Consider the following 116890-nt stretch of genomic DNA (forward strand, 5'->3'; position numbering starts at 1 on the left):
GTCGATATCCTCTTTTATAGCTGTTAGCAGTTGCCTTATGTATTGAGGTGCTCCTATGTTGTGTGCCTATATATTTATAATTGTTATATCTTCCTCTTGGATTGATCCGTTGATCATTATGTAGTGTCCTTCCTTGTCTCTTGTAACATTCTTTATTTTAAAGTCTATTTTATCTGATATGAGTATTGCTACTCCAGCTTTCTTTTGATTTCCAATTGCATGGAATATCTTTTTCCATCCCCTCACTTTCAGTCTGTATGTGTCCCTAGGTGTGAAGTGGGTCTCTTGTAGGCAGCATATGTATATAGGTCTTGTTTTTGTATCCATTCAGCGAGCCTGTGTCTTTTGGTTGGAGCATTTAATCCATTCACGTTTAAGGTAATTATCGATATGTATGTTCATATTACCATTTTCTTAATTGTTTTGGGTTTGTTTTTGTAGGTCCTTCTCTTGTGTTTCCCACTTAGAGGAGTTCCTTTAGCATTTGTGGTAGAGCTGGTTTGGTGGTGTTGAATTCTCTTAGCTTTTGCTTATCTGTAAAGCTTTTGATTTCTCCATGAAATCTGAATGAGATCCTTGTGGGTAGAGTAATCTTGGTTGTAGGTTCTTTCCTTTCATCACTTTAAGTATGTCATTCCACTCCCTTCTGCCTTGTAGAGTTTCTGCTGAGAAACCAGCTGTTAACCTTATGGGAGTTCCCTTGTATGTTATGTGTCATTTTTCCCTTGTTGCTTTCAATAATTTTTCTTTGTCTTTAATTTTTGTCAATTTGATTACTATGTGTCTCGGCATGTTTCTCCTTGGGTTTATCCTGCCTGGGACTCTCTGAGCTTCCTGGACTCGGGTGACTATTTTGTTTCCCATGTTAGGGAAGTTTTCAACTATAATCTCTTCAAATATTTTCTTCGGTCCTTTCTCTCTCTCTTCTCCTTCTGGGACCCCATAATGCGAATGTTGTTGCGTTTAATGTTGTCCCAGATGTCTCTTAGGCTGTCTTCATTTGTTTTCATTCTTTCTTCTTTATTGTGTTCCGCCGCAGTGAATTCCACCTTTCTGTCTTCCAGGTCACTTATCCGTTCTTCTGCCTCAGTTATTCTTCTGTTGATTCCTTCTAGTGTATTTTTTATTTTAGTTATTGTATTCATCTCTGTTTGTTTGTTCTTTAATTCTTCTAGGTGTTTGTTCTTTAATTCTTCTAGGTCTTTGTTAAACATTTCTTTCATCTTCTCGATCTTTGCCTCCATTCTTTTTCCGAGGTCCTGGATCATCTTCACTATCATTATTCTGAATTCTTTTTCCAGGAAGGTTGCTTATCTCCACCTCATTTAGTTGTTTTTCTGGGGTTTTATCTTGTTCCTTCATCTGGTACATAGCCCTCTGCCTTTTTATCTTGTCTATCTTTCTGTGAATGTGGTTTTTGTTCCACAGGCTGCAGGACTGTAGTTCTTCTTGCTTCTGCTGTCTGCCCTCTGGTGGATGAGCCTATATATATTATGCCCTTCTTTGTCTCTTGTAACAGTATTTAGTTTGAAGTCTATTTTGTCTGTTATTCTTTACATTTCCATTTGCATGGAATACCTTTTTCCACTTCCTCACTTTCAGTCTGTGTGTCTTTAGATCCGAAGTGAGTCTCTTGTAGGCAGCATATAGATGGTCTTGTTTTTTTATCCATGTTGTTTTTTAACCATAGAGTGTTTTTTTTAAGCCACTCTATGTCTTTTGATTAGCAAATTTAGTCTATTTACATCAAAAGTAATTACTGATAGATATGTACTTATGGCCGTGTTGTTACTTGTTTTCTGTCTGTTTTTGTAGTTTCACTCTGTTCCTTTGACCTTCTCTTTCTCTCTTCCCTTGTGTTTTGGTAGTGTCTTCGTGTCCTGTTTAGATTCCTTTCTCATTTTCTTTGATTTATTTACTTTGTTTTTTTCCTTTGTTGTTACCATGGAGTTTACATGTAATATCCTATGCAAACAGTAGCCTGTTTGAAGTTGGTAGCAACGTAAATCTGAACACATTCCAAAGCTTGATAGTTTTAGTACCCCACCAAGTTTTATACTTTTGGTGACATGTTTTACATCTTTTTATTTTATGTATCCCTTAAAAATCATTGTAATTTTAATTTTCCTACTTTTTTTTTTTTTTTTGCGGTACGTGGGCCTCTCACTGTTGTGGCCTCTCCCGTTGTGGAGCACAGGCTCCGGACGCGCAGGCTCAGCGGCCATGGCTCACGGGCCCAGCCGCTCCGCGGCATGTGGGATCTTCCCAGACCGGGGCACGAACCCGTGTCCCCTGCATCAGCAGGCAGACTCTCAACCACTGTGCCATCAGGGAAGCCCCTCTACTTTTGTTTTTTAACCTTTGTGTTTTCTTTATAAGTGATTGATGCGCTACCTTTTTTCTATATTTACAGTTTCCAGTGAGATTTTATATTCATTTGTTTTCTTATTGTTAATTAGTGTCATTCCTTTTCAGCTTAAATAAGTCCATTTAATATTTCTTGTAGTGCTGGTTCAGTGGTGGTGAACTCATTTAGCTTTTTCTCATCTGGGAAAATCTTGATCCCTCCTTTAATTCCAAGTGATAACCTTGCTGGTAGAGATTTCTTGCTTTGGAGGTTTTCTTCTCCAGCACTTTGAGTATGTTATGCCATTCCTTCTTGCTTGTAAGTTTTCTGCTGAAAAATCTGCTGATAACCTTATGGAAGTTCTCTTGTGTGTATCAAGTTGTTTTATTCTCGCTGCATTCAGGATGCTCTCTTTATCCTTACCTTTTACCATTTTAATTGGCATGTGTCTTGATGTGGTCTCTTTGGGTTCATCTTTCTTTTTTTTAACATCTTTATTGGAGTATAATTGCTTTACAATGGTGTGTTAGTTTCTGTTATATAACAAAGTGAATCAGTTATACATATACATATATCCCCATATCTCCTCCCTCTTGCGTCTCCCTCCCTCCCATCCTCCCTATCACACCCCTCTAGGGGTTCATCTTATGAGGAACTCTCTGGGATTCCCGGACCTGGATGCGTGTTTCCTTCCTCAGATTAGGGAAGTTGTCAGACACTATTTCTTCTATTAATTTTTCTGGTTCGTGCTTTCTCTCTGTTCTCCTTCTGGGTCCCCCATAACGCAAACGTTATTCTGCTCGATGTTGTCCGAAGGGCCCCTAAGGTGTCTTCACTTTATACAACTTTTCTTTTTTCACTTTGCTGCTCTGTTTGGGTGAGTCCCTCTGCTTTGTCTTCCAGCTTGCTGATTCGTCTTCTACCTGCTGTTGAACCTCTCTGGTGTGTTTTTCAGTTCAGTAACAGTACTGTTTGTTGAAGTTCTCACTGTGTTCGTCCAGCCTTCTCCTGAGTCCAGTGAGTGCTTTCGTGACTATTACTTTGAACTCTTTATCAGTTAGGCTGCTTATATCTGTTTCATTTAATTATTTTTCTGAGGTTTTGTTTTGTTCTTTTGATAGGAACATATCTCCTTATTTTGCCTAATCTCTGTTTCTGCATATTTGGTGAGTCAGCTATCTCTCCTGGTCTGGAAGGAGTGGAGAATATAGAAGATTTCCTCTGCGCTCAGAGGCACAATCCCCCCCAGCCGCCAGAGCCAGGCACCCAGGGGCTGCATGCATCTCCTGTTGTGGTGAGGCTGCAGCTGCTCCCAGGCTATGCGGGTGGGCAGGGGTCTGGCTGCCGGAACAACTGTGGGGCCTGGCCACAGAATCTGTGGCCTTGGTGAGTGTGATGTAGTTTTTAACACATTGATTTGACCAGGTTTGAGACCCTGACTAGGAGCTGCTCATTTTCGTTTCCTGGCGAGTCCCTCAAGCCCACACCCCAGCCACCTCCTATATAGGGCTCTCACACTCCAGGCCACTATACACCTGCCCTAATCACCCCCGGGCCAGGTACCAGACAACCAGGAATAGCCCCTGTGCCCAGAGCCTGTGGAATTTATTCAAATCAGCTAATCCTAAACTGCTTACCCTGCCTCACCAACTCCTTTGCGTGGAAACCGCAGTAAAGGCACTGCCCACAATTCTCCCTCTCCTCTGCCCCTTGACTGACCCTGATGCTTCCTCTGAGTGGCCCAGCATGGTGTACTTCCCCCCCGCCTGAGAATTTGAATAACAAAGCTGTCAGACTCTTTCTGGTGTCTGCTCTTGGTCTGCCTCACCCGAGGTGATGTGGTGAAAACGAGTCCCATGCACTTTCCCATTTACCACCAGAGCCCATTTCCATGTGCATCTGAGGTTGGGAGGTGGGGTCAGTGGCCTTTCCTTGGGTCCCAGTTCACCTTCCAAACAATCGCTTCTTCTTATAAAAAGTCCTGCTCTTTCAAGTGTTGGTCCTTTGAGTGGACTGTCCTTCACCCACCTTGTTTAATCAAGACTTTGGATCCAGTTGGACTCTTGACTTTCTTCTTCACCCCAAGTCCTGCCATAATCCTGGGGAATGCCAGCACACTTGTCTATCAATTCCATGCCCTGGCATCTTGCTTCCTATTTGTGGTTTTACCTGCTTGCACCTGCTGATCGTTGCCTCTATGCATCTTCCACCCCTTGATTCTGCAGCAACACTTTCATGCTCCACTTCCAAAATCCTAAGTCAAAATATCTATCAGTATGTACTGCTGTGTAACAAACTACTCCCAAATTTAGAGGCTTAGAGCAATACCCTCAAACCTCGTATGTGTTTATGCAGAGCATTAAAGTGACCCTCAGTGATTTTAAATCCTTGAAACAAAGTGCCTTCTACTCCAGGCCAGCTCTCATCTGTGTACTCGCAAATCTTTAGATCCATTTATAGGTAGATTAGTGTCTGCACACTTTAAGGGTTCACACTTTAAAAAGTTCACATCCTTTGACCCACTCACTCTCTCCTACTCTTGAGGATATAGGTGATGCCATGTCCCGTACAACATTATTTATACCAGTGGAAAATCAGTAACAGCCTCAATCTCCAATTTATGGAATGGTTAAGTAAATTCATGGATTTTAAAGTGGTCGTAGAAAGTGATGTTTATGACATGTTTATAATCACATAGAAAAAACTTACTGTAGAATGATAATGAAAAGAAGTAATAATCATTTGTATTTACAGTATGAATACATTATTAAAAATGCAGCATCTTTTTTATGGTGGCAGATTGTATTCCTTTCAGTTGAGTTGATAAAAAGGAAGTAAAGCCTTGATGCAAGAGGCAGTTTGTTTGTTTTCTCCATTAGAGGGGAAAGGCAGATCTACCAGGATAATTTGATATTTAAAAGTGGCTTCGAGATTTCTTTGACGTAAATCACCACGGACAGCCCCTGTTTCTCCTGAAGTTGGCATTTTCTCTGCCTCAGGGAGTCTCGGGGTGGGGGAGCATCAGACTTGCACAGGGGGCGTTTGCTGCAGGACAGGCGGGGACGGGGACAGCTGCCCCCAGCTTCAGTGGCCGCCCCCGAGGAGCCTGCCCTGGACCATGTGGCCGTCACTCCCGGGAAAGCAGAAAGGAAGGAAGAATGTGACAAAGGGGGAAACCAGCTGTTGGAGCAAAGAAGGATTTAGATGCTGAAGAAACGCCAACGTGGAGGACAGTTGCTCTGGCACAGAAATCCCGGGTCTGCCCTCGCCTGCTTCTGCTGGACTCGCTCTTTCTGAGCGCTTGCCGTTCTGGGAAGGAATTTGCTCCGAGCTGGTGTGCCTTCAGCCCCGAGGTTTCTTCTGACGGATGGAGGAGCAGGTGTTGCAGAAGCCTGTGGCAGAAATGGCGCGGACCCGGGGGCTCATCTTAATTTTATGCTGGACCCTGTGATTTTGTTTGAATGTTTTGTGTATTTCTTCATGATGAGGAGGTAAGTAAATTATTGATGACACTTTTCCATAGGGATACATACAAATTTATTAATTCCACTGTTTATTTATGATTTGTATATTTAATATTGAGGTTATGATTATACACTTCAAACCAAAGCAAATTTAGTAGAGAAGAACTCTGTTGGTAATAAAAGGTGTTGGCATTATGATCTTAAGAAAGCATGCAACTATCTTGGTGGTAAAAAACCCTCTATTATGGGACTTCCCTGGCAGTCCAGTGGTTAAGACTCTGTGCTTTCAATGCAGGGGGTGCGGGTTCGATCCCTGGTTGAGGACTTAAGATCCCACACGCCACCCGATGTAGCCAAAAAAAAAAAAAAAAACTATTACATCCGCAAAAGTAAGTCTTGCATTCCTTACAAAGCCACATGTTATGTAAGCTCCTGAAACAATAATCACAGCATAATCAGAAGAAAAGTAAAAAATGAAACAATGTAGTATTTGATTGCTACACCCTTGACAAATAGTTTTTATGAATTGAACCGTAGACCTAATGAATGAAGGGGTGGTTATCCTCGTTGCTTCGCCAGGCACTAGACCACCTGGGTGTGTTCTCACCCTGAGAGTGGATTCCACCCTCTTCACACCGTGGGCCCAGGGAAGGGTCCCGCCCCCGTCACTCCATCCAGCTGGCAGCCGGTGCATAACTGGCTTTTATAGAGATGGCACAGCTGTTCTGTTCTGTGCCTGTGTCCACAGCCTCTCTGCTGTCTGAGGGTCCCATCTCTGAAGGACATGATGTACCTCTGCCAGGCTCCCCGTGGGGACAGCAGCCTTGCTGCTGCACACACCTTGCAGGTGAGGTCTTAACTGTGTCCATCTGTCTCCAGGGACACAGGTGACCTGGCACTGATAATATCATCTTCTGAAGAGATCCGTTTGTTCACTTAAAATGCTCATCCCGGACACACGGATTCTGACAAAGTGCCTGGCCCAGGGGGGACGCCGTTGTCTCACAGAGAGTGTGGGACACCAGGAGAGATGCTTGAGACCTGTCTGGTGAGCTGAGGGCTGCTGCATCGCCGACAGCCAGTACCTGCCTCCACAGTGTGGATGCAGCTCCGACGGCTTTTAGTTCTGTTTGGGTTCTGGAGACACGTGATCCGCATTCACTCATTTAATCTGATTGAAGGTGTAACGTGCAAGTCAGTCCACGTTAAGTGGGCCCCCTGCACAAAACGATGTAACGTCAGTCCACACTGAGATCAGCGTGCACTCCGTAAGTGTCCTCCGAGACTCCTTCACTCGAGGCATTAACAGTCTCCTTTCAAGACCCCTGAAGTGTCTGGACCACCTACGGTGGCCGTGGTACCCACAGGCTTCTGACGGAAAACGCTGCCCTTTCTCAGCTCTGCACTGTGCATGCCGGGATCTCCCGGAAGCAGAGGCTCTCACAGACCCTGAGCCCATGACCCTCTGTTCTCTGGACTCATTGCTTTGGGTCATAAAAGCAGTGCCCCACAGCATGGATCTGTGACGAGGCCTCTCCCTAGAGGATGTAGCCGGACCTGGACCCTCCGGCAGGTGCCAGCGTGGTGCAGGGCACGTCCTCCGTGGCCCCTGCCCTCAGTCCAGGCCAGATGCCGAGGAGCTGGAGGAGGCCCCCGCTCCCAGACCCCTCGGCTGCCTGGGGGACCCTTCGGGATCAACTGAGTGAACAGAATTGGGAGTTGGCAGAGTTTATAGATGGAGTCACCATCACCGTGTGTGAAGGAGCTCAGAGACACGTGGCTGCTTTCCTGTCTCTTAAACCAGGTGTCCTGGCAGAGGAGGGGGGCCGAGTCGGCATAGCTGGCCACCCTTTAGGCAGCTGTCCCAGCTCTGATGCCTGGCCGATGACGGTCCGCATCTGTGCATTTTCACGTATGCCTGGCTGGTGGCCTGCGAATCCTTCCTTTTGGGGTGAAGAAATCTGGGGATCTTTGCTTTGCAGATACTCACACATAAAGCAAGGCAACAGACATCTCTACACGTGCTCAACCCCAGACGACCTCACTGGGACATGTCTTGTCCCCTTAGGAGTTCCAGATGTTACCCAGATGTCACCCACGGTGAGGACTCATTTCCTGTTTCAGAAGACAGTGCTGGACCCTTGAAGGAAGTTCAGGGCCATTGCCACCTTCCCTATACGCCCCTGGCAGCTGATTTAATTTGTTTAATTAAGAGGACCAAGGGACTCTTCAAAGAGCTCTGATTTAAGTTACAAGGTAGCACACGGGCCCCCCGGTGGGTGTCACCATTGCCACAGGCATTGATTAGCCAACTTTCTGCCCCTGGGGATTGCACTTCCCCCACTCCTGCCACTTAGACCCCTCAACTCCCTTTAGTGCCCACAAGGACGGGCACCTCTGAAGTTCACATTTCCATTGGCCGCCTCTCCACCGGACTCTCTCCTGCCTGGTCAGGGGTCCACTTTGCTTCCGGGAGAGGCATTTGTCCTCCTCCCTAAAAGTCTCGGTCATCACCAAGGTTTAAATGGATGTCAAGGTATCGTAAGGCCTAAAATTCCATATGTTGCTGTAGAGGCGGACAGATCTCCTCTGCCCTCTTAGGGTCTCTGGCTGAGCCTAAGTGTTAAAGTGACATAAAACAGATGAACAGCAGAAAAGCATACACATTTTATTGAATATTTCCATGTACTTGGGACCCTTCACAAGAGAATGAGGTCCAAAAGCAGTGACTAGAGCAGAAAGATTTAAAAAAATTTTTTATTGGAATATAGTTGATTTACAATGTTGGGTTAGTTTCAGACATAAAGCAAAGTGAATCAGTTATACATATGCATATATCCGCTCTTTTTAATATTCTTTTCCCATATAGGCCATTACAGAGTATTGAGTAGAGTTCCCTGTGCTGTACAGTAGGTCCTTATTAGTTACCTATTTTATATACAGTAGTGTGTATATGTCAATCCCAATCTCCCAATTTATCCCTTCCCTTTTTCCCCTGGTAACTATAAGTTTGTTTTCTATGTCTGTGAGTCTATTTCTGTTTTGTAAATTAGTTCATTTGTGTCATATTTTAGAACTCCACATATAAGTGATATCATATGATATTTGTCTTTCTCTGTCTGACTTACGTCACTTAGTAGGATAATCTCTTGGTCCATCCATGTTGCTGCAAATGGCAATATTTCATTCTTTTTTATGGCTGAGTAATATTCCATTGTATATATGGACCACACCTTCTTTATCCATTCCTCTGTTGCTGGACATTTAGGTTGCTTCCTTGTCTTGGCTGTTGTGAATAGTGCTGCTATGAACATAGGGGTGCATGCAGAGCAGGAAGATTTTATACCTTTTAGACAAAGAAACAATAAGTATGTGAAGAATTGGCAAGACAGAGGGCTTTGGGCTGGGGTAGTAGAAGGTGAGAAGTGACCAGGTGAGTTCACACAGCCTTCTGCCTCCTTGGCCCTGTGTTCCTTGGTCCCGGGGGATGGGGGTGAGGGGTATCCCTTGATTTCAGGGAAGAATGTAAAGGTGGTGGTTGGAGGTTGGAGTGACCTTCCTGCTTCTTGCCGTCCAGCTGAGATGCTCCATGTGCTGAGGTGCCATATTTTGGGGAAGCTTCACTGCCTTGACATCCTCGACGTCTTTCAGCCTCCCAGGGATCCCTGAGTTCCTCCAGGGGCACATCTGCTCTCTGGGGGGCTTGGCAGGTGAGAGCAGATATACCCCCATGCCCGACCCCCAACCCCGGCCAGTTCCTCTGTCTGCCAGCTCAGCTGCATTTACCCAGGAGTTGTCACTCCCTGACCACCAGCACGATTATTTCAGCAAGCAATCACGACTTCCCAAGGGAACCAGGGTCACCCCCACCCCCTGGTTATGACCGAGTCTGCCTTCTGCAGTCCCACCTGGTGACTTTGCTCCCCGGTCCTGGCCTGTGTGCCCTGTCTGGGGTGCTGGCTCCTTCCGGGGCTGTGAGTACATGGGACAAACCACCTGTCAATCACGTCTGTGCAGGACAGGGGTCCTGCGCTTGGCTGTGGCCCCTGACTCGAGGGCGGGTGGAAGGAGACCTATCCAACGGTTGGAGGGTCCCAAAGAGTTAGGACTAGTAGGTTGCTTTAATCCAGAAGCAATGAGGGAGCATTGGAGTGTGTTCAACAGGGACCGGACAGGCTCCGTTTTCCATGCTCACTGGTGACCCTGGCAGCAGGTGGAAATGGGATGGAGGGATGGAGGGACCGACTGCAGTCCAGCAGGGAAGAGCTGTTTCAGCCATCCAGGTGAGAAGTGGTGGTGCCCGCACTGGCCTGTGGAAAATGGCAGCACAGAGCTGCTAGATTCCATCCATGTTAGGAGCTCAAGTTCACTGGGATTTGAGTGAAGATTCAACAACAGTCCCCAGGCTCTAATTTGAGCAATTGTTACGTGATCACTCCATTAATCCCAAGAGATGGGAGGGAAATAAACAGATGTAAAGAATACTGTCACCGAAACCGAGGGAGAAGAGGCTCTTAGGAGAAGAGAGATTGGCTAAAATCTTTCAAAAATTTCAGAGAGAGAAGTCAGTGTGAATCGTGGACCAGAGGACCATTGTCCTGATTTCTCAATCATTGACTCATCTCTGACAGAGCTGTTTCAAGGCAGATCTGGAATAAAGGGGCTCAAGGACTCGGCGGAGGGGAAGAGGTGTAGACAGTGCGTGTAGACCACGAGAGTCCACCATGCCAAAAAGAAGGTGGCTTCCACCTCCCTCTGGTAAGGACCCTCCATGCCCCTGCGTAAGTACCAATCATTTCCTCAGCTCCAGAGCCTTACTTCAGTCCATCCTGCAAAGTATCGATACCTTTGCTCTGATCTCATGTGTGTCAGGAGTCAGGACGCTGACCTTTGGGCAGAAGGAGGGAGGGGCATTGCCCAGCTGGCCCCAGACAAGTGCCTTAGAGAGCTTAGAGAAGGAGGGACACAAACGGAGTGTCACTTTAGACCAGTCAGGTGACAAGTTCCAAGTTCTCTTGTTTTCTTTGTCACTGTCATCACAACAAACGCATCACAAACTTGCAAAATAAATAATCAGTAAATAAAAGCCTGATGGCTGGGAGAAGTGTCCACCTTCTCATCCCCTGCCCTTTTCTCCAGTCGATGGCCATCTGTCTGTTTTCCCCTGTGGAGCAGTGAGAGCCTGGACCTCTCTTCTTGCGGACAGAGCAGCTCCTGGCTTCCCACTGTTGCTAAGATTCCCCCACCCACCACCTCCTGGAATTCCAGCGTATTGGCACATTTATAGCGCTCAGGAAGTTCATGAAATTCAGCAGGTGAGCACACTAAGCAACTGCAAACATCAACAGGCAGAAATTACGTAAAAATAACATCAGTTAAAGTGAGAAATAGGGAATTCCCTGGCCGTCCAGCAGTCAGGACTCTGCCTTTTCACTGCCTGGGTTTCAGTCCCCTGGTGGGGGAACTAAGATCCCACAAGCCACGTGGTGCGGCAAAAAACAGAATGTTGCGCTTTCGATTTTACAGAAAGATGTTTTTCGGTCCATGAAAGCTCCAAATACAGTTGACACAGAACGGTAATTCTCAGCTTCTCATCACAGAAACTCCAAGTTCACGCGTTCTTAACTGGTTTTGTTTTTCTTTTTGCATAAAGGTGGAATTTCAGATTCCACAGTACCTTACATTTGAGAAATGGACTATTTCCTGCCACATCATTAAACAAAGGACGTCACAGTCATCAGCGATTGCAGCCCTCCAAAGTGAGCCGGTGAGCCCTGAGGGAACTCAGGAAGGAAAAGAATACCTGCCATCCAGCAGCCATCAGACTGCAGCCACTCCCTGCGATGAGCCACGCGGACACTCGGGATGTGAAAACCGTGGCCCCAGAGAGCTGACGTGCAGATCACAGGAATGATTCCAGTGAGCCCAGACTCTTGCATCTTCCCATACACAGAAAAGCGCTAATTTCCCTAACTTGAGATGTCTGGTTTTCCTTACTTCACAATAATCTTCTGGCGTTCAGACTACCTGCCCTTTCTTGCAAAAGCTCTGTGATCTGGCTCCGCCCTCCTCACCTCCTCAGAGCAGTTTCTCAGGGTTTCTTGAGATGCCGCCTCCTGGGCTTGAAGTCCTAAAACTTCCTGCCGAGTAAAACGTAACTCGCAACTTCTAGGTCGTGAACATTCTTTAGGTGGACACCTTTCACCTATTTCTCATTCCGCCTCTTCTTGACTTCGTCGTGTTTGGATAGACGTCCCGGATGTCTCTGACCCATTTCCCTCTGTGTCGTGCCCAAACCCCCAAGTCCTCTGCTGCCTCTTGCTGGATATTGTGGCGGAAGGATGCCTAGCGCCCCGCCCCCCAACCAGCTCACTGAAGCGCGGTGAAACGAAACTTGAAACTGCAGTGCTCGAGACGAGAAAGGAAACCGAAAGTCTCCCAGACCTCTGGCCTGCCGGGGGCCCGCCCCCTACACCTGCCCTGCGCTCCGCGCCCTCCTGCCTCTCTGCGGAGCGCTCAGCCGCCCTTCAGACGCTGCGGGTCCGGCTCCAGGTTCGGTCCTGGTTAAAGGGTGTGAGGGCGTGTCGCGGGTCCCGGGGCGCTGCGGACTCGCGGGGGCTCGAGGTCTTTGGCCTGATGGGCGCGGGGAGGTGCCCGGCGCAGGCGCTGGGCTCCGGGAATGCGGGGCGGGGGCGAGGGATGCAGCATGCTGCCGGGGGCGGTGCGTCGCAGAGCTCGGGAGTTGCGAGGGGGAGGTGGGCGCTGGCGGGGGCGGGGCCGTGGAGCGCTGAGGTCTGAGGTCTGAGGAGGGAGACGAGCGCGCAGGCACTAAGGGTCCTCTTCGGAGAAAGGGTGGGCATGGGGCTGCTGGGAAGACCCAAGGCGCGTCAGAGGCGGGCAGGGCCGGTGAGCCCTGGACGGGGCAGCACTAAGCAACTTCCTCATCCCTTCGGAGCCTCGGACCCAAACCAAACTTGCAGAATCAGAGTCTGCATTTTCATAAGGTGTCCCAGGTGATTCCTACATTTCAGTGGCTTAGCGCTGTAAGAATTTATTTTTTTAACGAAGTATTCACGGTCAAGGGGTACGCATTCGTTTTCTATTGCTGCGCAACAAATGATCACCCCTTCAGTGGCTGAAGTCCGTCGAAATTCACCGTGTTAAGAGTTTCGGTGGATGGGAAGTCCAGGCAGGGGGCTGAGCCCGGACCTGCGTCTCCCGGCTCGAATCCGCTGGCTGGAAGGATCCAGTTCCTTGCAGCTGTGGGGTTGGAGTTCCCTGTTTCTTGTTGGCCGGAGGCTCCTCCTGGCCTGTAGAGACCCCGCTGAGGGGCTTAGCCTCAGCTTTAGGTCTGCAGAGCCAGCAGGAGAATCTCCTTTCTCCTGTGTGTATGATAGTCTCGCAGATGTACCCCCATGGGGGGAGACGCTGTCCCACTAAAGTCACAGGTCCTGCCTACGCCCAGGGGACAGGTTATGGGGGCGGGGCACACCGGGGAGGCTGGGGTCTCAGAGGCCACCCTCAGGTCCTGCCCACTGCGGGTCAGCTCCTCTCCAGGCCATGTTTCAGGAGCGGTCCCCTTGCGTGCTCCACCATCGCCTGGACCGTGTTCTCTGGCTCTGGCTGTCTCTCCTCCAACGTGTAGTCCACGATTCCTCTTTTTTTTCCCCTTCTTTCGATTTAAGATTTTAAAATCAGAACCCAAACAAGGTTCTGACACTACTGTGTTTGGAAGTTTGTTACCATCTCTTTCATCCTCTTGCAATTTATTTCTTAATGAGCTGGGGGTTTTGTTTGAAAGTTTATATTGGTGGTGGGGTTTTTTTGTTTTTGTTTTTAATTTATTTATTTGGCTGCGTTGCTGCACGTGGGCTTTCTCTAGTTTCTGCGAGCGGGGGCTACTCTTCCTTGTGGTGCGCAGGCTTCTCATTGTGGTGTTGCGGAGCACGGGCTCTAGGCACGTGGGTTTCAGTAGTTGTGGCACGTGGGCTCAGTAGTTGTGGCTCACGGGCTCTAGAGCGCAGGCTCCGTAGTTGTGGCGCACGGGCTTAGTTGCTCCACAGCATGTGGGATCCCTCCGGACCAGGGCTCGAACCCGTGTACCCTGCATTGGCAGGCAGATTCTTAACCGCTGTGCCACCAGGGAAGCCCGGTTGTTGTTTTTTTAAATCTTGTCTTGTAGTGATTCTACTAGTCCTCTTGGTATATTTTAACATTTAACATGTTCTTCTGTTTTCTAAATTTCTAAATGACAGTTCTTGCTACCAGAGTTTTGATCAAATTCAGGTTTAAGATTCCTCCCCTCCCCCCCCCGGAGTATTTCCACACTGGTGTAGTTCTGTATGGAAACAGCTCTTTGCCTCTATTTTTGTTGTGTTATCACCTAAAAATGCCGAGATCGATTAATTTACTAGAAGCTGTAAACTGGAACCACCCAGTTCTACATTTTCGTCTCTGTTTGTTAGCTGGGTTACCCCCGGCCTCACAGAAATGAAGCCTCCCCATGTATGAACCTCCCAATTGGGCTAATTGTATTAATTTCATACTATCAGTGTTTGTCATAATTTATAGTATTTTATGACTTCAATTCTTGTGATTTCTTTCTGTGTTGACTCAAAAATGGAAAACCAGTTAGCAGCACTTACAAAATTATGATTATGTACAGTTGTAGGAAGTCTTTGTCTTTGGCTGGGAAACATAGTTCTATATCATTAAGACTACTGCTTGAAATGGATACTTCTCAAAATTCAAAGTGTCATGCATCCTTTTATTTTTCTTTTTAGCTTCCTTTAATTTTTGTGGACCATACATAGTTTCAATGTTTCTCGATTGTCCTCTTTATCTTTTTTCTTCAATTTTCTGTACTATCTTTTAAAATAAATTTTCATTTAAGATGAGTAGTTGGTGAGGTTTCTGACTGCTATTTAAAATTTTTTAATTAATTTTTTTAATTGACTGCATTGGGTCTTCGTCGCTGCACGTGGGCTTTCTCTAGTTGCAGTGCGCATGCTTCTCATTGCGGTGGCTTCTCTTGTTGCGGAGCACAGGCTCTAGGCACGTGGGCTTCAGTAGTTGTGGCGTGCAGGCTCAGTTGTTGTGGCGCACGGGCTTAGCTGCTCCGCGGCATGTGGGATCTTCCCCGACCACGGCTCGAACCTGTGTCCCCTGCCTTGGCAGGCGGATTCTTAACCACTGCGCCACCAGGGAAGCCCCTGACTTCTTAAATGTCTAGCAGTACTGTCTTTTTACCCTCCTGATGAATTGAATGACTGTTTGGATACAGAATTCTTAGTTCAAAATATTTTCCTCCCAGAACTTTGAAAGTATTATTTTCTTTTATCAAGACATCCAGTAATGCTCTCATTTTGATGTGTTGTATCTGTGTGCCAGGTACTATTTTAATCCATTTGTATGCATCAGCTCATACTTCTAAATGGCTTGAAAACACAGCCAGGGGGAGTAATATGATTGTCCGACGAGTGGATGAGTGAAGTGAGACAGAGAAAGTAACTTACCTCAACTGTAGTATGTTCACAGCTGGGGTGAGAAGCCCGGCGTCCTGCTGGCAGCGCCCATGCTCTCTCTGCTCACATCTGCCTGTCTGCCTTACACCTCTTTGTGGTGCTTCCGTCTTTCTCTATTCCTGGAGCTCTTTGGGTTTCACAAGCTGTCTCTAAGCATGGTTTTCTCTTTCGCCATTATTTCTGCTCAGTTCTTGGAAAAAAATTTCAATCTAAAAAAGTATATTCTTCTTTAATTCTGGCCTAATATTGTTATGTTATGCTAAGTATTATATCTTTGATTACTTTTAATTTATCCCCACCCCATTGTGCAATCGTACTTCTCTGTGACTGGAATTACTGTGAAATGGACTTAGAACTTGTGGATCTCTCCTCCATATTTTAGTAATCTTTCTATTTTCCATCCCTTTGATTTTCTCTTCTCTCCTCTAAGAAATTTCCTGGATTTTAACCCCTAGATCGCTAACTTAAAATTTCAGCATGCCCATTCCATTGTTCTGTGCATAAATTATTTTTCTGAAGTTGTATTTAAAACTTTTATGAGCATTTACTTTTTTTGTTTTGCTGTAGCAACATGTTATTATTTTATTAGTTAATGTCATTGTCATTATTGAGAAATCTAACTGGAGTTTTTTTTTTTTTTTTTTGCGGTACGCGGGCCTCTCACTGTTGTGGCCTCTCCCGCTGCGGAGCGCAGGCTCAGTGGCCATGGCTTATGGGCCCAGCCGCTCCGCGGCATGTGGGATCCTCCCGGACTGGGGCACGAACCCGTGTCCCCTACATTGGCAGGCAGACTCTCAACCACTGTGCCACCAGGGAAGCCCTGGAGTTTTTTTTTTTTTTTTAAAGGACTACTCTGTCCTTGAATCATGTTTGTTCATCTGGCTTCTTTTTTTTTTTTTTTTTTTGCGGTACGCGGGCCTCTCACTGGCGTGGCCTCTCCCGTTGCAGAGCACCGGCTCCGGGTGCGCAGCCTCAGTGGCCATGGCTCACGGGCCCAGCCGTTCCGCGGCATGTGGGATTTTCCCGGACCGGGGCACGAACCCGTGTGCCCTGCATCGGCAGGCGGACTCCGAACCACTGCACCACCAGGGAAACCCTGGCTTCTTATTTTTTCTTTTCTTCCCCCTTAAATGTTGAGCGATTCTAATTTTTTGTACATATTCACTCGTGGTTATTATGATAGGTAGCTGGTTTTATTTTCCTTAGCATGTTTCTCCCTTACATGAGAGAGAACTGAGCATAATGATTGTGGATTCTGTGTGATGTTTAGGTGAGAACGAGTTTGGGGTAAAGTTTAATATGGAAAAAAGCTTCCTGTAGGATGTGTGAGGGTGGGGGAACAGGCCGGGAGTCCCTTACCTGTCAGATGAAGGGGACTTTATTCTGCCAACATAGCTGTGGTTGAAAATCAGCCCAGTGTCCAGCATGCACTCATGCCCCATTAGTCATTGTTAGTTAATTTCAAAACCTGTATTACCTCTTTCAGTTTATGTGCATTGTATTTTCAAATGAAGGTGTTAGGACTTAATTTGTTTGGAGCTCACTGCTTACTACATGAACTATTAGGTATTCATTTTGTCCTAGGAGTACGATTTAAAAAAAAAAGTCCTGAGACGTTAAGGGTACCGTGAACCTCTGGGATGTTGTGATTTAACCCATCTCATCTTGTGTATCTGATACTGTCTTTCCTGATGCTGTGTCTCTCTGTCCAAGCGACTTCATCCACACCGGTGGCCTCACTTAACCATAATACTGAAACTGCTGTCACATTGAGGTCTAGCCCAGACCTCGTGTCTTATCTCCAGACCTGTACATTTAATTACTTACAGGACATATCCCACAGTAAGTCGCACCCAGGCTGACCACAAATGAACTTAGGACCTTTCCCGGACGTTGGCCGCATCCCAGGGTTTCCAGCCCGGGAGCAGCCTCGCCTTCCATCCGATTGCATCAGGTAGAATCCTAAGGGGCTCCTCTCCTCTGTCCGTAGCTGATCCATTGCCTCATCATGTCAGACTCACCTTCTGAGTGTCTAAGATGAACATGTGCCTCAAACTACTGTCCAGCTGCACTGCATGCAGCTACTACCATTGTTCTGGAACAGTGGCTTTCTCTCCGCCTCAATAGTGGGGTCTTTGCTTCACCCCATCTATTCTCTGTACTGGAGCCAGAGTAATCTTCCAAGATGCAAAGTCAATCACATTACTAGCTGCTTAAAATCCATCAGTAGATTTTAGGATGACAAACATGCGATCAGAGGCTCTGCATGACTTTGTGTTTCTGCGGCCTTCTGCACTCCAGCGCGGCTGGCTTCTTCTCAGGACCTAGAACCATCCACACACTTTCCTGCCACAAGGCTTTTGCACCAGGTGTTCTGGGTTCTCTCTGCCTGCAGTGCTACCCATCCCACCCCTTTGTTTAATTAATTCTCATCTTATCCTTCAGAACTCAGCTCAAGCATTGCTTCTTTAGGGAAGTTTCCACTGACCTTTTGACTTTGTTGCATTTGCAATGTTTCATTGTTTGTATGATTATCTGATTGATATTTATCTTTCCTGGTAAATTTTAAGTTTCATGGGAGCTGACAGCATTTTAACTTTTGTTCATTCTTCTATTTCCAGTGCCTAAAGTTTTGTTTAACACACAGTAGTCATTCAGTACTGTTTGTTGATGGAATAATTCATTTCTAATTTTTCTTTCTTTGTAGGTCTGCCGTTTTCATTAGCATCTGCCACTTAGAGGTACCACAGTAAAGGATATTTGCTGTATTTTCATATCTTCCATCAGGTTGGAGGCACGTGGCAAGAATGGGTAATTTTCAATTTAAAATATTTATAAATTGTAAAATACTGATTCTGCAAGCTACCAGATTTAATAGAATTAACTTTATGACTGTTTTTTCTTTCTCAAAGAATTTGTAAATGATAGCTCTTTTAAAAAGAATTGATTGAAAATAATTCATTCTCTTTCTCGCTCTCTTTTTTTAGGTTTAGAAAAGTACATGAGGCTTTTAGAGAAAATGTCACAGTTGATTTTGGATCAAATGGCAAAAGCTGAGTGAGTGTTGTAGTAGTAAATCAAGAGATATAAACTTCTACATCTTATTCCCTGTGTATCGGATTGGCCTTAAAGCGATTATCCATCTTTCATCTATCTATCATCTACCGTCTATCTATTATCTATCTATCCATTCATCCTTCCATCTATCCATATTTCTAATCTATTTATCATTTATCTTAGTATACGTATTATAGTATTTTATATATATATATGAGATTGTTGAACACAGAACTTTTAGAGCTGTTTGATGGTCAGTGGAAACAGTCTTCTCTTGCTTTATTGTCCATAGCTGTCAATGAACCCACTGTTTTATGAAAGGATGAGATTTTTTTTTCCCGTATTTGAGAGCACTTATTCAATCTTTTCGAAATCATGCTTACAATTTCCATGTATTATTTTTTTAAACATCTTTATTGGAGTATAATTGCTTTACAATGGTGTGTTAGTTTCTGCTTTATAACAAAGTGAATCAGCTATACATATACATATGTCCCCACATCTCTTCCCTCTTGCGTCTCCCTCCCTCCCACCCTCCCTTTCCCACCCCTCTAGGTGGTCACAGAGCACCTAGCTGATCTCCCTGTGCTATGTGGCTACTTCCCACTAGCTATCTATTTTAGTTTGGTATTGTATATATGTCCACGCCACTCTCTCACTTTGTCCCAGCTTACCCTTCCCCCACCCTGTATCCTCAAGTCCATTCTCTAGTAGGTCTGTGTCTTTTTTTTTTTAGTTTCTGCTTTATAACAAAGTGAGTCAGTCATACATATACATCTGTTCCCATATCCTTTCCCTCCTGTGTCTCCCTCCCTACCACCCTCCCTATCCCACCCCTCCAGGCGGTCACAAAGCACCGAGCTGATCTCCCTGTGCTATGTGGCTGCTTCCCACTATCTATCTACCTTACGTTTGGTAGTGTATATATGTCCATGCCTCTCTCTCGCTTTGTCACAGCTTACCCTTCCCCCTCCCCATATCCTCAAGTCTATTCTCAAGTAGGTCTGTGTCTTTATTCCCGTCTTTCCCCTAGGTTCTTCATGACTTTTTTTTTTGTTTCCATATATATGTGTTAGCATACGGTATTTGTTTTTCTCTGACTTACTTCACTCTGTATGACAGACTCTAGGTCCATCCATCTCACTACAAATAACTCAATTTCGTTTCTTTTTATGGCTGAGTAATATTCTATTGTATGTATGTGCCACATCTTCTTTAGAAAGGATGAGATTGATGAAGCAGGAAGGTCTATATTCAGATATAGGTGTTCAGTCCCTGAGTCCAGCCCACATTTTGGCCTTAGATAAAGTGCTCTTTTTTTGAGCCTCAGTTTCCTTCCCTGTTGAGCGGAGGTGATGCTGATTCTTCCTGTGAAGGACACTCATGCGTGCGGGTGTCTTTGGCAAGTCAGTGTAGAGACCAACATGAAAGACTTACTCAGTAAATCAAGCTCTTGATGATAATGATGATGAAGATAATGATGATAATAAAGCTGCTGCCTTTTGGGCCTGATTTCATCTTCGTGTAATTTTTCATTTTCACTGTTTGTATTTTAGTTATGACAGTCTCTTCAATGATTTTGTTGAGTCTGAGTTTTTTCTGATTGATGGAGACTCACTGCTGATGACACACGTCTGTGAGAAATCCTTGCGGCCTGAACAGGGCCTGCACTTCTTCTACCTGGTTGAACGCTACCTTGTGGATCTAATTAGTAAAGGAGGACAGTTTGCCGTTGTTTTCTTCAAGGTAACGTGTGACAGTTGGGTTCTTTTCTATGATTTGAGAACTAAGACTACAATGACATTGTTCTATAAGTAGTTTCTTTTTTTCTTATTTCAAAGTGAAGTAGATCTATAAAAATTCAGCAAATTTAAAGGGAAGAACAGAAAAAAAAAGTGACCCATAATCCCAGCATTCAGAAATGACTACACTGAGGCTTATGATTATTATTTTTATTGGGGTGTAGTTGTTGTACAATGTTGTGTTAGTTTCTGCTGTACAGCACAGTGGAGTCGAGTTCCCTGTGCTATACAGCAGGTTCTCATTAGTTCTCTATTTTATACGTACTAGTGTATATGTATCAATCCCAATTCCCCAATTCTTCCCACTCCCCCCTTCCCACCTTGGTGTCCATACGTTTGTTTCTATTTCTTTGTCTCTATTTCCGTCTTGCAAACCGGTTCGTCGGTACCATTTTTCTAGATTCCACATATATGCGTTAACATACGATATTTGTTTTTCTCTTTCTGACTTACTTCACTCTGTAGGACAGTCTCTACGTCCATCCACGTCTCTACAGATGACCCAGTTCAAAAAGAAACATGCACCCCAGTGTTCATTGCAGCACTATTTACAATAGCCAGGTCAACGTAAATGTCCGTCACAGACGAATGGAGAAAGAAGATGTGGTCCATATATACAATGGAATATCACTCAGCCATAAAAAGGAATGAAACTGGGTCATTTGTAGAGGATTATTTTTTATTTGCCCTCATGGAGCTTTCCTGTGAGGACACACAGGACCCTGGAGGCGGGGGAGGGCTGTCCTCGGAAGCGGCTGAGCTGATCTCCGGGTTCTAATCTCCCAACTCCAAGTCGGTCCACCTCTGTCTTCAAAACTCAACAGTTTGTGGGGGCTCCCCTGGTGGCACAGTGGTTGAGAGTCTGCCTGCTAATGCGGGGGACGTGGGTTCGAGCCCTGGTCTGGGAGGATCCCACATGCCACGGAGCAACTAGGCCCGTGCGCCACAACGACTGAGCCTGCGCGTCTGGAGCCTGTGCTCCACCAACAAGAGAGGCCGCGCTAGTGAGAGGCCCGCGCGCTGCGATGAAGAGCGGCCCCCGCTTGCCACAACTAGAGAAAGCCCTCGCACAGAAACGAAGACCCAACACAGCAAAAATAAATAAATTAATTAATAAACTCCTACTCCCAACATCTAAAAAAAAAAAAAAAAAAAAACAGTTTGTTTGAGCCCAGAGGTGGATCAAACTCACCAATGTTGCTTCGTTCTTATTTGCTCTGCAGTAAATACATCCAAGGGAAGATACTTGGTCTTCCTGTTTTTGAATGTGCATATAACTAATGAAATTTCAGCAGTTTCAAATACATGTATGTATCATACCACCACCTCCTCCTCATTCTATCCCTAAAGGTAACCAGTGTGTTATTCCTGGAGGTTTTGGTGCATGTCTGTTCAGTTCTTTTGTGATCTGTATTATCGTTAGATATTTGAACATTGCTGACTGCCTGCAAGCAATGCATGAATTGTGGGCTTTTGATAAAAACCGGGGCTACTTCCGGATGACCTGGGATTGTCCCTGCAGAGTGATCCACCCCAGCTTTCCCTGTGGATGATTTATAGCTACCATTTGTTTTTCCATATTTTTCTTTCCTTTTTCTTTTTGAAGTGAGATTGGAGAGGAGAAGAATTAGAATGGGGAGGGAAAGTGTGATGTATTTAAACCCAAATTGTGATTTGTGGCCTGTGTTTGCAGAATGACAGTCAAGGATCAAGGGTCTATGTTCTGACTATAAGACAGATTACAACTGTGTTGGAGCCTATTCCTTTAATGACTGTCATGGTATGTGTTAACCAAGAAAACTAGTAGACAGCTAAATGATGATTTCAAAATTGTCTACCCCACAGGATGCTGAGCATGCATACAACGACATCCCTGAATTTCTTCCTCTGAGAAAGGCATTAATTCTCCACCTTCAGCATAATACCAATATTGATGTTCGAACAGACTTTTCTGGGTGCTTCTCACAAGAGTGGAAAACTTTCTTGGAAGACAGTTACCCATATTTTCTGATCGTTGCCGATGAAAGCCTGAGCCATCTACAAGAACACCTTTTCAACTTTTTAATCATTCAGTCCTGGGCAATGAACGTCAATGCCGTGCTCTTCTCGGGCCAAGCATCCGATGTCCTTCGACTTTACGCGTACTTTATGCCGAGCAAGTACAAAAACCAGATGATTTTCCGGAAGGTAGTATGCACCTAAAAGACAAACTTTTAGAATTTCACGAAGTTTTCTACATTACTTGACTCAGTTTTATTTCTACCTCTTTTATGGAAATTATCATAGGTTTAACAGAGAGGTATAGAAAAATAGAAATGATAATAAAGCAAAAATGCAGTCATTTATTGGGCAGTTGTCATAACAGTAGTGCTTGGTACTTCCCATGGGTCATTTTATTTAACCTTCACAATGACCCTGTGAGGGAGGTGTGAGTGTTGTCTGTGTTTTGCAGATGATGAAATAGATACTTGAACAAATAATCTGCCCATTGTCAATTCCAAATCCAGTAATACAGCCTGGATTTTAAGAGAGGCAGCCTGACCCCAGCCCTTCTGTGCTTAAGTGTGGCATGGGGTTCCACCTCCACTTAGGAAGGCCAGACATGCATCCACATACTAGTGAAATGATGGTGAATATGGTAGCTTTTCAGGAGAAAACAATGGAGAAAGTTGATGAAATGCAATTTTTAAAAAAATTTAAAAAATATTTTGGCCGTACTGCATGGCGCATAGGATCTCGGCTCCCCTACCAGGGATCCAGCCTGTGCCCCCTGCATCGGAAGCACGGAGTCTTAATCACTGGACCGCCAGGGAGGTCCCTGAAATAAAATTATTTCTTAACATTATATCATTAATAGAATTTTTAAACTATTTAGAGTCTTAATCCTGTGATCTTATTATTTTGCTGTGTTGGTATAATCGGTAATGACTGTCTTGAACGTTTGGGAGTTCAAAAATGCTCACCAATTTTAGAAATAAATATGGTTTCTGTCTAATTTTTACTACTTATAGTGAATTTAGAATGTGAAGACAATTCTATGTATCATCAAAATGATTTTTGTGTCAGTTAACATTTTCACTTTTTTGAGTTTAGGGTCACACCCCTCGTGGCACTGCCAACATCTGGATGGTTATCACAAAATCCAATAAGATAGTTTACTTTGCTTTCATTAGAACTTCAGTCATTAAACTATTTCCAACTCTGGTTGCCTGCTGTGAGTAGAAACAGCCTTGTGTGTGTGTTTTTTTTTTTTGTTGTTGTTGTTGTTGCGGTACACGGGCCTCGCACCGCTGTGGCCTCTCCCGTTGCGGAGCACAGGCTCCGGACGCGCAGGCTCAGCGGCCATGGCTCACTGGCCCAGCCGCTCCGCGGCATGTGGGATCCTCCCGGACCGGGGCACGAACCTGTGTCCCCTGCATTGGCAGGCGGACTCTCAACCACTGTGCCACCAGGGAAGTCCCTGTGTTTTTTTTTTAATTAAAAAATTATTTTTTATAGTGACAGGAGGTCCTGTAATCCGTTCATTTCATTTTTTAAATTCTTTTAGAGCAATTTCTGAATCTGTGTTTGAAGAGTCCCTACAAACTTCCTTACCAGTCTTTCCTCAAGAAAAACATTTTTTAATGGAGGATTTTATTTCTGGTAAAATAACTTATTTCCTAGCTTATTGAACACTCACCTTAAAGAGGTGGTTTCACTGATCAATTTGAGGACTATGTGAAATGTGTATAAAAATGCCATGCATGTTGATAATGGCTGTTGCTGGATGATCATTACCTGGGGAAGGCTGTTATGCTATTCTCTCTGTGTCTATTTGAATTTTTTTCTAATAAAATCTAGTGCATTAAATGGGTAAATTGTTTCTTTTTGAGATATTGAAAATGTTCTAAAATTAGATTATGGCAATGGTTGTGCAACTCTGTAAATTTACCAAAAGCCATTGAATTGTACCCTTAAAGTGAGTGGATTTTGTGTCATGTTAATTATACCTTCATGAAGTTGTTAAAAAATAAAATGGACCTAGACAAAAATTAATTTGGCGAAGACAGCATAGTGCTCTTTGGCAGGCTTTAAAAGCATTGTTGATGATCTGTAATTACATTAGTGTATTTTTTTCTTTTTACTTAGAAATATATTGTAACAATATTATCTTCAATATATGACTTTCTTTAGTTGGAAAGTAATGTGATATATTATTCATGACGATTTATGTGACTTGCCTTCCTTTTGCAGAATGAAAAGAGCTTTGAGAATGCTTATAAAACCCTGATTAAGCAATTGGAGGAATGTAGAGTTTTAGCATTAGGACGTCTTTTTGGAAATTTAAAATGGAAAAATATGATGGAAGAGGTACTGAAACTTTTAAAAAACTTTTTATTCGATTGAATTGTTTAATTACTAAAAAAAATTCAAACATAGTTCAGAGTTCTCATATACCTCTCACCCAGCTTCCTCCCCCATTGTTAACATCTGATGTAACCAAGGTACGTTTGTCAAACTAGGAAATTAATATCACTATAATAATATTAACAGACAAACATATTAATAACAGACTTTAATACACCACTTTTTCCGATTATCAGAAAAATTATTCACAAATTTTATTTTTACTGGATGCCTAATATTTCTCTAATGCTGAACATTTAAATTGTTTGAAAATTGGCTTTAACAGATAACTTTGTGATGAACATCTTGGAGCATAAATCTTGGTACACATTTTGTAAAACTTACCTAACCTACATACCTAGAACTTGCATAGTCAATCAGAAAGTATCAGCATACATAATGATAATCATATGTATTGCCAAATAGCTTTGCAGTAACTCTGTGCCTATGTATATTCTGATTTGCAAATATAAGAGAAATGACATGTCACATGATTTCCAGTGCTATTATCCTTAAAATATACTTTGCTAATTTGAAAGTAAAAATATGCTATCTAATTGTCCTTTTTGGTACTAAAATGGTTGAACACTTTTATTAATATTTGTATTTTGTGAATTGTCTGCTCATCTCTTATTAAAGGCTTAGATGTTTTGTTGATTTATAGGAGCTCTTTACATATTTAAACTTGTAATAATTTCATTGAAATACTTATTATTTTCCCATTTTGAATTTTGTTTCTTCCTTTAGACAGAAATGTTTATAGTTCTGTGTAGTCATATCTGTTTTTCTCTTCTGTATTAGTTCTTCTAGTAAGATCACTTATGATTGAAAATATTTTTCTAAATATCACGACATTTTACAATTTCCTTCTGTGACAGGCATGTGAAACTATTTCTCTGCTAAAGCAACTGTGGCCGGAAGGATCTGACATTCGGCAAGTTCTTTGTGTTACTTCGTGCTCCTTGTCTTTGAGTTTATACCATCACTTTTTAGAAAACAGATCGAAGACCACTGATGCTCAGAAAGCTAACATCCAACAGGTATGATAGGTTTACCGTGAAACACCAGCGAAATTTTATTTATTTGATTTTATTGAAACATCTATTGTGCTGTTAGATGGGTTGGTGTTCTACTCACAGATGTTTCCCTTAGTACATTTTTAGTCAAATGTGTCCAATCCTCCAGAGGAAGATAAGAAAGTGGCCCTTGGTGAGAGTTTACCCCCTTATGATGTTCTGGGCTCCTTCATGCCTTGTGCCATTAAGTCTTCACGACAGCAGTTGAAGGGAGGTGCTGTGATTCTTTCTGAGGCTCAGAGAGTCCAGGGAACATTTGTCAAACCCAAGGATGAAATACAGTGTGGATTGAAACCAGGTCTGTCTGTCTGATCCAAGCTCCCCTCTGTCTGCTGCCTTGTGCAGGGACCTTCCTGCTGTCCTGGCTGGACAGATGCTAAAGCCACAACTTCTGTAGGGCTGACAGAGGCCATTGAGACTCTGTTGACTGGTGTGGGTTTGTTCTCCAACCAACCAGCCATCCCTGTGTGTCTGCACATGTGCACGCGTGCACTCAGACACACACATGTACACGTACTGTGTTGTTTACACCCTGAGTGCTGGGGAACTCCTGGTTGAAGATTCTTATGAAAGAGAAATGCAGTTTGTTCTCTTTCTTTCATAGTTTCAGAAATGAACAGGGCTCATCATCTTTCTCCTGCGTCCTTTAGATCTGCTTGAATAGTGTCTTTGCAAAATAACGTAGATGGCTAGGCATGCCATTTTAAATGATCACAAAAGTGATACTAAACCACTTTTCTCTCTGGGGCTTCTCATCATTGGACCCCGTCTGGCCCTGTGGAGGCACACTGAATGAGCCTCAGTCTGGTTCCAGTGACAGCCCTGCAAACATTGTCTCATCAGGTTAAATATGCCCACTTCTTTACCCTATTTCCACTTGGGTATGTTTTCAGATTGTACCAGTTTCCTCACCATGGTAGTTTTCAATATAACCTTTAAAATAGGACGCCTGGGAGAGAAGATATGGAGCATTTCACGTGTGGCCCTGCCCTGCAGAATCCTGTGAGCTCCTGACTTCATGCGCTGCTGTGTCAGCTCATGTGAAGTTGGGCTCAACTAAGAACACAGGAAGTTGCTTTATGTAAACTGCTACTAAGCTGGTGCTTCCCTGTCCCTCTTACCCAACGTGTGTGTTATGTGAAGAAAAGAACTTCTGCAAACATGCAGAGTGAACAGCGTAAGAGCGCGTGGTTCCTGCCCACCGAGGCGCCCAGGCAGCAGGCGGTGTCCTGGCCGCGGTCCCCTGACCCACCTTCTTTATTTGATGCAGGGGGAGAGGAGCTGCCTCACCCTGGAGGGGGTGACAGATTGGTGTAGACTGCACTGTCTCAGCGTGGCATTTCTCCTCCACTTACCTCTTTCCCAAAGAGCATGTACCAGATTCATCACTTCCCACTGGATTGAGGACGTTCAGACTTTCTTAACAATGGTAAGTATACCCTTGATTAGTTTGTTTTTTTGTTTCAGTTGTTAGATGTAGAAAAACCACAATGACCTTCAAAAACAGATTTGTATGGGAACAATGGCAGCCCTTTGGCGGCTTTAAAGGTGTAAAGGCCTAAATAAGTCACTTCCCAATTTCAATAACTCTGGGGGGTAAAAACCAACAGCTTGGTGTGTCTTCAGCCTGAGGGGATGTATCATAGCCCCCCTTCTGGTCTGTGTTAAGATCAGGATTTTGTGCCATCAACTATAAGAGATGGCTTCTGTCATGTTCTGTTCTTGAGCGTAGTTGAAGAAATCAGTGTAATAGTTGATTATCTTCATCCATTCTAGAGGACATTTAGAGGAAATTTGTAAACTTTAAAAAAATAGCAAAAGCAAAAGAAAATCTTACCCAGAGGCCCACCACTCAAGTCAATTCTGATAACTATTAATATTTTGGTTTATTCTGTTTTAAATGCAGAGACCTTTTTTTCTGTTATTTGTTATTGTTTCTAACACTGGAATTATATATACATATATATATATATATATATAATTTTTTTCTTTTCACATATTTTTCTATTTTCTTCCACACTCTTGATTAGCTCATTTTGTAGTGGCCGCTGGCTATTTTTTTCTTTTTTTTTTTTTGTGGTACACGGGCCTCTCACTGCTGTGGCCTCTCCCGTTGCGGAGCACAGGCTCCGGATGCGCAGGCTCAGCGGCCTTGGCTCACGGGCCCAGCTGCTCCACGGCATGTGGGATCCTCCCGGACCGGGGCACGAACCCATGTCCCCTGCATCGGCAGGCGGACTCTCAACCACTGCGCCACCAGGGAAGCCCAGCTTTTTTTTTTTTTTTTTTTAATGTGAAAGAAGTTTAAGAAACATATGAAAGTTTAAGGTAATGTATGCAGCTTGCCTGCATTCCACTTCTAGTGGAACACTTCTACTGTTAAAGTTCCACATCCACGTTTGGAGAGCCTGGGTGTGTTATCGTGTGTGGAGCAGAGAAGCCTCCGTTTTTCCCTCTCAACCCAACTCCCCAAACTCGAACGCTGACTTGTGCGCTGCGGTTGCTGGAGTCGTGTCTGCCCTGCTCTGAGCTCAGTGCTGCTGCTGAAGACATTCTGCCTGTGACAGGCGGGAACACAGCTGCCCAGGAATGTAGGTGGATGGGGATCTTTGCGAAGGATCTCCTAAACAATCAAATGCTCTTTTTTTAAATGCTGTTTTGACCTGAAAGTAACACTGGAAGCATTAAACCCTGAGGAAAGAACTGAGAGAGGCACATTTGAAAGCAGAAGTATTTCTCTAGTCCCGTATCTGTGGAAGAAAAGTTGTAAGAGTCAAGTACGGATTTCTGTTACTGGGAATGAGGACTATGCTGAATCATTCTTGGTCAGCCTGATTTTATTTTAACTTTAATCTTTCAAGGTGTGACGCCTTCATTATGACGCAGCCTGGAAGGGCTCACATCCATAAGAACGGGAAGAGCCCAGCCCACTTGCCTTTCAGTTGGATTATTGAGATGTTTGAAGTATTCTAGGTTCTTGCTAATGTAAAAATTGTCACTGACTTGGTTTTTATTTCCAATTTCAGAAAAAGTGGTGTGAATACTTCATCCTAAGTAATACAGACGTTTTTGAATTTTGGAATCTGAATTTAACTCACCTTTCCGACTTAAGTGATGAGCTTTTATTGAAGAATATAGCCTTTTACTATGAAAATGAAAGTGTTCAAGGTACCACCCTAGTATGTTATAATAATTATGCCTTTACCCAGAGATAAACATTATAAAGGATTTAAAGCTTCAAAATTGTTTTCCTATACTTGCAACATATAGCAGTCATTTTCTTTCAGATATTTATTTATGAATGTGTATAAGTTTTACTTAGTTGCAATCAGAGTGAATGTTGTATTTTAAAATATTTTTACCTTAATATTACTCCACAAGTATTTTTGGAAAACATACATCTTTGGGAACTTGGCGTTTCTAGATAATTTTAACAGGTGAATTTTTCAGTTTAATATATGCAGAACATTTTTCAGAATATTTACTCTAATTAATGTAATCATGTACTACTATTAGATATTTAGGGAATTTTAAGTTTTTCCAAAGATAAAGCTGATTTATATATTTGTTGTACATAATTAATTTTTCTTTCTTTGAATAATTTTATTAGAAGAAATCTTCTGCTGTTTATTCGTAGTCAAAGAAAAATAAAAGACATTTTAAGAGAACTATAACTGATTGAGCATTATTGAAGCTTCTTTGACCTCTAAGATTTGGTTCCTACATATTACAAGTGTTAGAATGAGTTAGCTACAAATAAATTTAGCAATCCTCTACAAACTTTCTCATTTTTGAAAAATCATAGTTTTATTGTTTTATTGATTATGAAGCTATGTGTGACATAGCATTTTTTATTACCTTGAAGAATAGTTAGATATTCACCATCTGTTATTGTTAGTTAAGACAGTTACAATGTTAATAGTTATCAAATAGGGAAACAGGATAAACTTTAAAGTCTCCAGTCCCACAGTCAGCACTAGGGACCGTTTGGCTGTAGGTTCAGTGTGGCAGTCACAGAAAATTTCACTGTTTGACAAGTATTTCAGAGCTCTGTGAATTTAGTCAAAATGTGTGCTTCTGTGTATGTGTGAATGACTTTCAGTGTTTACTACTTTGAACTCATGTAGGGCTACATCTGAATTTGGGAAATGTCATTACGAAAGATTATGAACATCTCTGGGATACTGTATCAAAGTTGGTCACAAAGTTTGATGTTGGAAAGCCATTTCCTCTGAGAACAAAACAATTTCCCTTTCTTAAAAAGGATCCATCACCAATCAGAGGTAATAAATCTCTAAATTAATTTGAAATAAAAGCATCGTTCCTCTGAAAATGTTTTGAAAGCACCAGTAACTAAATGTTGCAAGTATAAATAATTTTCGGGTACTATGCATTTAAAATGACCTATACTGTCATATCCTTGGGGTGATAATACTTTGAGTATAATTTTGAACAGTGATATGTTTTCCTTGTAACTAATGTTGTTGCCAATTTTTAAGAAAGCCAGATATATGTGACTTCCATTTCTATCAATCTGAAGTGTAGATCAAGTGAAAAATCTCTTGTGCGTAATGATGGAAATGTTAGATAAGAGACACCAGACATCTTTTTACAAAATCGTAAGTAAGCTTGAAACAATAGGAGGGAAATTCCAGGAGCCAAACATGAAGGGAGAGACTGATCTCTGGGTCACTCTGAGAATTTCTAATTGTAGGTCTGCCCTCCTAAGAATCTGGGTTTCAGTGCACTCAGTCAGCAGAGTCAAGACAACTCTAAGCCGGAAAATAACCTTAAAGCGATCAAAGGAATCTGGTGTGTTCTCTGTAGAGGAACATCATCATATACCCTGGTTTTACAGGGCTTCTCTGCCACATACGAGTGCACATGCAAATTTATAAACAGCAGAGAAATAAGCCCCCAGACAAACAGTAAGCTGCAAAACGAGAACTCTTTTAAGTATTTCAGATTTTGTAATTATCAAAAGTAGAATATACTATATGTGTGTTTAAAAATGCTTGAAGAAATAAAATATGAAATTTGAAACATGAAAAAATAACAGAATGATAGAAAACATCTTCACATTTTAAAATAATCAAAGTTGTAGAAATGAAAATACTGTCAGTGGATAGGTTCAAAAGCTGATTGGATTTGGCTAAAGCGCGAATTTGTGAGCTAGAAATAAATCAAAAGAACTACAGGTACAATAATGATGAACACATTACATACCTTAAATTTACACAGGGTTATATGTCAATTATATCTCAAGCTGGAGAAATTTTCAAAGAACCGAAAAACAAACAAAAGAAATAGAGATTAAAAAAATGATAAAATACATGTTAAAAGACATGGAAGACAGAATGAAGCTGTCTAACCTTTCATTCATTTGGAGATTTGGAAGGAGAGGCCAAGCCAGTGTAGATTGGGCCGTATTTGACGAGACCGTGGCTGGAGTTTGCCTGGATGATGAAAGACAGGGATTTGCACACTCAGGGCATATGATGAGTCCTGAGTGGGACAAAGCAACCGTATGCACATGCACACTCACAAATACACACACTAGGCACAATGCAGTGGGATTAGAGAATGTAAAAATAAATATCTTAAAAGGACCAGAGTTACTTACAAAGGAATAAAAATTAGTCTCTAATAATAGACTTTCCCAAATATCATGATAGAAGTCAGAACATAATGAAATCATATGTTATTCTTAAAATACAGTTTTAAGAAATGAGTAGCTTGGACATTTTTCAAAATACAAATGCTGATTTATCCATCATCCTGTCATCACTGGAGACATTTCTATATCATGAATTTCAGGAAGAATAAAATGACCCTGGATGGAAAGTGACAAGCTAAGGGGGGTTGGGGACGTATCGATACAAGTGTATTTTTCAGAGTACAGGGGAAGAATATATATCGATACAAGTGTATTTTTCAGAGTAAAGGGGAAGAATATATATCCCCTTTCATTATGTCAGAATGAGTTTCACCAGACAAAGACGCTTGAGAACAAGGAGTTTACTGTTCCCAGGAAGATCCAATAAGGGAGTGCTTAGGTAATACCAGGAAGAAAACACAGTCGGTGCAGGCCGTGTTAATGCGTAGGTTTCCACGTGGGCAACTACAGGTGAGTTTTACTGGGAATCCTAGAACTGTGTGCAAACCACTTTGGAGATGTCTTACCCCAAGAGCAAGGTAGCTGGGGTATTTACCTTGTGACTTCCGTCAAGTCTTGGGGGGCATGAAGCTCTTAGGACTCTGGCTGCACCCAAGGCTGTAAGAAGAAAGTGCTCGGGGAGAGTTGTGGGAACTCATAGGAAGGTTTCAGGCAAACACGGGAACGGTGAACGTCAAGGAAATAACGAGCAGAGCAACTGCAGCTCACCTGGAATTATGAACCAGACACTGGATAAAGGGGCATTTGTTAGCCAGCTATTGTATATGCGATCAATATGTGACGTGTGATACCCATCTGTCATGTGTAGGTGTACATGGGCATGAGCTCAAGGAGGATGTAAGGGAAGACTAATGATATCACATAATGTCATTGACATCTGTATTTTCCCCCTACTTGTTTATTTTTATAAAAGTATATATGTAAGAGATTTCTGAGTGAGACTTCCATATTTAAATTCCTTGTCTCATAATAGGAAATAAGAAAAGGAACAAACATTTGAAATAGGAAACATAGGTGTTTTTCTGTCTGTCAGTGTATATCTGTCCATCCATCCATCCATCTGTCTATCTATCCTTCTATCTACCTACCTACATGCCTAAATGCTGCCTACTTCTTTATATTCTCCCGTGTTCCAGAATGTTTTAATGGGGAAAATAGCTTTATGGGAAGGGCTAGAATTGATTAATGTAAATAAATAAGATCAATGAAACATGTTTTTTTAAATGTGAAATTTTAGAAAATGATGTGTAACATTGCTGTATTAAAGTTTCGCATTTGACCTTGTCTTACTACTTTTTTACAGATACCTCCAAGGAAAAGATGGCTAATTTGGGTTTTATTCCAGTGTCATGTCAGGTGGTTGATAAGTTTGCTGGGGACATTTTGAAAGATTTGCCTTTCCTAACGAGGTATGGGGGCCACTGGGTGGAATGGATGAATTACTCATTAAAGCTTTTACACAGTTCGACAGATTATTTATAAAGAGGTTATATTAGATGTAACATGTGTTTGTAACACATAATGAGTTTAGTTTCAAATTTAACAGTGTCTTGTGATCATAACTAGCTTAAAAATCAACATAATTTTAACCTTAGAGTAAAATCATTCCAGCTGTGTGTTTGTAATTAACGAATGAGTGGATGAATATTTGTTGATGTCGATGGCACAAGATATGGGGTGGATTCTGGGTTCTGAAGCCCCAGTAAACTGCTCTTTGGATTCTATCACCCACATTATATCTCGGAAAGAGGAAAGGTGGCTATGATTTTTTTTTTAATTATTAAAAAATGAGATCTATGCTGTGCTATATTTGGAGGCATGCAATTTAAAATGTGCCTATATTTCTTTTCTTCTCATAGCGATGATCCTATTGTAACTTCACTGGTCAAGCAGAAAGAATTTGATGAGCTTGTGCACTGGCATTCCCACAGACCCCTTAGTGATGATTATGACAGGACAAAGGGTCACTTTGATGGTGAGCTCTGCGATTCTGTTGAAATACCTTAAAATCTATTTCACTCTCTGCCTTTTATGTTACAATGAAAAATTATTCTATTTCTTGAATAACAATAACGTACAAGATATGTAGATATATGTCAGTAAAGAGGGTGAGGAAAGAGCCCCACTTTGCTGACCGTCACGTGTACATGGGCACACAGCTGTCTTAGGAGCAAGTGCACAGAGATGGCATTTGTCCCACAAGAGTTAGAAGCTGTTTTAAGCTACGACAGTTTATAGTTTAAGACATCAGTGTGCTCCTTGATGGCAGAAATATTGAGGCTCTAGGCTTTCAAGCAGTTGCAGCTGCTTTCACGTCACCCATAACAAGGGCAGCAGTTTACCCACCTTCACGCTCGGGATGGAGGCTGTGGCACCACTGAGAGCAAGTCAGCCGAGACTGACTTAGGGACCCTTCTCCCCGGCTCATCCCTTGTCTTCTTTTGTCTACCCCATGCTCACCCCCACCCTTCTTCCAGTGGACAGAACTTAGCTTCAAAAGAATCTAAGAGTGGACCTAGTAAGCATGTTCCCACGAAACACTTCCCAGCCTGCTGTTATAAACAACTACTAATATCCTGAAAATACAAGAGAGTTTTTAGATCAATCATTAACATCCTTTGGAGCTGTTTGATTTACATATGTAGATACAGATATAGAAAAATCAGCCTGCTTAACTAGTCCCTTGAAGTGAGTGCTGTAGTTTTCTCTGGGGATGGGAGTAAGTCATACCTTGAGTGTTGGGATTTCCTATGTCATTGGATTTTTCTACAGTGAGTCTTTCTGAGCTGCCAAGTTCTTGGCTCCATGGCCATGGTCTGGAGTAAGGATTTTTCTGTCAAGTGATACAAGAAGCCATGATACCCTAGATGGACATCTTCCTGATTTGGCCTTGACCTTCCCCCTTCTATCTATCTATCTATCTATCTATCTATCTATTTATTTATATTTTTGGCTGCATTGGGTCTTAGTTGCTGCACGCGGGCTTTCTCTAGTTGCGGTGAGCGGGGGCTACTCTTCGTTGTGGTGCACTGGCTTCTCACTGCGGTGGCTTCTCGTTGCAGAGCGTGGGCTTCAGTAGCTGTGGCACGTGGGCTCAGTTGTTGTGGCTCGTGGGCTCTAGAACGCAGGCTCAGTAGTTGTGGTGCATGGGCTTAGTTGCTCCGCGGCATGTGGGATCTTCCCAGACCAGTGCTTGAACCCGTGTCCCCTGCATTGGCAGTGGATTCTCAACCACTGCGCCACCAGGGAAGCCCTACCTTCCTCCTTCTTAACTTCATTCACAGGGCACAAAACAGAAGTAATGCCCATAATCTGTCATCCTTTGTAGCATCCTGATATTCGCTTTGAGAGGTGTACAATGAAAGGGTGTTTTGTTGCTTGCATCCTTTAAATAAAGTAAGGAATCATTCTGTGGACAAGAGATAGTGTGATTTAAGATTCCTTCTTTAACGAAAGTCATCAGCCTAAGTTACTGTTCCAAACTAAAAAGAAAAGTGCACGTGTGTGTGGGATGGTGTGAAGGATTAGTGAGAACGCTGTTGAAAATATGTAGTAGTGTTGCATTTTAAGCCTTTTCTTTTCCAGCAAAATCTAGAGATCCTTATCATCTTAGATCCTTGCAAATGTATCATCGTTTTCAACGATTTTATGGGAAGTCATTAGAATCAGTCTCTTCAAAATTTGTTGTACCTCAAGCTATCAAGCCAAAGAAGAATTTCTGTGAACCCAAGAGCAAGAAGATACAGGTAGGTTATATTCATTCTATCAAATTTTTTCTTACTTTTCATTGTCCTTTATTGTTATTTGTTCAGTCCCTTTGATAGTTGCTTTCCATGCTACGTTTTTAGAAAAGTAAAGGAATGGGAAAGATACTCCATGCAAATGGAAACCAAAAGAAAGCAGGGGTAGCTATACTTATACCATACAAAATAGACTTTAATACAAAGACTGTAATAAGGGAGATAGAACGTCATTATATAATGATAAAGCTGAAAACCTGAAAGCTTTTTCTCTAAGATCAGGAACAAGACAAGGATGCCCAGTCTCACCACTTGTATTCAACGTAGCACTGGAAGTTTTAGCCAGAGCAGTTAGGCAAGTAAAAGAAATAAAAGGCATCCACATTGGAAAGGAAGAAGTAACACTTCCTGTTTGCAGATGACATTATATTATATAAAAACCCCACCAAAAAACTGTTAGAACTAATAAATGAATTCAGTATAGTCACAGGATACAAAATCAATATACAAAAATCTGTTGTGTTTCTATACACTAATGATGAACTATCAGAAGCAGAAATTAAGAAAACAATCCCAGTTACAATTGCATCAAAGAGAATAAAATACCTAGGAATAAATTTAACCAAGGAGGTTACAGTATATTGAAAACTACAAGACAGTGATGAAAGAAATTGAAGAGGATACAAATAAATGGAAAGATATTCTGCGCTCATGGATTGGAAGAAAGAATATTGTTAAAATGTCCTTACTGCCCAGTGCAATCTATAGATTTAATGCAATCCCTATCAAAATTCCAATGGCATTTTCCACAGAAATAGAACAAACAATCATAAAATTCGTATGGAGCCATAAAACACCCTGAATAGCCAAAACAATCTTCAGGAAAAAGAACAAATCTACAGGCATCACACTCCCTGATTTCAAGCTATATTACAAAGTTATAGTAATCAAAACAGTATGGTATTGGCATAAAAACAGGTACATGGGTCAGTGAAACAGAATAGAGAGCCCAGAAATAAACTGAAGCATGTATGGTCAATTAATTTGTGACAAAGGAGGTAAGAATATACAATGGAGAAAAGACAGCCTCTTCAGTAAATGGTGTTGGGAAACCTGGACAGCTACATGCAAAAGAATGAGGCTTGGAACCCTATCTTATACTATACACAAGAATTGACTCAAAATGGATCAAAGACTTCAAGACCTGAAATTGTAAAAGTCCTAGAAGGAAGCATATGCCGTAAGTTCCTTAACATTGGTCTTGGTGATGATTTTTTTGGATTTGACACCAATGGCAAAGGTAACAAAAGCAAAATAGACAAGTGAGATTGTATCAAACTAAGAAGATTCTTCACAGCAGAGGAAACCATCAAAGAAATGAATAGGCAACTAACTACAAAATGGGAGAAAATATTTGCAAATCATATATCTGATAAGGGGTTAATATCTAAAATATACAGAAAACTCATACAACTCAATAGCAAGAAATAGAACAATCTGATTAAAAAGTGGGCAGAGTAACTAAATGGATATTTTTCCAAAGAAGACATGCAGATGGCTAACAGGCACATGAGAAGATGCTCAACATCACTAGTCATAGGGGAAATCAAATCAAAACCACAATGAGATATCGACTCACACCTGTCAGAACGGCCATCATCAAAAGGGCAAGAAACAACAAGTGTTGGCCAGGATGTGGAGAAAACGGAGCCCTTGTGCACTGTTGGTGGGAATGTAAATTGGTGCAGCCACTATGGAAAATGGTATATTTCCTCCAAATATTAAAAATAAAACTACTATATAGTCCTGCATTCCCATTTCTGGTATTTATCCCAGAAAAGAAAACAGGATGTAGAAGAGATCTCTGCACTCCCATGTTCATTACAGCATTATTCACAGCAGCCAAGATACGGAAACAATGTAAGCATCCAGCAAGGGATGAATGGATAAAGAAGATGTGGTCTGTATATATATTGGAATATTATTCAGTTACAAGAAGGAAATTCTGCCATTTGTGACAGCGTGGTTGAACCTAGAGGTGCTAAGTGATGTAGGTCAGACAGAGAAGGCAGATACTGTGTGGTGTAACTTACACGTGGAATCCAAAAGAAAAAAAAGGTCAAACTCATAGAAACAGGAGAAACATGGTGACTCGAGTGGATAACACTACATCATATCACTGAATTTGCGAAGAGAGTAGATTTTAAATATTCTCACCTCCCCTTCTCCCCCAAAAGATACATATGTGAGTTGATGAGTGCATTAATTAACTCAGTGGGGAGAACCCTTCCACAATGTACATGTATATCAAGCCACCATGATGTACACTTTCAGTATCCTACAATTTTTCAATTATATCTAAAGTTAAAAAAATATTTGAGCAGACATGAGGACTTTTGCTTTAATAGTCAACAAGCAGCCACCCCAGGCCCAGCTTGGTGGTCTTTGTTTTTCTCCTCGTGGCGACAACCTCCTTTTTATTTTCACAGCCAATTTTATCTTTAGTGAGACCATCCAATTACAACTATTCCTTTTTTATTTACTGAAAAGCTTCTTTTATATAGTTATTTTTTTTCGAGAGAGAGGTTATAAAATAGAAAGTTGGCAAAAATTCTAATTACCTAGTGTAAGGTATAAAGACTGAAAAAAATTTCATGTTTTTTTTATCTTCTACATTACTGGAAATTAAATAACTTATCTCGTGGAGATTAAACAACCTCAGCACCATGTAAATGTGCTCTTCCAGCAACACTTCAAGCTAAAACACATTGTACCTGGCAAAGAGCCAGGGCTTGTTCTTGTCCTATTGAGACCGAACCATGCCGAGTTATCCCAGGACAGGACAGTACATCTGGGAAGTTGAAACATTGGAGAAGCTCCACTGATTCGAATTAAATACTGAGAAAGTGATGACAGTGAAAATTGACTTCATTAAAGGCAAAGTTTAGATATGAGTTTCATGACTAAGCAGAATAATGGGAGGTGTGTCAGTGTTCTCTTACGGATACAACAGTTCTCTAATTTTCTTTGCACATTAATAAGTCAGGTAGGTAAAAGTGTAGTAGAAGCGGGTCTATATTGTGTGTCAGTTGGTTGGAAATGCTTGTCTAGACAGAGCAAACCGGTTTATTTATGATGTTCCTTCCCACCTGCCCCTTCCTCGTTCACCCATAAAAGAGGATGAACTTGTGCTGTGCTTGGGGCACACCAACAACTACGGCACATTCCTGTCTCATGACAAGGAAAATCCAACTGCTTTGCGTGTGATGGGCATTTGATAGAGAGATGCCCGGGCAGGGGAGGGATCCGTACTCAGGCTGGGAGAGTTGAGCAAGGCTTTGTGGAAGAAATATCTAGAAGCACAAGTTGGGGGAGGGAGGTGACCATGGGGGATGGAAGAGGAAAACCAATTCCCGAGAGATCAGGAGACAGAAACACCAGGGTCCTGGTGTTTATCACCTACACCACTTAGAAATCTAGAAAAATTATCTGCACAGAGGCTTTATAGTCATTAAATTGGATTGTCCAAAGATTTCAATTCACAGAGGCTTCAATGTTAAGAAACAGACACTGAAATGAAAATTGTGCCTTGTCAAGAACGGGATGACGTTCAAAATAATCAATATACACTTAAAACTATGGTCTCATTCATGCAATGCCATCTTGGACTATTTCCAACTTGTTTTACGGCATGTTTCCTTCTTTTTTGGGGCAGGAGACCAAGGCTGAAAAAATTACTAGAGAGAATAAGGAGAGGCTGTTTGCCAAGGAAGAACAAAAAGAAGAGAAAAGATGGAATGTTCTGTCCTTTTCTATTGAGGAGGAGCTGAAAGAGAATTTAAACTCTGGAATAAAGAACCTAGAAGATTTTTTGAAATCATGTAAAAGTAACTCAGTGAAATTTCGAGTTGAAATGGTGGGGATTACTGCCTGCTTGAGAGCATGGAAAGAACATTGCCGTGCTGAAGGTATGTGGCTGTGCGTTCTTGTTGATTTGTATGTTTGAATACATTGGAGAAGAATAAAAATCTAATGATGATGGCTGTTATTTATTAACTGGAAGTCTGTGTTAGAAGACTTAGGGAAGCCTTAGCTGGATTATCTGATTTTGTCCTTGGAGAAGTCCTCCAAGTATTATTACCTCTATTTTATCAATGAGCAGTGAAGTCTCAAGGGGGGCCCCAGTAGCAAAGGTACAGCACATTCATAAGCAAATTCAAATCAATTCCTTCTCACTTACATGTGGGATCTAAAATATGACACTAATGAACTTACCTACGAAACAGAAACAGACATGCAGACATAGAGATCAGACTTGTGGTTGCCAAGGAGAGGGGGAGGGATGGAGTGGGAGTTTGGGGTTAGCAGATGCAAACTAGTATATACAGGATAGATAAACAACAAGGTCCTACTGTAGAGCACAGGGAACTATTGGAAAAGAATATGAAAAAGAATGTGTATGTATAACTGAATCACTTTGCTGTACAGCAGAAATTAACAAAACAATGTAAGTCAACTACACTCCAATAAAAAAATTAAAGTCAATTCCCAGTCAAAGTTTACAAACAACCACTTAGAGAGTTGTGGGCATCGTTAAGGGGACCCACAGATGGCGGGGTCCCAGGGAGAGTCTGTCATTCATCTCTGAGATCTGAAGTGCGAGCATTTTCTTTCTGGGCAAAACTTGGATCATGTTTGCCTGGCATGCTGAGTTCTTCCAGAAGTTGCTGTGGTTTCCATGTGCTCTATTTTACAACTGCTACGATAGATAGTAGAAAAGAAAAGAAGAGGCAGGTAAGGGAGAAACATGGCTGGGTAGAGACGTGTAAGTTGATGGCAGGTGAAATGATGAGGGGCCAGTATGCCTCCAACTGACAGTACTTCCGAGTACACCTCATTGACCTGTCTGTCTGGGTCGTCTCCACACTTGAATCCGTTGAACACGGGGTCCCTGGGGGTTCTTCTCCCCCCCACTCCGTCATTCTGCAAACTTCAATCTGCCCCTGCAATGACAGACTTCCCTGAAGATTTCATCCCAGTGAGAAGCATAAGACTTGGCCTCTGTGGGTCTCTCTAATTAAGATGTTGTGTCAGGACTTGCAGTTGGCCTGAGAGAGATCAGGATTAACAGTGGCTTAAATTTCTTTTGTAGCACTTATACCATCAGTATGTGTTTGGTAATATTTGTTAAATAGATAAAATGTAGGTTGATTGGAAGAAAGGGCGAATCAAAACTGCCCTAACATGTGAAGTATGAAAAGACCAGCCATGAGGAGGACTAGAAGGGATGTATGTGACTGTAAAGAAATGGACAGGGATTAGCAAAGTTTGGATCTGGCAGGTGTAACAGACTGATTGAATTTAAAGGCTCCAGTGATTACACCAGATACTTATCTCTGGTCACCATTAAGATTCAATAAATGTTGCCAAGTTTTTAACCAGATATTTAAACTCATCTGGACATTTTTCTTTGAACATAGTAGAGAAGGCATGAAAATAATAGTTGGGAAAGATTTGTATTCCTTAGAACTTAGACCAACTTGGGCTTTAGTGATCTTATTTCTATAATGAGCTACAAGATTTTCCTTTTTCTCCCAACACTTAACAGAGCTACATCTCAGTTATCCACAGAGATGTTGGAATGTGTTTAGTTGCACTTTCATTTGATTGAGTTTTCTGTATTCCAAAACCTCCATTAATGCTAAGTAAGACAATGAATTTAATTGGGTCAGGTTGATAGCCTGAGTGACTAATCTTGGACAATCAAACATTTATTATTTTTGATGGCCTTTATAATAGTTTTGCTGTTTATTCTTTACCAAGGTGAAACCACAAAAGATTTAAGTATAGCTGTTCAAATGATGAAAAGGATCTACTCCGTGATGGAAAAATACCCAGAACTTTTGCAAGAGGCAGATCGGCAGCTCATAGCCAGATGCCTTAGGTACTTAGGATTTGAGGAGTTGGCAAGTACTTTGCATCCAGCGCAGGTAATGTTTCCAGAATAGCCCCATTCTAGTAGAGTAATTATTAGGTGCACCTCAAGTGTCTTGTAAGCACAGTTACCTGGGTTTTTTTTTTTTTTTACTGAAAATATTTACTCCAAGTTCATAATCATTATTAGTAATCCAGCTCCCCCAACTTGAAGTAACCTAGAATTAGAAAATTTTACAAAAGCTTCTCTGGACAAAAATGCCAGATAGTCTCTGCAGACCCTTAAAACTAATCCTGTGTTTAATTCTAGCAAAACATTTAAAAACTATATTGCGACTGTTCAGTTGTCTTGATATCAGATTGTAGCTCAGGTGCCGTGATGGATATCTGAAGATCTTGATGTCTGCTATTTACTCTTAGTTAAGATAATGATTTAGGTGGTAAGAGATTTCTTCAATAAATATTGCAAAATTTGAAAGATGGTAAAATGCTTTTCTCATAAATATTAGTTTTCAGTTATTTTATTTTAAAAAATGTTTTTAATCATTTAAAGGATGTTATAATTTAAAAATCAAAATGGGCTTGTAAACTCCTATAGGTCACAGGAAATGACATAAAGGAGAAGAAGAAGAACAAATATTCAGTTGGCATTGGGCCAGCTCGGTTTCAGCTGCAGTACATGGGCCACTATTTGGTACGAGAAGAGAGGAAAGATCCAGACCCCAGAGTCCAGGACTTTATTCCTGACACCTGGCAGGTAATGACTGGATGAAAGAAACATTTTTGTATTTTATTATTAAATCTGATCTCAGGAGCTTCTCAAGATTCCACACAGCACATCTGGCATGAAATTCTTAATGTTGAGTCATCTCATTTAAAATTGTCATGGGAAATGTCAAATGTAGACTTTTTCCCACTTAAAGAAAGTGAATTTTTCGTATCATCCATTTTTCATAAATAGACCATTTTCTTGGAGGTACTCTGATGGATTCACACGTATATATTTGAAGTTCTGTCTTTCTCATCTGACTGTATCATTGTGGAGCATCCTCCAGGGCTTCCCTGTGTCTGCAGGATATCCTATGTAAATATAGAATATGTGACAGAGACATTCAAGGAGTTTAAACAGTAGGGACAGTTGTTTAGATATTTACAGCCTGTACCCGTGACCATAGTAGCTACTTTTCTATAAACAAGTATAAAATTAAAATTGATGGCTAGAAAAGTAGGAATAGAAGGGTGCGTTTCTGCGTTGATTCAACCTTATAAAATTGCCTCGAACCTTATCAGTTCCACATGTTTAGCTCTGAAAATGCCATTTCAGAGGCTCAGTCTAACAGGTGGTCTTATCAGAAGCTGACTTTATCCTCCGGTGTCGCTGAGGCTGGAGAGCCTCAGAAACTCCCGGCCTGCTGTTCAGGGGCAGGGGACCAGGTCCTTCCTTCCTGAAGTGCAGAACACGAAGCAGCTAAGGGCCCTCCAGGTATCTACGCCCCCCTCCGCTGCACTTCTTCTGATGTCGCCTTTGCTCTGAGGTGCGGCCCAGAGTGGACCTGGATTCAGAGAGTGTGCAGGATGGGGCTTTGCGGGGGCTTTTCCATCTTCTGCCCATCACACAGGCTAATGACCCTTTGACTAGTCCTCATTTTGATGAATAAAAGCATAGGCTAAAGGGATGAGAGTCTATTTTTTTTTTTTTTTTTTTGTGGTACGCGGGCCTCTCACCGCTCTGGCCTCTCCCGTTGCGGAGCACAGGCTCCGGACGCGGAGGCTCAGCAGCCATGGCTCACGGGCCCAGCCGCTCTGCGGTTTTGGGATCCTCCCGGACCAGGGCACAAACCCATGTCCCCTACATCAGCAGGCGGACTCTCAACCACTGTGCCACCAGGGAAGCCCTGGGAGTCTGTTTTAATGAAGGTCCCACATGCCCTCCAAAGTAGGGGCTGGCATTCTTCTATTTAGAAAGTACAAGATAAGTAGTAAAATGATTAATCATTGATTTTTTTTTTCTGTTCAGCTACTTTTTCACCCTTATAAAAATACATACTCTTAGATCTTCATTTCTCAGAGCCGTCGTGCACTTAGTCAACGACAAGTAATAAGAAAGAATATCTACCCAAGGACAAGATATTTTGTTCAGACACACTCTCTGTTTTTCCCACACAAACCCACCTCCAGACGCTCAAAAGCACTGCAATTCTCTCTTCTGAGAGAGGCCGTGAGTTCTTCACAAGTTCCCGTGTATCTTTTGGTGTGTTTTCAACTCGCAGCCGCTCCTTTGCGGCTCAGAGAATTATGCTGGAAGTGTCTTAAGGTATTTGTTTTGCTAACATGCTTCTCGTGGTGCTGACACAACGGTGCTCTGAACCCCGCAGCGAGAGCTCTTGGACGTCGTGGACAACAATGAGTCTGCGGTCATAGTGGCCCCCACGTCCTCAGGGAAGACCTACGCCTCCTACTACTGCATGGAGAAGGTGCTGCGGGAGGGCGACGATGGGGTGGTCGTGTACGTGGCCCCCACCAAGGTAGGTCTGGGGGCTGGGGGGTCGTTCAAGTGACTTGAATTTTCTCTTTCACTCCCGAACCTCCTCTTTTAGTTTAATGCACGTAGTCATGTGGTAGATCTAGCTCTCTTTATTTTTTTTTCACAATTTATTTGTTTCCACTTTTATTGAGATGAAATGGACATGTAATCTGTTAGTTTCGTGTGTACAACACAATGGCCAATATTTGTATGTATTGTTAAATGATCACCCCCGTAATTCTAGTGAACATGAATCATGAATCACCTCATATAGTTATACATTTTTGTTTTCCTTGTGACGAGAACGTTTAAGATCTACTGTCTTAGAAACTGTCAGGTACACAATACCGTATTGCTAACTATAGTCACTGTTACATCCCCAGACTTATTTATCTTATAACTGGAAGCTTGTACCTTTTGACCCTCTTCACCCGTTCTACCCACCCTTAGCCCCACCCTAGCCAACCACCAGCCTGTTCTGTTTCCATGCGTCTCACTTTAGTTTCTAACCTGCATTTTCTCCTTCCAGTCTGAGAGGCCAAAGTAATACTTCCCTTAGAGCACTGTGAGGCAGAGGTCTGGGCCTGTGATCTTGTCATTCATCTTTTGGCTCGAACTGAGAGAAGCATCCCGACTTTGTCGGGCAATGTTGGGTCTTTAGGAAGCCCACGTTGCCTCTGCCCTTGATGGGATGCATCCTGTCTGCTCTTGGGCGTCCGTGCCTGGTGTGTTTCTCATGCCAGGTGGTTTTGCCATATTTCTTTTATGGCTGGAACCACCTAATGCCAAACTTAAATACAGAAAGTATGATCTTTGTCATTTAGGAGAAAGGCTGATTTACAGGAAGTATAAGTTTGCATATCCTCATTTACAACGCCTTGTTTCTAATGCGATTACTCTTTAAGAAAGGCAGATTTACTTGGGATAACTTTGATTCTACAGATTAAAATGAGATCTCACTCCATTTTAGTTTCTAGGAAAATGTGGTGTTGAGTGACTTGGGATCAGGCTCAGAACCAGACTGATCAACATGATTAGTTGAAATTAGCACTTTAGTTTTGATTGTAGTTTTTCGTTTTTCATGGCTACGAAAGCAGTAAGTGTTCATAGCAGGAAATTAATAAAATATATCAAGAAAAATTAAGCTTACTGGAGGTGGAATTGGTAATTCAACACAATACATATTCCTCTTCTAAAGGTTTTAGAAGCTAAATTACTCTTCTAAAAGTTTAAATCCATTTTTATTCCCTCTGACAGTATATGGAAGTATATATATCCTCTTATTTTTTTCCAACATTCCTATGGTCTTCAAACATTGTTTGCCATACTGCTAGGTAGAAATTTCCATCTCATGATAAATCTGCATTTCTGTGATCACTGATTGGGGAGCCTTTCCGTATGATTTCTGGGCAGCGATATTTCTCTAATCATGAACTACTTGTTCATGACATCTGCCCATTTTCTTTTTCTTGTAGTGGAAGGGGATTGCCTTTTTATTGATTGGCCAGAAGTCTGTATAATAAGTATATTACTTTTTCTCTGTAAAGTATAACCAATATACTTTTGTCCTTTTATCTTTTTGCTATATTGCGGTTATATTAATGATATTTTGTTAATATCTTTGTGTAGTCAGATCTATCAATATTTCCGTTTAGTGTTTCCGAGTGTGCTCAAATACATGAAAATATGTGAAAATGTCCACTTTCCAGTATCTTTATGCTTATGTTTTAAAGTTTACATTTTAATCTAGGTGAGACTTTTTTGGGCATAGAGTGTGAAATACAGAGATATGTATGGGTTTGCACACGCTCAGATTCCGCTGGCCACCACCTGCCTAGTCTGTGGTGTGGGTCCCCTGTACACTCGCAGGTAGAGGTCTGGGGATGCCCCCAAATACGAGAACCACACGTCCATCTCGACTGCCCTCCTTGGCCGTTCTACATAGACGCATGGTTTCTTTCTAAGCCTTGGTCGCCCAGGTATCAGCTGTTTGTCATGTGTGGGCAACATTTCCTGCTTTTTCCCTCTGATGAAGCCGGTTTTTCCCATTTTACATTGGGTTGAGGTTATAAGTGAAGTTCACGCGCAGTCACAGAGCTCAGAGACAGCCCGTGGATTAGGCAGATGGTAGGAGAAAGGGGTGATGAAGCTTCCTGCCCTCCCAGCAGTACGTATTTTTAGACAGTGCCTGTCGTTCTCTCTCTGAGGTTTCCCCTGTACTTTATTATGTGATTAATGGATATTTTTCCCTGTCAATCAGGCCCTTGTCAATCAGGTGGCAGCAACTGTTGAGAATCGTTTTAACAAAAATCTGCCAAGCGGTGAAAATCTGTGTGGTGTTTTTACACGGGACTATCGTCATGAGGCTCTAAACTCTCAGGTAGGACCTACACTAATTAATGCATTTGTTATCGAATTATATGATAGTACTTAGAAGTCTCTTTCAGTAGAAATGCAATATCTTGACAAGGGCTTGTAAAAGTAATTTTCTTGAATTTATAAAAGATGAAGTGGCTTTAGAGAAAATTTACAGTGTTATATTCCAGAGAGTAAGAAATGGAGCTCATCTTGCTCAAGGACACTTACCTTTTGATTGCAGATTTCAGTTATAGTTCCTGACATCATCTTGGTTTATAAGTGGATCGAAAATGATCTGAAGAACCCCATGTTATAAAAACTGACAAACTGATTTCCATTCAGAATAACTGTTTCTTGACCTTTCTTGATGGGAAGGACACTCATCATAATTTCAAAATGTTGTATTTATGGATGGACTTCATGGTGTTAAGTAAATCAGACAGTTTCTCTCCTTATTAAACTCACTGAAAACAGTTACAGCTGAACAGAAAGTGAAAACATGACTATAGCACATTGCATGGTAGATGTGAGATGTGACATCCACATCGCCATTTGTAAGAGCACCGCTGCCCAGGGACGGGGCGTGAGGTCCGACAGAGGCCGGCTGTCGGCCCCTGTGCTGCCCCACTTTCGGCACCCTGGGACTGAGCGGGGCTGGGGCAGAGACACTGGCCATTTCGGCTGCGTGTGGAGTAGCACTGACAGCTGCCACGCGCTCCGGAGTCCAAGCCAGGTGGGCCAAAGCGTCACCAGGTGTGTTCTGAAGCCACCTTCTTCCTCTGCCCCGTCCTCTCCCAACTTCCATAGTTGTTCATTTTTAGTAAACGGTTTTCAACCTAAACTGCACCTCGGGGTCAGATTTTGAAGGAATAAACCTGCGACAATGAATTCTTCCTATTGTAATTACCGTGAATGCTCATAAATCAGAATTTAAACTTCAAATCTGATATCTTACCATTTTGACCTATAAAAATTGTAGTTTCACAAGATTCTAAAGAATATATCATATTCTACTTAATCAGCAGGTCCATTCAGGAGTTTTAACTCTCTCTTTTATATTCTTAGAACTACATCTGGGTGTAGCAAGTGCTCAAAAGTGTTTGTTTGCACAATGTTCTTGTTTTTAGGTACTTATCACAGTGCCTGCCTGCTTTGAAATTCTGCTGCTAGCTCCGCATCGCCAGGCGTGGGTGAAAAGGATCAGATATGTTATATTTGATGAGGTAGGTTTGGTATTATTTCTCTGGGTTGAGTTCCTGGTTGCATAAGCACCACACTGAAGACATTTGCTGCTTCGGGGCATTCATCGTCTGCGTGGAGTTTCGGTTGCGGAGGACACTGGCTTCCCCCTGTGAATCACACCAGTCTTTGGGCTCCGTTTTCCTGTTCTGGCTCAGGACAGGGTATCTGTGTCTGCGGACCTCTGGGTGGCAGAGGACCCGTCTTTGGTGACCACCGTTTCAGCGGAGCAGAACTCACCACCAGGGCATAAGTTGTCCTGGACAGAGATTCCAAAAATCTGATCTTTGATCTCCAAAGTGAAGAGTTTGGGGCTATAACAATGATGTCAGTTAGGTACAGTATCTTGTCAGTCATGGTCCCAGCAGGAAACAGATGACACATGCAAAATGGAAGAATTCAAGAAGAGCTTTTTGCAAAGGTGTGTGGGTGGGGGAACTGTGCCGTTAGTGCAGTAGCCCAGGGCCAGGAGGTTACCCCTCAGCCTAAAGGGACAAGGAAAGATATGGTCACTGAGACCCACAGGGAGATTGAGTGTGCTGGCCGCTTTGCGAGGGGCAGCTGCCTTAGCTGAGGAGCACACCTGGCTCAGGGTAACCTGCCAGGAAGGCTGCCAATGGCACAAAGGCCTCACCCTCATTCCCTTCAGGTCTCTTGCCCAGGCTCTCCTTTGGCCAAAGCCAATGGAACCAGAGAGTATTGGAGCTCTTTTGAAGTAGCCTCTGTGGGTCAGTTTCCCTGGACAGAGAGAGCAGGATGGAAAATGATGGACATTTATAGAGCAAATGAAGGATACTGAGAAAGTTTTTACAGCAGAATTAAGAATATTTATTCAAAGAGACTTAAAGCATTATAAAAGAATTCTTTTGCTCCAAGGGGTTTTCAGTTTAAAGGGGAAAATGATGATAAGCCTGTATTTCACTTAATTTTTCCTGTTGTAAGCTTGAAGCTACCAAGCAAGCTGTGCTTTTGATTGGTTTGAATCTGACTTACTGTGTTTTTTTTTTTTTGCTCATTCTGTATATGCTACATCCTGAGGGCCTTGAATATTCATATTGAAAAAAAAATCCAACAGCTTTGTCTTTGCAATCGAGAACCTTGAATTGTACTCTAGTCTCAAAGCTTTGAAATGCTGTGACATGGGGTACCTCAGTTTCCCCAATTTTATGTCAGGGTAAAGCTGACGGTCTTTGGAGACTGATGTCTATCCTGGCAGAACCAAGGAAGTGTGTTATCTGTACGAAGCCTAAGGTCACCACTCAGCGGACTGCTGTATTATCTGACTAGGGCAAAGCCAAATGGGCAGGGGAAGTTTTTTCTTTTTTTAAATTGTCTGGCTCTGATAATAAGTTCTTTCCAGTTGATTGCCAGGTGTCATAGTTTAATCTGTTTAAAGGAGACCACATTTGAGAATCTTCCCTAAATCTAGTTCCATTTGCTTTATTTGGTCAAAGGACATTCATTAATTCAGCAAATATATAAGGAGTGTCTCCACAATGCCAGGCACTGTTGGTGCTGGGAATGCCCAGGGTAAGTCACAGAATCATTGGGAAAAAGGGGGTAGACAGCTACGCCTACCCATGACGGTGGCAGCCCACGTCAGTGTGTATGGTGACGAGATGGATCCGTGTGACCCCACTGCGGTGATGGCAGGGAGACAGCAGGGGGACGGCTTTGCGGTGGCTGGTCAGAAAGTCTTCCAGTGGGGCGACATTGAGCCGAACTCTGCAAGTTCAAAAGGGGGTAAGAGCAGAAGGAGCAATATATGTGGAAGCTCCGGGGTAGGAAAGTTGTGGTCAAGGAACAAAGCAAAGTTCAGTGTGTCTGGAGAAAAGTGAGGGCAGGATGGGAGAGAGGCTTGAATGAAGCTGGAGAGGCAGGTGGGGGGCGGTTACCCCCAGCACAACATATACGCCCTGTTCAGGAGTTTATATTTTGTTCCACATGCAGTGGGAAGATATTGAAGAAATTTAATTGTGGACATGGCCTGTTGGAATTCATCCTTGAGACGTACCTGTTGGCTGTGATGTGAAGAATTCAGGGGATGGCCTGGGGAGCTAGGAGGGTGGCCAGGAGGGTATCGTGGTTTACTTGGGGGCCGTGGACATGGAGAAAATGCTTAGATCTGAAAGACATTTTGGAAAGTAAGATAAAGAGGAATTATTGATGGATTGGTTATGGGAATTAAAAGAATTTGTGTCAAGATTTTCTATTGCCTGAATTTGCCAATATTTATGTAAACTTGGCATGGTTGATTAAAGGTAATTGGAGACCATGTATGATGATTCAAGTTTCCCTGTCTTCTTTTCTTTTCTTTTTTTTTTTTTTTTTTTTTTTGCGGTACGCGGGCCTCTCACTGCCGTGGCCTCTCCCGCTGCGTATGGAGCACAGGCTCCATACGCACAGGCCCAGCGGCCATAGCTCACGGGCCCAGCCGCTCCATGGCATGTGGGATCCCCCCCAGACCGAGGCACGAACCCGTGTCCCCAGCATTGGCAGGCGGACCCCCAACCACTGCGCCACCAGGGAAGCCCTCCCTGTCTTATTTTCATTCGCTGATTTTAAATCAACTGAAAAATTATTTAATTTATTTAAACTAAACTAAAACAAACAAAAGCAGTTCACCCGTTTCTCCCATGCCCACGTGTTGCAAATACCTATTTGTTCTCTATGTCTTTGAGCTTGTTTTTGTGTGTGTGTGTGTGTGTTTTTAAGATTTCACATGTGAGATCATTATTTGTCTTTTTATGTCTGATTTATTGATTTATTTCACTTAGCATAATGCCCTTGAGGTCCTTCCACGTTGTCACAAGTGGGAAGGTTTCATTCCTTTTTAATGGCTGAATAATATTCCATTCTGCATATACATACCACAATTTCTTTATCCACTCATCCGTCAGTGGACGCTTAGATTGCTTCATATCTTGGCTGTTATACATAGTGCTGCAATTAACACGGGGGAATGCTTATATCTTTTTGTATTCTTTGGATAAATACCCTGAAGTGGAATTGCTGGATCATATGGTAACTCTATTTTTAGTTTTTTGAGGAACCTCCATACTGTTTTCCACAGTGGCTGCACCAATTTACATTCCCACCAACAGTGCACAAGCGTTCTCTTTTCTCCACATTCTTGCCAACACTGGTTATTTGTGTTCTTTTTGATGGTGGCCATTCTGACAGATGCGAGTGATATCTCACATGCTTTTGATTTTCATTTCTCGAAGATTGGTGATGTTGAGCATCTTTTCATGTGCCTGTTGGCCATCTGTTTGTTTTCTTTGGAAAACTATCTTTTCAGACCTTCTGCTCATTTTTAATGGAGAATTTTTGTCTTTAATAGGTCCACTGTCTTGGTGGAGAAATTGGAGCAGAAGTCTGGGAGCACCTCCTTGTCATGATCCGCTGCCCCTTCCTGGCCCTTTCTGCTACCATCAGCAACCCGGAGCATCTCACCGAGTAGGCATTAGCTTCCAGTCCAGATAGAATGCTTATGTATTTTGAATGTCTGAATGTCGTGCTTTCTCTCTGGGTTCTGGAGAGCTTCATAACTTTCAGGCACATTTATTACCTTATCTCTGGATATTCAAGGAACAGAGTCACCCCTCCTGGCAGGCGCTGAGCAAGGCCACACTCTCTAAAGGGGTTCTCCCCGCTGGATCTGCAGCTGACTAGGAAATTTCCCCCATATCTCAAAAAAGGTTCACCAGAAGTTATCGATTTATGTTTCTTTTTCTTCGTCCTTTACCAAGAAATAAGATTAAAATGGTATAATGACATGCTCTGCCATGGACCTTGAGATTTCTTATGTTGTCCCACTTTGTAGATGTGTAGAAAGATAGTGAAGCCTTATTAGTTGAAAACACCTATTATTTATTCACTGGGCTAGATTTTTGCCCACTAACAGCAATTATAGCAAAGACTTCTATTTGCCAGGTGCCGTTCTAAGTGCTTTGCATATGTTAATTTATTTTATTTATTTTATTTTTTTATTTTTTATTTTTTTTGCGACACACGGGCTTCTCACTGTTGTGGCCTCCCCCATCGCGGAGCACAGGCTCCAGACACGCAGGCTCAGCGGCCATGGCTCACGGGCCCAGCTGCTCCGCGGCATGTGGGATCCTCCCGGACCGGGGCACGAACCCGCGTCCCCTGCATCGGCAGGCGGACTCCCAACCACTGCGCCACCAGGGAAGCCCGTTAATTTATTTTAAATGGCCAACAACCCTTATGATTTATTATTTTCATTACTACTGTTAGATAGTCTTTTCCATACTGCTATTATTATTTCCATTTTAAATGTGGAAAAGGAGGCCCAGAGAGATTTTGTGATCCAACCAAGAGCTTCAGCCCATGGTAAGGACGCTGGGATTCGATCTTAGGTCATCTGGCTCCAGGGCCTATTCCCTTAAGTAATTTTTAAGGCACATAAAATTTTCTTTATTTAAAATACTTTAAAATCCTTTCACAGGAAGTGGTTCCATGTTCTGCCTAAATAATATGTAATTTTAATTTTTAAGGTGGCTACGATCCGTAAAACAGTACTGGAAACGAACAGACAGTATGATGGAAAAAAATACTGCTTCTTCAAGAAAGGCTGGCTGCCGTGCCAGTTCTCACCAAGACTACTTACTGATGAAGCAGTCGTATAAAGTGAGACTTGGTATGTTTGACATATTCATAGGAATTTTATCTTTTCAAGTTATTCCAACCATTGTGTGTTCATTCATTTGGAAATCCTTGCTCTTCATTTCCAGTGCTCTATGCAGAGAGATACAATGATTTAGAGAAGCACATATGTTCAGTAAACAATCATGACATTTCCTTTGACCATTTTCACCCATGCGCTGCGCTGACCACGGACCATGTGAGTAATGCTTTCGCCATGTTTGTTCTGAGCCACATCGGTGGTTTGTATCATATTGCAAAGCTGCCTGGGCGACGCTCATCAGAATTACAGAATCGATGCTCTGTAACAGATATTGAACCTGAGTTTTAAGAGTAACAAGAATGCATAGTTTTCATCTGCTCCTCAGTGTTGTCTCCATCTGCAAAGCTTAAGAATGACTGGACATCTTAACCTGAAGTTTTTTTGGGTCGATTTTCTTTATTCTTTGCCCATTTTCCTTCTTCTCAGCACCTGTGTCCCATCTGTCCACCTTCGAGGACACTAACTCTTCTCTTGATGCAGCTACAACTGTGTGTGGACAGTACCTTGTACGTGTGAGAATCTGATTGCTGTGAATTAGGTCAAACAAGGAAAAGACGCTTTTCACTAGCATAGCAATCACATGACTTTTTGGTAGTGAATCAGTAAGGTGGAGGTCTTAAGGGGACCTCATTTGGCGCACTGGGGTTTGAGTGGGGGAAGATTTCTTAATTTTTCTTGCATATTATTTTTCCTTTTTCCTTCTATTTTCAGGAATGGCCCATTAAAGCTCTGGTTGCCTCTCAAAGTGATAATTAAGCAATAGTTTGTCTTCCTTCCAAGACTGGATAAGTTAAATATACTCTAAATTCTGTTGTCAGATGAGCCTTCTAAATGGACAGTTTTTAAGCCACATAGAGTTTTCTTTGTTTAAAATATTTGATGTCACAGGGAGTAGTTCGATGTTCTGCCTAAGTAATCATCTGGATCAGAAAGCTAATTCAGATAAATAATTAGTAAGGGTAATTCTGATCCTGCCGAGCCTCTAATGGCTTTTCTTTGGAACCGGCAAAAGGCACAGCTCCTTAGCTAGGCTTCCCAGGTCTTCTAGGAACTGGCCCCGAGTCCTTTCTGTTCATCCACTTGATGGATTTTACCTGGAAGCCCTCATGATTTATATATAAACTAGAGTGTTTCAGCACAGATGCAAAGTGCCCACTGTCCAGACTCTGTTCATCTTTGATGATTCTTCTAATGGGAAACCTCTTCAGAATCCTCTGTGACTTCCTTAGCTCGATGGAATCTTCTCTCCATAGCACCTTGTCTATATTTTTCTTGTATGACAACAGTTATGGTCAGCTTGCTGCTGAAGTTCTTTACGTGCTTGTCTTCTTACTAGACTAAGTCCTTGAAGACAGATTTTATGTCCTTGTAGTTTGTAACTAACTGCTATGTATATAAAATTAAAATGTATATGACACAAATATAGCCAACCCAAATGGAGCACTTACTTTGGGTTCTAAGAATTTTACGTATTTTGTCTCTTTTAACCATCACAACAATTTTAGGATACATGCTGTATTGATATTCCCATTTGGCAAGTGAGGAAGGTGGGGCAGAGAGAACTTGGACCCCTGAGGAAGGGGTGGGGCTGGGATGCAGTCTCAGATAGACCGATCCCAGAGCCTGCAGTCTTATCACTGTATTCTGAACAATCTGGTGGACAAATGCCTGGGTGAGGGAGGGAGTGAGAATCACTTTATAGCCTTCGGGCTGTGATGCAGTAGCTTCTAAAAGCAACGGAATGAATCCTAGCGATGGTAGTTTTCCAACAGGATTTTATTATGGAACTTTCTCTTTTGTGTGGCAGTGGCTCTATCTACACTCTAAAGAAAACTAAAATGTGGGCAAAATTCCTGTGACCTAACTCACATCCCCAAACTAGAATAGTGATGATAACCCACAAATTGATAACAAGACTCCTTTCTCTGTCTTTCTCTCCTTTTCTCTTCTCTTTCCATGTTATTTCCTGGCGTTTTTAAGTAGCGTAGTATTTTCACAGTCATTTGTTGTGTTTGGATGGTTCAGGGCAGGTAGTCTTTAAACAGCAGTGAGCACGGTGGTTGGGAGGACTCGGCGAGGCGCAGGCATTTTGGTCCACGTGCCTTTCCTCTATCTCAGTACCTATTACTGGAACAACTGGGAAGCTGCTCCGGCTCCTCTAACCCCATGTGACCTCTGCAAACGTCAAGCTGCTGCATGAGTCTCCTTCAGGCTCCCAGATGTTGGCAATAGGAATGGGGCTTGGACAGTGTTAAATATGTATCTTGGCAGCTGTGTGTATGGGATGTTTCCTAAAGCGTCAGTGATAAAAAGCAAGTCGGCCTTTCTGAACAAAGAGATGCTTCCTGATCTTGTGTAGCAGACCTCAGATTGATGTGTGAGAGTGGGTGGCGTGGACAAGCGTAACGAGCTGCGTCAACGTAAAGAGAAGGGCCATCCCCCTTGGGCGTCCGCTCTGTAGCTCTGTCACACGGGTGGTCCCAGAAGGGAGGCGGGCAGGATGAGTGAGCTGAGGGAGTGCCCACCTTCACCTGAGGCTCGTTTCTGGCGGAGTGGAGAGTTATCCGGCCCCCCAGGGACAGCTGCAGGCTGCCGGGGGTGGGGTAGGATGACGGTGTCAGCCCCGGCAAGTGTGGGAAGAGCCGAGCCACTGGTCTTTTTCGCCTGCACATGGAGCAATGCTTCCATCACCTGCGAGGCTGGGGACGATGTGATTTGCCCAAACAACATCGTGGGTAATGCTGTGTGTACATAAATGAAGGACAGTGTGAATCTGTGACCTTTTATGTCTCTTCCTTTTACACCTGGGCTGGCTCAGTTTTTTACCAGCTCGTAAGTTATCGTACGTATAGTGAAGACCAACTGAAGGGAATGCCCGGCTTTTAGCTACGGAGTCGTGAAATTGATTAAAAACATTAAGACCTGTAGGTTGGTCATTCATCAGTCACAGCGACAGTTGAGGCATCGATCACGTGCCAGGCAGTTTACTAGGCCGATGCCATGTATTATGTAATTTAATTCTGACAACAAATCTGCGGCAAAGGCAGAATTGCCCTCCATGGTAGAAATAAGGACACGCAGACTTTTTAAAAAGCTTAAAAGCCTTAAGAAATCATAAGAATTTTCGTGACCAAAACAGAAGATTTGTGTCTTAAAAATTATGATAGTTCTTGGTTTATTTTATTTTATTTAGGCAAAATAAGTTGCCACTTTTAAGTAGTAATAATAAGAGAAGAAAATGCTAACATTCCAAAATAACATATTCACGTACTATTTGGCAAAATGTAGTTTTTTCTGTTCAGTTAGTTCACCAGACTGAGATGCTAAACAGTGATTCCAGGAAATCACCTGCATCCTATAGATTTTTACAAGCCTCATTCAAAGCCTGGTTGATTATTTTAATTGAAATACGTTTGACATAAAACCTTGTATAAGTTTAAGGGGTGCAGCATGTTGATTTGATACATTTATTTTGCAGTGTGTCTGCCACCTGTGTCAAGTCTGAGTCCTCATCCCTTCTTTTTTTTTCTTTAACATCTTTTACTTTTTATTATTTTAAAAAATTTATTTATTTATTTTTGGCTACATTGAGCCTTCGTTGCTGCACGCAGGCTTTCTCTAGTCATGGCGAGCGTGGGCTACTGTTCGTTGCGGTGTGCAGGCTTTTCATTGCAGTGGCTTCTCTTGTTCCGGAGCACAGGCTCTAGGCATGTGGGCTCAGTAATTGTGGTGTACGGGCTCAGTAGTTGTGGCTCGCAGGCTCTAGAGCGCAGGCTCATTAGTTGTGGCGCATGGGCTTAGTTGCTCCGTGGTATGTGTCATCTTCTCGGACCAGGGATAGAACCCATGGCCCCTGCAGTGACAGGCATATTCTTAACCACTGAGCCACCAGGGAAGCCCCTCATCCCTTTTCTGTGGTGGGACAATTAAGATCTAGTCTCTTAGCATGTTTGGTGTTCATAATACAGCTTCGTTTTCTGTAATTACCATACTGGGCATTAGCTCTTCAAGACTTATTTCTCTACTAGTTTAAAAAGTTTTAAAAAACCTGTACTGATGTATTTATCTTGTTTGCTTTTAGCACAGTCTGTAAGGTGGCAGGACAGATATTTTGATCCTTTATTTTAGATGAGGAACTAGCATTTAGAGGTAGAATTAGAACTAGATCTTCTGATTCAAACTTGATTGCACATTCCATCGTACCAAACAAGTTTTTTCAGCTGTATTGTTTGGGGTGGCTTTTTTTAGCCCAGAACTTCCAAACCTGAGTTTCATAACTTAGCAGCTGTTTACTAAAACAAGTTCCCTATTGTCAAATAATTTTGGAGAAATCTGGATACTGTAGCCCCTTCTTGGAGATTTAACGTTTCCAGTGAGAACCCTTGAGGAAGCCTATTCCTAGAATAAACCCCCCCTGTCCCCAACTTTTCTTTTGAAGAAAACCTGCCAGCGTCTCAGGGATCATAGCTTCACAGGCAGTGGATTCTTAGCAACAGTGGTTGAATCCAGTAACATTTACTGCAGTACAGGCTTTTGGAGAACAGGAATTTTTAATTTATATTTAAAAATATTTGTGGAAAAATAATGACGTGGATATCCAGAAGGCTTAGCAGAACCAAGTCAGTAACCTGGGGAGAAGTTTCCTTGAGTGTCGTGAAGGTGACCTTCAAGTTATCATAGGACTGGAGAAAATCAGATTTGCCCCTTTTAGCCTGGCTTGGTGCTCAAAAGCCAGGAATCATATTCATAATTAAATCAGTTCCACTTCCAGGTACAGGGTGGAGGCTGTGTGTTCTTGTCTAAACTGAGTCCACAGATCTTTGAGCCTCCCAGCCCTCATAAGAGAATTGGCTCAGCTGAAAGGTCTTAGGAAATACAAAAACCTTTTGGTGGGCTTTTGAGTTTTTTCCTTTCTTAGTAAATCAGGGACACTCTTAGTTAGTATTTTGTTTGCGCTGAGCCATTATTGAGCATGTTAGATCAGTGCTGTTTTCAGTGTCTTTGGGTTGATGATAATGAGTGATTCTGAGGCAGAGGATGGAACGTCAGATGGAATAGAAGGAATATTAAATTTTTCAATTTTATTTTATACATAGATTGAAAAGTTCGGATTCCCTTCTGATCTTACCCTTTCACCTCGAGAAATGATCCAGCTTTATGATACCATGTTTGAATTCTGGGAAAGTTGGCCCAGGGCTCAGGTAAATAGTAATTCTGCCATTATTTTGAATTGATTGAAGTGGATGGTAGCTGCTGTTCACAAAGACAAGCTCTCACTCTTTCTGATCACTTGCATCTGATCTTTGAAAGTTACCTGTGCACTCTTTCCAAAATAAGGTTGCCCCTTCTCTTGACAGCTTTCCTCCTGACGGTCTGTGTTCTCCTGTAATTGGGCGGAATGCCCCTGAACTCCTGAGCGCGCTTTTCCTCTTTCACTTTCTGTGATAGGACAATCCTTTCATCTCCCCTCCTATGCGCAGGGTCCTGGGTTTCTGTTCCTGCCTTTCTCTCCTCTCACGCCCCTCCCTTCTCTCTGTCCATCTTTGTTCGTCTCCTGTTTGGTTTTGCTGCACATTCTGCCTTAAGAGTTCACCATCCTATTAGGTTTACACACCAGAAATGATGGGGAGATAGAAGTTCAACCTCTACTCTCAAGACGTTTGTAATTCTGTTAATGAGACATATTGCTGAGAAACACTTTTGGATTTTCTTGCATGATTTCATTGAATTTTGTGGTATTGCTTTTCAAGGAGCTGTGTCCGGAGGAATTCATTCATTTTAAGAATAAAATAGTCATTCGAAAGATGGACGCTAGAAAGTATGGAGAGAGCTTAAAGGCAGAACTGACAGGCTGGGTGAAGAGCGGTCACGTCCAGGAGGTAATTATCACACGTGCTTTGGGTGAAGCACCTCTGTGTCCTTGTTCCCTTGAGATGTGCTGTGCAGTCATTACTATTTTCTGGCTTTTTTTAACCTTCAACTTCCACTGTAGGATTTTCAGTTGAGCATGAAGTCCAGTGATTCTCAGATAGACTAGAGAGAGAGAAAGGACCTGTGTCTGTGTCCTGTCCTCCGTCCCTCCCCTGACGTGCGCTCCACGTTCTGACGGCTGAGGACAGAGGGGCCCTTGCCTGGTCATGGTGCTCGGGATGGAATCACAGTGACAGCAGCTGAGAAGAGCTTTTCGTCCCTTTATCTCTTCTTCATCTGGAAAGTTTTATTTCCTTTTATGATTTTTATTTTAATTTGTAGGAACGATTTTTGTATTACAACCTTAGTCCAGGGTCCTATGAGTTATGCATAGTTGTTTTAAGTAAGTTGCTGGTCTTTTTATTTTGGAGTTTGCTCTGTTGTCACATATTAAGGTTTCTGATTTTTGGGTTGTGACATATAGAGTTTTCTCAGGTGAGTTTTTCCCATTCTATTTTAACTTACCTCCTGCTCCTATATAATTATATTTTATTCCACTTCTTTTGTCAAGAAAAACCTATAAAATGTATTTGTAAGTGATACATGATATAGAAACTTATATCATGTATATATATGTTACATTATGTAGAGAGAAACTGACTTATCCCACCTCCTGCCATGTAGTGGAACCAGCATCATTTACCAAATAATCCTCTTCCTGACTGATTTGTGTTGCCTTAAAAAATTGCATGTTAAATTGCATGCGTGCACGCACATGGGTATTACTGTTTATCTTTTTGTTCTCTCATATATGATATATAAATATTGATTTATATATTTCTCTGATGGTTCTTTTGCAATGTTTTATCTTATACTTTCATTATTTTTGTTTTTGTTACATTGTCTAATAAAGAACCACAGAAATATAGATTAGATAACTATGAAAATGTTTTAGCCAGAAGCAGGAATTCATGTCTTCATTATGCAGAACTTACAATAATTTTCTTTTCACTGCCACAGGCCAGAATGGTCCTGAGGAATCTTCGTCCTCTTTCGGTTGTTAGTTCAAAAAACATGGCCGTTACGTTTCCACGTCTTGTTGAAAAGCTATGGCAAATGGAGAAGTTACCTGCACTGTTTTTTTTGTAAGTCATTTAATTTGTTTTTGGTTGTAATTTGTATTAGATGCATTCTTTTAAGTAGCGGGAAGTTACACAAACTTGACCCTTGTAAAATAGTGTTCAGTACGATTTTTGGTGCCCTTTTGTTATTAGAGTGCATATTTAAAACTACACCTTTGTAGTTTAGTTCTTACAAAAATAATTTTACTTGTGCTATTACATATCATCTTCTTTATTTGGTTTTCCTTCTCCATTTCTTCTCCTTTTACTATAAACTAGTGTATTTTTAATTAGGTCTTGTTAAGTTTCAGTCAATACCTAGGTTTTTTACAAAAGAGATAGAATGTTTATGCACACAATTACCCCACATAAAATTAAAGTAGGGCTTCCCTGGTGGCGCAGTGGTTGAGAGTCCGCCTGCCGATGCAGGGGACACGGGTTCGTGCCCCGGTCTGGGAGGATCCCACATGCCGCGGAGCGGCCAGGCTCGTGAGCCATGGCCGCTGAGCCTGCGCGTCCAGAGCCTGTGCTCTGCAACGGGAGAGGCCACAACAGTGAGAGGCCTGCGTACCGCAAAAAAAAAAAAAATAAAAATAAAAAATAAAGTAGCCTTATAATATGCTAGTTTAAGTCCCAAGGTGCCAGGAAGTCTGGACCATATGTCCCTAGGTATTTCCATTTCAAAAAGTATAAAGCCCAGACTCTGGAGACATTTCTGTATTGTAGAGGCCAGTAACCCCTGGGTTTACCTGGTCTCTAGAAAGAAATAGTCACAATCCAAGAAGTTAGGATGAAAACCCCCAATTCTCTCCATCCTGCCTAAAAGAGCAAAATTTTACTGTACGATCTCACTTGTATGTGGAATCTGAAAAAGCCTTACTCATAGAAACAGAGAGTAGATTAGTGGTTGCCAGGGACATGGGGGTGAGAGAAAGGGAGAGATGCTGGTCAAAGGTACAGACTTCCAGTTATGTAATGAATAAGTCCTGAGGATCTAATTCCATCATGGTGACTACAGGTAACAATACTGTATTGCATACTTGAAAGTGGCTAAGAGTAGATTTTAAATGTTCTCACCACAAAAGGAAAAAAAGGTAACTTTGGAAGGTGGTGGTTTTGTGAACTAACCTTATTATGTCATCATTTTGCTATGTATACCTTTATCAACTTGTCATGTTTTGTATAACTTAAACGTATACAGTGTTATATGTCAATTATGTCGCAGTAAAACTGAAAACAAAAAAACACAGAGAAAAGCAAAGGAGGCACTAAAATTCACAAAAGATTTGGCCGTCAAGAAATCTGACTTATTTCACTAACCATAATATTCTCTAGTGAAATAAGTCAGACAGAGAAAGACAAATACTGTATGCTATCACTTATATGTGGAGTCTAAAAAATAATACAAATGAATGTATAAGTAAAACAGAAACAGTCACACAGACATAGAAAACAAACTTACGATTACCAAAGGGAAGAGGAAAAGTGGGGAGGGACAAATTAGGGGTTTGGGGTTAACAGATGCAAGCTACCATATGTTAGATGGGCAGCAAGGACCTACTGTACAGCACCGGGGATGATAGCCCTGATCCTGTAATAACCCAAATGGAATAGAGTTTTCAAAAATACTGAATTACCATGTTGTACAACTGAAACTAACATGATATTGTAAATCAACTATACTTCGGAAAAAAAAATATCTGGACTTACATATATTTATCTAATACTAAGCATCTTTGATTCTGTTACAAGACAGACCTAAAGAGCAGTGGAATTAGACACAAGAACAACTACAATAACAATAAAAATAAATAAACAGGAGTAAAAAATTTTTTTCTCACCTCTTAAGAGGGGGAGGAGGTACATCTCTCTTCTGTAAATAGAGAAAATCCACTGTTTTCTGTTCCTTGCCTGTGGGGTGCCTGACCCCTCTTCCAGGAGAAATCTCTGGGGGCTCTGCTTGGCATTGCCCCAGGAGGAGACTTCTTGTTTCCTGTAAGGCAGTTAATGATGGGTCTGCCGAGCCAGAACACCTTGTGTGCCTGTTCAGGATGAAGCTCATAAAAGTGGAGATTAAAAACTCAACAGCTGTGTGTCAGGATGACAGCAGTGGATGGCTAGATGATTGAATTGTATTTATCACATTACTCTCAAGGCAAGCATTCTTTTCCTTTGTTTCCAGATTTAACTTAGGGTCTGTAGAGAGAAGCGCTAGAAGTGTGAAAAGGTTCCTAGAGATAAAGCAACAGAGCAGAAGGCCCCTCAAGGCTGATAAGGAGACCTATGACTTGGAGAACAAACTTCGAAAAGTTAGAAAATCCCTTGAGGCACAGAAGACAATGTGAGTATGTGACTCAACACACTGGTGGTTGGAAGGCTGAAATATGTCACAAGTCCCAACAAGAATGTACACTGGGCTACACAGACATCCTAGCTGTCCCTTATTTGCAGGCCAGTTCTGTGCTTCGGAGAACTGTGTGTGCTCCTGGCTCCTGCCTTGTTCTCGGTGTCTAATTCTGATGACTCTGGGTCTGAGATGCGTCTTCCCTTCCTCCCACCCTCCCATCCTCAGTGGCAGCCTGGTCTAGACGGGCCCGCGTCTTCCTCGGGCGATCACAGCGGTCTTCTTCTTGGACTTGGGAGCTCGAGGCTCCCCACCCTGCAGTGTAGCTGCCACCGCTCTGCTGACATTCTCATCGATTAACTTACCCACACTCACTGTTCCTTCTCCTGGGCCATTGTTGGTGGACCACCACGTTTGGAGTTTTGCCCTCACTTTTCCAGATCACGTCCTTCTACTGTCATCTGACAACACTCAATATTTACTCTTCTCCCTGTGTGACACATCCTCCTGAGCTTTCCCGTGACATGGCCCTTCTGCCTTGAGGTCCCTCCTTCCCGCTAGCCCCCAGAGCTTCTGCTCGTGAGTTCACTGTCCCTCTCTGAAGCTTGCCCTCATGCCCCACTTAGATTTAGTGCCCTTTCTCCCGGGCTCTTGCTGCGCTGCAGTATTTAGTAGGTCGATTATGATGTGTTGCTGTCTTTTTCCTAAATTGTTAAGCTCTCTCACAGCAGGGACCGTGCGTTTTCCTGTTTTTATTAATATATCCAGTTGTTATCAAATGACTCGGGTCCTGCTTCTCGCTGGACCCGATTACATACTCACAGATGTCAGCAGAAAGGAAAGGTTCCTTTAATCAGGATGCTGGCAACGTGGGGAGATGGTGGACTCAGTGTCCCCCCAGAACCACCTCTGAGATTCTGTTCGGCCATGGAAGTTTTAAAGGGAAGGAGGAGAGTAATCTCACTTAATCACTGAGATGGGGGGTCAGGGTCATCGCCGTCCCCCACTGTGTGCAGGCTTGTGGAATCCTCGTCATCTTCCTCTAGGTGTTCTCTTGATCACGCAGTTTGTTCAGGAGATTACTGAAGGGGAAGCCTGGGAAGAGATCTAGTCACCTGTTAATTACTGACTTTTCTCTCCTCCTTCTTTGATCTACAGAACGAACCGATAAGTTGGGCAAAGTATTGCGTGATCAAAAGACTTGAAAGCTGTGCTTGGGCTGGAGATGAGTAAGGCACGGGATGCCTGGTGAAAAGTCACAATACAGCTCTGCTAAAGTGACAAGGAAAGGGGCTTCCTGCTGAGGGCGGTTTCCTGTAAAGAGCTGCTTACACAGTCTTAACACATTGCTTGGCAGGTCACAGCTGGTCCATAAATATCTTGCAATGATTGGTAGTTACTTCCCTGAAAGTTGAAACAGCTTTTAGAGCTTCTCGGGCTCAGATTTTTCACATTCTGGAGCAAGTCAGGATTTCCTGCTGACACTTCTGTGCATCTTCCTTCTGCCTTTTGTGCTGTTTCCCTGGAAGTGATGGTAGGTCTCAGCCTTTTCAATCATTAGTCCTTAGACAGCTTTTCTTCAGGACACTGGCAGTCACTATGTCAAGTTGCATTAGTGACCAACAAGTCAAGCTTTAAAAATAAGATGAATGTTTTCGTGAACTAAGAATGCTGCTGTCATATCGGTAAACAAAGGATATTGCAGCCATCAAGCCACCACTTTCCCCGGCAGTGCACCCTGAGGGGAGTCAGGATGGGAAAGCACAGGACACTGGCCCCAGAGAGCTGAGGTGCAGATCAAAGGAATGATTCCAGTGAGCCCAGACTTTTCATCTTCCCATACACAGAAAAGCCCTAAATTCCTTAACTGGAGGTGTCTGGTTTTCTTTAATTAGCAGTAATCCTTTGATGTTCCAACCACCTGGTCTTTGTTGCAAAACTTTTGTGCTTCCTGGCTCCCTGCACACACACACACACACACACACACCCGCCCTGCCTAACCTCCGCGGAGCAGTCTCTTGGAGTTATTTGAGATGCTGTCTCCTGGGCTTGAAGTCCTAAGAATGTCCACCGAATAGAACATATTTCTCAACTTTTAGGTTGTGCATTTTCTTTCAGTCAGCATTTTCCTGCCTCGTTCAGCACTGTTACACTGAGGGTGTTGGGACCCTTGCCCTGGGCCCCGTGCTTCAGAGAACCCCACGCCGGCCTCCCCATTTGCAGCCGTTCCCTTAAAATTAGGAGTTGGTGCAGCTCAGGAGATGTCCCTCTGGAGCTCACTCTCACCCTTCAGATTCCAGGTGGTTACGGAGCTCTATTTGTCAGGGTAGGAGGAGGGTGTATGTTATTTGGAAGTTTGGTACCTCAGTTTAAAACTTAGAAATCCTTAGACAACAGTAAGGGGGCGTCCGTTAGCCCTCTGCCTGTGCTGGTCCCGGCATTGCCCCTGGAGGTGAAGGGAATGTCACAGGAAGTGAGTTGGTGGTGCGTCTACTGCTTGGTCTGTATTTCTCACCCCTGAAATGGAGTTAGACGGGACACTGGTCAGCACATATTCTCACATTAGGAACTGTCTTATGTGCAAAGGCGAGAGTGTCGACTGAAAAAAAAAGCACAACCTAAAAGTTGAGAATTAGGTTTCATTTGGCAGACTTTCTGAGGACTTAAGCCTGGGAGGCAGCCTCTCAGACAGCTCCGAGGGGCTGCTCCCAAGAGGTAAGGGGGGAGCCAGGATGTAGAGGAGTTTTTGCAACAAAGACCAGGTGGTCGGAACATCAAAAGATGACTGTTCATTAAAGAAAACCAGAAATCTCAAGTTAAGGAGTTTAGCGCTTTTCTGTGTATGGGAAGATGCAAAGTCTGGGCTCACTGGAATCATTCCTGTGATCTGCACCTCAGCTCTCTGGGGCCAGCGTCCTGTGCTTTCCCATCCTGAGTCCCCTCGGGGTGCACCATGGAGGGGGGCTGCAGAGGCTGCGGACTTGGCGGTGGGCAGCCCATGGGTCTCCATCCTGAGTTCCCTCAGGACTCACTGTCGGGGTGACTAGTGGCTTGATGGCTGCAGCATCCTTTGTTTACTGATATGGCAGCAGCTTTTCTCCTTCACCAGAGACAAACCAAGAAAGGACCAGAGATGTGGGTGTCTGTGAAAGGCGGTTCCCATGAGGAGGGATGGATAATGCACTTTGGTGACTGAGTCCAAGCCAGTGTTTGTGGGGCAGTGTTTTAGGCCAGATTCCTCGCAGAGATCTGAGATGGGACCTCATGGAAGTGATCTGTTAAAGGGGTGTGCCTGAGCGGGACCTGCAAGAAAGCGAGGAAGCAACAGAGGGAAAGTGAGGAAGAGGCGTAAGGGTGTGGTGTTGCTGGAATATTGCTGACCGCAGCCAACCGGGAGGCCTGGGTGCACTGCAGGATCGTGCCAGCGTGGGTCGAGGGGGCTGTTTCGTGTACCTCTTATCAGTCAGGTACTGGCTGGGAACCACATTCCCAGTCCCAGGAGGTGGTGTAAACTTCCAGGCATTTCTTGGGAGCTCTTGTCAGCAGAGGGCAATTCTGCAGGGGATGGTGTCGCCAAGAGCCCTTGGCAACCAAACTCAGAGCTGCTGTAGCAGGAGGAGAGAAGGAGCTGGCCTGCACTCGGCCATGTGGAGCTGGGGGCACCTACCTTCCTCCAAGCCTGTGAAAGAGAAAATGTTCGTCACTTTAGCAAGGGACAGGGGGCTCATATTGGGAGAACTGGATTTGGCAAGAAGGTTGCTTAGAGTAGGAGGAAGGGAGGGAAATATTCAGACACAATAGGGAACTTTTCTGATGAGCAACCACAAGTTCCAGAGGCTTCCGAGGGAGAAGGTTGGTTCAGGGTGGTCCGGGTGTATGTAGCAGTGAATGTCTGGGTGATGAGGGGGTCAAGGATGTCCCGGGCTTCCTATGGCGGCCAAATGTGGCCGTTCATTACTTAAAATTTGTTTTTATAAACAGAGATAAAAGAAGCCAGAAAAATCCCAGGAAAATGGATCAAAGCCTAATCCATGAGACTGAGCATGATAATCTGCTCAAGGTTCTTGAGAAGCACTCGGAGATCCCTCAGGACTGCACATACGCTGATCAGAAGGCCATAGATGCTGAGGTGAGCCCTTAGGATGGAGCAGTGCTCCTGGAAACCATTTCACACTCCCGCTACTACTGCGCAGCTCCAGACGCTGCTGGGTGTGATGCTTCAGTGCCGTCGCTTCCAGAATAGAAATCCTTGTGCGTGGCCTTCTGTCTGTACCTAACCCTGAGGGCTCTGCAGAGCATGTTTGAAGAAGACAGGATTAGGTTTATAGATTTCTTGCTTGTTAATAGTTAACCCCTGGGGGTGGCTGCCCTCCCGTTATTTCTTCCTGCAATACTGTTTTTCACAGCCTGAATTCTACACTCCGGTCTCACACGCCTCAACCGAATATTTCGGTACATGTGGTCCAATACACTTGAAATATATACACAATTTCTCTAAAGCTCAGGATTTCTGTGTTATAGTCAGAACATGCCACCAAAAAGACATTGAAATATCTGGTATGCCGTTTCTTCTTCAAAATGTTTTATAGTGCAAATAATGCATACGTTTGGTAGACGAATTTGAAAATACAAATTAGTAACAATAAAAGCCATGCCAACCATCGGAAGTAATCACTGCCCTTCTGGATGAACCTTTCATATCTTTGTGACCACACACACACACATGCACACACACGCACACACACACATACACACATACATGCACACACACATACATACACACATAGGTGTATACAGGCATATGCCTGTGTGTGTATATGTGCATTCTATTGTATACATTCTTTTGTAAATTTCATGGTTTCCTCCTTTTCGAGAACCATCATCATTTTCATGGGTCCTTGATATCCCACTGTATAGTTGACTGTACATGGAGGGTATTTTGCTTTTGGATTCTTAGGGATTTTGGTTTTTTCTTTTCTTCTCTCTTTCATAAGCAGTGTTTATTTTAGCACATAAAACTCTGCATGCAAGTGGATTTCCTCCTTAGGGCAGGGATATTTTTAAGGCTATCTGTGACCAATTTACAGTGAGAAGGTAGCCTTCCCAGACCATATAAGGTAAGGAACCTGCTCTGCTTGGAGAAATTGCTCTCCCCAGGGAGACCTCCTAGGGCTGATCTAACCTCCCTCAGGCTGGAGCGGCCACACTCACACCTCCTCTGGGGATTGTCTACTGCTTGGTTAGTACTTCTCACCCCTGAAATGGGGTGAAACAGCGCGAGACATTCTGCTCCAAGACTTTGGAACATTTCTGATGGTTACTGTTGTTCCCATAAAATGTTTTTTATATGTAGAGTTAATTTCAAATAATTGGCCTCATTTAGCTAAATTATTATATAGTGTGCCTGTTATTTTCATTTCACCATTTAAAATTCTGATTTAAATTAAAATTAGATAAGAGATGATCAACATCCCTAAAACCCTTGCTTCTTTCAGACTTTGCAGAAGGTGTTTGACCGAGTGAAATTCTCAAGGAAAGGCGCGGAACTGAAGGCTTTGGCAGCACGGGGGATTGGATATCATCACAGCTGTTTGAATGCCAGAGAAAAGCAGTTAGTTGAGATTCTTTTTAGGAAAGGATTTATTAGGGTAAGTAAATTTCTTCATTTTAAAACTTGAAACTCTGTCTATATGAAGCTGAGCACCCATAACGAGTGGAAAATAACCATTTTTTCCCATCTAATTATGTCTTTTTTTTTTTTTTAACGTCCCATGATACCACTGCATTTTCCATCTCATTTAGTTGAGGGAGGGGGTTTGAAATCTCTCATTCAGTTTATCTCTTTTTCGTGAGATTCAAGTATCCCCTAAACAAGTACTGTTCCAACTATTTCCAACTATGTTTGAATTATACCTGTGGCAATCTAGGAATAAATGCCCACTTTTCAGTTATAATGTCGATGGCATTTTGTCAGCTGTTCATGTGATTTTGGCTGTAGACGTCTTTTCATGGGTGTGGAGGACATTCAGGGTAGCATTTCCATCAGATCTTTTCCCGGTGTAATAGGTGAAATAAGAACAAGGATGTACTGCTTCCCCGGGGCCCGCTGCACGGCTCGGCAGACTTTAGCGGCGCCATCCTCATACTCTGTCCTGTCCGTGGTGGCGGACAGGAGGAAGGTTCCCTGAATCACTTGACACCCAGCCTTTGTTATGTTGTATTTGGTGTGTCCCATAAAGATGTGAGGGGATACTCTGGATACATTCACAAAGAGGGTTTCTGTGATTTCCTAGTTAATGTAGACCTTGAGTAATCTTTTAAAATAGACCCTGACTTTTTCTAACTTGCCACATTAATTTTTTGAATTATGTACATTATATTTGTGTGTGGTGGGGAGGGGAGAGATTGATTCTGTTACTCTAGGGAGTGTCTTTTAATCTGAATAAATAAATCTTGAAGAAAATCTGACATCCTAATTTAAGGGTAATTCTGTAATCTGGAAAAAAAACCCAAAATCTATCATTAACAATTTTGTTTAGCTTTTTTCTTAACTAATAACAAGTTATTTATTTATTTTAAAAGTCAATAACCAGAAACAAAATTTTTTACATGATTATGAATTGAGGTAAGGAGGCACAACCATTTTGATCAGCATATCCTGGGTCTAAAATAGTATCTGTTAAATAGTAGTTGCTCAATTACCAGTAGCTTAGTAAATGGATAACTAGATCCCTCTAGGAAAAGTACTATGGAAATAGAGTTAGCTTTGTTATTGAGAACACATCTTTCAAAAGGTATTTATTCTAGTTATAGTCTAAATTTAATGTTCTTTCTTTTCCCATTCATGTTCTTATTGAAGAACTTTATAAAAACAATAAATGGTGTATTTCATTTTGACAGAGTATCGATATCAGGTTCAGAATAATTAAAGAAAATTATTCCATATACTTCACCATTAACCTTAACTATGACTCTATGATAATCAATAGAAATAGAAATAACAATTAGAAATACCCAGCATTATATGAAAAAAATGAGTAAAAATAGATTATTTCAGAACCTAAAATTTGCCCTACTACTTTTCTGGTCCGTTATTATGGCAATTCAGGGAAAAAGGTGAAACTTGATTTGCTCTATTACTTAGATAGTTTATTTCCATAGAAATAATCTTCACAGATAAGTTATAGTGGGTGAGGCTGGCCACTGCCCATAAGTGGGTCTATAACAGTATTATTCCCTGTTGTGGGAAGTTCCCTTTCTAGTCATTTATTACAAAGTATTTCCTGAGCACCTGTCATGTGCCTGATACTCTTTTTGGGGGGTGGGGTACACGATAGTGAAAGGGGCCTGGAGTCTGAGGCAGGGCAATAAACACACAGATGGTGCACTTGAGGTGGTCATTGATGCCACGAGTAGGGATAATGAGGACGGGGCCATCGTTTTGGATGTGGTGGTCCAGAACTTTCTATTTGACATTTGAGCAGAGGACTGAACAAACCAGACAAATGGATACGTGGGAGAAGAATATTCTGGGCAGAGCAGAGTGAGGGGCAAGGCCCTGAGCAGTGAAATATGACATAGCAAGAACGCCAACGTGCTAGAGCCTGTAGCTCAAGGCTTTCAGTCACTCCATGGCATTCCACTGGAATGCTATTTTATGAAGTAACTTTTATTCTCCTTCTAGGTGGTGACCGCTACGGGGACACTTGCTTTAGGAATCAACATGCCTTGTAAATCTGTGGTTTTTGCTCAAAACTCAGTCTATCTGGATGCCTTAAACTACAGACAGGTATTGTGATATGCAGAAACTCCCTATTGCATTGCTAAAATAGGGCAGTAAAAGAGTAAAAAAGGCGAGCCTTTGGTTTGCAAACGTGCTGCAATTCACAGGGAGTTTCCTGCAAACCTGACAGTCACGTTTAGCTGTGGTAAAGCGGGCAGGTCACGGGCTTGCTGTTACGTGACCTTGGGTGAGATATCTAACCTGCCTGGTCCTTCTTTGCTATCTCCAGAATAGGGATGATAAGGACGGTCCCATGGCATTTGCAAGAATTCAATGAAGTGATTTGTAGGGAAGACACACGTGCAAAGTGCTTGAGGACTCTCTCCTCATCCAGTCCCTGTGCCCCTGAGTTTACGGCCTGGGGTTCTCTTTCATGCTTCTCTTGTCTTTGCCCCTGCTGTGCACTGTACTACCAAGCCGACTTTGTTATTCTCCTCCAGTGGTTTTGATTTTGGCCTTGCAATTTCCATTTCTGCCATCTTTCATCATACATTTTTAGCTTGTAGTAATTAAACAGTTTTCCTAATTTTCAGGTTTCCTGACTCCACTGTGTCCTGAACGCAGATGGTTTTCCTGCTCAGGATCACTTGGTGACTATTTCTGCTACATCTATCAGCCAACATTACAGGTTTTATCCAAGTGCCCCCCGCCACTTCCTCACGGAACACTTCCTTTCTATTCCCTGATGGGCCTTGTTCCCACCCAATACAACATCCTTAGTTTTTCCTCCATTTTACCAACCCCTGTCCTTTTGATTTCTCCTTCTGCTGCTGTTCTGGGCATGAACCCTCCCCCCATATCATCTTTGGGAATCTCTCATTTAGGGGTCTGGGGCCCGCGTTATGGATGGTGAACTTGGGAGTGGAAATGCCAAGGTTGGAGTCCTGGGTCTGTCAGTTCTTGGTGTTTGCCTACAGTGAGTTTCTTATTTCCCAAGCCCCAGTTACTCTACTGTAAAATGCGGACAATGATTACACTCACCTCATAGGATAGTGGTTGTAGGGTCTTTATAAAAAAGGGGTAAAGGACTTAACACATTCTGAGCACTTACTAAAGGAGAACTGATATAACTTGTGTAAAGAGTTTGTTCTTAACTTTCTTTGTACAAGTAGCGTTTCTGAATTTTATCTCACTCTTGCATCTCCTCAGTTTGTGCACAATTTTTATGGTGATTTGTCACTCAGCACACGTGTGTAGGGGAGAGAGCAAAAAGGGACAAAGGAGGGGGGTGGGAAGGAAGAGAGGAGGACTAGTAAGATCAGCTGTAAGTGAACTGGAAACCAGGGTCTCGTCTTTCTTTCTTCTTGCTGTTTTGTCTTCTGTATATCATTATACGAATGTCTAGCACAGTTTTGGGAATGAAGTAAGTACGTCAGGATGACGAATGTCTCATTTTCAGCTCTGTCTCAGCCACGGTGAAGTTCCTGCCTGGTACCCAGTTGGATTTTCGTCTCAGTTCTGTAATGGTTGGACATCTGCACAGTTTACTTGCTCTAATGCAGTATAAAAGGCTCAGTTCTTATGCTGTGATGGAGAAACTGTTCAGGAAAGATTTACTTTGTGATTCTATTCTGTTTTCAGATGTCTGGACGGGCTGGACGACGAGGTCAAGACCTGGGGGGAGATGTGTATTTCTTTGATATTCCACTCCCTAAAATCGAAAAGCTCATCAAATCCAACGTCCCTGAGCTGAGAGGGCAGTTTCCTCTCAGCATATCCCTGATCCTGAGACTCATGCTCCTGGCTTCCAAGGGAGATGACCCCGAGGACGCTAAGGCAAAGGTACTGTGGGGACGGTTTCTGGGACTGAGTCTCTGCTACTGGCTGGGCTCTTTTTTACATCTGTAGTGATAGCTTCTTGGAGTCACCAGTCTTTAATGCTTGGTAGTGTCTTGGCTGGTAGAGGACTGGGGGCGGGTGGGGAGAGTAACAACTAGTTTTGTTGTCTCTGTCAATCATAGAATTTATGGCCAATGGGCATTTGGATTTGCCCCAGATGACTATTTTCATGTATGATAAACATTGCCCCATAGGAGTGAAGGGTGCTACCTATGGATTTAAAAAGATCTGGGTTACAAAAAGATTTGTGTTTATGATTTTGTAATAAAAGAGTTTATTTTTCATAAAAAAGTAACCCAGGTTCATCAAAGAATATTTGGATAATGCGGAAAGTTGAAGGAAGGAAAAAAGCACCTGCACCTAGTTTCGCTCTCCAAAAACAGTCACATTCTCATTTTGCTATTTTTTTCAGTCATATTTCTAAGTATAGGTGTGTATTTGGTTCCTTGCAAAGATATATTTATAGTTAGTTGGACTTAAGGCTATGGTTATAAACTTACTGTGAAATTTTTTGCTCAGATAAGTATTTTGAGTCTAATTCCACAATGAGAAATTTAAAATTCATAATTTAATATTTGGTTTCATCCTTATGAAGATGCATTGTGAAGGGACCCACTCCTCCCTGTGTTTGTATATTGATTAGCCTGCCCTCTAAATTGGATCCTGTTTGCCAAGGTGAGGATTCTTACAGGACTTTTGTGATGAGTAGCCTCTTGTTATGTTGCTGATGCTCCTACAGACCAGGTGCATATCATTTTAGACCAAAACGTCCCCATGTTTGAGTTCTCATTTTTTACCTCTATACAGGAGAGAAGGATACGTCTTCTTGCAAACCTTTTAATTTTTTTCAAAAAGGTTTTCAGAGTCGTTGGTCTTCTTTCCCTTGGCCTGTGTGAGGAGCTTTCTCTGTAACCTTCACACATAAAAGACTCAAGTGTGGGCATAAATTTCTTGGAATATTCTTTTTACTTATCACATCAAACTAGAATCACTTCATTGCCCTCTGGCATTTACTGTCATAGAGGAACAGACTCTTGAAATCTCCTCTAGAGGAACTGTGCTAATTCCTGTTTTCTTATAGTTTATTTCTTTCTGCCTTATGTAATTATATGAGTATTTTAAAAGTCTGTATATTTAAGTTTTCCCCAGAATTTTCTATTTTGTGTGTCTTTCCTTTTATGTTTTATTGATGTTTTAGTTATTACATGATGAAAACTTTCAGTCTTCATGCTCAGAAGTTTTCATCGTGGTAAAATACATGTAACATTAAATTTGCCATCTTAACCGGTTTGAAGTGTACAATTCGGTAATGTTAAGAACCTTTGCATTGTGCAGGGCTCAGGTCATTCTGGAACTAAGAAAAGATTTCTTAAGTTAGATCTTTGATATTTGCTTCTGTTTTGATTTGTTCATTTTCCAGGAAAAGTTATAACTTTTAAAGTCAAAAGTCGTTTTCCTGTTCTCCACTGTTGTTTTTCTTCATTATGAGAGGACACTTGAGTTTATCTCCTGTGTCTCTGATGCACCCTCTAAAGTTTCAGATCTACTCCTTAGGGGATACCATGTGGATGTTCATTCTGCTGCTGGACTTGTTTCCCTGAGATTGTGCACTACTTCCTGTGTCACCCTTTCATATCATAATAATGTATTATTTTTAAAATGTCAATTTATATGTCCATTTACCTTATGCGGTTGTGCCTTGTTTCATAAGAGGTCATATCTTTTGGCCTCCGTTGAGGATGCCAAAGAATTCTTCCAAAATATGTTTTTCTAAAAAAACCCATTTTCATAGGTCAGATTACTTTTGGGTAGAAGCGAGTGTTCTTGTGATGGTCTGTAAGTTTCTACAGAGCCTGGTCCCAGGCTCCCTTGTTGGACTCACCACGTCCTGCTCTCCTACATGAGCCCACTACCTGCTCCACTGACAGTAGGCACGTAACAGTCCAAGGGGCACGGCTTTGCTGTTTCTGCTGCTTCCAGAACCTTCCCCCAGATGTGTGCACAGTCTCACTCTTCCATCTTGTTCAGTTTCTTGCTCTGCTGTTAGCCTGCTGCCACCACTCCTCCTGCGCTGTCGACGGACCCCCATCTGCTGTGCCGACTGTGACCCCTGCTCATTTATATGAAGCACACACCACGCCTTACCCAGCTGCAAATCTCTGTCTCTGTCTATATCTACCATCTCTACCATGTTTTTGTTTAGTTTCTCTGTATTTCCCACTGGAATGTAAGCACCCTAGGCCAAAGGTGTTTGTTTGTCTTAATTCTTGGTACAGACACCCAATAAATAGTTGTAGCATGACTGAATAATTTTAGGAAGTTGGTCTATTTTCTTAAAAGAACTGATCTCTTGTGGGTTTTTCTGTTTTCTTCCTTTTGAAGGAAAGTACATCCCTTCAAATCTGGTGGTTTGCCAAGAAAGAAGGGTACATGATTTTTCTTTTGGTTTCACTCTCTGCTCACTGCAGTGCTGTTTAAATACCCTTTTAAATGTGAAGCTAGATGAATAGCTTTTGGCCCAAACCTCAGCATTTAGCATATTTTCAAGTTATGTACCTTTCTGGACTGAAAATTCATCTTCTGCCAATGTCCCTGACAGATTGGTCCACAGATTGGTCCTGTGGAGGCCATTCGTCACCACGAACTGCAGTAGGCACTGCAGTCAGAACTCTTACTGTCGTAATAAGACTTCAGTGACGTGGTCTGCATCTCCAGTTACAGTGAACCACCAGAAGTCACTCACCCTCTTACTACTCTGCTGTTTCCTGGCTGTTGCTCTAAATGTAGAGCGAGAGAGAGAAGTTGCAGGAAAGGGCATTCGTGGCTCCCTGAGAACGTGTCACCCCAAAGGAGAGGTGATGGATGGTACACCCCCTCCCTTCCTTCCTTGTCCCTCCTTCCCTCCCTGCCCCCTCCCTTCCTTCCTTCCTTCCTCCTAGTCCACTGGCCCTTACATTGACTAGAGATTCTTCCCAGGTACTATGAACTCTCAGGCCTAAAGGCAGCCACGTTTAATTTCGGTGATGTTGGGAAATTCTCCTTTTACTTGAACCTCATAAACGTTGTAGTGGGCAGTTGAAAGATATCTGAACTGTTACCTCGATGCTGTTTTACTATCTCAATATTTTTATTACTTTGACCTTAATCAACCTAATTCCATTGTTTCTGCAACGATACTGCAGGACATGGGATAATGTATCAATAATATTGTATTTTCTTCCAGAACAACCCAAGATTGTAAGCTCTTAAACTGGATTCACATATATTACCAGATTATTTGGCAACATGTTTCATTTCCAATGATTCTGTTTTATATGTTCCGTTTTGTTAGGGGAAGGGTGTGCCATGTAAGAATATGGTAAAACAAGTCATGTGAAATCCCACTGAATCTTAGGTGGGTCTGGTATCTGTGGGGTAAAATGGATATTAGTAATATATATTTGATTGTTTTATATTCTTTTATGAGCTGGTCAGTTGGATGTGGCCACAAGAGGAGACAGACGAGAGGCTCAGGGGAACAAAGTAGAAACTCAGAGGTCCTGGAAATGCAGGCAGGGTTCACCATGCAGGGCTTCATGGGACCCCAGGATGGTTGGGAGGCAAGAGACACAAGTGGAGGGAGAGGGTCCATGGGAAAGGCAAGGCATCTCAGAGTAAATAGTTTGGGACTGGCTAGTTGGAATAATTCGGGTGGGCTTTGGGAGCTGCGGTGGTGTCTATTTGCCTGGCACCTGGGGTGCTTTAGGACAGGGGAATATTGGCTTGGTGTGTGAGATTCAGGTAAGGCAGCAGGTGGGGCATAAAGTTGGGATTGGTTGGTTTGTAGAGGAAAAGCAAGCTTTGTCAAGTTATTGTTATCTTTAGGAAGTAGCCCTGGGAATATCAGTCTCTGCCCAGCCAGCAAGGTTTTTAAGATGTCAAAACATCATAATATGCAGGAAAAAATGTTAAATTCCAATGCACGTCTCTTGTCATCCAGGAGTGTGTTTCTCAGCAGGAGTGCAGTGTGAATTAACAGGCTCCTCTCCTCAGGTGCTGTCCGTGCTCAAGCACTCACTGCTCTCCTTCAAGCAGCCCCGGGCGCTGGAGATGCTGAAACTGTACTTTCTGTTCTCCCTGCAACTCCTGGTCAAGGAGGTAGGACCGTGTTTGCCTTTTTGTGAGATAGGATCGGTACCATCTCTGTTTCTCATCATCTTGAACTAATTCCAGTCTTTCCAAGGTGATAGCCAAGGATTCCTACTACTTACAGTTGATTTAATGATCAAAGTGGGCCAGGTAAGGAGTACTAATCTCTCTTATGTTGGTATTGTGGACTGAAAAAATAAAAGCACAACCTGAAAGTTGAGAATTATGTTTTATTCAGTGGACATTCTTAGGACTTCAAGCCCAGGACATAGCATCTCAAATAACACTTGAGGGGCTTCTCCCAAGAGGCAAGGGAGGAGCTAGGATCTGTAGGGGTTTTTGCAATAAAGACCAGGTAGTCAGAACTTCAAAAGATGACTGTTCATTAAAGAAAACCAGACACCTCCAGTTAAGGAGTTTAGCGCTTTTTTGTGTATGGGAAGATGCAAAGTCTGGGCTCACTGGAATCATTCCTTTGATCTGCACCTCAGCGCTCTGGGGCCAGCGTCCTGTGCTTTCCCATCCTGAGTGTCCTCGGGTGCACCATTGTGGGGGCTGCAGTGGCTGAGGGCTTGATAGTGGAGCATCCTGTCTCCATCCTGAGTTCCCTCAGGGCTCGCTATCCAGGCTGCTGTAATGTGATGGCTTGATGGCTGCAACATCCTTTGTTTACTGATATGGCCAACAATGTTTTAGTTCTCAGTATTAAGTACTATTTTAAACTGGCATTTAATAAGTTGTCTATTAATTAAGCTGTGTGGTTGAGTTGAGTCAAACTAATAAATTATGTCTGTTCTTTAGGGCTATTTAGATCAAGAAGGTAATCCTACAGGCTTTGCTGGACTTGTGTCACATTTGCATTATCACGAGCCTTCTAATCTTGTTTTCGTCAGTTTTCTTATAAGAGGCCTTTTCCATAATCTCTGTCAGCCAACCAGGAAAGGTAAGCTTGACGTTTCATACGTATGGTCTAAAAACAGCAAAGATGCTATAGTGAAGCTAACACTTCAGGAAATTTTTTTTTCTACAAAGAAAATACAAGTTAATATTTAGATAATTTGGAGATACCAAATTAGATAAAACAAAGCTTTATATACCTACTAATAAGATTACCTAGGAGAAAGCTATATTTTGTGGCAACTATTTAAAAATAACAACTTCTTATTAACTTGAGAGATTCCTTGATTCCAGGATTCAGAAATATTAATATATGATTTTTTGATAAATATTTTTCTAATTAAATGTAATATATACTCATCATAGAAAAAGGGTATAGGAAACCATCATGTTAAAAAAATATTCACTGTTGGTATTTGTGAATATTTTCCTCCAATCATATTTTCTTTGAATATAATTCTATAGTGTATTTAAATAGCTGATACCGTATTAGTTGCATGATCTAGAAACTTGTTTTCCCCCAGATTTGCTTTTGTCAAATTGTGTACATTTTTTGTGAATTCCATTTGTAAAGCCCATCTAATGTTTCATTTAATGCAGTTTTTATAAAAGCCTTTGATTTTTATAACTAAACCATAGATCTTTAAACTATGTCCCTAAAAGAAATGTTTCTGTCTTTGTGCTTAAGTTCATTGTAGTTCCTGATGCCTGGTGATTTCCTTGCCTTTCACAGCATAACTTTGCTTTATCTTCCGTCGTTGACTGGCAGGAACACTCTGTTTTACACAATGTCAGTAGGCTCTGAATGTGCATTGTTCTGTGAAACAGGGATACTCAGGAAGTTCTGTCTCCCAAAAGCTCTGTAAGAGGAGAAATAATTTCAGGCAACAAGAAGTGCAGCTGTGTTTATTGCTGTGTGTGTGTATGTAGGGAGGTGTGTGCGGTTATAAACATGGAGGCAGAAGCTTTATGAGGCAGATAATATGGACGTTGCTATTTTGTACATGAGGAAACAGAGAAGTTAAACAAATTGCCATGGTCATAAAACCTAAATATTGTAAGTCTTGAGCCAAGATTCAAATATGAGCAAGTTATTAAAGGTGGCACTTTTTAACATGACCATGTAACAGTCACGTGCTGTGGAGGATGGGAGTGAGTCAGGTTGATGGGAGATATATATATATATATATATATATATAAAATTGGAGTATAGTTCCTTTACCATGTTGTGTTAGGGGTTGATAGTATATTAACATGAGTGGCAGGGAGGGGAGGGGATGGGGATGGGGGGGTCATTTGTGGGTTAGTTTTGGAAACCCTTACGTGCTTGGCTGAGGAGATTGGATTTTGTTTATGAGGCATTGAGATGCAATCAGAGGCTTTTTAGGAGGTGAGATCATGATCATTAAATGCTTAAGAAAACCAATCATAGACTAAAGAGGAAGGTCCCAGGTAAGGCGACAAGGATCTTTGGTTGGAGTTACAAGAGTCTCAAGTAGAGGGGGAGCAACAAGAAGGAGAAAGAAGGCACAGGTGTAAAACTGCCAGCAGAGATAGTCATTCCCTAGTCGCTGTACTTGTTACAAATTTCTAGTCTCCATGAAATAACATGCAATATAACATTCAATTTATATTGTTCAATTTAAACATTAAAAATGGGATTAATGCACTTTTTATGTTTATGACAAGATATTTTATTTTGTATAGGCTCAAAACAATTTTCTCAAGATGTTATGGAAAAGCTAGTGTTAGTATTGGCAAATCTGTTTGGAAGACACTATCTTCCAGCAAAGTTCCAAGATACTACACTCAAGTTTTATCAATCCAAGGTAAAATTTAGGATTCTGATAACATTAAATAATTAAGATAATTTAATAGATCCTACCATAAATGATTCCACAGCAGTAGAATTTTATTAATATAGAGTTCATTTGTTTTATAGAAATAATTTGTTCTTCTGTAATCAGTGTTATATTTAATCTTTAATTCACATGTCTCCTCTATAAATCTATCAAAAGATTAAATGCCTTGAGGAGAAATGGGATAAAAAGTTTTGCTCATGTTTTCCATTGGATTGTATAAACGTGTAGCAATCAGTGGCTAAAGAAAAAAATGTGCGTAATTATACATTAAATGAACTAATAGTTCCCATCTTTGAATCTCTAGGTCTTTTAGCATCTTTTTACCTTGCAGTAGGTCTATGGACAGGAAATGTATGCTGTAAACTATAATGTTCTCACTGAAAAAATAGAATAGTCATCTAAGAATCATCCCTTGACACACAGACTGTTGTCCGATTTTATTTGCAATGACTTCTTTGATCATAATTCCCTGTCATTAAATCAGCATCAAATATTATTACTAATGTATTTCACTAGAATCTGAGAAAGTGGGAAGGGCTGGTTATACCAGATAACCTTGGTAAAAGGTGACAAAGAAGAACAAAAAGAGAAGAGTTCATCTATATTGTCTAACATCACAATGTTAAGTTACCATTCTTAGCCCTCACAGAATGTTCTCTAGACCAGTGAACACAATTTTAGTCATTGACTTTTCATCTTCATATCTTTTTCATCACATGTACATTCTTGGACTATTATTTGTTTTGGTTAAATAAACTTATTTTTCTTATAAAAGACAAGTCAGTATCTCTATTCTTACACAGATGGTTATGATAGAAAAAAGTACAATAAAAAAAGGTTTTGAGTGGAGGCCTCCTATTTCTCTCTCTTTTTTCCTATAAAGATTATTAGAAATTTGAGCACTTCCAGGTGGGACATGCTAGGTGGCCATCACTCCTGTTGCAACAGAGCGCTGTGGAAGGGATGAGGATTATATTGGCTAAAATTATAAAATGGCAAGAACTTATCCAAGGTGTGATTGGACTCTCCAACCATGATTTTTCTCTCAAAGAACTTGTTGATTCTGGATGAGGTTGAAAGTTGTACTTAGCATATCCAGAGAGCCTCTCCTATGAGATAAAAAACAAAACAAAACAATAAAGCTTTTAGTGATTCCATGGGGTTGGAGTGACAGAATAGACACTTGAGAGAGTGTTAACTCAGGACATTCACTGGGTCATATCTGCATGAAATGTTGGGGTGTTACACCAAATTTCTTGCAGTCTTGTAGCATTTATTAAATAAAAACCCACTAGAGGGAAGAGTTTGAATTCATTCATAGGCTTATATTACCTTCAAGGCATTTTTAAAGGCATCTAGGGCTGGAAGATGTAAATGTAGGTTATGAAGCTCTACAGGAATGAAGTGGATCTTTGGGAATCTTTTAGGGCTGAGAAGACTGAGACCCACCAGCCTCATACTCAAAATCCAAGAGGGCCTAGGAGCAGAGATGCACCAGATGTAGACTGAGACTTATTAAAACTGGAAAACAGTATCAATCCACTTCAATCTCTACTTAGACTGAGGTGATCACATCTTCACTCACTTGGCCAAACACAAAATCGGGGAGCTCACTCCAGTGGAAGATAACATTGTTTGAAGTCTATCAGGTCCTTTTACAAACACTTCTGGTGAAAGAAAAGAAAAAACCTAAAAAAGTGAGTAAGCAAGAACATATGACCAATTAGCAGGAATGAAAGAGGCAATAATAATCAACACGAAGATGATTCAGATATTGAAGTTAGAATATAAGGACTGCTCAAGAAAATGGGGGAAGAGATAGAACTCATGAAAGGATGGAGAATTTCACTAGATAATTACAAAACTGATGAAAGAATAGAGAATTTCACCAGGTAATTAATTGGACAGTCCAGAATTGAAAAATGTGATGTCTGATCAGAATATACATATGAGAAGTCAAAATCAGTGAGTTGGCTGATAGCTCAATAAAAGGTACCGAATTGTAGCACAGGGAGAAAAAAATGAAAATAAAAGCAATAGCACATGAGAATGTAGATCACATTCAAAAGGTTAAATGTAATATAATGGCAATCCCAGAAGAAGAGGAGGGAGAAGAATGGCAGGAGGGTATTCAAAAATAATAGCTGGGAATTTTCCCGAGCTGATGAAAGACAGCACTCCATAGTTTCAAAAGAGTAGTCAACTTCAAGAAGGATAAAGAAACATTAAACTAAAACTACTGAAAATCAAAAACAGAGAAAAACACAAATCAGCTAGAGCCGAAATAAACATTTCCTTGAAAAAAGCAATAATAAGGTTGATAGCTGACTTTCTGACCAAAATAATGGAAGGTAGAAGAAAATGGGAATATAATTTTCACTCCACTCTGTTTATTTTTGTGCATGAATGTGTACAGATACTTAGCGTATGTTTTAAACATAAGTTAAAACAGGGTAAATATATTGTGATTGGTTTCATGACATACCAAGAGGATATGCATACCTTATTTTTAAAGTTTTTTGAGGTATAATGGATATATAAAAATTGCATACATTTAATATATACATGTTAATGCGTTTGGACATATGCATACACCTGTGATATCATTGCCACAACAAAGGCACTAAACATATCCACCATGTCCAAAATTTTTCTTCTGGTTTTATTTATTTATTTAGCTAAGAATACTTACCATGAGATTTATCCTCTTTATGTAGTTTAAAGTACACAGTACTGTATTGTTAACATAGATACTATGTTGTAGAGAAGATCTACAGAAATTATTTAACCTGCATAACAATAATTTATATTCAGTGAAAAACAATTCCCCATTTCCACCTCCACCCAGCCCCTGACAATAGTCTCTGCTTCTATGAGTATGACTATTTTAGGTCCCCCATGTAAGTGGAATCATGCAGTATTTGTCCTTCTGTGAGGCTTATTTTACTTAACATAATGTCCTCTAGGTACATCCATGTTGATCTCCTTTTTTAACAATGAATAATATTCCACTGTATGTATACAGCACACTTATCGATTCGTCTTGTTGATACACACTTGGGTTGTCTGTATGTCTTGCCTGTTGTGAATAATGTTTCAGTGAACATGGATGTACAGGTATCTCTTCAACGTCCTGATTGCAACCCTTTTTGATATATACCCAGATGTGGAATTGCTGGATCATATGATAGTTCTATTTTTTAATATTTTAAAGAAAACTTTGTATGTTTTTCATAGTGGCTGCACCAATTTACATTCCCACCAACAGTGTATAGGGTTCGAATTTTTCTACATTAAAAAATTTTCTTCAACCCTTATAATCTTGTTTTTTTTTGATGATAGCCATTCTAACAGGTATGAGGTGCTATCTCATTGTGGTTTGGATCTGCATTTCACTGATGATTAGTGATGCTGAGCAACTTTTAATATACATGATGGCAATTTGTATGCCTTCTTTGAAGAAATGTCTTTTCAAGTCCTTTGCCCGTTTTTCTTTTGTTTTTGTTTTTTGTGTTTTTGTTTGTTTTGCTATTGAGTTGTACTAGATTCTTACGTATTTTGGATATTACCCCTTATCAGATGGTTGGTTTAGAAATATTTTCTCCCATTCCAGAAATGCCTTTTCACTCTGTTGATTATTTCTTTTGCTGTGCAGAAGGTTTTTAGTTTGATGTAGTCCCACTTGTTTATTTTCACTTGTGTTGCCTATACTTTTGATGTTACATTAAAAAATCATGGCCAAAGCCAATGTCGCTATATTTTCTTTTATTAATTTTACAGTTTTAGGTCTTACATTTAAGTCTTTAATCCGTTTTGAGTTTCTTTTTATGTACCGCATATGGTAGGGGTCCAATTTCAATATTCTACATGTATATATCATTTTGCCAATACCATTTTTGAAAAGACTATCCTTTCTCTATTGTGTGTTATTGGTACCTTTGTCAAATATATGCTGGTAATATATATGTGAAATTTGTTTCTGGACCAGAAACACCTTAATTGCCTTAAAATTGAACAAACTCATTTCATTTCTAAATACACATAAGACAAAAAATAAATAAAATGGAAATTATCAAATATTTTAGTTAAATGATAATGAAGAATACATACAAATATAAGATGTGATTTATGCAATGATTAGATAGACATTTATAGCCTTTATAACCACATCTTAGAAAAGAAGACAGGCTGAAAAAAAATCAAATGATTTGACTTTTCAGCTTAAGGAGTTAGGAGAAAACAAAACAAAGCAAAATAAATAAAACAGAATATCTAACCTAAGGGAAATACAAGAAAAAGAATAATAAAATGAGAACAGAAATAAAGTAAATTGAGAACAATTGTAAAAAAAGGGAAATCAGCAAGGCCTAAGTTGCTTCTTTGGTAAGATTTATAATAAAAGTGATGAATACACAGCAAGACTCATTGACAAAGAAGGGAGAGAAAGCACAAATTACAATTATCAGGAAAGAAAATGAGACATTATTACAGATCTTATGTAGTACATCAAATGGAAAAAACATTTGACTATTTGGACAAAATGGGCAAATTCCTAGAAAATGCAACTTTCTAAAACTAACCAAGGACTATATGAATAATTTAATATCTGATAACTATTAAAGAAATGTAACCAATTATTTTTTTTTAATTTCCCATTTAAAAAAACCCAGGTTCAGATGGCTTCAGTGGTGAACTTTTTTAAACATTTAAAGAGTAACAGCAAATTTTCACAAACTCTTCTAGAGAATATAAAAAGAGGGAGCAAAACTTAAACTTAATATCAAAACTTGACAAGGACATTATAAAAAATTAGAGATGCATCTCTTTTATGAAAATATAGATGGAAGAATAATTAACAAAATATTAGAAGAATGAATCCAGTGGTGTTTTAAAGACCCTCACAATTAAGTGAGGTTTATTCCAGGCACAAAGGGGACTTTATATTGTTGCTTGCTTTCCAAACATGTCACTAGATTCTTTGAAATATTCACAAGTCTAATGTCATTTGAGGGCATACTTCTGTTTAAAAGAGTTTTGATTAAATAGCATGAAAACAAATTTTTAAGAGTAAAGGTATTGGTTTTTATAACACAAACAGGAATAAAAAATGAATTTCACCTGAATTTCATAGATGAAGGACTGGAACAGTTACATTACTGAATAGATAGATAACTATAGAATTATATTACATTGTTCTTTGCAGTTCTTCTAAACTTTCAGTTTTCAAGGATGGTACATAAATCTCTCTGAAAAATATTTGGCCTCCAGTTTTTTCTTTTTGTTTTTCTTTTTGATGACCTCCTTGATGATTTAGGTGTTTCTGGAGGATCTCCCTGAGGACTTCAAGGCTGCTCTAGATGAGTATAACACAAACGTGACAAAGGACTTTGCCTCTTTCCTACTGACTGTTTCCAAACTGGCTGATATGAAACAAGAACATCAGCTCCCATTGTCAAAAATAGGTAAGTGTATCTTAGCTCCATTGTGGAACAGTTTAAAAAATAAATAATCTTGCCTAAGAACCTTTTATCCCATAAACAGAGTAGAGCCCTGGAAAGATCAGTCTGCCTTAGAATAAGGGGGTCCTTTCTGCTCTCTCAAGGAAGAAGGTATGATTATTAGAATTAAGTAAAGGACGGCTTCCCTGGTGGCGCAGTGGTTGAGAGTCCGCCTGCTGAGGCAGGGGACACGGGTTCATGCCCTGGTCCGGGAAGATCCCACATGCCGCGGAGCGGCTGGGCCCGTGAGCCATGGCCGCTGAGCCTGCGCGTCCGGAGCCTGTGCTCCGCAACGGGAGAGGCCACAACAGTGAGAGGCCCATGTACCGCAAAAAAAAAAAAAAAAAAGAAGAAGAAGTAAAGGACAGTGGAGAATGACATTGAATAGAGTCATTTATAAACCATCTTGATTAAAGGTTGGGTTTGGGACAAGCCTGGAAAATGGAGTAAGGACACCTATGAGATGAGGAGAAACAAGAAGCGATTCTGTCACTTTTTCCTTGAGAGGAGCTGTGCATGGTGGTCATGAGCATAAACTCTGTGCATATGACCTGAGTCCAAGCTCTGGCTCTGCTACTTGTTAGCAGTGGGACTTCGAGCAGGGGACTCCATATTCCTGCCTCGATTTTCTCAACAGATAAATGAGGAGGATAACACTGTCCACCTAGGGTGAGCTTTAAATAGTTAAGCCAATGTCTGTAACTATCTCCAAACAGCACGTAGCACGTGGTCTGCACTCCTAATCTTTGCTCTTACTTTTCATGAGCTATTGGATGGAAATCTTCTGGGAGAAACTAAACTGGAAACGGTGACAGGGATACAGGGAAAGGGGTGAGCTCTGGGTAGCCATTTCCTGGTTTCCTAACATCCTCAGCTGGAAGAAGTCAGGGAGGAGGACCGTGTAGCTTCCTGGACAGCGTGAAAGCAGGAAGCAGACAGTGACAGTGGGTGTGGCGAGCATCCAGAGGAGGAAGAAAAGGAGCGGGAAGGTTCGGCCTCAGTCACAGATGAGAGCCCACTCTGAACGCGCCCTCCGGTGCTTTACAAAGGGAGGAATGGAAAACACACTGCTGCTCATATGCCATTTCCAAACCTGCGGATGGTGGCTGCTTGAATCAATCAGCCTGTCTAGAAGGATTCTGCAGCCAAGTCTGAGTTCGGTGGGAAAAAGGACCAAGGTAATAACAACAATTCTGGGCTAAAAGAGGATACAATTTAAATTTAGTCTTTTATGACCTGTTGATCCGAGCAACTAAAATATAATACAAAATCTTACACTGTTGGTAATAGTGTTAATAACTAACATTTATTGAATGCGTTCTACGCCAGGATGTGCTGCTACTGCAGGTGATCTGTCTTATTCAGTCTTCATTACAGTGTTGGTCCTTGAAAGTTGAATGGCTCCCCTTTGCCGCCTGGTCTAGAGCAGGTGTGTAAAGCTTGGCAATCTGGCTTCATCTTCAAAGCTGATTTGTGCCAACCTCTTATGGCCAGATTTCTCAGGTAAAGAGTGTGAAGACTCGCAACTTGTGTCTCACTTGATGAGCTGCAAGGAAGGAAGAATAGCCATTTCTCCGTTTGCCTGTCTGTCTGGGAACTCTGATGGCAATTTGCTTCATCTAGAAACTTCAGACCATGTAAGTGGAAAACGAGGCTTATAAATAAAATGTCTTTAAGAAAGAATTGGATTTATACTTCTAGGCAGCTTAGCAAGGACTTCAACTTCCCCAAATTGAAAAGCATTTCACATGCATCAACAGAAATATCCAGGAAAAGGTGCTCTTGAGGCCAGCTTCTCACCCTGGCCTGAGGAACCCTGTTCCATTATACAGAAATCCAGGATCACCACTTTTCTGGAGATTGACAGAGGTTTCCTGTGAAAAGAGCACATAAAACTATCTTCAGGCTTTCCCAGTATTGCTGTAGACGCTGTAAATCCCATATATTCTGGATCAGTGACGTCAAAAATGAAGTATAAAGAACTAGATACATTGCAAATATGCTGGATAACCCATTTGAATGTTGGAATAAACCTGTGGAAATTTAAGTGTAGTTGATTTACAATGTTGTGTTAATTTCTTGTGTACAGCAAAGTGATTCAGGTATATATATACATACACACACATGCACACACACACAAACATATGTATATATATATATATATATATATATATATATATATATATATATATATGCTTTTTCATATTCTTTTCCATTATGGTTTCTCACAGAATACTGAATATAGTTCCCTGTGCCATACAGTAGGACCTTGCTGTTTATCCATCCTATAGATACTAGTTTGCATCTGCTAATCCCAAACTCCCAAACCATCCCTCCTCTACCCTGTCCTCCCCTTTGGCAACAAGTCTGTTCTCTATGACTGTGTGTTTCTGTTTCATAGAGAGGTTCATTTGTGTCATATTTTAGATTCCACATATAAGTGATATCATCTGGTATTTTTCTCTTTCTGACTGTGCTTAATATGATAATCTCTAGGTCCATCTGTGTAGCTGCAAATTACATTATTTTATTCTTTTTTATGGCTGAGTAATATTCCATTGTATATATGTATACCACATTTGCTTTATCCAGTCATCTGTTGATGGACATTGAACTTGCTTCCATGCCTTTGCTATTGTAAATAGTGCTGCTGTGAACACTGGGGTACATATATCTTTTCCAATCATGGTTTTTGTCTTTTCTGGATATATGCCCAGGAGTGGGATCAGTGGATCATATGGTACCTCTATTTTTAGTTTTTTGAGAAACCTCCACACTGTTTTCAGAGAATTTTGAAAAACTGTATAGACCCTTATGCATTTTAAATAGACACATATATTTTTATCATATATTTAAATAGTTTCTAATGATACAGATTACATTTTCAGATAAATGTTGATATGTTAAAATAGAACCATTGCATCATCCTTTTAAATGTATAAAATGGAATATAAATATTAAAGTGTTTTAACACCCATAACTGTCAAAAACAGTCAAGAATAAAATTTTTAATGATTTAAATTTTGATATAGTTCTTTTCCTCTTGTGTTTAGATTCTGCATTTCCCCACATAATTTTACCTTACTTATCCACCAATTCCCCTTGATTGCAAATCTTCCAGATTTTCAGGGTCAAAACAATTTTCTGGATCGTAACGGAACAAGAATATTTTAAGGACTTTTAATAATAATAACTTTCTGAGCTACTCCCCAGTCATTTTAGAAAGTAGCTGTACCAGTGTGCACTCTCACTGGCCCTGCACTAGAGTTCCTGTTGACCCCATAGAGTTTTCAGAAAATGAGCAGACATGGAAAACTACTGATGTGCTTTCTTCCTTTTCTTATTTTCCTTTTCCTTTCCCCTCCATCTTCCTCCCCTTCCCTTTTGTTCCAGTAATTGGAATCCAAAGATTGTCAGAGTTCCTCAGTTTAAGCCTTCTTTCCAGACATGCAAGGCACCAGCTCCCTGACACTCTGTGTACAAAGGCATTTCCTGCACCAATTAGGTTACTGATAAAATTTTAAATTAGCTTTTCTTTCCTAGTGAGTCTTGCTGTATTCTAGTGGCCGGGTAGCTAAAATTTTTATTGTACGTTGTGAGGCAGTGATGTTCATCGGTGGAGCCAAGCCATCCTACTGTCCTACTTGGGACAGCACTACCTCAGTGTGTATGAGGGACACCCTCTTCCTTCACTGTGAAGAGTGTGCTTTAAAAAACATGTTGATTCTAGGAAGGAACTATGAAGCACAATGTAAGAAATCATAAACTTTCTTTACACATAAATAATAAATTAAGGAGAGCTCTATTTCTTCAGGTCACTCTGCGCACCATTGGCATTGATAGCACTCAGGCTCCTGTGCTGAGGCCACAGGAATTTGATCACCAAGGAAGAAGAATGCAGCTCAATGCTTATGCACTCGATTTCTATAAACACGGTTCCTTGACAGGATTGGTCCAGGACAACAGGTGTGTTTTATCTGTCTCCGTCTCCATCTCCCTCCCCAGCCATCCCCAGCATCCCCGTCATCCCCAGCATCTCCGTCAACCCCAGCATCCCCGTCAACCCCAGCATCCCTGTCATCCCCAGCATCCCCGTCGTCCCCAGCATCTCCGTCATCCCCAGCATCTCCGTCATCCCTGTTGTCCCCAGCATCCCCGTCAACCCCAGCATCCCCGTCATCCCCAGCATCCCCATCTCTACCTCTACTTCTCTGTATCCTTTTCACCTCTACCTCTCTCTCTCTGTCATTTCCACCTCTGCCTCTACCTCTAGTTCTATTTCTATATCCATCTTCATCTGCATCTTTACATCTAATAAATGAATGTAATAAATATTAGGCAAACACCTTCTTATAATTTCAAGTATAGGTTAATCATGCTAAACATACTGAAATTTTTTCTTACAGACTAAGGGCAAAAGAAAATACATTTGGTGGTATTGTTATTCGTGTTTGACCAGCAAAATCTTGAAACTTAGGCTGACTTAGTGTAAAGATTTACAGTACAGTTATCAATATTTGCACATGTTCACAGATATGTTTTTTATTTAGTACTATTTATTATTATATATTTAAAAAATGGATAACAATAACAAATAATGCCATGCTCTGCATTGTCTGAGAGAAGTATATGAAAAGAATATAATTCACACATCTGAGGACTGAGACTATGACAGTTGTTTTAACTCTTTGGCAGGGAAGCCATTTTCAAAAACAGTGTGCAGGGATTTACTGGGAATGGAGAAATTGGCCCAGTCACTGAGCACATGGACGTGTGTGTGGGTGTGTTGGGGGAGGGGAATTCTGTCACATCATTGGGAATTCAGTGTGCATTTTAAATACATTTTGAACAATCTTTAGTGAATTCAAGTATTTAAAACTTCTGACCCTCTTGAGAAACACATCATTTTTGACAGTAGGACTCATTATTGTGAATAAAGTAGTTGTGACACCAGTGAGTAATTCACTTGGTTCTTCTCTTTGACTCTCTGGCCCCATCCATGCTCCTGATCTTGACTTTCCAACTTGGGTTTCTCCTAGAAGGTCAGCCTCCCATGTTCATTGCTTATCTCTGGTTGTGAACTTGTGACTGGAGTTCATAATTGTCATTCTCACAGATTAAATCATCTGGGAGTCTGTGGCAGAAATGATTTTAGTAAATACATCTTGACAGACAAAAGTAATCCATTAATGACCAATCCAACATTTCAATATGAAATAAATTCTTTAATGTCTTTATACCATTAATTTTCAAAATGTTGTTTTGTTTAGGATGAATGAAGGAGCTGCTTATCAGTTGTTGAAAGATTTTTGCCTCACCATTCAATCTATCAGGTATGATATACATTTTAAATATTGATTTCAGATTTTCTAATAATTTAATGGTAATTTGAAAACTGTTGAGCTCATACTTAAAGGTGCCCCTGAGCCTCTTAGGTGCCAAGCATTTCAGCTCCCCAGAGACTTTGTAGACCTTCTCCTCAACTCTCTGTTGCATTGTTTCTATAATAGAACTAATTCCAAAATCCATGAACTTTCACCTAGACCAGAGCCTCAGCCCAGGCACTTTAGACCAACAGGCAGCAGTATCCCAAAGCTTCAAGAATCCCTAGACCCTCACGTTCTCAGTTTCCACAACCAAGTTTTCCATTTTAGTTAATGATACGTAAAAACATAGGCGCGAGGATGAGATCTGAGGACTGAGAACAAAAACCAGTGAGTTAGATGGTATGTGTCACATTATATCTCTTGAATATTGTTCAGGAGGAAATGTCCAGGAGTCACAATTGTGAGTCTGTAACTAGGAGGAAATTCAGTATTGTGGGTACAGAGCTGGTCATTCTTTGCAGTAGGTCAATGAAGACACCAGGGAAAAACTGGACCTCTAGTGGAATCAAGGCAGGTACAGGTTACAAAAGGCTGATGAAAGGTCAGGTCCTGACTGTTCCAAGTCCTTGATGAGCCCAGCTGCACTGTCCATCCTTGGATTTCCTCTCTCCATTCTCGTCACCTGGGTATCAGTTCCTTATTGCTGCTGTAACAAATGACCACAAACATAGTGTTTAAACCAACACAACTTTAGTGTCTTACAGTTCTGGAGGTCAGAGGTCCAAAACGGGTCTCACTGGGCTGAAATCAAGGTGTTGTCAGTCTGCATTCCTTTCTGGAGCCTCTGGGACAATCTATTTGGTTGTCTTTTCCAGCTTCTAGATGCTTTGATTTGGCCCCTTCTGTCTTCAAAGCCAGCATTGGGGGCCAGATTCTTATATCAGGTCACTCTGACATTCACTCTCTCCTGCCCCCTGTCTTCTACTTAGAATGACCTTTGTGACAACAGTGGGCCACCCAGATAATCCAGGTTAATTTCCCCACCTCAAGGTCAGCCAATTAGCAACTTCAATTCCATTTACAGCCTTAATTCTCCTTTGCCATGTAACCTAAGGATTTATAAATTTCTAGGGATTAGGACATGGATATCTTTGTGGGCCATTATTTTGTTTATCATACCATGTTTTCTTAATTTTCTCATACATCTAGGTAAACAGAGGATTGCTTTGCTTTTTGTAGAGGTAGTTGCCTGTGGGTTTAAGTACATACTGAAAAAAAAAAACCCACAAAATGACTCCATAAAAAAAAATGTGGGGAAAAAGAAGGGGATTTGTGTTGCTATTATTGAAGGGAGGAGGGATCTGGTTACATGGGACTTGGTGGCCATTAAAATCCTCTTGGGGGCTTCCCTGGTGGCGCAGTGGTTGAGAGTCCGCCTGCCGATGCAGGGGACACGGGTTTGTGCCCCGGTCCGGGAAGATCCCACATGCCGCGGAGCGGCTGGGCCTGTGAGCCATGGCCGCTGAGCCTGCGCGTCCGGAGCCTGTGCTCCGCAACGGGAGAGGCCACAACAGTGAGAGGCCCGCGTACTGCAAAAAAAAAAAAAAAAAAAAAAAATCCTCTTGGTAAAATACAGGGAGAGGAGCTGCATGGTGATTGTCTTGATTGATTGATTCATTGACAAGGTGTTTTTTTTGTTGTTTTTGAGATAAATATGTTCCTTATGATTCTTTTCCTCATTTTGCTCACATTTCATCATCTAGTGGGATTTACTTAGCTCTACCTCCCTGGGGAAAGCCCTTCTTATGATACTGACTCTCAGTAGAATGGGTGAGTTTTATGTGTATCTGTATTTCCATTTACAGTGTTTCTTTGCGTGAACTATGTGAAAATGAAGAGGACAACGTGGTCTTAGCATTTGAACAATTGAGTAAAACCTTTTTTGAAAAATTTAGTAACATTTGAAAATGAAGTCTATCCGAACTAATTAAAAGATTGCCTTGGGCATTTTTAAAGTCATATTTTATGATTCTCATGCTTTTTGTTGGGAATACATAGATGATGAAGTAGAAAAGGAAGCAGTTTGGAGTCAGGGTTCTGATCAAACTTGCCCTGCTCTCCTGTGAGCATCCTTGGATGAATCACTTAGTATCTCTAAACCTTGGCTTCTTCGTATCATTTAGTAACAATGGTTATGTCTCAGCTACTTTGTAGATTGATTGAGAAATGCAAGGATTTTGTATGAGATTGAAGAACAATGTTTGCTCTGTGAGGCCTAAACAAATATTACATTCTCAACAATTTTCTCCTCAATGTTATAATTTGTAAAAAGTCTATTAAGGCTAGAATAAATGATTACAGTATCCTGATATTGAAATATATTCTCTCTATTTAATTTAAATGTGATTCCATGACTTAGATATGGCTGTTGGAAGAGTACCTTTTAGTGAACTTAAACTACTTTTTATAAGACATGATGGGAGTTTGGTATAAATTCCATGGTGCTTTAAATAAAACATACCTGGGGCTTCCCTGGTGGCGCAGTGGTTGAGAGTCCGCCTGCTGATGCAGGGGACGCGGGCTCGTGCCCCGGTCCGGGAAGATACCACATGCCGTGAAGTGGCTGGGCCCGTGAGCCGTGGCCGCTGAGCCTGCGCGTCTGGAGCCTGTGCTCCGCAACGGGAGAGGCCACAGCAGTGAGAGGCCCGCATACCGCAAAAAAAAAAAAAAAAAACATACCTGATGATTTGGCTTGATTTTAATTCTACATAAGAAACTGAAAACCACAAACAAATAAAATGGGTTTAATCTATTTACCGTTGGTCTCTTTGTGTTAAATTCACATGTCTTTCCATCCTCTTGCATACACATTTGCATTTTGTAGAACATAGTTCATATATGGTCACTTTCCTGCCCCAGCCTCACCTCAGTTTATCATTCTAGAACCTATTTTAGACCCTAAACTTGAACAGAGCATTTTTTTCCTCAGGGCAAGGTTTGCTCTCTCCTACCATCAAGATGTCTTACTGAAAGATGATCCCTTGTATGGCATTATTTATACACAGATTACATCGGCTTAGAAAACCCCTGTGGTTCATTTTGTCTGGAGATAGAAGAAAACTCTTTTCCCTGGAACTGACCCATCCTTGCATGTGCCGTGTTAGGGGTCCCTCCTTTCTTTGTTGAAACTGATTTTCATTATTTTAAAACACGTGCTACAACAATTTCTGAACAACCAGACATTTAGAAACCAAAGCAGTGTTTTTACTGCCCCTTAATCTCTACCAAACAGAATCCAACAGCACATTAAAAGGATCACACACCATGATTGAGTGGGATTTATCCCAGGAATACAAGGTTCTTCAATATATCAAATCAATCAGTGTGATACACCATATTAACAAATTAAGGAATAAAAGCTATATGACCATCTCAATAGATGCAAAAAAAACTTTTGACAAAATACAACACCCATTTATTATGAAAACTCTCCAGAAAATGGGCATAGCGGGAACCTACCTCAACATAATAAAGGTCAGATGTGACAAACCCACAGCACACATCATTCTCAATGGTGAAAAACTGAAAGCATTTCCAGTAAGATCAGGAACAAGACAAGGATGTCCACTCATGCCACTCTTAATTCAATATAGTTTTGCAAGTTCTAGCCACGGCGATCAGAAAAGAAAAAGAAAGGAATACAAATTGGAAAAGAATAAGTAAAACTGCCACTGTTTGCAGATGACATGATACTATACATAGAAAATCGTAAAGATGCCACCAGAAAACTACTAGAACTAATCAATGAATTTGATAAGCTTGCAGGATACAAAATTGATGCACAGAAATCTCTGGCATTCCTATACACTAACAATGAAAATTCAGAACGAGAAATTAAGGAAACAATCCCATCTACCACCACAACAAAAAGAATAAAATAACTAGGAATAAACCTACCTAAGGAGGCAAAAGACTTATACTCAGGAAACTATAAAATGCTGATGAAAGAAATCAAAGATGACATAAACAGATGGAGGAATATACCATGTTCTTGGTTTGGAAGAATCAATATTGTGAAAAATGACTGTACCACCCAAAGCAATCTACAGATTCAGTGCAATCCCTATCAAACTACCAATGGCATTCTTCACAGAATTAGAGCAAAAAATTTTACAATTTGTACGGAAACACGAAAGACCCTGAATACCCAAAAGCAATCTTGAAAAAGAAAAACGGAGCTGGAGGAATCAGGCTCGCCACCTTCAAACTGTACTACAAAGCTACAATAATGAAGACAGTATGGTACCGACACAAAAACAAATATAAGTCAATGGTACAAGGTAGAAAGCCCAGAGATAAACCCACACACCTGTGGTCACCTAATTTATGACAAAGAAGGCAAAAACATACAATGGAGAAAAGACAACCTCTTCAATAAATGGTACTGGGAAAATTGGACAGCTACATGTAAAAGAATGAAATTATAACACTACCTAATACCATACACAAAAAATAAACTCAAAGTGGATTAAAGACCTAATACTGGATACTCTAAAACTCTTAGAGGAAAACCCACTTTGACATAAACCACAGCAAGATCTTTTTTGACCCACCTCCTAGAATAATGAAAATAAAAACAAAAATAAACAAATGGGACCAAATTAAACTTAAAAGCTTTTGCACAGCAAAGGAAACCATAAATAAGACAAAAAGACAGTCCTCAGAATGGGAGAAAATATTTGCAAATGAAGCATCAGACAAAGGGTTAATCTCCAAAATATACAAACAGCTCATGGAGCTCAATATCAAAAAAACAACCCAATTAAAAAATAGGCAAAGGACCTAAATAGACATTTCTCCAAAGAAGACATACAGATGGCCAAGAGGCACATGAAAAGATGCTCAACATCACTAATTAGAGAAATGCAAATCAAAACTACAATGAGGTATCACCTCACACTCGTCAGAATGGCCATCGTCAAAAAAATCTACCAACAATAGATGCTGCACAAGGTCTGGAGAAAAGGGAACCCTATTATACTGTTGGTGGGAATGTAAATTGATGCAGCCACTGTGGAGAACAGTATGGAGGTTCCTTAAAAAACTAAAAATAGAACTACCATATGACCCAGCAATCCCACTACTGGGCATATATCATGAGAAAATCATAATTCTAAAAGATATATGCACATTGTAAATGTTCATTGCAGCACTACTTACGATAACCAGCATATGGAAACAACCTAAATGTCCAACAATAGATGAATGGGTAAAGAAGATGTGGTATATATATACAATGGAATATTACTCAGCCATAAAAAGGAACGAAATAGGGTTATTTGTAGAGATGTGGATGGACCCTACAGTCTGTCATACAGAGTGAAGTAAGCCAGAAAGAGAAAAACAAATATTGTATATTAGTGCATATATGTGGAACCTAGAAAAATGGTACAGCTGAACCTATTTGTAGGGCGGGAATAGAGACGTAGACATAGAGAATGGACATGTGGACACAGGGGAAGGGGAGGGTGGGATGACTTGGGAGATTAGGATTGACATAAATACACGACCATGTGTAAAATAGGTAGCCAGTGGGAACCTGCAGTATAGCACAGGGAGCTCAGCTCGGTTCTCTTACGACATAGATGGGTAGGATGGGTAAGGATGGGAGTGAGGTCCAAGAGGGAGGGGATATAGGTATACATATAGCTGATTCACTTCATTGTACAGCAGAAACTAACACAACACTGTAAAGCGATTATATTCCAATAAAAAAGCAAAACAAAACTAAAACACAATGGTACACAGTATTACTATATTGTCACATGGGTTTCCACCCCTTATTTGTAGTTTTGTAAGTCTGATGGAGACATGAAGATTTTTTCCATATGACTGAGCCAATCTGACTTCCTAATGTTTAGGAGGAGAATAAAATTATTTCTTGTAACATGGTATTCTCTTGCAAGAAGGAGTTACACCTAACCTCTTCCAGGTGGGTCTAATGGGCAGCTTCCTTTTTGATTTTTAGCAACAACTTTAAAGAGTAGCTTGGAACAACTTATGAAGAATGAATTTACATAGGAACTCCGAAAACAAAATGCTTTATGTTCCATTTGTTGTATCGATGTGAAATTTTTCTGAGAAACATGTATAAAGACCTTGATGAGATTGCTGGAAAATCATCATTCCCACCATAATTTATTCCCATCTTTTTCCCAAGAGAGGGAAAATCATATTTGCAGTGGGCCTATAAAGGGTTTTCTGGAAGAGCCATTTATCAAAAATTTTTATTTTGAGAAAATTGTAGATGTTTATGGTACTATAAGAAATAATAAACCTATGCAAGTATGGTCAACTAATTTACGACAGAGGAGGCAAGAATATGCAATATGAAAGGACAGTCTCTTCAATAAATGGTGCTTGGACAACTGGACCACTATCCTGCACTACATAGAAAAGTTAAAATGGATTAAAGACTTGAACATAAACCCTGAAACCATAAAACTCCTTGAAGAAAACATTGGGGTAAGCTCCTTGACATAGGTTTTGGTAATGATATGTTGAATCTGACATTAAAAGCAAAAGCAACAAAAGTAAAATCAACAAGTGGGATTATGTCAAACTAAAAAGCTTCTGCATGGCAAAGGCAGCCATCAACAAAATGAAAAGGCAACTTACTGAATGGGAGTAAATATTTGCAGATCATATATCTGATAAGAGGTTAATATCAAAAATATGTAAAGAACTCACAAAACCCCCCAAGTACTTGATTGAAAAATGGGCAGAGGGTCTGAATAGCCATTTTCGCAAAGAAGACATACAAACAGCCAAAAAACACATGAAAGCATGCTTAACATCCCTAATCATTAGGGAAATCTAAATCAAAACCTCAGTGGGATATCATCTCACACCTGTCAGAATGGCCATCATCAAAAAGACAAGAGATAAGAAGTATTGGCAAGAATGTGGAGAAAAGGGAACCCTTATGCACTGTTGTTAATGGGATTGGAAATTGGTGCTGCCACTATGGAAAACAGTATGGAGATTCCTCAAAAAATTAAAATTACAACTACCATATGATCCAGCAATCCCACTCGTGAGTGTTTATCTGAAAGACATGAAAATGCTAAGTCAAAGATGTATGCACCCCCATCTTCAAAGAAGCATTATTGATGATAGCCAAGACATAAAAACAACTAGTGTACATTGATGGCCAAATAGATTTAAAAAATTATATATATATATACATTATATATATGTATAAATATATATATATATGTATAAATATATATATATATATATATATATAATTCAGCCAAAAAAAAAGTGAAACCTTGCTCTTTATGACAACATAGATGGACCTTGAGGGCATTATGCTGAATGAGCTAAATCAGACAAAGACAAAGACTGTATGATCTCTTATGTGGAATCTAATAAAACAAAAAAACTGAACTCATAGATGTAGAGAAGAGATTGGTAGTTGCCAGAGGTGGGAGGTGAGGAGTGGGCAAAACAGGTGAAGGGGGTCCAAAGTACAAACTTTCAGTTATAAAATAAGTCATGTGGTGTAATGCATGGCATGGTGAATATAGGTAATAATACTGTATTGTCTACAGTTGTCCCATGGTATCTGTGGAGGACTGGTTCCAGGACCCTCTGCAGATACCAAACTCCTCGATGCTCAAGTCCCATAGTGGGTCCTCTGTATCCACAGACTCTGCATCTGCAGGTTCAGCCACGTGTGCATAGTAATCATGGCACACGATCCATGGTTGTTTGAACCTGTGGACACAGCTCCTGAGAATTCAGAGGGCCGACTGTGTATTTATTGAAAAAAAATCCAAGTATAGTGGATCTGTGCAGTTCAAACCCGTGTTGTTCAAGGATCAACTGTATTTGAAAGTTGCTGAGAGTAAATCTTAAAAGTTTCTATCACCAAAAAAATGTGTAATGATGTTTGGTGATGGATGTTACCTAGACAAATGTGGTGATCATTTCACAATATATACAAGTATTGAATCATTATGTTGTGTACCTGAAACTAATATAGTGTTATATGTAAATTATGTATCAAATACAAATGATAATGAAACAAAATAATACAAGGCGATCCCATATAGACTTGACCCAGTTTCCTAAATGGTAGATGCTTGCGTCGGTATAGTATCAGAACCAGGTACAGTTCTGATTGGTACAGAATCAGAGCCGGGAAATTGATACAAATATAATCCATTATTCTTATTTCATCAGTTTTACGTGCACGCCTTTGTGTGTGAGCATTTGGTTCTGTGCAGTTTTACTGCATGTGTAGGTCTGTGCGTCCACTGCCACAGGCAGGACACAGAACAGTCCGTCTGCACAAAGAACCCTCCTCCTGCCCCTTTATAACCCCCACCAGCTCCTCACTGTAAACCCCTTCCCCTCTCCCCTTCCCACCCGATGTCACATCCCTCCCACTGCTCCCCACCTACCCGTCCCTAACCTCTGACAACCACCAATTATCCTCTATTTCTGTCCTGTTGTCATTTCAAGCCCCATATAAATAGAATCATACAGTATGGAACCTTTGAGATTGGCCTTTTTTCATGCAGCATAATGCTCTTGAGACAGATCCATGTTGCTGCATGTTATCCATATTGTGCTATTGCTTATTGCCAAGTACGGTTCCACAGTCTGGATGTACCATAGTTGGTTAACCCCATTCAACCCACTAAAGGACACTGGCTTGGTTCCAGTTCTGGGCTCTTGGAAATAAAGCTGCTATTAATGTTCATGCTTCCTCTGTTTCTTTTTCTTCTGTTTCTCTTTTCTTGCCTTCCTGTGAGTTACCTCAAAAGTTTTGGTTTCCCTGTTGATTTATTTACAGTGTTTTTGAGTATGTCACTTTGTACAGTTTTCTTAGTGGTGGCAACGTGCATCTAACTGGTCACAGTCTGCTGGTACTGAGGTTTTACCACCTTACTGCTACGTAGGTCCCTTTACCGTTCCCGCTTTTAAAATATAATTGTATATAAGTATTCTTTCGACATACATTGAGCATCACATCAGATGACATTACCATTTTTACTTCAACCATCAAATATGAGTTAAGCAGCCCATGAGAAGAATATTCTATGATATTTTTCTCTTTTTTTACCCATTTTGATTTTCTTTTTTCTTTTCTGAAGGCTCAAGCTTCCTTTTGTAATCCTTTCCTTTCTGTTAGAGAACTTCCTTTACCCATTCTTGGAGGGTAGGTTTGCTAGTGACGAATTCTGGTCATTTTCCTTGAATGGACAGTTTTTACTTCCTCTTCAATCCTAAAGAATATTTTCACTGGTTATAAAATTTATTTGACAGGTTTTTAAAAATTTCAGTTCTTGAAAAATGTTGGGCCACTTCTGGCCACCACAGCTTCAGATGAGAAATCCACGGGCACTTGAGTTGGTGTGCACTGTGGGTTATGTGGTGTTTCTCTCTGTCTGCTTTCAGGATTTTTTCTTTGTCTTTAGTTTTCACAAGTTTAGTTATGATGTTTTCATTGTATGGTCTTTATTTGGGGTTTATTTAGCTTTTTTACTCTGTAGGTTCATGTCTTTTGCTAAATTTGGGACGTTTTCAGCCATTATTTCTTTAAAAAAATTTTTTATTGAAGTATAGTTGATTTACAATGTTGTGTTAATTTCTGCTGTACAGCAAAGTGATTCAGTTATACATGTACATACATTCTTTTTCATATTCTTCTCCATTATGGTTTATCACAGGATATTGAATATCGTTCCCTATGCTCTACAGTAGGACCTTGTTGTTTATCCATCCTATATGTACTAGTTTGCATCTGCTAATCCCACACTCCCAGTCCATCCCTCCCCCACCTTCTCCCCCTTGGCAACCACAAGTCTTTTCTCTGGGACCACAAGTCTGTTCTCTATGTCTGTGAGTCCATTTCTGTTTCATAGAGAAGTGCATTTGTGTTGTATTTTAGATCCCACATATAAGTGATATCATATGGTATTTGTCTTTCTCTTTCTGACTTATTTCACTTAGTATGATAATCTCTAGGTCCATCCCTGTTGCTGAAAATGGCGTTATTTCATTCTTTTTTATGGCTGAGTAATATTCCATTGTATATATGTATCACATCTTCTTTATGCATTTATCTGTCGATGGACATTTAGGTTTTTTCCATGTCTTGGCTATTGTGAATAGTGCTGCTATAAACATAAGGGTGTATGTATCTTTTTGAATTAGAATTTTGTCTGGATATAGGCCCAGGAGTGGGATTGCTGGATCATATGTCACCATTATGTCTTTAAATATCTTTTCAGCCCCACTCTTTTTCCCTCTCCTTCTGAGACTCCCGTGGTGTGGGTGTTGGCTTTTCTGTGTAGTCTCACAGGTCCCTGACACTCTTCATTTTCTTTTCAGTCCACTTTCTCTCTCTTATTCAGATTGGTGAAGGCTATTGACCTGTCCTCAGGTTCACACACACACACACACACACACACACACACACACACACACACACTCACACACTCCCTTTGCAGTGTACCTTGGAAATGCTCCCACAAGTCTTCTATTTTCCTTATGCTTTATATTCTCCATTTCATTCCACAACAAGCCCTAAAAGTAGTGTGGCAGTTTCTTTGATGGAAAAATATTGGAAGCTGTGAAGACTAAGGAGAGAAGCCAGACTTGATGACTGTGGCAACTTGTGACTCAGAAGCTACGAGGAGAAAACATAAATGTATGAAGTATTTATTATAGGAATCTAGCAAAATACACAACGATGCCAGCTAAATATTCATTTGTTAAACTGAGTTTTATTTCAACTTCAGTGTTCACTAACTGCACATCCGACTTGCACAAAATCAGCCAGGCCAGGGAATGGACGTGCATTCCTTCCTAGGGGACTAAGCACCTATGTAGAGATGTATCAAGAGGGCAGGTCACTGCAAACACAGAGTCTGCATTCTTTGGTTTCCAGGTTTCTAAGCTATGATAAAAGCTTGTTATCAACTCAGCCTCACAGGGATGTGTGGTGCAAGCACAGTCAATCGATCTATCAAGTACGAAGTTAGAGTAGGGTTGATCTTGGCACACGCATGTAAGTAACAAGAGCTAATTTGGTTTTACATCAACTATGTTGATTAGACAGCACTTTTCCTAATAAGCACTCAACCTACTAGGGACTTTTACCATGTGTGATATCCATAAAGATGATAGAGTGAGCCTTCATTCAATAGGAAGACATCAAACAGGATCAGGAGAGGCTATTGAGAGAAGCAGAAGCTGGCTTTCAGAAAAGTCTCGGGCTATGGAAGCCTTGCCCACCTGCCAGGAGACTTCCTGAACGGGGCAGAAATTATGAAATCATAACAGTCAGTTGAAGAAGTGAAGCTTTCTCTTGTCCCAGTTATGGATTCACGTGAAAAATACAAAATCTAACTTATCCCAACACATCCAAACATTTCATTCTTTTAATAAAAATTCAAGACAGAGCAGTCTCGTGTCTCCTAGGTCTTTCTTCTTGGCAACAACAAGCCCTGGCCATATCTCAAAAACAAGAATAGGGACATTGAGACGTGAGGGAGGACACGGCAGTGGATTCTCTGGGTTTCCTCATGCCTCCCATACGTCCAAGCAGCGTGAGGGGGGCCTCATCACCGCTGTGCTTCCCCACTGTGTCATCAGGGCACCCAGCCTCCCCCAACTTGGCATCAGTGGGCATAACAAGGCAGTTTGAGGTGGAGCTAATCAGAGCTCTGCTTTTATCTCCTTCCTCTACAATCTGGCATCAAACTATCTTTGGAGCCATATTGTCTACGCTTTGTCAACATATCTTTCATGATCTGGCCAAACTAAACGAGTTCACAGAAGGTCCTCCAGTATAAGGTTTGTATTTTCCTCTTTTTAAGACCAATTATTTGGCTCTGAGTTTCCCTCCTCTTTATCTATATCTTAGCTATGCTTTAAAGCCCACGTCAAATAGCACTTCTCTGTGTAGCATCCCACCAGATGAGCTTTTCCTTTTTTGGACCTATTAGAAAGGGGAAAACACAAAAGTACGTCTTGCAATACTGTTTTCCATAGTGTCTGCACTGATTTACTTTCCCACAGACAGTGTGTAACGCCTCCCTTTTCTCCACATCTTTGCCAAGTTATTTCTTGCCTTTTTATGGTAGCCATTCTGACAGGTGTGAGGTGATATCTCATTGTGGTTTTGATTTGCATTTCCCTGATGATTAGTGATGTTGAGCATCTTTTCATGTGTCTGTTGGCCATCTGTATGTCTTCTTTGGAAAAATGTCTATTCAGACCCTCTGTCCCCTTTTAAAATCAGATTGTTTGTTCTTTTAATTTTGTGTTGTGTGAGGTTTTTTTTTTTTTTTATGTATTTTGGGATGTACGTATTTTACGTATCCCTTATGGGATATATCATTTGCAAATACAGGCATACCTCTGAGCTATTGAAGGTTCAGTTCCAGACCAATGCAATAAAGTGAATATCAAAGTAAAGCAAGTCACATATTTTTTTGATTTCATAATGAGTAAAAAGTTATGTTAACACTATGCTGTAGTCTCTTAAGTTTGAAATAACATTATGTCTAAAATAACAATGTAATTACCTCAGTTAAAAATACTTTATTGCTAAAAAAATTCTAGCCATTATCTGAGCCTTCAGTGAGTCATACTCTTTCTGCTGGTAGAAGAGTTAAAATATTTTGAGAATTAGGAAAATGTGACACAGAGTCATAAAATGAGCAAATGTAGGAAAAATGGCTATAGACTTGCTGGTTGCCACAAATTTGTAAAAAATGCAAGGTCTTCAAAGTGCAACAAAGCAAAGTGCAATAAAACAGGGTCTACTTGTATCTTCTCCTATTCAGTAGCCTGGGTTTTCTGTCTTGTTGATGATTTCCTTCACAGTGCAAAAGCTTGTAGTTTGATGAAGTCCCATTTGTTTACTTTTGCTTTTGTTTCCCTTGCCTGAGGAGAGAGACCCAAAGAAAATACTGCAAAGAGTGATGTCAGAGAGTGTATTGCCTATATTTTCTTCTAGGAGTCTTCTGGTTTCAAGTCTTACATTTAAATCTTTAATCCATTTTGAATGTATTTTTGTATTTAGTGCGAGAAAGTAGTCCAGTTTCATTCTTTTGCATGTAGCTGTCCAGTTTTCCCAACACCATTTATTGAAGAGATTGACTTTTCCCCATTGCATATTCTTGGTTTGTTTGTCAAAGACTGACCATATGAGTACGGGTTTATTTCTGGGCTCTCCATTCTGTGCCGTTGATCTATGTGTATACTTTTGCACCTGTAGCATACAGTTTTGGTTACTATAACTTTGTAGTATAGTTTGAAATCAGTGAGCATGACCAATCGAAGCTTAATTTTCCTTTATTTAGATTGTTTTGGCTATTTGGGGTCTTCTGTGGTTCCATACAAATTTTAGAATTGTCTTTTGTAGTTCTGTGAAAAATGCCTTTGACATTTTTTTGTTTTGTTTTGTAGATTTAATCTCTAGATTACTTTCAATAGCATGGACATTTTAACAATATTAATTCTTCCAATCTTTGAGCATGGTATATCTTTCTATTTATTTGTGTAGTCTTCAGTTTCTTTCATTAGTGTCATGGTTTTCAGGATACAAGTCATTCACCCCCTTGGTTCAGTTTACTCCTATGTATTTTATTCTTTTTGCAATTATAAATGGGATTGTTTTCTTCGTTTAGTTTTCTGAAATTTCATTATTGGTATATAAAAATCAACAGATTTCTGTATATTAACTTTGTACTGTGCAACTTCAGTGAATTCATTTACTAGTTCTAATGACTTTGGTTTGGTTCTGTATATTAATTTTGTATCCTGCAACTTTACTGAATTCATTTACTAGTTGTAATGGTTTTTGGTGGGGTCTTTAGGGTTTTCTATATAGTATTATGTCATCTGCAATTAGTGAGTTGTACTTGTTACCTTCCAATTTGGATGACTTTTATCTCCTAGACTGTGTTAAATAAAAGTGACAAGCGTGAGCCTCTTTGTCTTGTTCCTGATCTTAGAGGAAAAGCTTTTAGCTCGTCACTCTTATGATGTTAGCTGTTGGTTTGTCATATATGGCCTTTATTATGTTGTGGTATATCCCCTTTATATCCACTTTGTGGGAGTTTATGTCACAATGGATTTTGAATTTTGCCAGATGCTTTTTCTGCATCTATTGAGCTGATCATATGATTTTTTCCCCAGTGGCTCCAAATTGATGTGTTCCTTTATTTAATCATTGCAGCTTCAAACATTTTTTAACATTTGTATGATTTCTCCACCTCCCGCAACCCAATCTAGAGTGATATTTAATCCTTTGCATTCTTCAAGCTCTCACAACTGCCGTTAAAATTCACTAATATAAAGCATTGACCACAGCTGACAGCTTGGCTAAAAATGGGCATCTTTCATCATATTGGTGCTATTCTGCAGACTGAGTTAGCCCGGAACTCTTTACCTTTAATTTGAAAGTAAAATGCCCTTTGAAAATAGGCAGTTTGATTTGTTCAGTCAGAGCATTATGTAGTTCCTTTCGCTTGAGATGATCATATGATTTCTATCCTTGTTTTGTAATTTGGTTTATCACATTGATTGCTGTGTGGATATTGAACCATCCTTGCATCCATGGGATAAATTCCACTTGATCGTGGTGTGCAGTCCTTTTATTGAATTGTATTTGGTTTGCTAGCATTTTGTTGAGGATTTTTTATCTCTGTTCATCAAGGATATTGGTCTGAAATTTTCTTTTCTTGTGGTTTCTTTGTCTGGTTTTGGTAACTGGATGGTGGTGGCTTTGCGGAATGTGTTCAGGTGTTCCTTCCTCTTCAGTTGTTTTGGAAAAGTTTGAGAATGATAGGTGTTAATACATTTTTGGATGTTTTGTAGCATTCACCTGTGAAGCCATCTGGTTCTGAACTTTTGTTTGTTGGGAGTATTTTTATTACCAATTCAATTTCATAACTGATAATCCATCTGTTCATGTTTTCTACTTCTTCCTGATTCAGTCTTGGGAGATTGTATGTTTCTAGGAATTTATTCTTTTCTTCTAGGTTGTCCATTTTATTGGCATATAATTGTTCACAGTAATCACTTGTGATCCTTTGTATTTCTGTGGTATTGCTAACTTCTCCTCTTTTGCTTCTGATTTTTATCAGCTGAAAAATCTGTTGATAGTCTTATGGGGGTTCCCTTGTAACAAATTGTCTTTCTCTTGCTGCTTTTAATATTCTCTCCTTTGCTTTAACTTTTGATATTTTACTTACAATATGTCTTGGTGTAGATCTCTTTGGATTCTTTTTGTTTGGGACTCTGTGCTTCCTGGACTTGGATGTCTGTTTCTTTCATTAGGCTGGCGAAATTTTCAGTTGTTACTTCTTCAAATAGGTTTTCTGTCCCTTTCTCTCTTCTCCTTCTGAAAGCCCTATAAGGTGAATGTTAGTAAGCTTGATGTTGTCCCAGAAGTCCCTTAAACTATCCTTATTTTTTAAGATTCTTTTTTCTGTTCTGATTAGGTGATTTCACTACCGTATCTTCCAGATTGCTGATATATTCTTCTGCATCCTCTAATCTACTGTTGATTCCTTCTAGTGTACTTTTCATTTCAGTAACTGTATTCTTCAGTTCCTTGTTTTCTCTTTTATATTTTCTATCTCTTTGTTTAATTTCTTACTGATTTTATTTATTTTTCTCCCAAGTTCAGTGAGTAATTTTTGTGACTATTAGTTTGAACTCTTCATATGGTAAATTGCTTATATCCATTTCATTTAGTAATTTTCCTGGGGTTTTGTCTTGTTCTCTCATTTGGAAGGTATTCCTGTCTCCTCATTTTGCATAACTCTCTGTGTTAGTTTCAGTGATTAGGCATATCAGCTACATCTCTCACTCCTGAGAGAGTTGCCTTGTATAGAAGGTGTCCTATGGGGTCCTTTGGCTCAATGCCTCCTGGTCCCCAGAGCCAGGTGCTCCTGAGGTACCTTCTTTGTGGGCTGTGTGTGCTCTCCCATTGTGGTTGTGGATGCACCAGTGGGCAGGGCTGGCCCCTAGCTCATCTGGCTGATTGTCCCGACCATGACTGCTGTGGGTGTGCGGGGCCAGCCGTCTCTAGTAGGATCTGCTTTGGGGGGCATTGGTGCTGGCCAGGGCTGCCTGTCAGTTGAGTGGGGTAGGAGCTGCTTTGGAGAGGTGGGTTGGGTGGGGCGGGTCCTCAGGGGAACACCAGGGCAGGGCGCATGGTGTTAGGTAGGTTGATTGAGAGTGATAGAAACGACCCCACCAGCACCGGGCCTGCTAGTTGGAAGGAGAGTAAAAAAAAAAAAAGAAAAAAGGTCTCCAACCAGTACTTCTGTCCTTGGAGAAAGTTTCCCCAGGTCCTTGACTGCCTGGCATCCACCCTAATGTTAGTCAATGAATCTCCTTCAAGAGTGGAGTCTCAGTTCCCCACAGCCCCCCAGCCTTCCCGGATAGAAGCCCTACTGATTTTCCAAGCCAGACGCTATGGGGGCTTGTCCTCCTGGAGCTGGTCAGACCCATCGCTCCTCAGGGGAACATTGCGGTTGTGATACCTTCCTGCTTGTGGGTCACTTACGTGGGGCTGTGGGTTCTGACTGGACTGCATCTCTGCCCCTCCAACCCGTCTCCGTGTGGCCCTTCTTCATATCCTTAGTCCTAGAAAACCCATCCTGCTTGTTCTCAGGTCGTCCTCAGAGAGTTGTTCTATGGGTACTTGTGGTTTTGGTGTGTCCGTTGGGGGAGTGGGGCTCAGGGTCTTCCAACTCTGCTATCCTGATCTGGACTCTAGTCTCTAATAAGTTATTTTTTAATTCTATAAACAACTTTGAAAAGTAGTTATTCTTTTTTTTAAAATTTATTTTATTTAGTTATTTTTGGCTGCATTGGGTCTTTGCTGCTGTGCACGGGCTTTCTCTAGTTGCAGCGAGTGGGGGCTACTCTTTGTTGTGGTGTGTGAGCTTCTCATTATGGTGGCTTCTCTTGTTGTGGAGCACGGGCTCTAGGCGTGCAGGCTCAGTAGTTGTGGCTTGAGGGCTCTAGAGCACAGGCTCAGTAGTTGTGGTGCACAGGCTTAGTTGCTCCGCGGCATGTGGGATCTTCCCAGAGCAGGGATGGAACCTGTGACCCTTGCATTGGCAGGCAGATTCTCAACCACTGCACCACCAGGGAAGCCCTGAAAAGTAGTTATGCTTATCAGCTTTGTTTTAAAAATGAAAAAACTGAGGCTCAGAAGAACTCACAAGCCGTGGTGTGAACCTAGATCTGTCTGGCTCCAAATCTCTTTTTCCTTTGATTATAAAACACTGACTCACATACAGGGTATTATTTTGTTATTTAATTCTTGCAAAGAGAAAGACATTATTCCAATTTTGGGGCTGAAGAAGCAGGTTAGAGACATTTGAGGTCTTTACAGAGTTAGGAAATTGCCAATAAAAGATGTGAACTTATTTTGGAAGGGTTTTATAAACTATGTTTTATTTCTTTATACCTTGGTGGATAAGGTTTGCTATTATTTTATTTAGGATTTTGTTTAGGATTTTTCTTTCAGATATTTTGTTTAGGATTTTTATTTCTATATAAATTAATGACACAGACCTGAAAATTTCCTTTCCTATGTTTGATTTTTTTTTATTGAAAAGTTTATTTTAGACTCAAAATAAATTGGGGAGCATTCTTTCTTTTTTATTTATCTTCTACTTATGAACTGTTTGATGGGGTTGGAATAATATGTTCCTTGAATGATGCTTTTTATGTTTTTAATTGGAGAAGAGGATTGGGGTAAGTTTTAAATGTTTGTTTATCGGTCTATTAAAGTTTTCTTTTTTAAAATAAATTTATTTATTTTATTTTATTTTGGCTGCATTGGGTCTTTGTTGCTCTGCGTGGGCTTTCTCTAGTTGTGGCGAGTCGGGGCTACTCTTCATTGTGGTACGTGGGCTTCTCATTGCAGTGGCTTCTCTTGTTGTGGAGCATGAGCTGTAGGTGCGCGGGCTTCAGTAGTTGTGGCACGTGGGCTCAGTAGTTGTGGTGCGCAGGCTCTAGAGCGCAGGCTCAGTAGTTGTGGCTCACGGGCTTTGTTGCTCCATGGCATGTGGGATCTTACTGGACCAGGGCTCAAACCCTTGTCCCCTGCATTGGCAGGTGGATTCTTAACCACTGCACCATCAGGGAGGCCCTAAAGTTTTCTATTTCTTATTTAGCTTGGCATATCATACGAAAATTTCCATTTTATCTAAATATTCAAATTTCTTATGATATACCTGTTGATAGTACTTTTTCTAATTTGTAAAATTGCTGCCATTTTTGTAGTTCTGATCCCCCTTTTATTCCTAAAATTACTTATTTTTGTTATCTCTTTTTTTTTTCCTGAGAAATGATGACAAACTTTGTTGATTTTATTATTTTCAAATAATTAGCTTTGGCTTTATCAACGCTTTCTTCTTTTTTACATGTCACTAAAATGTTAATCTTGATAATTTCTTTCTATCACTTTCTTTTTTTTGTGGTACGCGGGCCTCTCACTGTTGTGGCCTCTCCCGTTGCGGAGCACAGGCTCCGGACGTGCAGGCTCAGTGGCCATGGCTCACAGGCCTAGCTGCTCCGCGGCATGTGGGATCTTCCCGGAGTGGGGCATGAACCCGTGTCCCTTGGATCGGCAGGCGGACTCTCAACCACGGCGCCACCAGGGAAGCCCAATGCTAAACATTTTGAGCTTAATTTTATTTTATGAAAGAGATGTATATAGTCTTTGGGAAAATCTCTATTCAAGTCCTTTGCCCATAACTCTACAAGTCCTTGCCCTCCATAACTCTACGATTATGTTGTTTATCTTTTGTTGTTGAGTTGTTGAAATTCTTTAGATATTCCAATACTAGACTCTTGTCAGATATATGATTTGCAAATATTTTCTCCTACTCTGTAAGTTATCTTTTATTTTCTTGATAATGTCCTTTGATGCACAAAATTTTTAATTTTGAGGAAATGCAACCTACCTAATTCTTCTTTTGTTACTCATCCTTTTGGTGTCATATCCAAGAATTCATTCCCAAATCCAAGGTCATGAAGATTTCTCCCTATGTTTTCTTCTAAGAGCTCTTATATTTAGATTGTTGATCCATTTTGAATAGATTTTTGTGTATGGTATGAGATAAGTTTACAACTTCATTCATCTGCATGTGGATTTACAGTTGCCCCAGAACCATTTGTTGAATTCTTTCTCCACTGAATGGGTTGGTAACTCGTCAAACCTCAGCTGACAGATATGTGGGTTTATTTTTGAATTCTCAGTTCTATTTTGTTAGTCTATCTGTCTGTGTTCATGCCAGTACCACCCTGTTTTGATAACTATAGCCTGTGAAATGTGTGGGTCTTCCAACTCTCTTTGTGTTCAGTACTATTTTGGCTATTCAAGGTCCTTTGTAATTCCATATGAATTTGAGGAATGTCTTTTCCACTTCTGCCAAAAAGGCAAAAAAGGCTGTAGGAATTTGGATAAGGATTGCAATGATCTGTAGATTACTTTGAGTACTATTGACATCTTAACAATATTAAGTCTTTCAATCCATAAACACAGGATATCTTTCCGTTTTTAGGTCGTCCTTAATTTCTTTCTGCAATGTTGTAGCTTTCAGTGTACAAGTCTTTGACCTCCTTTGTTAAATTTATTCCTAGGTATTTTATTCTTATGCATGCTATTGCAGTTGGAACTTTTTCCTTAATATTATTTTCAGAAAGTACCTCACTTTCATGTAGAAACACAAATGGTTTTTGAGTATTGATATTGTACTCTATGACTTTGCCACATTTGTTTATTAGCTCTGATAGTTATTTTGTGGATTCTTCAGCATTTTCTACATATGGGATCATGCCATCTGTGAAAAAAGGAATTTTACTTGTTCCTTTCCAATTTGAATGCCTTCTTTTTCTTCCTCTTACCTAAGGGCTCTGCCTAGTACTTCCAGTAAAATGTTGATTAGCAATGGTGAAAGCAGACATCCTCGTTTTGTTCCTGATCTTAGGGAGGATATTTCAGTCTTCTATCATTGAATCTGACCTTAGCTGTGAGCTTTTCATAAATGTTCTTTATCATGATGAGAGAGTTCTGTTATATTCTTAGTTTGCTGAGTATTTTTATGAAAGGGCTTTTTTTCAAATGCTTATTCTGCACTAACTGAGGTGATCTGGTGGCTTTTTCTTTTATTCTATTAATGTGGTGTGTTACATTGATTAGTTTTCTCATGTTGAATCATCCATGCATTCCTGGGGTAAATCTCACTGAGTCATAGTGTGTAATCTTTTTTTTTTTTTTTTTTTTTTTTTTTTTTTTTTTTTTTTTTGTGGTACGCGGGCCTCTCACTGTTGTGGCCTCTCCCGTTGCGGAGCACAGGCTCCGGACGCACAGGCTCAGCAGCCATGGCTCACGGGCCCAGCCGCTCCGCGGCATATGGGATCCTCCCAGACCGGGGCACGAACCCGTATCCCCTGCATCGGCAGGCGGACCCTCAACCACTGCGCCACCAGGGAGGCCCTAATCTTTTAAATATACTTTTGGACTCAGTTTGTTGGTACTTTGCTGAGGATTTTTGCATCTGTGTTCATAAGAGAAGTTGGTCTTTTCCTGTGATGTCTTAGTCTGGTTTTGGTAGTAGGGTAAAATGGGCCTCATAGAATGAGTTAGGAAGCATTTCTTCCTCTTCTGTTTTTCTGCAACAGTTTGAAAAACATTGGTGTTAATTCTTCTTTAAGTGTTTGGTAGAATTCACTACCAGCTGATCTGGACTTTCGTTTGTTAGGAGGGTTTTGATAACTGACTCAGTTTATTTAATTACTATAGGCTTTATTAGATTTTCTATTTTTTTGAATCAGTATTGGTAATATGTATATTTCTAGAAATTTATCCATTTAACCTAGATTATCTAATTTTTTGTTGTAATGTTATTTGTTTATAATAACCTCATATAATCCTTTTTATTTCTGTAGCATCTTTCCCTATGTTTATTTCTGATTTTATTTGCATCTTCTTTCTTCTTTGTCAATCTAGCTAAAGATTCTGTCAATTTTGTTGATCCTTTCTGAGATCCAACTTTTGTTTCACTGATTCTATTTTTCTATTATTTATTTCGTTTTCCACCACACCAATCTTTATTATTTCCTTCCTTCTGCTAGCTTAGGTTTTAGATCACACTTCTTTCTCTAGTTCCTTAAGTGTAAAATTAGGTTGCTGATGTGAGATCTTCCATCTTTTTTAATTTGGGCATTAACTGGTATAAATTTCCTTCTGAGCAGCTTCATGTATCCCATAAGTTTTGGTATGCTTTGCTTTTGCTGTCATTTGTCTTTGTTTTCTAATTTACATGTGATTTGTTCTTTGACTCATTGTCTGTGTGCTGTTTAATTTCCATAGAGTTGTCAATTTTCCTATTTTACTTCTGTTAATGATTTCTAGCTTCATTCCACTGCGCTCTGAAATGTGTCTGAAAAGACTTTGTGTGACTTCTGTAATTTTAAATGTATTGAAACTTGTTTTGTAGCCTAACTTATGGTCTCTTCTGGAGAACGTTTGATACGCTTATGAGGAGTGTAATCTTCTGCTGTTGCTAGGTGTGGTCTTTGAAATATGTCTATTATGTTTAGTTGGTTTAGGGTGTTAAGTCATTTCTTTCCTTACTGATTTTGTGTCTAGATGTTCTATCCATTATTGAAAGTGGGGTATTGAAGTCTTCAACTACTATTTTAGCCTCCATATGTTTGTGTTTTTTACATTTTTTTCCCTGTAATTCATTTCTAATCTCATAGCGCTGTGGTCAGAAAAGATGCTTGATATGATTTCAATTTTCTTAAATTTACTGTGGCTTGATTTGTGACCCAATATGTGATCTATCCTGGAGAATGTTCTGTGCGCACTTAATCTGCTGTTTTTGGATAGAATGTCCTATAAATGTCAATGAAATCTATCTGGTCTATTGTGTCATTTAAAGCTTGTGTTTCCTTATTTATTTTCAGTTTGGGTGATCTGTCCATTGGTGTAAGTGAGGTGTTAAAGTCCGCCACTATTATTGTGTTACTGTTGATTTCCTCTTTTTTTTTTTTTTTTTGCGGTACACGGGCCTCTCACTGTTGTGGACCCTCCCGTTGCAGACCACAGGCTCCGGACGCACAGGCTCAGTGGCCATGGCTCACGGGCCCAGCCGCTCCGTGGCATGTGGGATCTTCCCAGACCGGGGCACAAACCCGTGTCCCCTGCATCAGCAGGCAAAATCTCAACCACTGCGCCACCAGGGAAGCCCTGATTTCCTTTTATAGCTGTTAGCAGTTGCCTTATGTATTGTGGTGCTCCTATGTTGGGTGCCTATATATTTATAATTGTCATATCTTCTTCTTGGATTGATCCCTTGATCATTATATAGTGTCCTTCCTTGTCTCTTGTAACATTCTTTATTTTAAAGTCTATTTTATCTGATATGAGTATTGCTACTCCAGCTTTCTTTTGATTTCCAATTGCATGGAATATCTTTTTCCATCCCCTCACTTTCAGTCTGTATGTGTCCCTGGGTCTGAAGTGGGTCTATTGTAGACAGCATATAGATGGGTCTTGTTTCTGTATCCATTCAGCGAGCCTGTGTCTTTTGGTTGGAGCATTTAATCCATTCACGTGTAAGGTAATTATCGATATGTATGTTCCTATGACCATTTTCTGCATTGTTTTGGGTTGTTTTTGTAGGTCCTTTTCTTCTCTTGTGTTTCCCACTTAGAGAAGTTCCTTTAGCATTTGTGGTAGAGCTGGTTTGGTGGTGTTGAATTCTCTTAGCTTTTGCTTATCTGTAAAGCTTTTGATTTTTCCATCGAATCTGAATGAGATCCTTGTCAGGTAGAGTAATGTTGGTTGTAGGTTCTTCTCTTTCATCACTTTAAGTATGTCATTCCACTCCCTTCTGGCTTGTAGAGTTTCTGCTGAGAAATCAGCTGTTAACCTTATGGGAGTTCCCTTGTATGTTATTTGTCATTTTTCCCTAGCTGCTTTCAATAATTTTTCTTTGTCTTTAAGTTTTGCCAATTTGATTACTATGTGTTTCGGCATGTTTTTCCTTGGGTTTATCCTGTATAGGACTTGCTGCACTTCCTGGACTTGGGTGGATATTTCCTTTCCCATGTTAGGGAAGTTTTTGACTATAATCTCTTCAAATATTTTCTCGGGTCCTTTCTCTCTCTCTTCTTCTTTGGGACCCCTATAATGTGAATGTTTTTGCATTTAATGTTGTCCCAGAGGTCTCTTAGGCTGTCTTCATTTCTTTTCATTCTTTTTTCTTTCTTCTGTTCTGCAGCAGTGAATTCCACCATCCTGTCTTCCAGGTCACTTATCCGTTCTTCTGCCTCAGTTATTCTGCTATTGGTTCCTTCTAGTATAGTTTTCATCTCAGTTATTGTATTGTTCATCTTTGTTTGTTTGTTCTTTAATTCTTCTAGGTCTTTGTTAAACATTTCTGGCATCTTCTCAATCTTTGCCTCCATTCTTTTTCCAAGGTCCTGGATCATCTTCACTATCATTATTCTGAATTCTTTTTCAGGAAGGTTGCCTATCTCCACTTCATTTAGTTGTTTTTCTGTGGTTTTATCTTGTTCCTTCATCTGGTACATAGCCCTCTGCCTTTTCATCTTGTCTATCTTTCTGTGAATGTGGTTTTTGTTCCACAGGCTGCAGGATTGTAGTTCTTCTTGCTTCTGCTGTCTGCCCTCTGGTGGATGAGGCTATCTAAGAGGCTTGAGCGAATTTCCTGATATCTTAGATTAATTTTTAAACGTATTTTCTGCCAAACTGTAGATGGCTACTGATGACCCAGTTTCAGTATCAAATAGCTGCCATTTAGACTCTAGTTATTTTTGGAAAATCACTCTCTTCAGAATGCAGCAATTCAGTGAGCACTGAGTTTTCCATGTGCCAAGCATACCTCCTATATACCAGCCACTCCTCTAAGGACTAGTCTAGAGGCACAGAGGTGAAAAGAACCTTTGCTGTCAGGGAGCTGGAATTCCAGTGAGGGAGACAATACATGAGGTGAAATTTTCTCAGACAGGTGAATGATGAGCAGGCATCTTCTGTGTGACTGCTGGAGCCACTGGACTTGTCTAGTAGGATTCCCTGCTAGTGTTGGAGGGTCTCCTGCAGAGGCAGGGGGTGGCTGTGGCTCACTGTGGGGACAAGGACAGTGGCAGCAGAGGTTCTGGGAAGTACTCCTTGGCGTGAACACTCCCAGAGTCCCCTTCAACTACTATTTTAGAACTGTCACTTTCTCTTTTCGATTCTCAGTGTTTTGCCTCATGTATTTGGGGGATCTGTTATTTGGGGTCTATATATTTATTGTATCTTCTAGATAAGTGTTATATCTTCTACATGAATCAACCCTTTTATCCACGTATAATGTCTTTTTTGTCTCTTGTAACAGTTTGTACTTAAAGTCTATTTTTTTCTGATATTAGTACAGCCACCCCAGCTCTCTTCTATTTACTATTTGCATGGAGTATCTTTCTCTGCTCTTTCACTTTTCAACATCTTTGTATCCAAAATTCGTCTGTTATAGACAGTAAAGTGTTGGATTATGTATTTTTTAATTCATTCTGCCAATCTTTTGATTGGAGGATTTAATCCACTTACATTTAAAGTAATTACTGATAAGGAAGGACTTACTTTTGCCATTTTGATATTTTTAAAAATAAGTCTTATGCTCTTTTTTGTTTCTCAGAGATAGTTTCTGGCAATTTTATCTGTCAATGGGTATACTTTCTAGTTTCTCTTATGCGTCATAAATTTTTTTTGAGCACTATACATTTTGAATACAACAACGTGGTAATTCTGGAATTGTCTCCTTTCTCAGGGTTTATGTTTCTAGGGATCCGCTGTCGCGTTGTTTGGTTTAGTGACTTTTCTAAACTAATTTTATAAAATTCTGTGTATATTTTTCACCATGTATGGCCTCTGAAGTCCTTGTTTCTTTATTTTTTTAATTAAAATTTTTTTTTGTTTATTTATTTTGGCTGTACTGGGTCTTAGTTGTGGCATGCAGACTTCTTAGTCATGGCATGCGGACTTCTTAGTTGTGGCATGCATGTGGGATCTAGTTCCCCGACCAGGGATCAAACCCTGGCCCCCTTCATTAGGAGCACGGAGTCTTACCCACTGGACCACCAGGGAAGTCCCTGAAGTCCTTGTTTCCTTAGATTGTATTCAGCTAGTGTTTGGACAGAGATTTTTTTGAACACAAGGGGGAGTGGGAGAGACAGAGAGAGGTAGAAGAGAAAGAAGAAGAAGGAGGAAGAGCAGGAGAAGGAGAAACGGGAAGAAAATGAGAAGAAGGAGGAGAAGGAGAAGAAGAAAAGGAAAGAAAAATCTTCCTTCTGTTCTTTGCAGATTGGCTCTGTGCTGGGATCTCCTTCAACACTGAAGCCTTTTATGACTCACCCTACCCCCACGTCCTGCCTGCACTCATCCTGGAGACCAGCAGTAATGAAGGCTTGGGGTCTTCTCAGGTATTTTCTAAGTATGTGTCCTGCCCTAGGCATCTGCATGGCTGTCTGAATTCCCCAACGCATGTGGGTTTGCCTAGATTTTCCTCAGAGCTTTTTGTTACTCAGTTGTTTTGTCTTGTCACCTACAAATTGGCACTTGCCATCTTCCTCTGCAATGATCAAATCCTGACCCGCTGCGGCTGCTGACCCTCAGCACCCCCTGAGAGGAGTTCAGGGTGGAGAGCAGGAATGAGGCAGGTGCTCTGGGCTCTGGGGAAAACGGGCAGAACAGGTCTTCAGATTGTTAGATATTTTCAGAAGCCAATTTTGTGAGCCCAATTCTTGCATCTCCTCGTATCAGAAAAGCACTAAAATCCTTCATGGTGACGTCTGCTCCTCGTGACTGGCAGAAACCTGCAAAAAATATGTGCTTGACTGCATGTACTCCCCCTTCGCCAAAATCACATGTATACTGACTGCCTCCCTGCCGCCTCTTCAGAGCAGTTTCTCAGAGCTCTCTGAAACACTGTCTCCCAGGCTCTAGTCCTCATTTTGCCCCAGATAAAGCTTAACTCACAACTCTCACGCTGTGCGTTTTTTTCAGTCGACAGTCTCGACTGTCATCTTTCACCCTCGGCAGCTGCCTCGCTGTCTCCCTCCCTGACTGAGCTGTGAGCTCAGCCAAACAAAGACAAGCCCCTCACCTCAGTCCTCCCGGCAGCTCCCAGACAGGTTAGGACAGACAGATGAACAAGGCCGGCTGTGCTCCCTGGGGACTCGGGGACTGGGAAACAAGGCTGATGCTAAGCTGGAAGGAGGGTGGGGAAAGGGTGAACAAAAATGTCTCAGCGCTTTCCTACTTTTCTAACCTGTTCTTGACTCTGAGTTAAACCTTGGCTTATTTTCCACCCTTCTGGCAGCTTTTGCTTGAGTTTCTGATGTTTCTGTGCAGGGATGGGCCCTCCTTCTGCCTGCTCTGCTGTCTTTGGTGACATCACTCACATTTGGCACTGTTTTAACATGTAAAATAACAACTTTGGTCATAGTAATGGGCTTCTCTATAAGAGCACTAAAAGCCATGCTTTTTTAGCCAAACGATTAGCCTCTTTACTAGTTTGGTCAATTTAGGGCTACATGGAACAGCGTAAGGCTCTGGCTGCAAAGCACAGGGGTATGTCCTGAGGTATCTCTACGTCTGGCTTTATTTTGTCTCTGGAAGGGCCAGCAATTCAGTGGTACTTTATCTTCTCCTTGGCTGTAGATTGAGAACCCATCAAAACAAAATGTATTCCTACAACGTTACTCTCTTTTTTTCTATAGGTTAAACATGGGCGATGTGTTTAAGTTAATCACAGATTTTGTGCTTGTCACTCAGACCATCAGGTAGAGTAAACGCCCCTGCATGTGAAGTTCCTATAAGCAGCTGAACGTCTTTAAGTACAAAAAACCATGATAATAATTGAAACACTTCATCTCGTACAGGATCTCACTAAGTGAATTATACGATGACAAAGGTGACAACGTTGTGTTGGCATTTAAACAACTAAGTGAAGCATTTGACAGAAAGCTTGGGGGAAAAGAACGACCCTGACCGTGTCCAATTTTCCTGAGTCCTGTGCGCCTAGGAGACAGAGATAGCCAGAACGCCACCCTTTGTGTTTCAGGACATGGGTCGCTGCCCGTTCCTGCGTGACTAAGAGGAGGCTTGCAAACAACCCCTGGTTCCCTGTGACCATCCTCAACACACCCTCCAAATTCTCATGCTTTGTCTCAAAAAGGATTAGCTGAACTGATTTCTCCTGCTGACCAACTGGACAAAATACCTGCTAACTTGACCAAATATTAGTCAGGCTTCTCCCATCTGCCCCACAAGTCCCTGAACTTTAATCCACCCTTAGGCTCCTCCTGAAAGCTGCCCGGAGGGGTCCCCAGATCACCTGTCCCTGCCCCAACCCCAGGTCACTGTGAGGTGAACTGTGCAATCACACCACACACACCCCCATACCCCTCACCTGATCATTTCCAGCCTTGTTTACTAATCCCTATAAATTGAAGATCTTTTTCTGCTGACCTTTGAGACCCCTGCACATCCCACGGTCATAGTGTTTTCCCTTTGCAGTAGGCTTTTCCACTTACTGCAATGGTCTTTTCCAATAAATCTCTTCTTACCTAAGTCCAGATTTGTTTTTGATTCGATTTTCACGCTGCGCTAAAGACGTAATAGATATTACTTAACTAAGGTATAGATTTCACAATTTATTGAACAGCGTATATAAAGATATCTTAGGGTGGAAAGTTTTTCATTAGATATCTAAGTTCTCATCAGGAATTCTAACATTTTTCTTCTAAGAGTTTTAGCTTGTGTAATAGCTATGCTAAATGTCTCAAATAATTACTACTTTGGCTTGAAATGCTAATGATTTTTTTTAAAGGCAGAAATAAAACCCAAGTTAAAATTGTACAACATCATACACTGTAGCAGTGAGCTGAACTCTTAAAAGTAGTTTCAGATGACTAATTATTACACGTTTCTAAATGTCCTGCATTCTTCCCCCAGGCAGACCCCAGGTTCTGAGCACATTCTCCATGTCCCTGAGACCAGTGGGGACACATCTACAGAGACTAGGCTGTGAGCCATTGAGAGTGCTCCACGTGGAATAAAGCACATCTGCCAGCGTCACTAGTACGTCTAGATTCATTGCCTGTGTGTCCACATTTGCCTTGCTTGCCTTCCTTAACTGCTGCTTTCTGTGACCGCATTTGTGTGTCCTCCCCTGCGTATCCTGGGAGCTTATCCCTCCGTCTTGGGCTC

The 116890-nt window shown here is 41.1% G+C and overlaps 1 protein-coding gene across 1 annotated transcript; it reads left to right on the plus strand.

Moving 5' to 3' along the window:
- Positions 1-18354: 18354 nt before the first annotated feature.
- On the plus strand, positions 18355-90529 carry LOC307054208 (putative ATP-dependent RNA helicase DDX60; the record flags this gene model as incomplete). Its single annotated transcript, XM_079705800.1, has 36 exons — positions 18355-18392; positions 19949-20138; positions 22040-22381; positions 24428-24544; positions 25459-25620; positions 26927-27085; positions 28683-28824; positions 29784-29939; positions 32637-32742; positions 33193-33308; positions 34919-35079; positions 38789-39032; positions 40873-41063; positions 41606-41764; positions 43383-43532; positions 45792-45911; positions 47017-47112; positions 50472-50587; positions 51649-51791; positions 51886-51995; positions 56936-57040; positions 57590-57718; positions 58770-58894; positions 61053-61211; positions 65196-65343; positions 66710-66862; positions 68899-69003; positions 70579-70779; positions 74869-74973; positions 75766-75907; positions 77569-77690; positions 83038-83185; positions 84716-84858; positions 87036-87187; positions 88492-88554; positions 90414-90529. The coding sequence occupies 36 exons, from the start codon at positions 18355-18357 to the stop codon at positions 90511-90513; spliced, it is 5118 nt and encodes a 1705-aa protein (XP_079561926.1). The 3' UTR covers positions 90514-90529.
- Positions 90530-116890: the final 26361 nt, after the last annotated feature.

The sequence above is a fragment of the Hyperoodon ampullatus genome (genome assembly GCF_949752795.1).
Source record: "Hyperoodon ampullatus genome assembly, chromosome: 6".
In the NCBI taxonomy this organism is placed as follows: Eukaryota; Metazoa; Chordata; class Mammalia; order Artiodactyla; family Ziphiidae; genus Hyperoodon; species Hyperoodon ampullatus.